This window comes from Apus apus, chromosome 22 (assembly GCF_020740795.1).
Source record: "Apus apus isolate bApuApu2 chromosome 22, bApuApu2.pri.cur, whole genome shotgun sequence".
Lineage (NCBI taxonomy): Eukaryota > Metazoa > Chordata > Aves > Apodiformes > Apodidae > Apus > Apus apus.
In genome coordinates this window covers 3568283-3709885 of record NC_067303.1, presented here as the reverse complement: position 1 = coordinate 3709885, position 141603 = coordinate 3568283, and the positions used below count along the sequence as shown (strand labels likewise).

General features: G+C 45.8%; 2 protein-coding genes and 2 long non-coding RNA genes across 16 annotated transcripts; 1 reads left to right on the top strand and 3 right to left on the bottom strand.

Annotated features, from left to right (window-relative positions):
- The first annotated feature begins 54097 nt into the window (after nucleotides 1-54097).
- On the top strand, nucleotides 54098-114488 carry GRAMD1B (GRAM domain containing 1B). 8 transcript variants are annotated; one of them, XM_051638645.1, is made up of 20 exons: nucleotides 54098-54220; nucleotides 81054-81264; nucleotides 88622-88642; nucleotides 89668-89691; nucleotides 95523-95607; nucleotides 97037-97140; nucleotides 97291-97386; nucleotides 97811-97891; nucleotides 100058-100173; nucleotides 100657-100813; nucleotides 101505-101694; nucleotides 102039-102182; nucleotides 102801-102919; nucleotides 104345-104487; nucleotides 105091-105194; nucleotides 105578-105781; nucleotides 106040-106130; nucleotides 108506-108613; nucleotides 112023-112140; nucleotides 112858-114488. In XM_051638645.1, exons 1-20 carry the CDS (start codon nucleotides 54198-54200, stop codon nucleotides 112945-112947), a joined length of 2229 nt encoding a protein of 742 aa, XP_051494605.1. In that variant the 5' UTR covers nucleotides 54098-54197; the 3' UTR covers nucleotides 112948-114488. The 8 variants fall into 8 exon arrangements, with proteins under 8 accessions (XP_051494605.1, XP_051494606.1, XP_051494610.1 ...); XM_051638646.1 differs by lacking the exon at nucleotides 89668-89691 and adding an exon at nucleotides 82904-82924; XM_051638649.1 differs by lacking the exon at nucleotides 54098-54220 and adding an exon at nucleotides 54504-54525.
- LOC127393523 (uncharacterized) lies at nucleotides 106686-113493 on the bottom strand. Of its 5 annotated transcripts, none has more exons than XR_007891478.1 (7): nucleotides 113407-113493; nucleotides 112816-112943; nucleotides 112660-112731; nucleotides 112224-112565; nucleotides 107608-107739; nucleotides 107353-107483; nucleotides 106686-106938 (listed from the first exon to the last, which is right to left on the bottom strand). It is a non-coding gene; the product is annotated as an uncharacterized LOC127393523 (long non-coding RNA). The 5 variants fall into 5 exon arrangements; XR_007891476.1 differs by having other exon boundaries at nucleotides 107620-107739; XR_007891477.1 differs by having other exon boundaries at nucleotides 107353-107739; nucleotides 112224-112367; nucleotides 112446-112565.
- On the bottom strand, nucleotides 113505-117444 carry LOC127393524 (uncharacterized). Of its 2 annotated transcripts, none has more exons than XR_007891479.1 (6): nucleotides 117337-117444; nucleotides 116779-116887; nucleotides 116277-116411; nucleotides 115396-115591; nucleotides 114455-114615; nucleotides 113505-113587 (listed from the first exon to the last, which is right to left on the bottom strand). It is a non-coding gene; the product is annotated as an uncharacterized LOC127393524 (long non-coding RNA). The 2 variants fall into 2 exon arrangements; XR_007891480.1 differs by lacking the exon at nucleotides 113505-113587 and adding an exon at nucleotides 114048-114119.
- A 2273-nt stretch (nucleotides 117445-119717) lies between these two features.
- SCN3B (sodium voltage-gated channel beta subunit 3) lies at nucleotides 119718-127473 on the bottom strand. Its single transcript, XM_051638674.1, has 6 exons — nucleotides 127205-127473; nucleotides 125496-125659; nucleotides 124366-124591; nucleotides 123242-123380; nucleotides 122562-122658; nucleotides 119718-122079 (listed from the first exon to the last, which is right to left on the bottom strand). Exons 1-5 carry the CDS (start codon nucleotides 127257-127259, stop codon nucleotides 122595-122597), a joined length of 648 nt encoding a protein of 215 aa, XP_051494634.1. The 5' UTR covers nucleotides 127260-127473; the 3' UTR covers nucleotides 119718-122079; nucleotides 122562-122594.
- Nucleotides 127474-141603: the final 14130 nt, after the last annotated feature.

Here is a 141603-nt window from a genome sequence, read left to right as displayed (position 1 = left end):
CAGACTCAAGAGGGAGAAGCAAACTAATCACAGCAACATAGCAAATCCATGTTAATAGTTTTACTATGAGCATGCTCAAAGGTATGTGCTTGCATATGTGTTGAAATATGTAAATAATTGGGGTAGGGTTTTGTTGATGGCAAGTAAGCTGTTCTGAGTAACAGCCTGGCATACTGGGATCCAAATGTACTGCTTCCAAAATGTCATCAAATGTATGTGTAGCATTTGACTGTCTGTGTGCCATCTGTGTGTGTTCTAGTAGAGCTCTGAATAACTTGCTAATCATTACTGTATGCTGTTCCTTTTTTTAGCACCCTTAGATCATAAGCAGAATTCCTGAGATAATATTTTTTTTCTTAGGGGTTTAATTCAGCTGATTATTCTGTGTTACTGGAACTCTTATCTGAGGAGGAAATGAAGTCAGGAACTCCTACACCTACTTGAGTGTTTTGGATTACCGAGGGATCACAATAGGAAAAGCAAATGCCCCCAGCAAAAGGGGAAGAGCTCAGCTTCAATATGTTGAGCAACAGAAGGTGAGACATTGAAATACTTCAGTGATTTGAAGAGAGAAAGAGGAGAGTACATGATGCAGGCAGTTCAAGGAAGATACCTTAGGAGTAGAACACATAAACACTCTAATCCGTCAGGGTAATTCTGTTCAGTGGTAGCAGTAATCCCTTAAAGATGAAGGATGGCTGCTTCTTTGGTTTGAATTTAGTGCAGCCTCATTATTTGTAGTTCTAACTGCCATCGCCATGGTGCTAATGGCCTATTCTGCAGTCAAGATGCTACAGGGTCTGAAGTCAAGTTCTCTCATGGGAATACTTGAATTGCAATGTTAGCAGGGAATACGGTAAGAAAATTATGAATTTGGAAGAAAAAGAAGTTCACTATCAGACACTTGGGTGGGTCTCAGTTGTCATAGTATTGGCTGGGAGATGCAATTAAGGGAAACAAATTCTCTACTTCTGAGGCTGGGAGGATAAAGAATTTTGTGTAGGTGTTTGTTTCCAGAGTATGGGTAGATGTTCTCTGAAGATAACATTTCAGTGCTTAGCCCTCGAGTGTGGCACTGCATACTGAATTTACATTTCTGAAGATCTGTGCTTAGACAGACAAGCATTCTCTTAACATCTTAATTTTCCAGGACTTTTCTATGCTGAGGATGGGGCAAAGTAAGTACTTCTTTAGCTGCTGTCTTAATTTCTTGGCTACTTAAAGGCTTAAGTTTGTAAATTGCCATGGGAAAAGTTGAAAGGAATTGGTGAGTAAAGTAAATTCCCTGTAAGTTTAGGACAACAGAGGTGTGTGCTTTTTTTCTCATGTGTCACATTAAAAATACTTTATCTCTCCTTGTAAATAGAGCATTAGTTTTTATGGCACTGGTTGGACTGTTGCATCTGAGCTCTTCAATGCAAACCTAACTTAAGACAACAAGACAACAAAATGAAATATGCCTATGAGATACTACTGGTATTTTTAGTCATTCCTACTTGGTATATATTGACCACATGTTTATTTGAGTGGCTTGCTTCTGAATTACAGCAGCACACAGCCTAATCAGTTCATTGCTGGGTGTCTGCACTCCAGTGAAAGGGTGCTTCTACAGGAGCATTTTAGTGTGGATCAGAAATGTACTCCTGAATTAAAACTTCCAGCCTGACTGATGGTGCATCACAGAGCATGCCCTTTACATAGCTAGGGTTGCTTCCAGATGAAACTAAAATGTAAGATGCACTCCTTACCACTGAATTGCACCCAACCCACAAGACCAGATTAAAAAAAAAAAAAGCATCTGGAATATTGTCCTCAATACCAACTGTTTTTAGAGCTCTTTTCTGCTGTGCTGCTGGCTAGTGTGGATGCAGCCAGTGAAACAACTTCTGTAAATCAATCAGAGGTTTTTCTGCAGGTGTGTGTTTGTATTGTTTTCTTGCTGGTGTCTCACCGTTTTATTTTTCTTGGAAAGAAACAAAGCATTTTCATAGAAGAAAACCATTTCATTTGTGCTCCAAAGAAAATATGCAGTCTTGCATGATTGCTTGGAACTGAGGGTGTTGTCAGTTATTTACAAGGGGAAGCTTGTATTTCATGAAGTCGGGTCTGAATCTTACTGCAAACGTTTGCATTAAACCTATACATTAGCAATTGGGTGCAAATATTCTTAAGAATATTTTAGTGATGATAGGCACTGGAAAGAAAGTGAAGACTTTACTAATGCTGCAGCCCCATCTGTAGCATTTTTCTGTTCAACACTTTCTGATCTGGGTAGTCATGTTCCAAAACCTGAAATTAGCTTGAACCTGATCTTCCTACTTCGTCTTGAAAGAAACAGACAAACGAGTTACCTCATTCTTCCTGTTCTGCTAAGTTTCTGTCATACACCTGAATTAAAGGCAGGCTGTCCTCACTTTTTCCTGGCTCTTCTGCTGTCCTATTTCCCCACCAGAAATGTGTGTGTGTGAGGTGCAGAAGCTCTTGTCTTGCATGCTTGTCAGCAAGAAGTGAGAAGCACAGCAGTCCAAGTAGTGTGAATGCTTCTCAGCTTCAGTTTGTACTACACTGATAACTCTTAATCCTATTTATACAATCTACGTAGTTGTGTGATTGACAGTCCAAGATAAGCAAGACTTGTTTGTGCTTCTGAGATATGAAGGAGTGGTTATTAGAGGAGTACAGGTGTCTATTGAAGCTGTGCACATCCAAGTTTTATTTGGAGGGTGTTCACTTAAATTTTTCTTCTTGACTTATGTATTTGTTCCTGTTATTTTCACCAACTCCTTGTTAAAATTATTTGTTCAAATGAAACCAGAGGCTCCAGAAATGAATGGCTTCAGATTATGAACTTAGTTTGATCCTCAGTTTCTGCTGTCCTTTCACCCAAAACTTAGCTTTGATTCTCTTCTTAAGCATATGTTGAAAGCCAATTCTGAGCTCCAAAGGGACCCAATTCACATAATGCTTGAGCTGAGATGGCTCTGTTCATGTAACTGAAATTTGCCTTTTGAATTTGTGATGCCTTTTTCCCCATAGATTTGATTTAATATTCTGCAGTGAAGAAAGCAGAATTTTCCAGCTTTATAGTAGACCCATTAGAAGGCCAGGAGAGATGGTTTAGGAAACTGGATTTGACGAAAGATAGAAGAGGCTATTTCTGAGCCTTGAAGAGGGGAATTTTATAAGGAAAGCATGATGTGAGTTAGGTTTTGGCAAGCAGTGGGAGGAATGTGAAATCAAGCAGGGCAGGAAGAAGTTTGAGAGTTGAGGTGTAAGGTTACAAAACCATGAAATAGCAGTGCCTGAAGAGCTGGGGGAGGGGGAGCATAGTGTGTGTGCCTTGGGACTTTGGTCTTGCCTCACCTTAACTTGATGAAAAACAGGAAGAGCTGCTGGGAGTGCTGTGTGTGCAGCCTGTCTGGCCATGAGCTGTGACTGTGTGTGGTTTCACAGTATTTCACAAGTTCAGTGTTGTGAACCACAGCTGGATGGGTTAATGTGAGCTTCCAAAACAGAGTTTGAATGCAAAGTTCTTTTCAGGTAAATACAGAGAGGAAGTGGAAAAGAGAAATGGAGAATGGAAAAAAAAACCACAAACAAACAGAAAAAGGCTGAGACTGGAGCTCTGTATCTCTAACTCTGTACCCTGTGGAACGCTGCACAAAATGTTGCTTCTCAAACCAGTGACAAAGCAACCAGATGCTAGGAAAGCTCTGTTTTGGTGGCATGTTGCTTGTTTTTTTTTTCCCTTGGAGTAATTTGAGACACTATCATAACCCTTTGAGTGTTGTCTATGCTTTACTTAACCTCATCAGTGCTTAATGAATCGGGTACTGGCTGAGAGAATGTTCCTGTTCTACAACTAGAGAATGAAAGTGCAGATAACCAGCTGCTCAGATAGTTTCAAATAAACAGTAATAAATAATTTAGCTGAGGTTAGTGGACTAGCACGTGCTGATTAAGGATCAAATTCGACTAATTTACTCTAGGCTTGTGATTAAGTGCTTACTTCACCATGAGATAACAGCACAAATCTCTCTGAGTGCTATAGAGGGAGCTCAGGGTAACTGCATCAGACTGGAATATTGAGGGTTGCTGACTCAGCCTCAGTGACTGGACCAATATACATTGCTATGATTTAGTCTTGTGAAGAAAATGAGAATTTCCAGAAGGTTTCTTTCATTAGATGGGGCCTGTTCCAGAGTCTGCACTTCCAACATTGCCTCAAACAATAAGTACCATCTTTATCAAGAGGCTGATCTTGTGATATTTGTAGACAAGCAGGATGAAAATTTACCAGAAATCCCTCTATTTTTCTTTCAGAGCAGGCCTGCAGATTTGTAAGGTGGTGTGTGTAAATTTACAGACCTCTCCTAAGCTTTCTTAGCCTGGATCATATTAAATTATGCCAGGTTGCACTGGATTGGCTTCGAGGTTTAGCAGTGGTGTGGTGTGTAACAGCCATACAGACAGAAATTTGTGCATCTTCAGTGGGTGCTGGAATCACTCACTGGCCAACACCTGATCTCAATGATGCCAGTTCTTATGCCTTAAGTTTCAATGCCAGTCATGAAGCAGGCAGGTGCTTGAATGACAGCTTGCCTGGTTTGCATGGCTCTTGTTTTACGTATTTGATGATCACCTCCGTGTCTGCCCACACAAACACCCTCCCTTCTTCTCCTCTGACAGTCAGGGCCTGTTTCCATGGAGCTATTTCATCCATACCATAGAAAACCTTTTTTTTTCTGTTCCCCTATAGACATAATTTGAGGTTTCTATGGCAACATCTGAGGAGGGAAGGCCCAGGATATCTTAAGCAAGGAAGAACTGATTCTTGGCAAGCCCCATGTGTGATGGTATGCTCATAATGCAAACATGGCAGTGTTTCCTGCTTCATTCAGGCTTTTGTCAAATATCATGGAAAAAAGCCTGAGGGTCTGTCTGACTAAATAAGGCTCAAACTCTGAAAGTTACTGTTCAAAAAGAAAAACAGAAGTTCCAGCAGTTAAACTTAAGTATCATCATGTACACAGTTGTTAACACATTTGAGATTAAAAACAAGTGGTGTACAGTAACTTCATTCATTGTCCGTGAGTCTTCTAGAAGGATATTAATAAATCCTGTCAATCCATAAGCTTTTTCAAGATTTAAAGGAATTGCAAAATAAATGAAATTATTAAAAAACCTCAAACCTGACTGTATATCTGGAGAAGAAAACAGTTTTTCTTTTTAACTTCCAATATTGATTTGGGAGAAGAAGGAAGTAAAATATTCACTATGAATTCCATGAAAACCAACACCAACAGCATTGTGTAAATTCAGGAGAATCAGGAAGCAGAGTTCATTTGTGTTGGAAGCAGAGTAAGATCAGGAAATGACTGTAGTTAACATAGTCAGACTGGAGGCTCTGTGAATGGCTTGATACAAAAAGTCTAGACTGAAGCTGGTTAGGAAAAGATACTAGACATTTTTGGAGGAAAAACATGAAGGCAGGTCTCGGGCTACCTGAAACAGAGTTTTGCCACATTCTCTCCTACAAAGCCCTGCTTGTCAGCCAGCTATTTGAAATTGAGTTTGAACTGACTGGAGGAGAGAAGAACATAGCATGTTTAACAGTAGCCACAGATCTTGTGTCACTTGAATGATAAAGAATAAGTGTGTCCTTCATATGCCAGCATTCTGCTGCACTCCTAGAGATGTTTTGCTTCATCTGATTGAGTTGCTGAAAGACTTTGTTGCTTGTCATGATTTTTGAATCACATCCTGTTCCTTAAATCTTGAAAGATCCTTTGAAGAATCCCAGAAAAGGAAAAAGGTGCCAAAAACTCTACTGAGAAACTTAGCCCCTAGTATGTATGTCAGTTCAGTGACTCAGAATTTATTTCAGTGGTATTAACTGAGAGGAAGATGGGAAGGCTTTGCTAATGACTCCACAAATATGGCAAGTTTTTGAGTTGAGCTGAAGTGCTGTGAGTGTCTGGAGGTGGATTATCAGCTATTGCAGTAAAGAAATGCCTGAAGAAAAATCATGTGGGTCTTGAGTCTTCTGCCAGAAAACTAACTCCTTCTACCCTTGTCATTTGAGTGACTGATACGGAATATGTCCTGGTAAGGGATCAGTTCAGTGTTCCTGATCATCTTTGCTCCTTAGATTACTGACAGCTGTTATTTTGCACTGTGAGCTTCATTCACTTTTTGCTACTGTGTTTCGTGTCAATTTTCATAAGCAGCACCTGTGAGTGAATAAAGCTGTGTATAAGCCAAACTCCTGATGCAGACCAACTGATGGTTCTTGGGAGGGGGCAAGAAACAAGCCCTTCAGGCATATCCCACTTTTTACACATCCAATAGGACTGCTGACCCCTTCTAGAGTGATAAAGGATTTGTGGAGTTACCAGTCACTTCTGATAAGTTGTAACTTTACTGTTCTCTGTGTAAGATGATCTCCTTTCACATCTCTTCTGCCTTCTGTCCTACGAACAGATGCTCCAGAAAAGTTGCTTGTGAAAAGAAGTGCCAGATGAAGGACAACTTCCTCAGTGTCTGCCTGCAGGCCTGAGGCCCACCTGGCAGCTGCTCAGTTGCCTTATGGTCCTTGTGGCAGCTGCTCCAGCAGCAGTTGCTGCCTGCAGTTGCTTTCCGTGCTTGCTGAAACGCCAGAACAAGCTGTTAATTTACTGCTCTTTCAGACAGATTAGGGCCAGTGTTATAAATGTGGGTTTTGTTAGTCACAGTGCTGCTGTTTGCTGACTCTGGCTTAGAAACCTCTCAGGATAGTAGTGGGAAGAGAGGAAAAGAGCCACGGCAGGTCCTGCCTGATGCTCACGCTCTGCTCAGCAGGATTTCCTGTGACCTGGTGGTCCTCCCTGCTCCACTTCCCCCTCCCTCCTTCCAGTCCACATACAAATCCACACGGTGCCTTCCCCCCAACACCACTGCTGCTCCCAGAGGTGCCGAAACGAACCCAGTGCTGTGTTGGAGGTTTCCCTGATGAAGACAGCCCAGAAGACTGCCCATGCTCTCTCTCTGTTTAACCCTGTAAGTGCTGCACTACCATTTGCGTTTCATACTGGCTATTTGAAATGTTTACTCCACTGAACATGTAACTGTGTAACTATTTAAACTTAGGCCATTTTAACTCAAAAAAGTGATTTGCTACCAGGAAGGAAGAAAGTGTGAGTAGAAGATGTACAACAGTGGGTGTTAAGCAGGCTTGTTGATGTACCTTGTGTTTTGTCACATGAGGCTGTACGGAACAATAGCAGCTTCCTTGATGTGTTTGAAGAGAACTGCCAGAAATCTGGAGGAGTTTGCTAGTGGAGTGTCCAAGTGCTGTGCAGAATAACATTACAAGGTTACACAGGTCAGTTTTCTAAAACAGTTGTTACTGTCTGGTCATACACAGGTGAAATTACTTCAATACCATTGTGTGTACTGTAAACATTAATCTGTAGTAGAATTGCATTTATATGAATGCTAGATGCCCTGCTTTTCTGAAGAATAAGCTGAGTGGTGAGTACTCCTTGAAACAGTTGGAATTAGTCAGAAAAGAGTGAAGGAATCTCAAGAATGTAAGTTTATGGAAGCTTTTTTTACTAGATCGGTGTTCACATCTTTTAGCTTGTCAGTGACATACTTGAATGAAGTAACAGATCTGTCTCCTTTCTGCCATGTCTAGCTCAGGTTTAGTTTTGTTCTAGATTACTTCTGTTATTTACCTGGGATGTAAGTGTAATTTTCTGTGTTGCATAGAGACCTATGGCAAACATCTGACCAAGGATATGCTGTGAGCAGAGATAGACCTATGCCTAAAACATGTGTTTTCAGTGGTTCTTGGGTCACATTGATTGTTAGAGTATGTAACATTAAAGAATCAGGAGTGGTCTTAATGTGGCAATCCTTGAAGAACTTGGAGACTGGAGCACAACACATAAAAGGGGTTTGTGTCTTGGAGAAGCTTATTATAAAACCTATTAAGAATGTGTAGCTGAATGTGTTCTGGTTTCTGTTGCATGTTGGTTTGGAGGGATGTGGAGAGGAAAGAATATTTAGCCAAACACAAGTATTTTATACTTTTGAAATGAAGAATAATCAAGTGTTTTTCAGTAGGATGTGATCTATGATAGAATAGAATAGAATCTATGATTCTGTGATGGTTAAAGAGAATGAGCAGCTGCAATGCTGTCTTCAGGCATTTAGCTCCAGGCTGAAAAGGACACCCCAATATTGTGCATTAATTTTAAATCTTCATTTATTTCCCCTTTCTCTGGATTCCCTTCCAAGAAGAGTGGTCTTTAAAAAAAGTCCTCCAAGACAAGTAATTTGCAGTTTTCCCTTGTTAATTTTTGCAATAGGTTAATTTGAGAAAATGGCTTGTGTAAGCAGCTGCTGAGAGTGTTTCTACCATGCTCACATGAGTAAATATTTAATTCCTGCAGTTGAGTTTTCTGTGGAAAACACCACAGAAGTGACAGGAGATGTAGATTCCCCCCTCCCAGGGCAGTGCTGACTGGTATGTTTACAAGTTCAGTGCCACTTCTCTGGAGAAGGGCTGGTTTTCCTAGAGCTGGGTTTGCTTAAGTGATTTGAGACTGACAGATGATAATTATGTTTGTGTGACACAAACCTTCTGGATGTCTTGAGCAGATGCTGTTGAATTTCTCCTTACTTGAGGGGGAGAGAGACTCAGCCTGCTTATCCATCTGTCTGGGCTTCTGCCTCATTAAGTGCTTTCGTGTGTGTGTGTGTGTGTGTTGATGGTTGGACTTGGTGATCTTAGAAATTCTTTCCAAACATGATGATTCCGTGATTCTTTTTACTTCAGACTAAGTGGGCAGATCATTTAAATTTGAGCTGTTCAGGGAAGAATTTTTGTGTCTTGGGCATTACAGCTCGTGTGTGTAGGTATTTGTGTAACTTGTCTGCTCATCTAGGTTGGAAGAATGGAATAACAAAGCTTGCACAGCACTTTACTCCACTGAGCACAGGTATCTTAGAGAAGGAACATTAGCAATAATTCTTATCCCATAAACCTGTTTGGTATGGAAATACAAATTTCATTGAAAATTGGTGTTAGTTCTATAATGCTTAATGATTATCTGAAAATCCTGTTGAACCATTACTATGCAGAAACAAAGTATATGAGTCCAGGCAAATCACTTTCCCCTCTGCACTTCAGTTTTATCAAGTAAAAGCTGGTAGAAATATTAATTACCTGTGTTCTACTGGAGATAAAAAGCTTAACATTCTGTCTGCAAACTTTCACTGGGATTCTGACAGTAATTCTATGTAGGGGTCTAAACAAATGCTTCAAGCTCATGAGCTACTTTCCAACGTGGTTAACTCAAGGAATAACTTGAAAACACTGAGGTGACTTCAGAGACCTTGATATCAAGTTCAAAGATAGAACAGGTCCAGTCTCTTAAGGATGAGACTTAGGGTCATTTCCTTGGAGGCAGGGTTATAAGTTGTAGTGGAAGACAAGGATGATCAACTTGTCACCAGGCTCTGCTCCAAAAGATAGAGGTTTTATGCTTTTTTTTGGTACACAATTGGTGTTGAAATAAAAAGCTTTGCTCTGAGAACTCTTCAGAAATTTCACTGGGAAATTGGCAGTCATCCTACTGCTATGGGTACCTTTTAAACTATGCCCAATTACAAAGCCCATTGGTTATTTTGGAACCAAATCAAGCACTTAAATAATCCGTGCCTTAGATTTAATTACTGGAGGTTATTCACATCAAGGACACTGATTCATCCCAAGTAGGTAATTGCCAGATTGCAGTGTATTAAAGACAGACATTCATCTCATCCCCCACTTCTGCTTACTGGGGCTTTTTTTTTTACAACATTTATAAAGGTGTCATTGTGCAGTTCAGTCCTAGGCCATTTGATGAGAGGCCCAGAAACATAATTTTAAAAAATTATCTAATAACTGTCATTGTTTGCTCCTATCTAATACTGGTTGGCTGGAGAGAAGTGGGAGTAAAAATGCATGCAGGCAAGAATGAATGGCAGATATTATTATAACTAATGAAAAGATTCTGCAAAGTACTAAGTATTCACTTCTGCAGAGGCTATTGACTCAGATGCTGAGTTTGGACTGAAAAATTTTTTAATTAAGAACCAAATTCATGGTCCAAAGACTTTTGTTTCTGCCTGCTTTCCAACTGTATTCTGAATGTAGCGACATCATTTGGCAGAACTGGATCCTTCTCACTATAGCTGGAATTCGACCCTGAGGATAAGAGGGTGTGATTTATGTGTGATAAGAGGCTTGTGATTTATTAATTCAGTCTTTACAATGTACTGCATATACTGCATAGCCTTATGCAGGTTTGGTTTTTTAATAAAGCAAACTCATAAGTACAAACAGACCAAATTAGAAAAGTCTTGGAATGACACTATTACTGTACATGCATCCACACACATTCCTTCTGTCCTCCATCCCTCCCACTTTATACACACTTATGAAATTAACAGCAGTTAGCATTTTAATATCCAGGAAGAGTGTGCTCAGAGAAAGGAGCCCTTGATTTCGAAATTCAATAGACTGGGTGGAATAGGAGATGTTTCGAAAGACCCGATTCAGTTAAAGTGATTGGCCAAAGACTATTTAGTCTGTAGGGGATCCTGAAGTTAAAGGCTGAAACCCTCGTCTGCTTTCCTTTGTTTTAGTAATTGTTCTTGCATTTTAAAACAGACATTTTTTGGTACTTGCTTAGCAGAGCTATGAAAGAAGCAACAACTTTTCCTCTGACAGCTTTTTTTTTTTAAAAAAAACAAAACAAAACACCTTTGCCCTCATTTTTGGGTTACAACTGATATACTTTTGTGTTTGTTTCTTATGTTTTGAAAAAAAACCAAATCTTAGTGAGGGGGGAAAAGTGTAATGAAGCCTACTATTTTATCTCGGTAGAGTTCTGTTGTGGGGAAAATGAAGAAATAGCTTTAACTCTGTAAAAGGTATTGGGGAAAGAGTGTAGAATCTGGAACAGAATCCTTCCTGGTGTAATGTCTTCAATTGCATTGATTTATACCATGGGTTCATTTATTCCTAAGCAAATGCGGTGTCCTCTGGCTTGCACACCTGGCTAGTGAAAGCTATCTGCACCCAGCTAGTCCTTCAGCTCTTCTTTAGAATGGCTGCCCTAGAAAAGGTTTTTATTTTCCCCCTAAAGATTTTATCAGAAGATCCCTCTGAACCAAAAAGAAAAAACAAAGTCCCAGCCTGACCTGGGATACCTGGTTGCTTGTATTTCCTCCTCCTATGCCAATTAAATCCTTGGTCTATTAGTGCCTCTTCATAATCTTTTCTGCTCTTTAAGTGCACCTGACATAACTTCAGTACATCTTGTATTCTGAGGTAAGAAACATGTGAAAATCCTTGGTTTCTGTACAACCACTGAGACTGTTGGTATGGAAGATCCTAAGACTATCAACTGGAATGTTGGGAGAAAAACCTTTCAGCTTATGAAGAAGGTCTAGCGCTGAGGAGCTCAAATACAGTTCCCCAGGTGGGCAAATAGGATAAATAGGCAATCGGGAGTTCCCAGCTCTTGGAGAAAGAGACATTCTGTGGCTGCTGGGTGCCAGGTCTGGCTTGCCTGAAGACTCTGCTGCACCCTGGGGTGTCTGCCCATTGAACTGCTTGTCAGGTTGTGTGGGGTTAGAGAGATGTTTTTGTGGATCACTTACAATTTGTGAGACCTGAAAGCGTCTGGCAACATTTAGTGGCAGCTAATGACTTAAAACACTTGCAATGTTGTGTTGCCAGCAATTCCTGTGTACCTGCAGTGAACAGTATCCTAGAGGCAAGGAACCATTTTACAAACAAGCTCATTCCGCCTGTGCTACAGTCTAGGCTGTCAGTGCCTGCAGCTTCAAGGCCACTAGAGAGCAGCAGGGTCCTGTTGGTGAAGGGACCCCAGCAACGCGTTTCTTCCTGCCATACTTGGTCTGCAGAGAATCCGTGGGGCTGTCGACTTGGGAAGGCAGACCCCATGTAAGATGCATCTCGTTGTAGAGATTCATGAAACGTCCAGGAAAACTACAGGTTGAACAAGTGATCCATAGCGGATGCTTGATAGAAATCACAGTTCAGGTGGTGAGACAGACAGACTTGTGAGTTTAAGATGCTACCTTTTGTATAACATCACTAGGTGACAAAAGCTCCATTTAGTTGGATGAAGGATTAAATGCACAGCCCCTGTACTAAGTAGCTTGTATCTCTTGGTGCTCTTGTGTAGCTAATTCTGCTTTTCTTCAGCTGTTTTTCATCTCCATGTAGATGGCATTGCATGTAATAGTATCACGTTGCAGTTATCTTGGTCCTTGGTCTAAGAAGGACTTTGAACATAAATTCATGTCCTTGCATTCTGAAATTCCCTTGTGGCTGGCCATTATAATAAGTGTGTGGCAGTGGTTATGAAATTTGATAGGAAATGGAAACAAAAAGCAGAGATGAACAGAGGGTGCATTATTAAAGCAGTCTGCATTATGCTTAATTTGAGAATATTTTCCTGTCACTCACAACTTTGGTGGTACAGTTCAGACATGGTAGGAGAGAAATTGGCATCACACAGTATAACTGGAGATGTTACCTGGGAATTAAAGCTTAGCAAGTAGTAGTGGCACTCCCCTGCCCAAATTTCATGAATAAATGATGGCAAGATTATAATACTTAAGACTTACTCATTTTCAGCAAAGCAAATTTTCTAGTTCACAAGCAGTTGGATTTCAATGCTTGCTTTAGGTCTGCTCAGGAAGGGTAAATAATAAGCTATTTTTTTCTATTCACTACCTTGAAATGAATGCTCTTGTTGGAATGCAATTGTTCCTGTTGTGACAGGGTGGAATTTTCAGCTCTTTTAGCTCAAAATGTCTTCCAGTCTTTTGACTGTCTTTTGAAGGTGGCCACAGGATTTATGCACTTGGTTGAATTAAACTTGCACAACTCTGGGCAGCTGGCTTAATCTCAGTTTTATCTGTGAGGAAATCAAGACAAAATGTGAAATGACTTTCTCTGAAGGACAAAAGACAGGACAAAATCCTACAAAAGTAGGATTGTATCCCAGGAACTCAGGTATCTAGCCCCAGCAGCAGCTCAGCTGGCTCACACCTCATCTCCTTGGCTTTAAGGAAAAATAGAGCCTTTTCAGATAGTTCTGCTTTGAGAACTCATACTGGTTGCAATTCTATGAGGATTGGTGAGGAGAGATGATTTACAGGGTAGAAAAGGTGATATATGACGCAAAACCCTTCCCTCTTACCACAGATAAAACCTCTTAGTGCTACTCAAACCTCACATGCTTGCTGAGTACAAATCTTAGTGTATAAAAATAGAAATTGATTGTTCAACACTACTTCAAAACCCAAGCAGCTGAAGAAATGTCCCCTGTTTTCATCTCTTGGTACTTGTGTATTAAAAGGCAAACAAAGGAATGAACGTTTCTATTGGTTTATGATAATTACTGGTGTTGGTAGCTCTGGGGATAGATAAAATAGAGAACAATCTGGGCGTTGTTTGTGTAAGCTTCCCCCCAAGCATTTGCCTGTGACCTCGATGGAGTGCCTCTGCAGAGTCTGACCTTGCTTTCCCCGACAGCCTCACAAGGACATAACGTTAACTTGGAGGGAAAATATGGGAAGCAGACCTGTGGCAATTGCAACACAACCTGACAGTTCTAAGCTCTTTCATCAGAAGATGACCATTAGACTGATGAGCCTCAGCAACTGTTTGGAACTAGGTCAGCGAGAGACACTGTGGCACTTGTGTATGGAGCTTATTTACAGCCTTTATTAGCAATGTGATCTATCTACTCTGCTGCAGAAAAGGCATTTCTTGTCTTGGCAAATGAAATTGTACTAACAAATTGCTGCTGGGAAGATGTAAGGAGGAAGGTAGCTTCTGTCATGTCCGGGTAATAGCTGTAATGACTGTTTCTAAGATATACAGGGTCTGCTACATTCCTTGGTGTAATTGAGGAGGCATTGATCAGTTGTTTCACACCTGCACATGCATGCTCAGGTGAAACTTTTGCCTGAGGGGCATATTCAATGCATTGTGATTGTACATGATTATGTCACTCAGCAGATGCCACATTTGCTTAGTGATCTCAATGTGTAGAACTCTTCCATACTAAATTGATCTGTGTCCATTGATGCTGTAGGTGTGGGACATGATGTATCTTATATGTGCTCTCTTATACAAAGAAGAAACATGGGTATGAGTTTCACAGTCTCCCTATTTCATGCATCAAACATCTTAGGCATGAAGACACATCAATGGAGAGAGTGTGTCTATCATATGACATGTGCATGTTGAATGTGTGTGGGACTGAAATGCACTTGGCTGGCTTCATTTTCACAACAGCAAGTGCAAGATTGAAAGTACAAATTGCAAAGCCAGCTGGAGGAGACATTTTTCAGCTGTCTGTGATGTATTTTCCAATATATTTATTTTTTAGAGATCATAAAGAAAAATGACAGTTCTCCTTAAGCATTTGTCTAATTGAAGGAATGGGCTCTATCAGCCTTGCTGCTGCCAGTGTGGGTAATTGAGGTGATGGACAGGAATGGTATTTATAAAGCCATTTTTGTATGATTATTATAAAATGAATTTAGTGATTATAGGGGAAAAATCATTTCTGTCCTTGGGAGTTCAGAGTTAGTTTTGGTGGTTTCTTTTTGGCCTTGTGCAGATTAAGACTTGAAATGTTTTTCTGGCAGGCATTCCTGTCCACAGTATTTTTTTATAGGACAAAGAAATGTTTTGCCAGTTCCTATAAAGAAAAAAGGAGGGAGATGACAGCTGTTTCAGGACTGGTTTTAGTTGTCTTAGATACGAGACAGGAATATTCATGATATTTTACTTAAACCATGTTGTTGGTACAAAATAACGATCTACAGCTAATATTATAATTTATTCTCTTTAGATTCAGTTTTGTATTGCTATGTTTTTTAGATCAGTCATGCAAACAGCATGCAACTCATTAGCTGGGAACTGCTGCTCTTAGCCAGACAAATTTTAATTGGCGTCAGGCCATTCCAGAAAGAACAAGACGGTATTTGCTGAAGCACTTGGTGTTTTCCTTTGAGCTAAAAAAAAAAAAAAAGGCTCAGGTGGGGAAGCAGATCTACGTAACCCCCACTTTGCAGGAAGGGCACTGCATATATTGTTGGATATTCAAGTCTCTTTTGATTAGGTAAAACTCTCCTTTACCAGACTTGCTGCTTGTTGTCAAGTGATTAGTTGCATCTTCCTTGAATGAGAAGAAAAATGATTTATTCTGTGAGTCTCAATACTGGACTGTAGGGTGTTCTGTAACTAAACTTAGTTCCTCCAGTATTGTTTCAAAGCTTTCCATTTTTTCCAGGTGCAGAATGGAACCACATACCAAAACTTTGCTGGTTTTGTTTCTTATGAGCACTGATTTTTTTTCTGTTCAGCTTAGTGACACCTTGTACTTTGTGGGCCATGCTTCCTAGATCAGAGGGGCTTTTCATCTGTGCAAATTTCTTCATACTTTCATGCAGGTACTGTGCTTTTCTAAAGAACTGTCTGGGTGCTGATTGTCAGTGTTGGAGAAAGGGGCTGTTTCAGTTATTTGACTGAAACCCACAAGTGGTAAAAATTCCAAGTGCATCACACTGGATCTAAAGCTAGTTGCCTGATTTTCAGTGGCTAAACTGCAGAGGTGAAAGAATTAAGTTTCTTATAGAAACTGTTTTGTTGTTTGGGTTTTTTTAGAGGTGTTTACATTGCAGTATCCAGTTGAATATGTTTATGTAAAGCTGGAAGAGCACTTACCCTATGGTAAACAACCAAGTCTGCTGCTTAGCTCGAGGTGTTTGATCTCCCCTGCTTTCAGCTGAGTCTGTGGCTTCAGCTTGTGTTGGTGAGCATTGGCTGAACACCCGCTGGGCTGTTAGTTGGAATCCAGCTCTAAGGTGCTCCTTTCATGTGGATTAGCAGAGGGAAGCAAGGATTTATTTTCATCTTAATTTTGAGGCAAACAGAATTCAGGTGTGTTCAATTCTTGTAATGAGAACTGAGTTTGTCATACCTGCATGGGCAGAGGATTTTATCCTTTCTGTTTTCAGTGTGTCTGGGGTCCTTGAGGTGCTGTGCCATGTTTCTGTGTGCAGGTCTGGGTTAAATGCAGCAAACTTGACTGACCTGAGCTAGTGAAGCAGGTATTTTAGCTGGATAAGGAAGAATGGACTGTTCAGAGACTTTCTGTACTTAGAGACCTGTTCTCCTGTGATGAATGGTGTGTGCTCTGAGCTGTGACCCATTAGGTAACTGCTGCACAGGTTGAGGAATTCCAAGGAATTTGGAGAGAGGCCCCTTGCTTCCTTTGTATATAGTGCAAACCAAATGCCAAGCTCCTCTGGAAATTCAGTCTACTGGCCACTCTGTTTTGTGAGGGACTGAATTTAAATGATCTAGAATACCCTTTGTTAGATTTATGAGATGAAGTGAGTTTCCCTTTTGGATGCTCAAGTGAGAGGCCTCGAGCACTGTAAATAAGCAGTGCCAAATAATTCACTTGAGCTCTAAATTGTGAAGAAAACTTGAGAAAAAGGACCTGGAACCTTTGCCCTGTTGCCATTTTCTGATAAATTATTGTTGTTAAATCTTGACACTGATTTCTTTCTTTGCTGGCTATCTTGGGCTCAGGTGTCTCATTTGAAGTGGAGGAAGAACACTACCTGAAGTAATGAGCTGTGAAAGTATTGTCTTAATGCTGAAAAAATATATTTGATGTGCTATTTGCATGATGTTTGACAATTTCTGGAATTCTGGATCATGTCTGAAGAATGTGAGGTTTACTTCTATGTGTGAGGCCAAAATTTAACTGTCTAGTTATTTGTGGTACTGTGTTAGAAGAATTAACAGACTAAAGTCTTTAATGGTTATTGCTAATGTGTTATTTCCTTTGGAAGGGCAGGCACAAATAGATACAGGCAATTCCTAAATATTAGGAAGAAATTCTTCACCATCAGGGTAGTAAGGTGCTGGCCCAAGTTGCCCAGGGAAGCTGTGGCTGCCCCATCCCTGGCAGTGTTGAAGGGCAGGTTGGATGGGGCTTGGAGCAGCCTGGGCTGGTGGGAGGTGTCCCTGCCCATGCAGGGGGTTAGAACTGGATGATCTTGAAGGTCCCTTCCAACCCAAACCATTCCATGATTCTGTAACCTCTAGGAAGAAAGCCCTATTGGAGTTGGCTTCTTCCAGCATTGTTAGAGTGGCCACCATCTTGTATGTGACAAAAAATCTGTGAGTTGTGTTGGGTTCTGGTAGGACAGAGGACACCATGGGGCAAAACCTGCTGCAAACCCCATCTGTCTGGTGATCATGGTGTGATTCCAGCAGGAGTTGAGAGTTACTGCTCCTGGCTTTTGGATCAGGTAGTCTCCTGTAATGCACATATCTAGGCCAGGTTCTGCACTGAATACAAGTAAATATAAACCTGTATTTTAATTCAGAAGGCAATTATTAATGACCGAAATGACAGATATATCAAACGTCTATGGCAGAGGCCAGTGTAACTGATGGAGTTTATCAAAAACTGATTTGTCACTGACAGGAAACTTGATTGGAAGTGCTTCATTTTTGGTCAAACTACAATGAAAAGTGCCCTGTTCTTTGGTCTTGTGGCATGAAAGGGACACCCTGAGTTCTTTAGGGTTTAAATGCTTTTAAGTTCCTTCAGTGTGTTTTTTTGAGAGATGAAGGAAGATGTGCTGAGGCAGTATTTAACCCAAGCAGTCAAATTTGTGGTCATTAAATAAGGTGCAAGGCTGCTCTCTGGACTGGGCTGCTGATGGGAGAGAGTGGCAAGGCCTGAAACGTCCTGAGCTGGAAATGCAGGGGTGCCTCCATCCTGCCTTGTAATGCATGGAGGTGTCAGCCTGTTGCTGCTATTTCTCACCTTGCAGCCTGTGAAATGTGTCATCTGGCTTGTAACATAGTCCTTGGGTTTCAGAGAACAACATATGCAGGCATCCAGTATCACATAGCCAAAACAAAATTGGGCATGTTCAAGTGGGAGCATCTGCTGCTTGGCGTGACTTAAAGGACAGATCTGTAGGGCACTGAAGTAAAGAAAGAATGTTAAGCCAATCTATGTGCCTTGCATGTATCCACAAGTTGTCATGTCATATCTTAATAGGCCTAATTCTAATTTAATATGCAAAGATCAAAAGATGTTTGAGCTCCTAGTGTAAGGAAGTGTTCCCATTCCAAAGATAAAGACAGCTGTTCTTGCAGAAAACTGTTGGAACACAAAAGTAAAGACAGATAATTGCATTTTTTCATTTTAAACTCTGAAAATTTCTCCAGAATTTCCACAGAAATACTAAAAATGCAAGTTTGGGAATTGGAAAATCAGTGTTTTGACCCAGCAGGGGTTGTTTAGCTGTAGGCATGGCAGGTTTCTCATGCAGCAACTACCATTTTCAACTGTGCTCAGAAAGGAAAACCAGTTAAATGTGCTGTGGAACTTCAGAGAGAGGAGAGTTTGAGTGGGAAGATATGGCTTTTTTTCCAGCCCTCTAAATGTAGTAATCCCCCTGCCTGACCTGACAGAGCTTCTGTAGCCAGATATTGTGGATCTGAGTGACTCTACCAGTCTTGAGAGTAAATTGTATGTCTTTCTTGTATTTATGATCAATTCGTTTTAATCAATAAATTGGTCTTCACAGTGTAATCTCAGTGCTCTGCCCTATTCTGTATTCATCTACCAGGGATGACATTTTGCTGTCCCTTAAATGCATGGGAAAACTATTATAGACTGCCAAAGAATCTGGGCTGGCTTTAAAGTTTGTGCTTTTCATTCAGGGAAAAGAGTTTGTTTTTCTGAGGTTTTCCTCTTTTTTGCTTCATTTTTGAGCCTTGTTCTGAGGACACTGAAAAACCCAGAATGTTTGAGGAGGAGAAAGGCAGGGAGACTGTTGATCAATTTAAAGCATTGATAACCACTTGCTGCTCAACTGAATCCATTGTTGGATGGATCATTAAACTACAGGAGTAATCATTAAACAAGGATCTGGTGCACACAGGCTCTCGTGGAAGCAGTCAAATCGTGCTGTTGTGATTTGTACAGAAATAGTGCTTGATCACGTTTGGTATTTTCCACTTTGTGTCAGGTGTTAGAGCTCTCTCTCATTACATAGCCTCTCTTTTTTCTAAGAGTGTCAGACAGGTGGCCAGCATCCTCTCTCCAACAGAAAAATGTGCCGAGAATGTTGGAGTGCAAATAAGTGTTGCTTACTAATCACTGAAGGACTTAGAATTAAAGGGACAGTCCCTGTGCATGTGTACCCTGTCCTAAGTGGAAGGATTTTTGTAGCCTGAGAGAATTAATTTCAGTTTTTTTGCCTGGGAAGGGAGTGGCAAAGGATCCTCTGTTTTCCTGAAGTGGCTTCCACTGGTGTTCAACGAGGCTGAGGGTGAAGAAATTGCAGTGGCATGGCCCTGGCAACAAAAAGTGAACTGGTGAAAGAACCAGTTTCTCCTTGACAAAGAAAGTGATTGACAGATGCTACTATTGCCCAAAGCAATGTAGAAATGAGTATTATGATTAATTAGATAACACCCGTGGGGATTTTGAGGGTTTGCAAAGTCCGCTGTGCAATTTACTACTGAAGAAACATGTAAAATTGCAGACTTTGACTATTTGTGTTTATTTCTGCAATTAAATACATATTATTAAAACATTGTTTTCTTCCTCTTCATTCCTGCTGTTAAATCTTCCTTTTTTGACATGTTGAGTTTTCTGTCCTAGATGGCAGTTTTTGATATTCAAAGCCCTTGTGAAGTTTATTTTCAAACAAAACTGAGGCAGCCCGTGCAAGTAAAACTGTTTTGAATTGACAAATATTTTCAAACTTGAAACTAATATTTTTAAAGGTTCAGGCCATTGAACAACAGAAACTAAAGCTGTTTCAGGTTAATTTAGAGATTTCTTTCTTATGGCACACACAGCCGAATTGTAATCACTCCCTTAGAGAATTTAAGTTCTATGTCACTTTTCCACTTGAAAATTCAGCTTTATTCTGGAGCATTCTGTGAAACTCAGGGGGTCTCGATGGAGAGTCTGTCACACTGTTTTCCCAGATTTGGTTTCCTTACAGAATTTGGCAAGGCTTGTCCTGAGACTGGTATTCCTCCTGGTACTTGACCCTTGGTAGAGCTCCCTCTGTGTATCCAATGCCTGGGAATCTTCCACGTAGTATGTGTCTTTCTCCTGGTCTAAATCTGTTGTCTTGTGTGTCTCATCATCTTTGTGATGTCTTTGTTGGTTCCTGGACCTGAGATCATCCACTGTCATTTTGGAAGCAGTGTTGCCCTCCAAGAACTTTTATCAGCTTTCACTCATGTGAACCTGAACTAAAAAAAAACAACCAGCTTCTGAGTTCTGGTACCATCTGCTGCTACTGCCTTTTACTTATTCCTCAATCCCTTTCCTTCTCTGCCTTCTCTGTGAGCAGTCCCAGGAGACCAAAAAACAAACGTATTTGTGGAAGAAAGCTGCAAGTCCAAGTTTGCTCACTTCCTCCCTCCACAGGGTGGGCTGTGAGAGCAGGAAGGTGGGGCAAGGGGAAAGCCTGTCCAATTGGCTTCTGCAGAGGGCTATTTTCTCTTCTTACCCTTTTTCATTCGGTTGATTTGTAGCAGCAGCATATTTGGTAATATAAACCCTGCCTCTTGGGATTAAGAGTGCAGCTACACTTGCAACAGCTGCCTGCGTATGTCTTGCCCACTACAGAAAAAGAACATGCTGCTCCTCCTACTTTTCCTCCTGATTTTATCTAGTGTTGTTGCTTCCCTCCCTCTCTTTGTTTCTCTTTCTGACCTCCTCACAGCTCCACGCCGCTCTGCTCCATACTTGCCTCATCTCTTGAGAAGACCACGACTGAGTTTCCTAGCACAGCCCCAGGAGATTTTCTTTCCTGAGCCAACATTAGGCAAAGAGGACTGAAAGCCAAAGGGGTGGGATGGCAGGAGTGAGCCAGAAGTGAACTGAGCCATAGCTGGCAACCCTTGTCTTGGTGCTAAACCTACTGCTTTGAGAGAGACCAGGCAGGGGTGGGGACCCTGTTTTGTAGAGAAGAGAGGGAGAAAAGAAACTTGTCTGGCTTCCCTTGTGGCATGTCTGTGTCCTGAACATCCTCTCTGCACCCTGCCGTTTGCTAAATGAAAGCACATGAAGAACATGAGGTTTCCTGCTTGAGAGGGAGGGCAGGACTGGACTGGGTGAGGAGGAGGAAGGCAAGTTGTGGTTTCGTGGCGTGGTTTACACCGAGATCAGGGCAAGTGTGCCTGGGGGTGGGAGCAGAAAGAGAAAGGGTGTCTGATGCCAGCTGCCAATATGACAGAAACCCTGCAGCTCCCAGCACTGCAAGTCCCAGAGCAGCAGGTGGTGGAGAGCGGCTGTGCCTGGTCCAGTTCCTCCACCCCAACCCTGCGCAGGAGGCGCTTCAAGATGAGGCGGATGAAGAATGTGCAGGAGCAGAGCCTGGAAGCCAGCAGGTATCAGGATTCTCCTTCGTCCAGCAAGGAATACCTGCAGCTCCCATCCATTGAAATCACCCCTTCCAGTGATGAGGACACTCCCTGGTCCAACTGCTCCACACCTAGTGCCTCCCCGCGGCGCAAGCGCTTCCTCCTTCGGAAGTGGCTGCGTGTGAGAGAGAAGAAGGAATACAGTGAGAGCAGGTATGTTTTTGGCTGACTGCCCGTCCCAGCTTTTAAGAAAATCTTGTCCACGATAGGTGGGTAGGCTCTATTGTTCCCCTAGAAGTCTTGGCAGTGCTTCTTCATGGGACTTTGTCTTCACCTGTTGGCTGGAATGGGTAATGTAGCTGATGTGGGGACCTCTCTGCTGGGATTACCAGGACAGGGAGTGATGATGCCAAGCTTTTTGCAAGTGTTTTTGGTGATGCAAATTCCTACTGCTGAGACCTTCATTGAGTAGCTGTTACTGGGAAGAATGTAAGGAGAGAGAGAACAAAACTAGCCTTATGGCCAGTTAGCTGAGTTTGCATGTCAAGATGTCTGGGTTCAGTTCTTGGCTGCTTTTCAGACTTCAAAGTCACTCAGTCTTGGGCTCAAAAGAGGACAAATAGTTCATAAAGACCTCCAAAAGCCTGTCAACACAGGAAAATTAATGCCCAGGGAGTTATTGTGTGGCCATAGGAAGAAAAAGCTACACCTTATGTAACCCTCTGCAGGTGCAATCAGGATGTCCAACATGCAGTGTAGTTTACCTTTAATGTCAGAGTGGAACAATCTACCTTTACCAAAGGCCCAAAGTACACAAGACACTTGAAGGTTTCTCTGAGGAATCAGTGCATTAAAAATCCTCACACTAGATGAGTGTGAGCCCATGTTTCTTTTGTTACTCTGCAACTCCCATGCAGCTTCTGAGTGGGTTTATGCCAGAAAGCATGTACTGCACTGCCTTGGCAATAGAAACTTGTCTTTTGCAGTTTCTGCACCCAACGTGCAGGTTTGACTCTAACTGCTGTTGCTTGAATGTTTACAGGACAGAGCTTTTTTTCTACTAGTACTCTGATTATATGTTAAGTCTTCTTGCATTGAAGTTATTGAGTTTGGGGAAGTTTGATCAATAAACTCATGCCATGAAGGATTTGATAATCCCTCAAAGTTAACATCAACAAACATTCCCTGGTTGAGAAATATTACTGATTTTCACTTAGCTGTAGTGATACAAGTAGTGATTGAATTACAGCATACAAACCAGGGAAAGGATAATACACAGGGCTTATGCTAAAGTGTCAGAATTAGAAATCTAGTCTGAAGCTCAACAGAAAGGATGGCTTTTCCCCTGAAGGATTCAGTTGGGATTTATTGATGGTGAATATGTTTGGGACAAAGGTCAAGACACACTTCTCTTTTGGTGCAAATGCATAAGGACACTTGGTTCATTCATGTACACATAACATCTCCAGGGCTTTGCTGACAGCTTTCTGCTTATTCATCATTAAGACATTTCTGCCTTCACCCTGGTTATGTTCTTGAAGCAGTCACTGGGAAAGAGCTAAAGTGGTTGATGGATTAGGGAGTATTAGCATACCAAAGCCAGCATGGCACATCCTGTCTTCATATGTAGTGGGCTCCAAATCTGTCTCCTTTGCAACGGGAAATATGATGTTTTCAAAAGAATCTTTTCCAGGCTAGAGGGGAAAAAGAGTTTGCCAGTGACTTCTGCTGAGCCTCTGGGATTGCAAAATGCAAAGATCACAGTTGGGCTTTGGAAACCCAGCAGACATGGAAACAGCACAGAAGGGCATCTGTGGGGAGTTAGTCGCTGGAAGAAGCCTAAAGGATTTTGTGGCATGAATTTGAAAGAGGCTAAGACTGCGGGGTAAGCCTCGCTGTGCCCCGAGGCTGCTGCAGATTCTGGAATGGCAGGGCAGGAAGGTGGCTCTCCATGTGGTCAGTGTGCTAGCAGCACAGCTATCCTACCAAGTACACAGGCTCCCAGACTTACCAAGAAAAGCAGGCAGTTCCCACCAGAGTCATGAATGCAGTTTGTTGCCAGTTACTCCCTCTTTCTAGTTAAAGTGTTGTCAAACATATTTTTTTCTTAGTCTGGTAACCTTTATTCCCATTATGTGGCCAGATATCTGCCTGTGTGGCAGAATTTTCCCAGGAAAGCTGGTAGCTGAGAGGAAATTGCATCAGCTGACTTATTCCAAGGATGCATGTGTTGCTCACATGCCCCTGAGCTGGAGCAAGAGCTCTGTGACCATTAGCATACAGTAAGCATCCAAGTGAATAAACAAATGCTTTTAGGACTCAAAATGCTGTCTGTAATGCTCTAGGTTGGATGAAGCTAGTTAGATTTTAACAGTCTGGAAAACTAGTTTGTTTACCTGCTGGTTCTCTAAAAGCTGTTAGGTGACTGATAGAGCAGAAGAGTGATTTTATTTCTTTTCATTAAGCAGCCAAGATGACATGTAAGAGCCTTGCTTGCCTATGAGACAGTTTGCTCAAGGTGAAAGAGCAGAAAGAAGCCATTTCTTGGGAATAGGAGTGTGTCTGTAACTTGTCGTTGTACGAAAGCATGATGTTGTACAAAGCCATACAAGTTGGGTGCTCTGGAGGCCTGTACAGATAACAAGATGATTTTATACTGAATGCAAACAGCTTCTTAGCTATTCTCCTCATCCATCATCTGCTACCCAGGTAACGATGGAAGTTATTTCCCTGCATACAGCTTTATAAAGTATGAAACTTGCACATAAGAACACAATTATTTGATTAAGGCATCATGCTGTCTTTCCTCACAGACTGATAGATGCAATCTGTCAGCAGTTTGCTGTGCAGGTAATGGACATGCATTATTGATGTAGGGATGGGAGAGTCTATCTGCTTCAATTTATTATATACTTCTTAAAGCCACCCTTGAAATTGCATGATTCTTGATATGTAAGGTAAGAACTGCTGAGAGGGTGGATTTCTCAGGCGTGCAGGACTGCTCTCTTTTGTACCTAAAATCCATATTGGCATGAGATGCTGTGCTTCCACCATCCCACTGGCAAAAACTGGGAGTAGCCAGGTGAGCTCTGCCAGGGCAACAGCCTGAGTAAGGCTCCTTCCTGTGTGACTGCTCAAGATCTGTACATCTGTCACAGTTGAGGTCTGCTAAATCTTTCCTTCTCGAGCTGCTTCCTGCGAGGCAAAGATTGAACTAGTGGAAAGCTGAATGTGCTCTCCTGCTGTCAGAAGAAATAAGCTGGAATGTCAAGGATGGTAAAAGGTTTGAATCATCCTTTGTTTTGTTGTTACTCCTTGCTGAGTTTGCTCTGGCAGAAGGTCCTGGAAGCTGTGAGTCCTGCCTGCAGTCCCTTCCCTGTGCTCCCTTTCCCTTGAGCTTTCCTTGATCACCTGGTTTGGTTTTTGTTAACACTTGTCCAATAGAAGTTAATCATTATTTTGTTTTCCTTAACTAAATTGAAATTCACTCTGAATGTTTCTGAGAATAACTTAAACCTTCATTCCCCTTATTCCTTCCACAGGAAAATACTGTGCTATTTCCTAGAGGGAAAAGCTTGAGAGTGATGTGATTAATTTTTTTTCTTTCTTCTCGAGTAACTGGTGAAAACAAAACACCAGAAAGCTCCAAGAGGAAAGGCTGTAGTGCCTAGGAGAGGAAGTGAGGCTTCTCCTTTGTTAGAAACACTGCCAGTCCCTGCAGGAAACAGTAGGTCTGGGCACACTGGGGTTGCCAATGCAGTTTTGCTTTTGCAAGTTTTGATAAAATTCTTGTTGAAATCCCATTTTGTGTGAGGAACTGGCAGCTCCACCAGGATTTCATAATGAAAAAGGCAAATTGCTTTTTTGCATGTTCTTGTCACTGTCACTGATGAATTGAAGTTTGCAGGAGGACAGATGTCAGGCGTGGTGTATTTGCAGTGTAGAGAGGTGTTGGCAGAAATGACACATTTTAATACTGTCCCAAGTTTTCCCAAAGTTAATTGCTTACACGATATAAAAAAACTTTGATTTCTGGAAAAAACTGAAGTAATAAGAATGACATACAAATAATCCATGGATTGAATTTGGAACTTAGTTACATAGCTGGGTGTGTAACTGGTGTCTATGCTCTTTTGTATCTTCAAAGCAAAAACAGGAAAAGGTTTTTTTATGTAGATGTCTGTAGTAAGCAACTCATCTTCTGCTTTTGGTAGCTCTGGGAAGTCCATGAGCACAAATTCCTATTTATGTGGCATCTCTTCTAATCTGAAACGTGAGGGTGCACAAACGATGGCTTAGCAGCAACTTGACTATTCATGTCATCTTTTTCTTTTTTGAACCTGTAAGTTCAAATGAGAAAATGTGCTTCCAGTGAACTCAGCTCTTAAACTGATGCCTGCATGTCTCCTGTGAAGAGTACTGATGTACTGTTTGCTATGACTGCAGGCTTTTTATTTGTTTATGATAATGTGTACCAAGTGCTTGTGAATCTCACCAGCTTTGTTATTTTTTTGTCTGATTCTCATTAACTTTGTGCAGTAGTTTGTGGTTTTCTTTTTAAATATTTGCCTTTGAGTGTTTGTGTGGTTTAGGATGGTCAGTCATACGAGAGTATCAAAACTGACTAATTTACAAATAGCCCGGAGCTGAAATGCTGTTGATCTTATCTAGTCAGCAAATATTTATCATTGGAACATCTGAATTTCCTGCCTTGCACAGCACTGTGCCTGTCAATGCTATTTAACAATTAATCATCATGTTTATCACCACAGTTGTTTTCTGTGGGATTGTGTTGTGACGTTTGTCTGTTCATGGTTGAATATGATGGTGCTGGAGGGGCCTTGACAGCTGTGAAGGCTGATGCTGATTTTTTTTTTTTTTTTTTTTAATTTGTGAAACAAAAAAGAGAGGAGAAAACTTGCCCATCCTGCCCCTTGTAGCCCTTTCCAGCAAGGAGTCAAGATGATTGCTCCACGCTCAGACTCTGGCTTTGCAGCTCCCAATAAGGCTGCAAAGGACAAAACCAGCACTAATGATGATGGGGCAGCCTACATGACACTGCAATTGTTCCCCAGGGCTGAGCCAGCTGCCCCTTTTTTGATCACTACAATGGGTTTAGGCTGAAAATGTTGCTTTACATCCTCCCACCTGTGAAGCTAAGTTCTTAAAAACAACTGAAGGTCTGGAGAAGGAAGTGCCCCTTTGGTTCCCAGGAATGCTGGCAATATGCTAGGCTCCAGGTGGTGTATGATCTAAGTTTAGCTTAAAAGAGACTCCTGAAATTTCACCTTCCAGTTCTGCCTTCTGTTTGTTGCACTGATTCCCTGCATGAGCTTGGGTACAGGTATTTCTCTTACCTCTGCACATCCTTAGTTCAATTTCAGTGAAAGGTGCAGACACAGGGTGCTTGCCACCTATTTCTTTGAAGACAATTCTTCAGTCAGTCCTTAAATGGAGCAGGATTGTGTCAACAGAAAGGGGGCTGTAATCCTTAAAGATGTTGTGGTACCTGCCCCCCATACAGCTTGTTATCAATTCAGCAGTTACAGTTTGCTGAGCGTGAATCTTCCTCACCATTTAAAATCAAGCCTGAGGTTGCCCTGCTGCCTTCAGTACTAAGGATGTGCTTTCCCGTGGGATCTTTACACTGGCATGCTGAGAGTGGGAACCTGCAGCACCTGTGGGGAAGCTGTGTCACTGCAGGTGCTTTGGCTTTTCATTCCCAGGCTGAAAGATTGAGGTCTCTCAAGGGACAGCTCTTCTTGATGGAGGGTTACTCCTTGGAGCTGAGGGGGGTGATTTCTGATTTGTGGTCCTTATCCTCCTTCTCCTCCACCTGGTAGTTCCTTGACACTTGGAATGGCACAGTTACTTCTGTATCCATGCAACCATAGTAACACAGTGCTTTTGAGGGCAGGAATTTAATTTGCCCAGGACAATGAGCTGCTGTTAGGCAGTTGGGACTGAGAGGTCTGTTTCTGCTGCTTCATGAGAGATACGAGGAGAGCTACATTCTGGGATGGATGAGCAGAGCAGGAGGTTGAAGTTATGACAGAATTGTTGCATTGTCTTTGACAAACTGCTAAAACCACCTGTAGGAAAACACTCCAAGGAAACTTTCCTTCTAATGTGTCTGAGGCTTGAAGTTAATCTAGTTTTATTATCCCGTGCTAATGTTGCCAAGGAAAGATGGGCAAGAGCACTTAGCAGAAAAGTTTTCAAATGGAGATTGCTTGGACATCTTGGAATTCATTGTCTAAAATATTTCATTTTCATTATGAGTCTTTAAGACTTCATTAAAATATAATATTGGCTTAAAATAATATGGGTTTTGACAATAGAAAAATACAATTTAAATTAAAAGTCACCACGAATGTCTTTTTCACCTTGGAAGGTGTCATAACTCACACCAGACACTGGACTGGTATTGCTGTACTGTTTCTGGTGGCAGATCTTAGACATCCTCTTTATTTTGTGATAGATTTTTTCAGGCAGGTAGGTTCAGATTTTTTGTGCTTGCAACTGTGAGAATGAAAGAGCATTTCAGCTCTTCAAACAACAAAAAAGCTTTGTCAATTTTAACAGAAACATTGATGCAAGTTCCCTGTTCTAGTTATTATAACCTGCAAATCTTTTAGTTCCCAAATCTATGTTGATGAAAGCACCATCACGTGAGGTTTCAGTCATAATAGCTTGTAGTTCCAAAAACTGTTGCCAGAGTTGCTGAAAGCAATGGAAGGATATATATATATCTGATTGTTAATTGTCTATTATCCTCCTTTTTGAAAGTTTAGTACTAAATCCAAGGTCTATAAATACAAGGGCTAATTAAGCAAAATGAATAAAAAATATTTATCTGGCTTCAGAACTGAAAACTTTGTTAGTAGCTGTTGACACCAACACTCTTGTGAAGGCCACAGATATTAATAATTCTTCAAACTCACTAAATGATTCTCTCTTCCAGGACGCAGGGATTTCTTTCCCAGTTCTGTGTTCACCCCATTCATCCATCACTGTTGACAGAATTTCCTCTAAATAAAAACCTGCCAAACACACCTGCAGATACAAGTGTGGTGGACTTATCACCCGTGTCTGGAGAAGGATCCTAGTGTGTAAATATGGACTTGAGTGTCTGGTCTTTGTGAAATCTGGACAAATATCTTCTACTTGAAGATATGCTTAGCTTTAAAAGCCTACTTGTGCATAAAATGAAAAGATTTTGGCTCTGCCTTATCAGAGGCTGAAATATCAGAATATTGAGATATATATATATATAATGCCTGAGGATAAGAATAATAAAAAAATCTAGTCTATAGCTCATAACTTGCCAAGGCCAGGTGTGAGAGAAACCTTTATTTAAGAGAAGAAAGCAATTTCTCACTGTATTAGTATCTGCAATCTGATCAAGTTCACTTCTGGCAAGACAATTCTATTGTGTAACCATGTTGTGAGTGTTTATCTAAGTATACAAGTGTGTACATTGGTCATGATGTCAGGAAAAGCTATTTAAGAGTGGTAACAAACTGCAGATGGTAGGAAAGAAAAGCAACAGAATAAGCATCCTTAGAAATATGTTTCTTCTGTAGAACAGTGGTAGCTGGGTTTTCTTGTGGTGGAAAGATGAACATTGAGTACAAATTAAATTTATAAGAAATCTGAAGATTTATTTTCCTTTATATATAGTGATACACTGTTGTTACTCAAACAATATAAAGATTCTACTGCAAAATTGACTCCAATTTTTTCTTTGGAAGTCTTGCAAATAGAACAAAATTGTTTTGTTTTATTTCCAGATTTGAACCAAGTGTGTGTGTGTGATCAGAACACCTGTTTTTCAGTCACTAGAAAGTTTTCTTTTGTACCTGGGCAAATTGAGAGCAGTGAAAGGTACACTCTTCAAAGGTGGAATAGTTAAAGGCATGGATAATCTGTATTTAAAACTCTTCATCAGTTCCTAAAGTATTAAGTAATGTTACAAGTCTGAATATTTGCATGAGAATTGAAGGAAAAAAGCCTAGGGTATAAGCCTTAAAGTAATGTTTAGTGTCCTTGAAGTTATCAGAGGGGCACACTGGGCCCTTGTCCAAATTCAAGTTTATCATTGCTGAGTTTTGGAATGAGACAAGTTTGTTTTGCTGATTTCTTGAGATTTTTAACCAGCTTTTGGTCTTCTCCATAGATACAAAACTGACATGACAGTATCTAAGAGCTCCCCCTATATTCCTTTTCAGGAAATAAACTTCTCATCTCCCCTCACATGATCTCCAGAATAACAACAGTAGTTTGCTGTTATTTTCTCAAAGGAACAGTCATCTTAAAAGCAGGTCAACTTAAAATGAGCTGAACATAATAAACCAATAGGCTATGCATGTCAACAGCTCTTTGCATCTTAGGGAATTTACCAGCTGCACAGTCTAATATTTAGAATGATTAAGTTAATTTCTTTGTGTGAAAACTTTAGCAAAGCTTCCATGCAAAAAATACTGTTGTAGTGGAACAGCTCATGGGACACCATCAAGTAGAGTGGGTAAGAATGAATGTATTCTGCTCTTAATTTGTTTCTTAGCTTGTAATTTGATGTTCACTAGTGACAAAAGGGTAAGGTGTTGTGTTGCAATGTGTTGCAATATCTGGATTCCATTACATTGTAAACCTTGATTTGAAGGGCTTTCTCAAGGAGAAATTTAATGATAGGTGGGTGAACATGAAAAGGTCTAAGGTTCATTTTGTATAGCTGCCTTAAAGTAAACTTTCTCATGGGATTACCAGCATTGCAGGTTATACTGTTGGGCTGTGATATATTTGAAATTCTCTTTCTGCTAAGTTTTGTTGTATTTGCTTGATTTGAACCGAAATAGCAAAGTGTTTTGAGAGGGTTTTTTTAGGAAAAAAATAAGTAGTTACAGAAGCAGTCCCTGTCCTGCTTTGTCATATCAAAAGGGTGATAATTCCTTTGAATTAGAGGGGAAACTCTGGTTCCTTTTGTGCTCTTTCCAGACAAGCTCATTGGGCCATAATTAAGCCCAGGACAGATGCTTCTTTTGGGGGTAGATTGTTCTTACCCAACTGTTGATTTATAGCTTGACACCAATATACAATTGTTATTCTCCAGTCACCCTTTATACAGTGAGGCACTTAAGAAAAGAATGACTAAGTATGTGGGTGTGAGAGCAGAAAAGAAATTCTGTCCCTTTGCTGAGTGGCTTTTGCAACAATGTTTACCTGTCCTGGCTCTGATGGAAAAACTACACACTCTGCAACAGGAAAACAAGCCAAGTATTCTGTGTGGGCTTGGGAGTGTGTGCCCACACGAGCTGCACGCTGGAATTCCACCCAGTCAGTGCACACACTTGACATCTGTAGCTGAAGGGCACAGACAGTGCCCGAGTTCTGTGGGTTGCTTTGTCCAGTTTCAAAGATTCATTTCTGTGCAGCTTGTGCTAAAGCTGTGTTGCCATGACTTAATACCCAGTGGCACCTGGGTGGAGCAGGGTGATGCTAGTCCAGCACCACTTGGTTCCTGTGCTGCAGTTGGACATCTGAAGGCAGGATCGTCTCTGCTGCTGGAAAGGAAAGCTCTTGCAAAGAAATGAAGCGTAGAAATTAGAGGCAGAAACCCTAACGAGTCCCTAGAGCAGGTAAAGGCTGCTAGAATGGAATAAGGCTAATCCCAAGGGTCTGTTCCAGCCTGAGTAGCTCTATGATTCTGCACTAGGGATGCAGGAAAGGGTCTCCCCAGACCACCCGTTTAAAGGGGGAGAGTGACATCTTGTGGGCTCAGTAAGCAAATCTCCACCAGCAATTCAGAGTTGGCTACTTCATCCTTAGTAAAGACCGTTTTAACTGCTGGTTTGTCCTGCTGCCTAGAATCAAGGGGAATATGAATAAGCAGCAGCTTGGTATTTGAATGTTAAGCTGTATGGAGCTTCTGGAATGGCATGGTGGAATGCTGCATAGGCAATGTCCAAGGTCACTTCTGAATTTCAGAAAGTCCTTGGGGAAGTGTCATTAAGTGAGGTTAAGGGGCTGCAAGCCAGGAATGCCTGTTGGGAATCAGGTATGAACCTCATGTCTTCTCTTGTTTTCTCTTTGCAACCCTAGATGCAAAGCATGAACCTTGTGTTTTTCTTGTTCTGGGTTTAAAGAAGAGTGTTTCATAGGGACTAAAACATCTGCCTAACTGCTTCTGTTTTTCTGTCTCATGGCAGCAGCCAGCAGAGCAGCCAGCAGAGCAGCCACGATGATGAGTCCTCCCGATTCCTGAGCCCTCGAGTGTGTGAGGACAGGTAAGGCTGGTGGTGGTTGAGCCTGGAGCCACCCAGTGACATTACATGGGCTGGCCTGGCCTGCTTAAGTAACAAGTGTGATTTACAGTGGCCTTATCAATGTATAAGACGTACATTTATATAATAAATCATATATTTAAAAGAAACTTAGAGGATAAGTGCATCTAACTGCTGTAGTAGCTTGCATTTTATATGGAGACTGTAGCTGGTGTATGTAGCTTCATCAGACTTGCTGTGCACTGATCATTAGCAGCTCTGATCCTTAAAAATACACAAGTGAAATCTCCTGTGTAGTTCTTCTCCTCAGCAAAGACAATATTGAGCTTAATAGTTGTATTTCTGATGTGTTGTGCCAGTCCTAAGGTGTCTAGAGCTCGTGTGTAGCAGCTGGGTGCAAACCGCTCTGATCTTCCAGAAGAAACTTAAGTTTCTTGTGCTTTGGATTGATTAATGACTGCTTGAAATAAATTGCAGCATTGACACAAAAGCTAATGAAAAAAAAAAGCTTATTTTTGAGTGTGATTTATTATTCTTGCTTTGCTCAGAGCCATGTGATTAAGAGTTTTGCTGTATCTTGTAGTTAAATTTTTTTGGGTCTGAATCTGTTTCATTTTATTGTGCTGTGCGTGCACTATGAGCCTTAAGGCTACAGCTCCTGCAGGCCTGTATCCCTACTAACATCCATGGGTCATACCTGCATTTTGGTTTTTAAATTCCCATTATTTTGTGACTGCATTGACCAGTGGAGCTGTGCTGCATTCCACTCAGCTTGATCTTGTATGTGTTAGGAAGCCCACAGCAGGGCATGTCCTGAGCTCTGGGAACTGCTCCTTTGTGCTGCTCCAGAGAGGATTACAAGAAGCATCTGAATGTGACATCTTCCACTCTGCATGCTTGTCTCTGGGCGTGGTCCCTCTGAAGTGTGTTGTTTCAGGTCTGTTACTCATTTATTCCAGATAAGCTGTCTCTGAGGCCAGAGGTCTGTCTTACTGTGCAGCGGGGCAAATGCTCACTGACCTGAGATTCCCCACTATGATGTCAAAGGCCAGTGAATTAAGAGCAGTGGTGGATGAGCAGGCATCTGAGGAATTGACTCACTTGAGAGAACATCCTGACCCCGAAGAACTAATTAATATCCCAACAGAGTCTGGCTCTGAATTAGCACTTGGTAGTTGCAGCTAACCTTTTCCCCCATATGTTTCACTCCAATTAGCAGTCTCTGGTGCTGTGGAGCTTGGCATAATTGGCTAGTGGGGAGTGGTGTTTGCAACCAGCAAACTGAGAATCTGGCAGCAAAGCAGATGGGTTCTTAGGTCATACCTGGGCTTTCTCCATCTAATGTGTGCTGTTATAACATTTGATCTGGCATTTCCAGGGTTGGGATTCATTAATACTTAGATGGGAGATTTCTGGGCAGAGCAAAAAGGGAAGTAATTTGGAAGTGTTGCCTGTTTCAGATGTAGACTAAACTGGAGCCTTTAGTCTGGTGCCAAGAATATTTTCCTGGCCGGAAGGGATATACTTGAGGTGCAGCACAATCGGATTTCAGACCTATTTATGCAGAGCCAGGGTGATGCTGAGCCTGCTGAGCTCTTCTTATTCAGGACCTGCAAGATTCCTGCTGCCTAGATAGAATTACAAGTAACTCTTGTTTACACAGAAAACACTGATTCTAAAATGATCCTTATGTGGGCTAGGAAATTGCCTTTGTCACTTGGGTGTTTTTTCTCTTTTGCCCATGTATTTGTCTCTTTCACCAGTGGTCTAGTCTTCCTCTGGATACTGGGGGTTTCTGCTCATGAAACTGAATGGTAAAATAACTCCACAACATCTTGAGTCTCATGTAAGGTGTGAAGCTGGACAGCAATTAGTAAGAAGGCTAAAAAAACCCTTGAGCTTGCTATTTATTATTCCTATTAGCAACACTGAAGGTTGTTTCTGAAGCATCTTCTATCTGCTCAGCTCTTGAAAACTGAATGAGGAGGGTCTTTCTGCCCTTACAGTAGCATTTCTGACTGCTCACAAGGTCCTGCACCCACTGGTTTGGAGCTCTCTGCTTCTGTTACAAAGGCATACTTTACAGCAGCTCCTAAACCCAAAAAACCCAAGCAAAATCACAACCACCCGGGGTTTCAGTGGTTCTGTAAACGGCAACTAAAGCTGAGCAAAGTAGGGGAGAGCAAGAAACTGTGTGGTATGTACTGAAAGGTGCACCTTCTCTTGGCATGATGCCTGTGGTATCACAGGCAGAAGGAGCCTGTGCAGCACTTGAAGGATTAGAGCTAAGTGCAAATGAGGATCTGCACCAACCTCAGTACACCTGGGAGAGTGCTGAAAGGAGCTACCCCAGCCAAAAGCAAAGGGATGCTGAGTTGCTGAGTTCATTCTGGGATTAAAAAAAAGGAGGAATTCGTAGCTGAGGAGGCTGAGAATTGGACTAGGCATAGCCAAGGTCTGAACTGCCTGCCTGCTCTTACTGTAAATGATGGTGCTGGGGTATGCTGCTAGTGGAGTTAAATTCTGGGATGGATTTCCAAGGACCATGTTCCAGACTGAAGGTCTTTGCGGAGAAGACTGAGAACTTTGTCCTGCTGCTGGCAGATGCATTTGGTGCTCACTAGCAGTGTTTTTTCTTGAGGTGTGAGCAAGCTGCTGGCTTGTGCATTGCCAAGCACAGCCATGGTCCAGAACCCACACCCCGACAGGGTGTCCTGCAGCACAGCAGTGAAGCAGGTCTGCCAGCTGCGTGTAACTTCTCTGAGGAAAAGGCTTTCCTTCTGCAAAGTCATGTAAGTCATCATGTGTCTGTTGTGCCTGCTTCTTTATGCTGAGTGGGGGCCCAAACAGATTTTTCTTGGGCTAACTATGTGCTTTACAGGTATGTTTAGAGCCACAGAAGGGTGAAGCTAGTGTGACAGGTGAGAAAATCAGGTTTTTGTATGAACTTAGGGCTCAGTTCCCTGCTCTCTGATTATCTAGGTGAGTTTGAGTGAGTTGCTTCATGTTGCTGTTTATGAAGTAAAGGGAATTCCTTTTTTACTGCACAGGAAAAGAGATGATTATTTAAATCTGAGTTGCTCAGGTGCTGATATTCCACAACTGTAAGTATGGAGACAGGCAGAGCCACTGAGTGTCCAAGTAGTTGTGCTCACAATAGCAGCTGGACTTAAAGTAATTGAAAGGGTGGGTAAGGTTGGGATGGAGACAGCCAGAGACTTGGGTGAGAGGTGCACACAGCAGACTTCACAGTCACTGTGACAAGGTTTTGCATGAACTGTCTTGAGCTTTCATCTAGATCAAGTCCAGGTTCACAAGGCTGTTTCTGCCTGATCCAAGGACCTGTTCTTTGTCGTGACACTGAAGCAGCCATCAGGCTTAGGATGTAGAGTATGTTTTAATTAAATTTAGGCTGCTGAACCAGAAGAAAAATCAGTCCTTAGGCTTGTATTTGGTCTGAGAAGATAAACTGCTGAAGAGAGGAGAGTGTGGAAAGTGTAAGGATGGAAAGCAATATGCTACAGGGAAATGGGACAGAAATGAGTGGAAGTTTACAAGAGAACACATAAAAAAGGCATACATTAAAAAATGTAAATGAAAATTATTTACACTAGAGATCATATCAAATGGAGGAAATCGGGAAGAGCAGTTTTAAGATATCTGATTGATATGTCTGATACCTTGGCTGCAGCTTTATTAGCCCCTTAATCTGTGCAGTATGGAATTCTGCTAGTTCCAGAGTTGATGGGCTATTTTTTCCTTTGTGTAAACTATCGTGGGTTCCTCAGATAATGGGTCAAAATTTGCAAGAGCTTGCAAGGAGATTAGGGAACAGCTTCAGACATACAGTTTTAAAAATCCTGACTGCTGCTTGAATTCCCAGGAACTTTTGTTCAGAAAAGAGGTCAAACTTGGGAAATGTGCCCAAATGACATCCTTAGGGTGTGTGCAAGAGGTCAGGATAAATTCCATATTTTATTTCTGTACCCAGGTCTTGCTTAGGCTGCATCTCCCTGGCCTGTATCCCTTTCCCCTTGCTACAAAGAAGCTGGTGCTCACATCCTGTGGCCCTGCTTGCCTGCTAGTGGAGGCACACAGCAAAGATGCTTTCTCTGCAGCTTCAGGCAGAGTGGAAGGTTTTTTCCATTGCTTGGGGCAGCTGAAGTGAGAACTGAGAGCAGAAGGTGGCTGTGCATGCTGGGTCCCCTCTTGGGAGGGGAGAGTACAGGCTAACAGAGCCTGGTTTGCGTGTCTGGGTGTGAGGTTCTGCTCCCTCAGCTGTGCCAGCCCAGGCAGCATGGGGCAGAACTTTTGCATTATTAAGGAGGAAAAGCTTCCTGGTGTAAGAGGGGATGGATGCTGTTTTAAAGGTGAGGATTAAGTAGAAACTAGCTGCTGCTTTCTAGTATGAGTGTAAAATTTGGGGAGACTACCTGCTTTTTCCCACAGAGCTAGCTGTAAGGGATGCTTGAATTTTGAGGCTCTGGTAGAAAGGGTGCCAATATTAGTTAAATCCCTGAGTAGCTTTTATCTACCATGAGTGGATGCCTGATGCATCATCTTTTAGAGGTTTTCAAAAGTGTTGCTAAATACCTTGTGGAGAAGCCTTGGAGGCTAATGAACATTCAGAGGGCCCTAGACCAGAAACCTGATGCTCTTGCACTAACTTTAGGGGGGTTGGACTTAATACTAAATAGAAAGTTTAACCAGAATGGCACAAGTGTCCTTTGTCATGTGGGAAAGATGGTTAATATTTAGAGTTAGAGTCAGTATCCTTTTTCCACTCTCGTCTTCTGGTTGCTGCTGCTTCCTGAGCCCCAGCATTGATTCTGTGCTGCAGACTACAAAACAAGCTTGAGATCACTTACACTTGGATTGCCAGGTTGGCTACTATCAGCAGAGATACTGTGAATGGAAATATCATTTGTTCCTTATATGCCAATATTGTTTTTCCTTGTGAAGATGGGCTGTTAATTGCAGAGTATGCTTATGTTCTGCTGTCATTAGAGGTAAGGCTGTTCTTTTTGTAGAAACTCAGTATTGGATTAATCTACATTGTGCACTACTTGCAATCTCTTCCATTCTCCTTTTCCTTTAATCTTCAGGAGACTAAATTTCAGAGCACTTTGATTTGAAGCAAGGGAGTAGTTCCCATTGTTCCCTCATTTGTGGCACTGAGGAGCATGGAAGAACAGATGCTTCTCCTCTGACTGGGGACAAGAATGAGACCCTGCAAGATGATTAATGGGCTTCCCTGTGCCTTTTGTACTTGGTGATTGTTGTTGTTCAGTGTGTGGGAGCCCAGAGCTTTGAAGAGTTCCAGACAAACTTGAGAGCAGGGTAATTTTGTGCTATTTATAATAAGAAATCAAATATCATGCTTCTGGGCTTCTGATTGCCACTCATGTCACAGCTTCATTGATATCGTGGATCATTTTTGTGCAGACCGTAGGTAAAATAGATGGTGTGAATCCCTGCCACCACTAAAAGAAAAAAAAAACAACACTTCAAATTTGGCCATCTGTCCAAGCTGTCATGGAAAAGTTAGACCTGCCTCTTTGCCTTCTAAAAATAGTTCTGAGACAGCTTGTAGTGTGAGAACCTCCATACAGATCAGTAACGTGACTTCAGAAGAAAAGGCATGGTCTTACACTAGCTGTGACATCAGGATAAACCAGGATTTGGATCTTGCCTCTCTGTTTCCTGATCATCCCAGTCTCTGCTGGACTAGAGCTAAGATTAGACACACCTCAATCTGCCTTGCTTATCACTGGATGCAGAGGAGGTCTGACAGACCTCACACTGCTGCATCACTGCCTTGTGCTGCTCAGGAACTTGAGGTGGTGAAGAGGTGGTTTAATGTCCTTTTTCCATGTCTGAGACATCAGGCAGACTCGTTACCCTTCCCTCCTCTTCCCAAGAGCAGAAGTTGGATGTGTAACTGTGCTTTGCTGGTAGATCTTCAGTAGTGCTCACCCCATCAGCTCTGTGCCCTGAGAGCACTGTGATCCTCAGAGTGTTAGGGCAGCTGTCTTGAAGCTCATGGAGAAGTGGCAGAGAAAGGGGTAGGAGGCTGGGATAGACAATAATTAACTACTTTATAGGTCTCCAGTTCTGCACACAAGCCTCCTTGGCCTGGCCAGCAGGTTTTCTGAGCAGTGTGCTGTCAGCTGCAGAGCCGTTTGCAGGGTTTCACCTTGCAGCACAGCCTGTGAGCCCTCCCTGTGCTGCTGACACAGCAGCTCTGGGGGAGTGAGGCTGCCTAACCAATGCTGAAGAGCATTCTGGTACCTACAGCTTGGTGTGAGCCACTCAAAGATCATTCCCTGTGCTCCTTGGACAGGGTGTCTTGGTGGAACTCACCTGCTTTAGAAGTGTTGAGGTTTTGCTCCCACACTGACAAATGCTGCAGTCCAGCAGTGGCTGTGGTGCAGACTGTGTCACACTTCTGGCTTTGTTCTCCTGCTTGTCTGTTCTGCCCAGGACTTTCTTGAAGTAGTCATTGCTGCGAGATGCCAACTGGCTGTTGAGAGTGAGGCTGGTTGTTCAGAGGAACAATTTGGATTTGTTCTCCTTGTGCCTCCTGTTTCCTACCAAATGTATAGTAGGAGGGTGTTCTGAGAGGAAAAGTGTGGACATTAAGGCTGTTTTAGAGCCTCTTGAGGTTGTCTGAAGATGGCCCAATTGCTGACCACATAAAGGGCATGATCAATAAAGGCCATTATGGCCTTCTGTTGCAGCACTGAAAGTTCAATCCTGCTACAAACTTAGCCATCAGTGTCTCCAAACTTAACTGATTTCAACCTGTGACAGCCAGAGCTTGGGGGTTTCTGAGATGCAGAGAAATGAGGGTTTTTCAAGGAGCCTGATCCTGAAGTCTGTTAGCCTGTGGCCAGGTGTATGCAGTGAAGCAGGGAGTGGCTGCTGGAGAACATGTATAGCAGATTTATACTTTAAATCTGTAGGCCAGAGTTTCCCAAGCTGTGTAACACATCTGTTGATGGGGCTGCCTTGTTCAGCTGGCATGTGGCCTGGGACACATCTAGGGGTTCTAACTGTCCTTCCGGTGTTCCTGTGTGTGCCCAAACTTGAAGGGTCTAGGAATTCTGACTGTACCAGTGATCTTTCCTCATCTTGATAACACTTGTAGAGACAAACTGATGCTAGAAATCAGTGCAGGGTTTCCTCAAAAAGAGCACAGTGTAGGCAATACCTCTTTGTCTCCCTGTCAGAGAAACCCACCTTTCTTCATTCTGGGAACATTTTAACTAAGATGTCTTTAGAAACCAAGATGTACTCATGAATCATGTGGACAATGTGCCTGGCAGTCCTGCTGCAAAGGAAAGCTCTGAAAGTACATTGTTCCTTGCTTCCATCTTATGTGCTGTGACTGATTCACACAGTGCAGTAAAACAAAGGCAGTGTTAAAATGTGGTGGGATGGTGTACCCCTGTGGTGGTCCTCTTTGCTAATCCCTTTTCCTTGTGAAGGGAAGGGGATGCTTGAGGAAACAGCTGGGCAAAAATGACATCTCAAAACACCATTCTGTAATTCTGTGTTACTTTTTCAGTCTTTAGTCAGGTTGTCTTTTGGGACCCCTGCCCCCAGTAAAATAGCTGCAAGTCTGGTTTGTCATGTGTGACTGAAATCTGTTGTTAGCAGGATTTGCAAACAGCACTGCCCAGGATGCCTGGTCATAGTCTGGGACCTCATACAATTGAGTAGAAGCAAAATGTGATCTCAGATGCACAGAACTAAAACTACATCTAAGCCAACAGGCAGTTGATACTGAAGATGAATAGGACAGGAGAATGCAGATAATGGAACTTGTCCTTTGGCTTCTGTGGTCTTTGGAGCCAAAAAGTCCTAGTTTGAAAGGGGAGTTTCCCTCTCCCGAATACTGCACAGCAGGTGGAAATGACACCTCACTTACCCTCTTAGTAGTCAACAACAAAAGACTAGAATGTGCTACCAAACACACCCCAGCTGAAGAGGGGAGCAGTGTCTCAGCCTATGCAACTGGTGGCTATTAAAGTTAGCAGATTGAGCTGCTGATTGTGATGTCTGTAAGGAGAACATAGCCACTCTTTTGCCAGCCTTAGCAGAAGGATTTGAAATCCTAAGCAGTAGACTATGAAGGGTGTCTGAGGGTAGCAGCCACTTGAGTTGCTACAGCTTTAATCTGCCTCAATTATTGATAAGAACTTGAAGCTTTGAAGCTTTTCCTGACAGTCTTGGGGATGAGATGGAGCAAAGTTTCCTCATTTATAGTAACTTGCTTGACATGCAGTGGACATAGAAAAGAAGATAAACACTCAAGTGACTAGGTGGGGAGAAGTATTGTAGGGACAGGCAGGTTAAAACCTACTTTTTGAGCCAATTCATTGGCAGACAGGACTGGTATATGTTGAAGGGCAGGAACTGAAGGCTTATTTTTTTACAGTATGTTTTTAGTTCTCCCAGCTCAATTCTTGAAGAATCTGGGACCATAGTAGGTCTAAGAGCTGGCATGGCTGCTCCCAGCCTGGCTTTCTAGCTGACTGCTTTGGGAAGCTGGTGGTTCTGCCTAAGCTTCAGACTGCAGCTGGAGGAGAAAGTGCTGTTGACCCAAGGTGCTGCTGCCTCAGCTTCCCCTGAGACTCTGGCAGGTTCTATGAGCGGTGGAGGAGATCTGGGAATAGCTTTTTTCAGCTTGAATGCATATGCTTCTGCCCTTACAGAGACCTTTACAGGCCCTTGCTCATACTGCAGCCATCAGCTGTTTCTGAAACCCAGCTTCTCAGGGCAATATATTTCTTTTACTTTTCTGTAGGGACAAAAAAAATTGCCTGAAATGTAATGGTACTTTTCTTAATTTGGATTTGCTTGGTGAAACATCCTCCTTTTCTCTTAAGATAGCTGCTGCTATTTCTACAGATTGATCTCAGTGGAAATCCCTGAACAAATCAGCTTTTTCTTAACTTCAGTCAGCACATTAACACTTTATCGTGGCATCTTCCATGTTTTTAGTGCTGTGTATCTTTGGTGTGTGCAAGTATTTGCAATGTTTACCTTGAATATATGTGCATCTTTAGGCATTACCTAGTTGGCTGTCTTAATGTGGAAATACCAAGCATTCAAAATGCGTTGTAATACCAAACAAAGAAGCAGAAACAACATGGGGATGGGAGGAGGAATTGTGATGATGGGATGTACTCAATTCTTGCTGCATTCCATGACCATAGGAAATAAGAGGAAATGCAGTACACAAAGAATAGCTACTTAATGTAAGATGTGGTTAAGTGTTGTGTACTTTACAAAGAGATGCCTGTAACTTAGCATTTTACCTGCCTCTTTTCACATACCTCCCTTCCACCCTGAGATTCTAACTCCACTTAGTAGAGTATTGGGCACAGTAAGAGGAACCCATCTGTGTGTCCCTGAGAGGAAGTGTTAATTGGTACTGGTTTGTTGTTGGGAGAAAGGGGCATCTCAATCAACAAGCACAAGGTGTCCAGGGTCCCCCTGGTGACATGATAGCTCACTGAGCTAGTTTTTCTCCCCCTGTTTCAGGAGACAAGGGAAAAGCTGTGTTAGCTCCCACATGGGAATGGACAAACAGTGGGTGGTTAATTCTGGCCTTGTTCTGGTAATTATTAGACCCATATTCTTTGTGTTTCAATAGAGATTTCTTAATTCTCTCAGGTTTTTGTATCTTCTACTGTAGCAGCAGCATATCTGGCAGAGACTTAAAGGCAGCTGTACCTTTAAAATTGAATTGCATGTGATGGAAGAAATTTGAGAGCAGAGAGGCCAGTGCCTCTTGTGCACATCAAGCTCTTCAGAGATTTCTCCATAGCTCTGCCTTCTCATCAGCCTTGTTACTGCTGCTTCTCTCTGGGGCCAAACTGCGGTGACTACAACAATATCAACACAAGCTGTCCTAGGACTGCCCCAATGGTGGCATTGCATCTTTTCACGGTGGATTCTGACGTCACCACTCTGTGCCACTTTTTCCTCAAAACTGTGTGTGTAATCAAGCTGGGACTCCATCCTCTTTCCATTCAAGTGTCATTCCCTTGCTGCTGAAGTGGCGCTTGCCCAGATTGCTGGGAAGCACGTTGGTGCTCGGACAGACTTCCCCATTTCTGCAGATGACTGTAACCATGTGAGTGCTCACTGACCTCTGCCTTTCTTCTTTTCCTTCTCCTCTCTCCTTGTTTTTCTTCCCATCCATGTTTTTTTTTCCCTTGGCCTTTGCAGAGTACTTGTTGTGCATTTTGGTGAGAAGATGGCAGCATGCGTCTCCCCACCGCACCATGCATCGTGACAAGGTCAGGCACTGTCATGGTATTAGCCAAGGTCCATCCTTCAGCCCCTCAGATTTTTTCCTGTTATCCTGCAAGTTTAACCTAATACTTTTCCTTGAGCCTTCTCTGCTGCTTGTTTTCCCTTCCCTCCTAAGTACCCTGCCCCAAATCTTCAGTTGTAGTATGCTCTGATATGTGCTTTCTCCCCCTAACCCCTTCCTCTTGTTTACTTGGTAGGCCTTAAGATAATAAGGGCCTGCTTGAGGGGTATGGGCCTAAGTAAGATTCCAGCACTGTAAGATTTTGTAATTTCTCTACTCTGGAAAGAATCTTTGCTTTAGGCTTAGACACAGAAATGCTCAGACTTGTTTATGTGAGCTTGAGCAGGCTGTTAGTTTGTGCCTGCCATGCATCAGTCCCCTCAGAAGCTTGGAAAATGTATTCTAGGTCCCCAGTGAAATGTAGATCTGTGGTTTGTGACACTGGGAAAACGGCCACTGTCTGTATTTTATTCCTATTTGTAGCCTGCCCTCCTCTGTTCTGCCCTCTTGCTGATGTTGCTGTTACGGGAAAGACCCTCAAACATACCAAGAGGGAGTGACTTGGGCTGTGGGAAGCTTTTGTTGCTGATCTGAAACACCTCACTTGTGTTTAAAATCTGGGTCATGAGCCCCTGCTCTGGCTACTTTTTTCTGTCTCAGGTTTCAGAAATAAAGGATCCAGGACCTTTTTCTTCCCCTCATGCATTTGCAGTCAACCCCTCTAGAGTTTTTATTCTTAAAGCCAAAATATTGTAGTGTATGTTCTTGCTACAAGGTTTTCACCCATTTATCTGAAATACAGGAGGTTAATTTTTTGCCCAGGATAGGATATTGCATGGGACACCCCACGGGTCCAGAGAAGTGCAGAAGGTTTTGTTTCTCTGGCCTGCTACCTGTGTGGCTCTATGGATGATTCCCTAGGCAATGCCAGCCCAAAGGCTGGAGGTTGGGCTCCATATGAAGGTTTGCCTTGCTGTACTTAAGTTACAAAGGATCCAAAGTGTTGTTAGGCACTTAAACTACTCTGATTTTGGCTATGGTGTGATGTGGCTTGCCTCATGCTGTGAATTATTTCAGAATATCTTAAATTAAAAGAAAAGGGAGATGATCAGGCATAATGTTGATGCCCAAGGTAATGCCTTTCCATTGGTGGCTGCAAGGTATTTGCAAAGGAAGGTAAAAATCAGAAGATGGCTTTTAGTTTCCTGACAAATTCAAATCAAAGAGGAGCTTCCCTGTGAAGCATGTGATGAGTCATGAAGTTCTCTGTTAGTTCCTTTTCAGAGTGAATGAGTCTCTTTTGGGGTGGGAGAGGTTATTTCGCCATCTCAGGCAAATGGAAAGTGTAAGAGTTCAAACATGCTGGACAATAAAGGGAAAAAGAGCCAAAAGACTCCATGTGAAAGCACCAACCCTCATTTGTTACAGTATTGCTCAAGAAAGAAGCAGGAGCAATCTGAATCATCTCAGTTTCTTCACCTTCCTGATACTGATCCTTTTTCTCCTTACACGATAGTGTTTCTCTTCTTCCAGTGTATCTGTAGGGAATTATTTGTCTTCACCTTTTGATGGAGGGGAGCTTCTCTCTGGTCACTTCTTCCCTTCTGCTGTGATGCTGTTCTGCCTTGCTCTCCCTTCCAGGATCCTAAACTCTTAACTTGGCTTTCATGAGAAGACATGATATGCACATAGCTCAGAAAGAAACGGCTTACAGGCACTTTCTGCTCTGCATGCAATGCAACTACAGCTCCCATCATGCCAAGAGGGAAATGCAGATTTCCTTTCTGGAAATGAAGTGTCATGTGCTTTCCCAGCTGCTGCAGCACAGAGGGAGTCCCTGCTGAGATTTTATTTTTCCCCTGCCTGGGGAAGTGGAGGTGTGTCCTGGCTTGCAGATGGTGCGGTGGCATATGACAGCAGAGGCTGTAGAGCTGCAGGACACTGCTGACTTCGGGAAGGATTCAGGAGTTTATCCATCTGGCACATTTTCCTGGGGATCTGTACACCTGTACACTGAGGTGCACAACAGTTAAACCCTCTCTTCCTTACATTCTGGCATTCTTCTAAGCAGTTCTATCTCTCTGCACTTAATGTTTCCTGACTTGCTTCTCATTTTCCCTCCCATTAGCTCTTTTACTGACACATTTTCCTTTACGTGCATGTTTTACCGACACAGGGTTTTTCTTACTGGTCCCTCAACTCTTTCAGACTTTACTTTCTTACCGTATGGGAGAATCAAACTGTAGCTGGTCGTTCCTCACAGGTAGCATTTTGTGCTCTGTGCCTGCAGGTCATGCACCTTTTAGAGTGAACTAATATGTCTGAGCCCTCTTAAGACATTTTAGTTTCCACTGTGTGGGTGCCTGAACAAGTAATTCTTTGTTACTGTGAATCTTTCAGGGGTGAGTGTGAAGCTAGAACTGTAACGATGGGGAGTAGTAAAGCCATAATGATGTATATGTATACAGAGGATGCCACAACTCAGCCATCAGGGCAGTGTGACTGTTTGAAGGGACAGTACCACTTGCAGGTACTGCTTATAATAAGCAACGTTTTCCAGTCTGGACAACATCTTTTTGGAAGCACTTACGCACTCAACCCCTGAGCTAACATGACTATTGCTGCAGTTATTTATAGAGCTTTGAATTCTTACCCCGACCTCAAGCATGTCACAGTGGGTTGTTCCTTTCTGAGATGTGGACTTCCTCAGGAGATGTTTCCTGTTTGGTTGTAAGTTTGTCAGCTGTTGCACCCTGCTGGAACTACAGATAGTCTCTGCTGTCAAGAGACTGAGACATGGCAATTCAACTTTTTTTCTGAATTGCAGTCAGGCTTTGCTGGTTCTCTGCCTTAAGATTTGCTGCAGTTCCTTCATGAGGCTGTTGGTGGTTTTTTTTCCCCCTCCCTGCTGCTGTGAATACTTGTAGCAAGATGCACACAAGTGAGTAGCCTGTTGTTAAGGGACTTGAGTGGTTCCATGAAAGAGGGGCTCAGGACTAGGCTGTCCACAGTGTCTGCATGTGCTGTTTGTGCATCTCTGTCTGCTCTGGAGGTCTTATGGTTACTTTTCAAACTATTGTCATCAGCATTATAGCATAGGATGTGTTTAGAAGCCCACCTAGTGTGCAAAAAGGATGACAATCCTAATCCTAGTGAGTATAACCCAGGGGGTGTGGAGATATTTTTCCTGTGGATTGGATTGGATAAATTGAAGCTGTGTTTTAACTACAGCATGCTTGGGATGGAGATTCAATAAAAACATATTATGGCATCCCATGGCTCATGATCTACACGTGTCCATATGTCCCTGGACAGCATGAGGTGGTGGATTTGAGCATGCTGAGGAAGGTGCAGCTTGGCAGCCTTGGTTTCTATCAGCAGATGATCCTATGGATACATCATAACAAACACGTACCAGAAATACACAAGACAGGGCTTGTCAGGGGTGTTCTGTGTGCATTGTACACTGGTGGCCCTTTTTAGAGGCGACTGGAGTGCTAATTTTTGTCTGTCTGGACTGCTGGGCACTCTCTTGTTCACAGGGCATATCTGCATGATAGAGACGTGTGTCATTATTCCAGTACACACTCACGACAGGATCGCAAACCACTTCTAAGAAAACAAAGCCCGGTGGCCTTACTCCATGCAGGGGTGTGTGTGTGTGTCTGTGCAGAAGGCAGCAGCAGTGACAAGGTTTTGCAGGGACGACGTAGCTGCCCTTCAGCGTGTATAAACGCCTTAGTGTGTTGTAAACGATTTGCCAGCGCCCCTGGTGTGTGCGTCCCACCCTGCGGTGCCTGAGCACAGCCTGCTGCCCTGCTGGATGAATAAGCACTTTCAGGCACTGATGTTTCTGGCCCTCGCAGGCTCTTAATTTGACTGAGCTCTGCAGAGTGTTTTTTTTACCTCCCGGCTGTCTGGTTTGCCGGAGCTCCCAGGAGCTGCGTGCTGGGGAGCTCACAGGCTCCAGCCTGATTGCCTGGAGTAAAGTAGGGCAGGAGGAGGCTGCAGGAGCGGGGAGGGACACGCTGGCGATGAATGGGGTGGCATGAAGTCACTTTGCTGCGCCAATCAGGGCCAGGCAGGGCCGCGGCAGCTACGGGTGCCTCTTGATGCTGGGACAAATGTTACCTTAGATGATGATTTGATATTTTCAGTCTGAGCTGGCAGTCTGCACCAAAGAGTGCCTAGTTTAGGCCCAATCATTTCTGAGTGTGACTGAGGTGAGTGTTCTCAGGAGGGTGCAGATGTCGAGCCTTCACCTTGCATTTTTCTCTGCACGTGTAAATCTCTCTTTAAATGGTCTGTCTTTTGTATGCTTCTTTTGCACCATTGCTTCTCTACCTGTCTGGCTGACCCCTTTCACTCTTTCCCTTCAGAAGCTGCCTCTGCCTTCCCTACTTCAATCCTCCTCACATCTGATCCCTTCTCCTTCACCTGTGCACTGCCCAGAACCCCCTTGCTTTCTTCCTTTCTCTAGATTCCTAAAGTACCCATTTGGGGGTTGGTTTTGTCTCCCTCCCTTCCCATAGAGCAAAAGGGAGAAAGAGCAGCATGTCCAGAAGATGAGTTGCTTGCCTCTGCTCCCTGCAGAAGCTCAGACTTCAAAAGGAAGCTGGGAAGAGGGTCCTTACTCTTCCTCAGCATCCTACTAGACCTTTGAGTGGTGACATGGGGAGGAGGGGGGGGAATGGCAATGACTCAGGTCTTGTGCCAGACTCCAGTCAAGTACCTAAATTGGGACCATCAGCTGGACATGATTTTTCTGCCCACCTCCGGGGGCAGGAGGGAAAAACCTGGGACTAGCTCTTAAATTGTTTGTTCTCATCCTCCTGTCAAGTTGTTGTCTTTTCTTCATCCTCTTTTGACTTTCCCTTTTCTCCCCTCCTTTCTCCTTCAACGCCCTTGTTTACTGATAGGCCAAGCAGAAAACATGGAGACGTCTGATATGGCGACAGCAAAGGTAGGATGGAAATGCTGCCGGCCTCACTGTGCGTAAGTGGTTTCGCTTGGCAACTTCTTACTCTGTCTCTTGCTCTTTTTGCTTTCTCCCCTCCCTTTTCCCTGATGCTGGGAGCTGGTACTAGTGCTGGGCTTGACGATGGGGTCCGGTGAGGGAGGAACGTTGTGGCCACAGTCTCTGTAGGATGCTTTTCTTGAAAGAGAGGAGCAAACCTGAGAAGTTGATTCTGGGGATGAAGGTTTTGGGTGGAAGAGAAAGGGGAGCCCGGTGCGTGTGTGTCCCCCAAGGCGGGGGGGGGGGGAGCGGGGCCGCGGCTGCGCTCCCGGGATGCGCCACTAGAGGGAGCCACAGGGCGCCTGCCCGGCCCCGGGGGGTCTGGCTTGGGGGGGAGCTCGGGATCCTTTAATTACAGGCTAATTGCACCCGCCCTTCCCGCTGAGGCTGCTCTGTTGCCTTCCCTGCTTGCATGTGCCAGGTTCTAGGTTCTGCTTTCCTGTGGGCTGGCAGGAGGGAAATCGCTGAGAATGGAACTGACTAGAACTTAGGAGCTGGAAATGGGACGTGTCTGGCTTCAGCAAAGTTCCAGGAGACCTGGAAAGCACAAGCCATGGAGTGACTGTCTCACACGGCAGGAACCACTGATCATGTCTTCAGAGCAAATGATTATTATTTTTTTTTTCCTAGCATGAGCCTGCCCCGTCCTTTGGCATCAGAACAAGGTTAACGTGCAGGGAATGTCTCTGCAAAATGTACCTTGTGCTGTTACCTCGTCAGGGTTTAACATGAAGTATGGCTGAGGAGAGCCATAGATTGGGAAGGCTGCAAAATGGCACTAAGTCTAAAACTCCTGCTTCTGAGCTTGCAGTGACCTGGGTCCCCCAGCACAGGGACATGGCACGCTGTGTTGCAGGAAGTAACTGTTCTACCTGGGCACAGAATTCCATGGTTAAAAAAACCAAACAAACAAACTCAGTGATGCTGTTAACAGATGGTAGAGCTTATTCTTATCTCGGCTAGAATTCAGGTTGTTTGTTTTTCCTTTTTCCACTTGTCTCTGCTAAATACTCCATACTTTTCAATTCCTTTTCCCAGAAGCCTGGGGGACTCTGAAGAGCTGTCCTGTTTTGCCCTGGGTCTGGGTTGCATGTTAGTGCAGGTTTTGAGTGTTTAGTGTCTGTCAATAAACTGTGTGAAGCACTTCTGGATAAATGCTGTTTTATACAGGTGAAATCATCCTCACTATCACATTTGGTCAAGCTTCAGCTGCCTGTTAGTGCAAACCCACTCAAAGCGATGTCTAGGGGGGGACTCGAGCTTTTCTGTGTTGAAAAACAGATTAATTCAAAGACAAAAACAAAGTCACTTTTAAAATCCTTTTTGTCTGTACCTGTTTGTTAGAGTTTCTTCTTTTTAATTAAAGGAAAAAAAATAATATCTGGTGTTAAAGCACCACTTTAGTGTGAATGTACTTAAAAAGCTAGTTATCTGTTCAGGAAAATGCATCTTGAGTCAAAAATTGAGTCTAGTTTGCATGTTCTAAACCAGATACATCTTGCAAATTGGTTGTGATGCAAATATTACTGGAGTATGTACTGATTTGCTTGGACTTACACCACGGCAACTGCTGATGCTTAGTCCCCTAATCTTTGTTGAAGCCCAAATGTTCTTCCACGGCCTATTTTCTGAGTTTCAGTCAGTTTACCCTGTTATGGTTTGGTGCCTCCAAGGGATGTTGTTCATTTTGCTGGAGTTAGCCTGGGCCTTGGACTAGCAAAGAACTTTGAAGAAGGCTCAACACGTTTGTTTTTTCAGCCTGAGCTGATGCCAAAAGTGTCCAGGGGATGTAATAGCAGGATGTTACTTCCATGGCTGCTCTCCATTGTGTTGTGCTGCTGCTTCCTTTTCTGCTGGGGCACTTTTCAGGGTATCTTAAGAACTGGTGTTTCCTGACATGCCAAAGAATGGTCCCATATTTAGCTCTTTAAAAATAGAGAGGGATGCAGCTTTGCCTATTTTGTAGCCTGTGGTTTTAATCCCAGGGCAATGAATTATTCATCCTCATATTGAGGCTTTTCAGAACTGTTGGTGGAATCAGAAAACTGTCCCTTGTGTGATGTGGCACCTTGCTCTGAGATTGTGATGTGGTGCTGTGTCACCTCCCAGCTTTGCTGATGCAGTGCCCTGCTTCGTCCTTGCTGAGTGCCCTAACCTCTTAGGGAGCAAATAAGTAATACTAATAATCAGGTCAATATGAAGCTCGGATGCTTCCTGGGAAAGCATGAATCACTTTTCAGGTAATCAGCTACTGGAAGTGAGGACATGAGTCAGTCAGCTGCTGTTCATTTTCCTGACACTGAAAAGTTCTTGTTCTCTATACTGCAAGAACACAGATAGAAAGCCCTCAGAACTTTTAGTCTGTGTGGGAGATACTTAAATACCTGATTTACTTGCTCCATCTTCAAGGAAATTTGTTCCTTTTATGAACTGTAATGGGATTGACAAATGAAGGCAGAAAAGATGCCTGTTTACCTCAGATATATTGCCTAGAAATGATGTCCTTGGCATTTATTAGGTAGCACTTGCTCAGGCTTGGAAGTTCGTGTAAGGTGAGAAGGACAATAGAATAATGCAAAACAGCTCATCTGTGAATAAAATAGTGCTAAATATTAAATACTGCTAACTTCTGTAGTTGCCTCTGTGCTTCCAGCTTTCACCCAGACTCTGAGAAGGGAGGTGGCAAAATGCTGGGTACAAATTGCTTGTTTCTTGCCATCTGACCACAATACAAGAGAACACCAAGACCTAATTCATGACTTGTCTGCGCTTTGTACAGTGGTTCTTGCCTGTGCAGAGGGCATGTAAAACACTGTCCCATCTGGACAGTGCTATTTGGGATTTCTTTCATCCAAGTTGGAGGTCAGAAAAAAAACCCAACCTACTCTGATCTTGTGTATTACAGCCCTAATTTTTTTTTTTTTTTTTTTAAATTCATGTGGCCTTGACAGTTTATAGTTACAGGTCAGGAAAACATCCGGTCTTTTTTTCTAACTCTTTTCTTCTGCTGCTTGTGATCTCCAAGTCTTTTTTCAGTTTGAGAAAGTTTGCCATGGTTTTGACTTTGTTGCTGTTTTTAGTATTTGTGTGTGCTGTTTGACTTCCTCATCCTGGTGGGTGGTGAAAGCAACCAGAAGCCACAAGGGAGGCTGTGTTCATGCTATTTGCTCTGGACCAGAAATACTCAAAAAATGTTACTGGCAGTAGGCCAGGATCCAAATTATCTCGTTTTAATCCTTTTTGAAGTTTATGAGAATCTTGCCTGGAAGGAGGGACAGGGGACAAGGCAGGACAACAGACACAGTGTAAACTTGTCTTGCTGTTATTTATTGTTTATGCCTGGCAAATGATATACCTTAGCACTTTGCCATTAAAAAAGGTGATCCCTTTTCCAAATGATCACAATCCTATTGCAATAAGTAAATCCTTTGACATACGGAATATTATATTTAGAAGTTAAAATTATGGATATCTGATCCAGCTTCCTGTATGAAGGGTGGTCATTGGGGAGAAGATACATATGGTTCTGTAAATAGGTCCGATATAATTGAGTACAAAAAAGAAAGGAGACTGGCATGGGAAGTAATAATGGGTTGAGAGGGGGGAAAATGGGGATCTGATGACTGAGATATGAAGGGGAGCTGAGAACAGAACACAACACTGAAGGAAGTGAAGGCAGTCAACAAAATGTTATTAAATAGCCAATAGAGGATGGATATAAAGAAGGAAATGAGAAGCAGGAGCAGGTGTAGAGGGAAGCCTGTTTAGAGGCAAAAGATGCAGTTTTGGTGTGAGCAGAGGGCTATGAGAGCCAGCACTGCAGGATGTTGTCTAGAGGGTGATGTACCTTGTATGTGGGTGATGGAGAAAGGACCCTGGCTGATGAAAGGTGGGTTACAGAAGCTGAAGCTCTGGTTAGGAGTTTGTGCTTTGGGGGTTGCTGCGCTTCTCAGCACCTCCGTGTGTTTCAAACAGCTGCTGTTGAATTCAGGTTTTTGGTTAGGCAAGAGAAGAGAGGCCATGGTAGGTGAGACATGAAGAAGGCAAAGTTGTTGTGTTTTCAAGATTTTGTCGTTGCTAGTGTTGGCCACAAAGACACCTGCTCCCTGATATGTCACTGTTTTCAACTATTGTGGTTGTTTTCATCCCGAAAACAAATTAAAAGGAAAACCAGTATTTACACTTCTTTTTGCTATTTTTACTATTCGTATGGAAAAATAAAATATTTTCCTGAAATGACAGTGCTTTGGGAAAGCTCTTTCACATGCAAAGTATGTTGATAAAAATCATGTGTGACTTTTTGACATACCCTCCAAACCAGTCTATAATTGGTGCTCATACCCATGTAATGAGTGTCTCCTTACAACGTGTATTTCCCCAGGTGAGTGAAAAGGAATGGGTAATAGCACTTAGCCAGTTCCCAGACAGTTCTGCTGCAGAGCCAGAATGGGGTTAGATCTCTCCAGCCACAGTTCTGACAGTGCTTTTTTCTGCTTTCCCATTTTCCTGTGTTGTGGGATGAGTGCTCGAGATGGAGTAGGTAGATAATTTATCTGGGGTTTAACTTGCGTGTGACTTGTAAGTATTCTTAGCTCTGCGGAGGCGGACAGGGTGGCTGTGCATAGCTTATCTCTTGATATCTACATATGTTCTTTTGTTACCTTATTTAAATTTTAATCTCTTTTTTTTCCCCCCCCCTGGAGTGCTTAAGTGCAGAGGATGGAGAAAAAGGAAGGGGCTTGCCCACACAGTATTAGCTGACACAGATGGACCAGTCAAGTGAATGTGGAATTGAGGCTGTACATAGCAGGGAGTGTTGGGTCACCTGCTGGGGTTCACTGAAGGTGGTGGGTGATCCATAATCCCTTCACCAAGGATCCTGCTGCAAAGATTTTGGAGAGCAGATCCCAGCTGAATTGTGGCAGAGGTGGCTGTGCCTGCCAGCTGAAACAGACACCTTCTAAGTGGTCTAGCTCCTTGGATAATTTCCTAACCCTTGTGTTATTAAAAAAAAGAAAAAGTACATGACTGTTTATCTCTTAATACCTTTCTTGCCTGAGCTTTGGCTTCTGAACATGTGACTCTGCAGCATTAGCCTGTCCCAGATGTGCCAAGCTTGCAGGTCTCCTGACCCATTTTACAGCACTGTGATTTTCTTCCCTCCTTGACAACCTGCAGGCCTCAGATGCAAAGCCAGGCATGCAACATGGGCTGGACCTAATCAGGGGTGAAGCTGGAATTACATGGGGTGAGATTTGAACGTGGTTTTTGCCATAACGTTTGTCATGGGGAGATGCAGGTGCCCAGCTTTATGACCAAGTGAATGCTTTTGTCTAGAAATAAAAAGGAAAGTTGCAGAGTTCATGTTGGAAACAGTTCTCAAAGCAGGCACTTGAAATATCTCTGAGCATGGGGCTTTCCTGCAGGGTGCTGTCCATCCCCTTCCTTCACAGAGCAGGAGGCAGGTCTACACAGGATGCCTTTTCCTATCAGATGTTTCCCTCTGCAGCAGATCCCCAAGTGTGGGGGTATTTAACGATGACGTAGAGAGGGCAACATGTCATAAGTGTTTGGGAACCTCTTTGGAGGGAGTTAGCACTGAGCTGAGTTTTCCCTTTGCAATTGACCTCTCCAGAAAGACATTTCAGCATTAATTGCACAGTTTCTGTAACTTCAGCCTTCCCACCACCGTCCTGCTTCCTGTTACCTGCCCTGGAATGACCAAAGCTCTGCACAAGTGACTTCCTGCTGAATTCAGAACTGGAGCTTTGCTCCTGTCTGTCTGTTCAGAAAAAAAAAAAAAAAATCTGGTGCCTTTCTTAACATGTGCTCCCTCACTTTGGTCTTTTGCTTGTTACTTCCCAAAGGGGATGTGGGCACTGCAGTCTCAATGTTTCCTCAGGCAGTGAGGACATACTGCCCAGGAAGTTTGTAATCCAGAACAGGGACTGTGAACGAGTATCCCTGGTATCCCTCTCTTCCCTGGGAAGTGAAGAGAATGGAGGTGGCAACTGTACAGGGCAAGATTGTCCTGTCACTCCACGGGGCCATCAGCTGCAGCCATTGGCATGGAAATGTTTGGGTGCAAAATAATGACAAATAGCATCAAAGAAATAACTTTTGAGATAGTAGAATCTTCTTATGTCTACATACCTGACTCCTGTTTTTACTACCCCTGACACTGCTGAATTCCTGCAGGGCTCTAAGTGAGACTGGTTTTGTCCCAAGACCAAAGCTGATGTGAGCTCTGTAGGGGTGAGGAGCGTATGTGTTCACCCTGGGACACTCCCAGCTTCACTTTCTGAAGCACTTGAGACGAGGAATTATTTGAAATATACTGCCATGTTCCCTGTGCCATGGGAACAGCAGGGTGTGTTTAGATCCTGCAAGATAAGTAGAAGAATTCCCAGGAAAAGTGTAGTGTATTGCAGGAAATGGGGGGGTGAGGCAATAACTGGCACTTCTTCCCCCTTTCTGGCCAGCTCCCCTCTGCACCAGCCCTCTGCGTGCTGCTGGGGCAGGGGGGGAAGAGGTCTGGACTCTAATGAAAGCTCAGTGATGCTGCCCAGCCCAGCTCTCCTCCTGCAGCTGCTGGCGGTGGCTGTCACGACAATAAACCCCTCCACCGCTCCCGTGCCAGCGCAGGAACTTGTCTCCTGCTTCTAAAAAAAAAAAATCCCAAACCACAATTCCGTTGCCATGAAGCGCTTCCCTCACTTTCGGTAGCCGGGGTTAACGTGCGCCCCTGCGCAGCGCAGCGCAGCGGGCGGGCGGGCGCGCTCCCCGGGGGCGCGCAGGCCATGGCGAGCCGGGCGCGCTGTCCCGCAGCCACCGCACATGCTCAGCAGAGCGCGGGGCTGCTCGGCGGCTGGTGCGGGCAGCCCGAGCCTCTCGGCGGGGGGCTGGGGGTGCCCCGGCGCGGGGGGCTCTGTGCATGGGGCTCGGCGCCCCTCGGGGGACGCTCGCCGGCCGCGTCTCCTCCACTATGTCCTGGGAGCTCTGGAGCTGTCAGTGGGGAGACAAGGACACGGGCATCGGGTTATCGTGACTGTACTAATGAAAGGGTTCAAGCTCGCCTGGTAAGCGGGGCCCTGGGGAAAAGGGGGCGATGCCGTCACCCCCCTGCCCGAAATGGTCCTCTTGGCCGGAGCTGCCGGTGCCGGGAGGGGGGAAGCGGCGGGGCCGGAGGAGGAAGGGGATGCGCTCGGCTCAGCCGGCCGGTGCCAGGCTCGGGCCGCTGCGGCACCGCCGAGGGCACATCCGTGTCCCCCGGGCCGGGGGCAGCGCCGGGCTGCGGGGAGGGAGCAGCCGGGGAAGTCATCGGGAAGGGATGCAGCGGCGGGCCGCTCCTGTCCGGGCATCTCTCCGTGAGGACTGCGATGCCGTGAGCCTTCCTCTGCTCGGGCTGCATCTTCCTCCCCGCTGCCGCCACCCCTTCTCCTCCTCTTCCCGGCTTTCGCCGTGGCTGTGCATGAATTTGCATCCGTGCGTGCACGCACATCGCCCCGCACACCTGAGCTGCCCTCGGGGGCCGTTTGCCTGCAGAGCAAAGAAGCATGTGCGGGTTATTTGCTGAAGAAAGGGGGAGAAAACGTTTTAAATCCCATGCGCGTGGAATGGCTCCTGCTCAGCCTGCCCTTTAAATAGCTGCTTTTTGGGGATGCAGCTTCTTGCTGTGTTCCTGTAATGCTGAGTTGGAGTTGGGAGTCGAGGGAACTAACAGCTTCCTGGAAGGTACCGAAGTGCTCGTTCATTCTTGCATCGTTCCTGGATGTTTTGGGGGAAAACTCTCCTGGTTGGGACAAGTAGGCAGTGAAAGGAAAGGCTGTGTGGGTGAAAGTCGATCAGCAAAGCTGTGTGTGTGTATCTGAAATGTTTGCTCATCAATATTTTTGTTTGTCAAGTTTGTCTTTTGCATGGGTAGGTAAACAAACATGTATGCAATATCCATTGAGCCCATGATATAGATGTCTAACATCAACTTGGCTAACAAAGGCTTATATAAAATCAAGAGGATATCAAAACTGTTTTATATCTCTAGTACGTCAACGCTACTTAGTTGGAATAAATAGCCTTTGAATTACTGTGATGAAATTGATTTAATCAGAACTTTATCAGATGGGAACAGTTCCATAGTTAACAGTGGAATGTGACTTTGTAATTTGGATTGAAATTTCAAAGTGGATGACAGGGGCAATGTGAAGGCCTGTTTCTTTTTATTCATCTTTCTTGTCTGTAATGAAAAAGGAAGTAATCACAGAAATAAGTCTCCCTCTCAAGTGTGCTGTTTTGCATTAGTATGAGTTTACTGCTTTGAGATCATTTCTTGTAAAGTATGAGAAAACATGGAAGTTATTTTTTTGGTTGTCATTTTATTTATTGTTGGTAGTTTTATTTATTCTTTTTCCTCTGTAACAAATAAAAGCACTACAGCACAGCACTAGGAAGCATCTTGTGCTGGGCCCCGGGGACAGAACGAGAGCCAGGGATGACTCAATAGGTCATCTCTTTTTCTAATTTCTGTAATTTTGTCTTTTATTTAATTACACGGAGACCCTCTGTAATTTTCCTGTATGTACATGGCCATGCATAACATAGCCTGTAAAAAGAGTATGTTCATTAGCATTTGAAAATCTTACATGATTTTTAATATATATATATATTTAATTAAGAAAAGCCCAACTCTTGCATTGATTTGCTGCTTTATGTGGCATGCAGTTGGGCTGATGAGTTGCATAATAGCTGAGCTAGTGTACTACCAGGAGAGCAAAGCATGTGTTAGAAACGCTGTGATCATGTGTATCTGCAATAACATGGCACCTCCCTGCCTTCCTGTTTGAACTTACCTCTGAGCAACGCTGGATGTTTTTGTTCATCCTGTCGTTGAAGGGCTCTTGCACACCCTGCTCTCTGGCAGCCTTTCTAGCAGCTCAGGCTGAAGCCAGGCTGTGGTTTTGTCAGACTTCAGAGCTAGGCAAGTGAAGCTGGTACATTCAGGAGCTGGATGGGGAACGTAAGCGGATTATTCCTGCGCTGGATGAAACACCAGCGGGGTTTCAGTAGGTGACGCTCTTCCCTCTGAGTTTTCTCTCTCTCGGGCTCCCGGCAGGGTCCTCGGGGCTCTCTGCTGTCCTGGGTGCCTGTGTTCTGGTGGGGAGTGCAGTGAAGGTCCTGAGCAGTTCCCCTGCCTCTCTTGGAAACATGGGCAGAGTGCTAACCAAACCCTGCTTGGACTACCTCTTCAGTTTCCCCCTTCATCTTCCTCTAAATCCCAAAGAAAAAACAAATCAAATATTCTGATTGTTTGCCTTGTTTAATAAAAATACAGAACATTTTAAATCTTTGCAGTAGTTATTCCGTTCACTTTCTAGCATGTTTACAGGCAGTTTGATTGATTTGATCGTGCTGTGATAATCCAGGCACAGATGGCAAGTTAAGGATGTTATTTCAAGTCCTGTTTTACCTGACTGTGCATGTTTGTCAGTACTGGAGTGATTGGCATGGTTCTAGGGGAGCACAGAGCTAAGTTTAGAATTCAGAGTTCCCTCCTCTTTGTTAGGCTTGGTTGGGATACTTTAATGTGAGTTGTGCAGCCTTCAGTATTTGTAATGAAATGGCTTTACAGGGTTAGTATTTTTGTCTAAAAGAAAAAAACCCCACATCAAAAGTGGTACACAAACAGATCTTGTGGTCCTTGCTGTAGAAGTGGTGGTTGCAGTTCTAGATGGCACTGCTGGGGTTAATGCAGATTTCCTTATGGAGCAGACACATGATTTCTTTCTGTACCAGGAAGGGCAGTAGCACTGGGACACAACGCTGTCAGCAGGAGCAGCCCTCTGTGACCGTTAGGAAAAGGACTTGCTCTGGCCTGGTTTTAGACCACCCGTTCATTCTGTGCTGTTGGATTGCACAAAACAACAAGGTACAGTTTATCAGGGCAGCTCTGGCCACCTCGCAGCCTCGGTGCAGGCTTGTTTTGGCACAGGCCAACGTGCTGATCCCTAATACCATGTCATGCGTTTTTCACTACGCCACCTAATTCTGCCCAAAATGATCTCATCACCATCTGGTATCAGATCCCAGCAGAGCTCCATACCATCGAGTTAGGAGGTGGTCACAGTGCACTGCAGTCCAGCAGAGTCCTGCTGTGCAACCATCAGAGCGTTGTGACACCGAGATGTGTCATGTAGAGTGATGCAAGGTCCTGATGTGCCAGAGAGGCATCGTACTGTTGTGGTACAGCATCCTGGTCTCAGGAATGATGCTGCTATTCCCTAGAACATCGTTACCATCATATGACAACAGACGTTTGTCCCATCAGGGCCTAGTGTCTTGGTTTAATAGGTCATCTTTGTGTCACAGTGTGGCATTTTAAAACTGCTGCCTACATCTTTGTGTTGTGATGTGGTGGTGTGAGAGAGAATTTTTGCTTCCAGTCCTCTATCACTGTTATCTCATAGATCCTTCAGGATTAGAATGAGCCAATCTCTGAGCTTTCCATTTCAGAAAGCCAGAAACTCCAGCAGCAGGGCAGGCAGGCTTTCCCTCCCTGCAGGTCTCAGGTGCTGCTCTCTGCTGGTGTTCTTCCTTGACAGGACTTCTGGGGAGCTCATAATCCAGCATAGGTGGATACTAATTTAGATCTTTTATGAAAAATGAGAATCAAATGACTGAAGAGTCTTGCAGGAAGAAAAGCAAGCTGGTAGCTGAGCTTAATGTCCCATAAATGGGGTACTGAACACAACTCTGTTCATATGATTTTCCTTTTTCTGTGATTCCGCCTGCATATGTTGATTGGAATATTCCTGAGCCACAGGGCATCCTATATGGAACCTACAGAGAAAATAAGGGCCAAAGGCTCTACCTAAAAATAAATCTGTCATTCATTTTTATGCTAGTGCCTGTGGGTGAGGAAAAAAACCTCTCCATGTTCCAACACCCTACTTATCTGAAGGAAGGATCTATTATATAGTTGTGGGGGTAGGATGGGAACTAGGTAGTGTTATAGAACAGCAGAGCTAAAATTAGAAGTTATTTGATGTCAGGGAGCAGTGAAGATTAACATGAGGCAGTTTCAGTTGTGCATGCTGCAAGGCTGCAGCTTCAGGCATGCTTTGTACCCAGCCCAGGCTGACAACACCTGCCCCTTCAGTTGGGTCTGTCAGCATCTCGGGGCCATGAGATGTAAGAGGGGAGGAGCAGAGCTCATAAGCTGTCTCATGGTCCTACATTGCTCTGTCCTTACAGCCTAGTCTTGTGACTTCTGGGCAGCATAAAATAACAGGTTAGTGAAAAAGAGACAGGAGGAATTCTGCCCTCAGCTGTAGAGGATTTGCACTCATGGTGATACAGCAAAGTGACAGTTGTGAGGATTCTTGCCTCCTTAACTACTTAGTGAAACAATGATGCTGTTTAGATGACTTTCAATTTCATATTGGCACTGCAGACTTAGACAGCTACTGTGTGCAGAGAAAAGGAACTTTGTTTCATTGCAATGCAAATGAAAGATGAATTTCCAAATCAATTCTTCTTCAGGTTTTTTGGAGAAGGCTGGCAAAATAGTTCTGTTGGAATTACAGAACTGTGCTGTTGTGCATATTGTGCTGTTTGACCTTCATGTTGCAGGTTAAAATGTTATGCTTGTTCTTTTCTACTCTGTCTTCTTCGATTTTTCTGTGTCTACATCTTTCTTCTTTGTGCTCTTTATGCAAAAGGAAGCAATAGGTGCTGATAGTCCTCCACTAAAAACCAACAAAAAATGACCCATATCCATACAAATACGGCTCTAGCATTTTGGAAAGAAGAGATTTTCACTCTTTATAAGTTCTGCAAATGGATCTGAGAAATCAGAACGTACCCATTTGCTGTTAATATGGTAGGAAGAGAAAATCATATTAATGAGTTGCTCATCTCTCCCATCCAGAATATTCTGAACAATGAGACTGAACCTCTGTCCACAAAGTACAGTTTCTGTTCCTCCTTTCTCGACAGGAAGAAATGATTATTGTGTAAAGTGATCTGAAGGGCAACTCAGAGCTGTGTTGGTAGATTTATTTTGTAAATGGTTTTGTAGTACAATGAAGTACTTGGCAGCAGGTTTTTGTGCTGATTTATCTGGGCTTTTCAGTAGTGGGAAATGATAGTAAGCAGTTAGGAGCCTAATCCAAGTGCCCTAACATCAAGGAAAAATCTGGCATGCAATTCCTTTGGCCAGACTGCACTCAGAGTTACTAACTGAGCCAGAAACAGAACCAAGATCATCTCATTACCAGTGTTTGTCCTGGACTGCACACTGCCACACTGAATGAATACTTTCAGTGGTAACGTGGTATAATGTACAAGTGAAAATATAAAATTACAGTGGAAAGAGAGTATTTGAAGAAAAAACTGAGTCATTATGAAAGCCTTGATCTGAGATTCAGTTCACTGTAGCTCTGTGTGATGATAGACTGGCAAAAGTACCCCTTTAGTGACTCTTGTTTCTTATGTGTTATGCTTTTGGCCTCAATTTTTTATTTAAAATTAGATAATCATCTGTCATTTTGTTCTCTAACATACATGTGCTTACTGAAACCTCTCTGAGGGCAACAGAAGAGTTCTTTGACCTGATGCCATGAGGAGGCTGTGCTTTGCAGAGCTTCCTGCCCACAGCCACATTCTCTCCTTCATATCTCTCCTTGGGCTGCAGATTATTTTGGCTAATTGAATCCTAAAAATTTGTTTTGCTCTAAAATTGCCTTTTCTGCTTTTCAGGTGGTGAAATCACCTTGATCTCTCTCTAGTTTTTCAGCAGGCTTATGAATGTCAAGTGAAGGGCAAACTGCTTGGAACTATTCTAGAATTCTGCAGCCATTGCTTGTTCAGGGTTTTGAGATGAATGAGGCTTCTGTGAGGCTTCTCCAGAGATTCTTCTCCTCACCTATGTAGGAGGAAAAAGCATGGAAAGAGGCAAATTCTGTCAATAAGAGGCTGTAGATCAAATGTAGCAGATACTTTTCTTTTTGCTCCAAGCTTTAGTGTGGAGCTGAGACCATTGTGTGCTGTTTAACTGCTTGTTGCCTTCAAATGGAAACGAGGTCCTGGCTCTTGGAGCTGGAAGACACAAGAGGCCAGTTTTATGCCTGGATCTGTCACTGACCAGTTGTATCATGATCTTGCTTCTGCCCCAGTTTCCCTGTCTGAAAAACGGGGCTTATTACTCCTCTCTTCCTTCTCCCCTTGTGCTGAAGCAGTTTGATATTTACACATGACAAATACTAAGAAGGGTGTGTTGACCAGTGTCCCACAGTTTGTAAACCTGTGGTTCACCCCGCCTGTCAATAGCTTACTGGACTAAATGGAAACACTCACATACTTCAAATTTCCACTTGATCAGGGCTATTCTGCTCGGCAGGTGGGCATGGCCAAGGGCTGACAGAGCCAAATGTTGCCATCCAAGCTTTTGTGGCACGTGATGCAACAATCGCCATGTCCTGGTCAAGATCTCTTTTGCCTGGTCATGTTTCCTAACTGAAATTCCACTTGGGAATAGGACTCTTCATCACTCTCTATCTGAAACTAGTTAGTGGTATTCCTTTGGTAAAGCAGCTGCTGTGTTTCTGCTTGGATCTTCCCTTGCAGCTCTCTGTTCTCAGTCCTGGTTAGAAAGTGTATCTAATGGCAGACTGCCATCATTATTATAATTTATACTTATTATGAATAGTAACTGTTAATTTCAGTGTTTTCAGTCTGGTGAAAGTAAATTATATAAATTGAGATATAATAGCAATAATGTATCTAACTATGAAATGTCTAAGTTCAGGAATTGGAGAGACCAAAACAAAGGCTGTAGATAAGTTGGTAGCTTTTCTTTTCCTTCTGTAACCTCTGTATGTCCTTGCAGAGCCAGATGCTGGATACAGGATGGTGGAATGTCCTCTGAGCTTCTCCTTTACTAAAGTTTTCCATTTAGCCAGCTTTAGGTCTGTGCTGTTGAGTATACTTGACATTTTCTAGTGGTTTATTCTCTTTAACCTTTTTTTTCTGGTTAGAATCCTCTCTGTGGTCACATCCAAACGACCTGGGGGTAGATGCTCTGCTTGTTTTCAACTAACATAAAATTTAAGATGCTGTCATTCTCAGTTGACAATGTCACAGCTGTTCTATGAATATGGAGAGATTTGGGGTTTGGGTTCTTTTTTTTGAGTGGGAGGGGGAGATATATTTGGAGTATATGTTTTAAATAACTTTCAATCCACTTGGAATACCAGGTTTGGAAGAATGTTGCTCGACCACACCTAATTTCAGGCCTTTGGAACTGGGGAAAAAAAAAAAAAAGGGAAGAAAAATGAGCTGAATGAAAAAGACTTGGGGAGGAAGAAGGAGGTTTGTATTCAGCAGCAGCAAGTTTGGCAACAGAAAAAAATGTCAATATATAATGCACACAATGAAAGGCACCAAATTAGCTCTGGGGGGAGGAGGAAGGATGACTTGTTTATCTCTGGTGTAAGAACATCTCTCTTTAGAATAATTCTTTTAATGAAATACTAAGCAAACAAGCCTGTGTTTAAATGGCAGAAGGAGGAGAGGGCAAGGCCTTAGGATTCCAGAGAAAGCATTTGCCAAGGTCCCATCCCTTCCTTGTGTGGTGATGACACGTGGAGTGCTGTGAATTAGAAGGTTTGCCCTGGAGACAGAGGCATCTTAGAAAACTGGTGGAAGGCTAAAGCTGTAATTTTGGAGTATTTCTGACCTCGTAGGAATAGAAATAAAGCAGCCAGAGAGGTCTGAAAGAAGTGCCCTCTGCTCATGAGGTGATTGGGTTGTGGCTGTGCAACCTGAGAACTGGAATTTATTTTTTTTCAGAGCTGTCAACTATAAAGAAATAATGTACTTGTGGTGGCCTTCAGTCTGATGTACGTTTTAGGAATGAGGTTTTGGAGACCAACTATTGCTTAGCTGTAGGCCATGGAAGAACATTGTGTCTAGGGGCTGGAGCTTAGACAAGCTGAGCAATATTCAGTGACTGGCTCAAGGCAGCAAAACTACGTAACTGCCTTTATGTTATTTTTAAGAATAGGTTCCACACTGATTCTTCTGAGTTTCTGTTTCAAAGACAGGTAACAGCACAACTGGTTTTGGAAATGGATCAAAGATTGGGTTGTTTTACAGTGAGAGGGGCTCTTAAAAGCAGGGCCTTGCTGTGCTGGGAGATTTTCATGAACAGATCCCGAGACAGTCTGTGTCCTGAAGAGCTTACACCCTGAACAGGCAAGATGGACAAAGGGTAGAAGAAAGGAAGTGGTATTAGCCTTGGTTTGTAGATGAGGCACACAGAGATTAGAGGTGTGTTTACTTTAAACATGTTTATTAATAGAGATGTACTAGCAAACTTCATCACTAGAAGTTTGGCTTAGGTGAGAAAAGAAGTTGTTGTATTTTATAACAGATCTTTAAAGAGAGCAAAACTGATGTAAGAGCTAGCATCAGGCATGCAAACCTGCCAGCTACATCCCCTGCACTTCTCATAGGTGACTTGTCCAAAGCCACAAGCTGGATCCATACAAATGCCCCAGAGCAACCCATGTCTTGGGACATACCATATTTGTCATAAGGCCATTTCTTTTTCCAAGTAGCACAGTCCAGATTAAGAATTTCAGATTATTTGAATGTCTCTTTGCAAGGTTTCCTTCATGAAACTCAAAATCATATGGGTATGTTTCACTTGGATGTTTAGGGAACAGAATGACAGCAAGTCAAAACAATCCTCTCAATCTCTCCAGCAGCTGTAACACCAACCAAGTGCAAACCTTTAGAGAGTCTTGCACTGCTACCCAACAGCAGTCACCAAGAAGTCATTGGGCTGGACTACTGCCTGTTAGGAAAATGATGGAAAGCAGAACTAGAGACAGAAAAAAACTTGATGGAATTGAGGCACTGATCCATATTTCTGCCCGTGTGGGACAGTTCTGTGTTCTCATGTGACAAGTGAGCAGGTTTATACCACTTCTCTCCAGCTCTTGACCGCAAGGATTTGACTTCAGCCTTGTTTTTTCCCCCTCAAATGTGATATAATCACATTGTTTGTTGTTATAAAACCTTTTAATACAGCTTCTTTTTCTCTTTGGTATTTACATTCTTCAGATATTTGCTGACCACTTTGTTTACCCTTTAAGTTTCTTTACATAAACAAGCCTCATAAATACTGTAATATTTTTGTTGCTTTGAACTTGTTGATGTATAGGAATAGCTTTCTGGTTATATGGCACCCTTATAGTGAAGATACTGGGACAGATAATTTAATTATACCAGTATTTAATCAACCTCCATGAGCCGTGATTGATCTGACTATGCAGCTCTGCATCACAGCAGCCTTTCCTTCTCCTGTATCATGCTGCAAGAATGTGGCTAATTTGCTTTGTGCTCTTGCACACTATCAAGCTGTGCTGCTTTCTTGCTCGCTCAGTTCTTTGAATTGCTGGCCAAGGCCTTCTGTTTCCTCCCTTATGCCTGTCTGAAGCAGGTACAAAATCACAGGCAGTGGCAGGGTAGTGTTCTCCACGCTCTGCCCAGAAGAGAATCACTCACAGACTGTTTATTTTCCTCCTGACACAGGTTTTTGTATGTGTGTTTATATACACTTCCAATATGAGTCACATTGTTACCTTCTGCATTTTATAACCTCTCTGTAGAGGATGGCCTTTCAAAGTGTTTGTATTTGAAAATATCCATGTGTCCAAGACAAATATTTCTCCTGTTGTTGCTGATTGTGCTGCTTGCTGTTGTACCAGGGAAGATGAGGGTTTGTGTGGTGTCTGATAAGGTTTGGAGGAGGGTGGGTAGTGCCACTAGCTCAGCAAGACGTAGAGTCAGTATGTCTGTAGTAATTACTGAGTAGTCAGAGAAAAGTGCTTTGTGGCAGAAAGGAAGTGGAATTTGGAGATCATTGTGATGCTTAGGTCCGTGCTGACTGCTCTGCCCCTTTGTCGTACACCCTGGTGGGTTTCAGAGGTGGGAGTACAGGGATATTGAATAAAGACCTTGCAAAGTGCTCCTGCGAAAATGTTGGGGATGCTGGGGATGTGCAACAACACGGGGAAAGCTGGAGCAGGGCAGCAGAGCAGGAGAAGTCCTGAAATGTCACAGCTGTCATGAGGGAAAGGAGTGAGGAGCAGCCAGGGTTAACAGCTCTGGAGCTGTGGGCTCCGGGGCATTCTTAAAGAGACAGTGGGTGCTTTTCTTTCCAGGGGGCAGCGGCCAGTTCGGATGCCAGAGCTGGGGAGCGAGTTGCAAAGGCAGCTTTGTTTCAGCCATGCCAAGCTGTTATCAGAGCTGGGAATCTTTCTGTCAACCACTTTGGAGAGCATAAAATGCATCAGAGCAGTGAGATTCTTGACTGGTTTGATGATCTCTCCCTCAGCAGAATTGCTTCTGTCTGCAGTTTAAATGGTGGTTTCAGAACTGGAGAGCAGAGGAGCCGGGGAGACACGCAGCTGTGCCCTGGAAAACGTGAGGTGGCAACAGGTGGCCACGCAATCAGTTAGTTCTTCATTTTTCATCTCCCAGGCAAGGCAGGAGGACTCCTTCCTGTGGATGCAGGTTCCTTTGTGTTTGTGCGTGCAGCGCGAGGCCCGGCAGTTCCTCAGGAAAAAGGATGCCCTGTGGGCTGGGATGGAGATACAGGGGGGCTGAGAAATCCAAGTCGAGGTGAAAGGGATGGGAGTGTGGGGGGAGAAACTGAACAAGGTTCTGTCTTCGTTGGAGTAGGGGCTGGACTGAGCAGCTTTTCAGTGGGGTGAGTTTCTGGGTGAGCCCAGTAGAGGATTTCAGGAACCTGAGCCCATCCTGGAAGAAAGGTCAGGAAAGTCAAACAGTGAGAGTGGGGGTGAATCCAGGGTGTGTGAATGAGTATTGGGATTGAAAGTCAGGGGTGGCTCAGGATGAGTCTGATGTCAGAGATTGGGGTAGTGCTTTGAGGGGAGGCTTTAGGAGGCTGATTTTGGTTCTGATGAACAGGTTGGAACAGGCTGGAGGAATGGAGGAGCTGTCATAACTCTTACAGGATTGTATGACATCGAAGTGCACAACCAGTGTTACAGGAAGATTTTAATGCCCTTTTCCTCTTCCTTCTCTTCAGAAATCTACTCACAGGTCTGAGATGTTCCAGCTCAGTGCAGCATAGCACAGGGAATGGAGGGATGGCTGGTGGTGGAGGGGATTGAAGGAGTGGGGCAAGTTTGTACCAGGAGACTGGGCCCAGCCTCAGGCACAGAAGAGCTGATGTGCATTTTGCTCTCTCCAGTGGCAGCTCTTGCAGCTTTATCCAGATGTCAGGGAATTGTCTGTACTGAACTTGCACAGGAACAGCACATACGAGGGCTACTGCCCAATTACTGAGAGCAGAGGGGGATGTGATGTTCTCATATTCCAAGAGGTATCCAAAGAACATTGTTTGTGTTGGGTTTGAGCTGAAATTTTGCTGCTGCTTGTCCCCTGGTGGCTACCTTTGAAATGTAACTGGAATTGTTATGGCTTGATATTTAACTGCATCCTGAAGGGATAAGAAAAGAAGATTATATGTAGGTAATGGAGGCAGTACTGTAATGATTCCACAGGGACCTGTAATTAAAGGATGATCTGATCTTGTTGTCATTTTTATTTGTCAATATGATACTTTTTCCCTGGTCGACCTGTTTTGCTTTTCTCTTCTTCCTCTCTTAACTTGGGCCTTGATCTTGCAGCTGGGATGCACTTAGCCCCTGGTGGTCAAAGGTGGCAGCCCTCCTTGCAGTAGGGTTTGAAATCAGTGCAGCCTCTCCTCTTCATGTCTTTCACTGCACACTTGAAGCCTTGCAAGGTGAGCTCCTCAGGACGAGGGACCTGTCTGTCTGCAAGCTGCCCAGCCCTCAGCCTGGTGCTATAAAACACGTCAATACTTTCATTAGTGCTCTATCTCAGAGATGTCTGTGAGTGTTATTGAAGTGCTTGTTCATCTTCATTCTTGAGCACACTGCTGGATGCATTAGCTGTCAATGCAGCAAAATATGCACCAGCTGATCATCAGTGCACTGGGGCAGAACATGTCATTGCTTCAGAGGAAGAAAGAGATGGATTTACTATCAAGTAGAAACTGGCAGGGGACTTGGAGAACAGAAGGCTTCAGGAAGATCTTATAGTAGCCTTCCCACACCTGAAGGGGCTCCAGGAAAGCTGGGGAGGGACTTTTCACCAGAGAGGGCACCCAGTCTCTTCCACAGCATCATCATCCTGAACTAGTGGTTTCCAGGCAGGATGCTGTTGCCTGCCCATCATCCATGATGCATTTGCTTGGTGCTGTCCATTTATCCTCACCAGGATGCAACCCCCACCCATGTTGGGATGTGAGTCTGTTGACCTTAATCTACTGGGCAGAGTTGGGCCTACAGAGCAAAGTCTACTGGTTCCCCTTGTGCAATCTTTCCTCTTCACTTTCAGAGATCAAGCTGAATTAGTGAGGGCTAAAACTGCATTAAATACCCTCGTGGATAACTGGTGAAAGGGACACCTGTAGTTACTGTAGGGATCTTGGGCTGTTTCACATACTGTGGCAGTGGTTGCTGAAGACATGGTCTAGAAAGATACTGGCCATGCTAAAAAGGCTTCTCGAGGGGGATGGAGGCTCCAGGTCTTGCTCAAACACTCGTTGGTGCTGAGCCTAACTCCCCACAGCCTCTTCTAGCATCATTTCACCTTTCCTGCTTTTGGCTTTCCACGTGCTGATTGTTTGAGCATGATGGTGAGGACAACAGGTAGGGCACTGTTCCCTAGGTGAGGCTGGCTCTGCAATTTGTGAATGTCTTTAATTCTGTGTGGTTTCTTTTGTGCAATTAAGGAGAGCTAATTAGCTCCTTTTAGTGCAGTCTCCTTGCAGAGGTAGCCGACCTCTTGTTAATCCTGGATTAAGTTCTTACTAAGAACTGGCTCTTTATGTGTCCCAGTTAAGACGTTTACACTTTGTTCTCTCTCTCCTTGTTCTCCTCCTCCCCCTCTTCCTTCCCATGCCATTGAGCACATGATTGCCTGCCTCCTCCATCCCCCACTGCTGTAGGAATCCACACACTCTTAGCAGCCACTGAAGGGATCTTGCTCCATCAAAATGCCACGATCAGTTCAGAGCACTCTAAAAAGGTTTTTGCTTGTTCTGGTACCTCTCTAGGAGCCCATTTTCTGCAAGGGAGAAGGAAGAGTCGTGGCAACGCTCCTTTTTGCTTAATATGGTGAGAATACTGTGGGGTTTGAAGAGTGACACCTTTTTTGTGTGCTGGAGGCTTGAAGGATGTTCCGTGGTCTGAGCAGGAGCTAGAAAGCAGGACCACATGTCCCAGTTGAAGAACTCAGGCTGTACAATGCATTCAAAAGCAGAGTCCATACATTCATGGTTAAAGAGGGTGTCTACCAGAGCAAAAAAAATTTAAATGTGCAAAATATTAATAACCATCCAGATGTGTCAGTTACCCACTAACGCTGATCCTGTCTGCAGATGCTGGGGCTGTAGCTCTGCACTGAGCTTCCCCAGAGGACAAGCTTTCTTGACATTCCTGCTAAGTCTTTTTGAAGATGAGGCCAGAAGGACTATGAAAGTGGAAGAGTCCCCTGTTCTGTTCTAAACTCAGCTGAAAAGTAGAGATGTTGGGGAATAACTGTCTCAATGGCTTTAAATTTTCAAAATAGTTTGTGTCAAAATTGGACAAAGAATGTATTGGGGAAGGGGAAATGAGGAACCTTATGTGTTTTCAAATCCAGGTGCTCATTGTTTCCAGACGTTTTGCAGACAGACTTGTCAAGGCTGCTGTTTGTTTCTGTATCACTGGTGTGGCTTACAGGGAGGGTACAATTGCTGTAGCTGGATATAGAGTTTATCTCAAATCCACTTGTTGCTCAGCAGGCCTGGATGTTCAGGCACTGGACTGTCTCCCATGTATCTACTGTCAGCCTCAGGCTTTAATTACTTGGACAGTGCCTCGTTTCCTCTCACCTGAGGGATGCAATATGTATGAGTATGCTTGTGTTACAGCTGGGACTGAGGCAGTGGAGCAAAAATCAGCCCTGCCACTCAGTCCAGCAGGCAGTAAAGGTACAGCTCAAGCTGTCTGCAGAGCACTGAAGAGCCTGTCACAGATGGGGATGCTGTGAGGTAGAGCAGCCTTGGAGGGACTGCTCCTGTAGTGTGACTTCTCCCCATTCTGTAGACCTTGGCACTCCTGTGGTCTTTGGGCTGTGGTGGTTGACATAAAAGGCATTCTGCAGCTCTTGAACAAAACAGGAAATAGCAGCTTTATGTTCAGAAGATATGCACCTAAAGATCCTCTTCTCAGTGCAGTATTATCAGAGTATTATCACCACGAAACAAGCTGTAGTCATGGTGACACGAATGGTGCTGCAAAGACCCAGCAATATAACAAGAGTATTTGTCCTTTGGAGAGTTCTGGGTTGGATTTTGCAGATCTGATTGAGTTTGTAAAGCATTGGAGGTGTTTCAAATTACCTGTAACTTTGCCTTTTGCGTGCCACCCCAGATAAGCCTAAGAAGCTTTTCTCTAAGTAAGTCCTGCATTTTTATTACTGCTCTTACAATGCTTTTGGAAGCAGAATTTAGTTTGATTCCTCTTCTCTCCTGAGGGTCTGAAGAGGTGGTAGGTCTTAAACTCATATACTTAATCTCTTCTACCACTTCATGACCTGCTTGGAGCATTTGTGTGTTCTCCATGGTTCCAGATCTGAAGTAGCTATTATACTGAATTTCATTGGAGCCCTTGGGTCAGTGTAACTCTTACATGACTACTGAAAAATAGCATCTTGTTCAAACTTTAGCATTAATTCCAACAAAACATACCAAAATTTTAGAGGCTGAGAATCACACTTCCAGCTCTTTTATCTTTGAATGCCATAAGAAAGAAACACTGAAAGATTCATAGAATGTAACACAAACTGGGACCATTCAGATATCTCTTGTAAGCCCTGAATGGATTCTGGTTGAAGCACAGAACAGTATTTAGGCAAACACAGGCCTTGCATAATATTGTTTGGCACAGATGGATAATCTAGCCTAGAATTAGTTACAGTGGTTAGTTTTGTTTGCTTCCAAAAGTGCATCACTCCTGTCTAGACAGAATTTATCAAGCTTCAGCTTTCAGCACTTGGTAGTGCTGCCCTCTCATCTGTCACCCAGCATCATCCAACTTGTGTTCCAGGTGCTCATTTAAAGCTTGTCATTCCTTGACCTCCAGTCTGTGTTGAATGGTTCCACTGCCTGTTATTCTTTGTTGCTCTTAGCTGAACCTTGTCCAGTTTATCCACATTGCCCCTGCTTTGAAACTAGATACAGTCCTAGACGTAGCCTTTCAGGAATCACACCATCCTTGGATATGGAGCTCCCAGTGCACTGGACACAGGGAACAGGAAAGTCTGTATGTTACGTGCCATTTTCCTTAAACCTGTCTGTAAATTCACCAACTTTTGGAAGCATTTGCACCTCTTAAAGGTCACGGATGAAAATGAGAAGTCCAGGTGCAAGTTTGAGTGGCTCTGCTGATCCCCTTGGTTTTTCTGGCTGGGTAATGAGGTTTTGCTGTAGTTCATGCTTAGGTTTGTATTGGATAAATACTTCCATGTTTCTGTTGAGGGCCACAGGAATACTGCATATGGATTTCTCTGGTTGCAGAACACATCAAGTTTACCCATAAACACTGATATGTGGTCAAATGAATTGAAGATTAAAGTCTTGAGGAGAAGGCACTGCAAACTGAGTAGAGTTCTGTGTTGGCAGAAGGTCAGTGTGTGTGAGGACAAGATGGGCTGGGATTTGGCCAGTTGTTACTCAGCTGTACAGCTTCTCCTATTGGAGGCACAAAGAAGAAAGCTCCATCCTTATGGGACTTGTGGATTTAAAACCTAAACAAATGTGTGCTAATGGAATTAGAGGAATAAAAACCATGATTAATATTGTGAAATTAGATTTTGGGCACCAAGGGTAAGTTTGGGGTGAAAGAAAGCATCTGTGGTTTAGATGCTTGTGATTAGCAGCCCTGTAAATGGAGAAGGTGAAGAAAGAGGCTTGGTCACAAGAAAGATATCACAAAGTTGACATCAGGTTGATAGATCTCTTACTGGAGCAATGTGTTTATTTAAATACTGAGATATACAAAGTGAACCCATGTGCATCTCTGTGTATTCTTTGAGTAACATGCAGAAGATGATGGTGCTGTTGAACCAGCCTGCTCAAGGCATGTATGAGGGTAGTGTTTTCCATTTATAATCATGTGCAGGATTGGAGCTGCACAGTGGCACGAGTCTGCTGGTGCAGAACACTGGTCCTTCAGAGCAGACACCTCCTGCTCCCACTGATGTTGCTGGTAGTGAGAGGAGGGATAATCAGCCTTTTGGAAGGGTGTTCTCTGGGGACATTAGCACTGCAAACTGTGACTGATTCTAAGGAGGAGAACGGTCAGCCCTGTCTATGGGATGGGTAGAATGCAGCAATGTGTCCCTACATCACTTAAAGCACAGCTCCCCCTGTTACCACTGGGGAGCAGTAAGTCCCTGAGGGGGTCATTGGCAGCATCTCCATTTGGCTGCAGTCAGACTCCTGAGTTAGGCACTGAATGATATTCTGGAGTGGCCTGCCTGGCTGCATTGACACCACAGGGAAACCTGAAAATAAACATCTAAGGTGGGTGATGTGAATCTAGCCTGAAGAGGCTGCTGAGGAAGAGGAGTGAAACAGAAGTTGGGCATTTTTAAACTATCACAGCCACACTGGTACAGGAGCTTCTGTGGGACCTCTTTGGGGCAGGTCTCTTCTGGGAAGTTATTTCACATTGAAAGCCATAGAACAACCTGGAGTACTTCCACTTGTGCTTCAAATCAAGGCTGTTGGCACAGGGAGCTGTCCCAGCTCAGCTCTACACTAGTTCCTTGCACAGACAAGGTTTGTTTTCATATACTGGAAGGAAAAGTGCAAGCTAATTGATTCTTTTACTGTCTTCTTTTTCATCTTTCAGCCTGTGTAATTGATATTGTACTGTGAGAGCTCTTGAGAGGGACTGAAGCCCTTCTCCTTGTTCTGGCATAAAGATGTCCATGAGCAGGTGTGTAGGGATACAGTGTGTATGTCCCCCAAAGAAATACCCTCTACTAATAATGCTGGAGGGCTGTGAACTTTGCTTGATAATATTTCCTTAAAAATCCCAGGCCTGTTTGCACACGGATGGGCATGAAAAATGAAACCAAATTAGCTTCCTAGATGAAGTAAACTAAATTGCATTGAGGTCACCTGAATCCTGAGTGAGCGTGTCCTCACAGGGTTTAATTCAGTTTAGATAATCTAGTTTACCAGTTAATTAGGGTTTAATTCTCCTGACTGTTCTTGCATTGAGGTGTTTACAGGTTTCCAGACTGTCTCGTGTGAAAGGTCTCGTGTGTACACAGGGAGGATGAGTGTGATTTTTCAACCTGTAGGATCACAACCTTCAGGCTCTGCCAGGCTGCACGAGCCGCATCCGAACGTGAGAGACAGAACCAGGGGGACCTCGGAGAAAAACGGCAGGAGCTCCCTTCCCCCCCTTTTCCTCTGGCAAACGTGAATAATGAAGGCAGGCAGGGGGTTGCATTATGTAAAGCAGCAGCCCACGGGCTGGGTGCATGCGCGCACGCGTGTGTGTGAGCGTGAGCAGGAGCGTGTGTGAAAGAGCTGGCCAGGGGAGAGCACCAGCAGGCAGCGGGGGAGGACGGGCTGCCGTGGCAGGAGCCCCAGAGCCATGCCAGGCAGCTGAGACAGGGGCCTGTGGGTGCCCCTGAGGAGCCCCGGGCCATGGTGCCCGAGGTGAGCCCAGCCCCGCTCCCCCCGCACGCACCGCGCGCGAATGAATGAATCCTCAGCTGCTCCGCGGCTCTCCGCTCCCTAATGGCTACCAGGTTAGTGTGGCTCTCCCGTTCCTTCTGCCCCTGCCTCCCTTCCTGTCCCCTCTCTGTGCGGACATCCCGGTCGGGCTGGCTGTGCAGGCGTGTGCCCGGGGCTGCGCGGGGCTGCGCGTGTGCCCGGGGCTGCGCGTGTGCCCGGGGCTGCGCGTGTGCCCGGGGCTGCGCGTGTGCCCAGGGCTGTCCGTGTGCCCGGGGCTGTGCGTGTGCCCGGGGCTGTCCGTGTGCCCGGGGCTGTCCGTGTGCCCGGGGCTGTCCGTGTGCCCGGCCCTGCGCGTGTGCCCGGCCCTGCGCGTGTGCCCGGCCCTGCGCGGGGCTGCCCGGCGGATCCACCCCCCCAGACAGACGCTTGCAAGGCAGATTAAATCTGGAGTCCATGTTGGTTGCTGCTGCTGCTGCTCCTTTCTGGTCGGGGGACTTGAAAGCAGGCGGCGTGACATCATGGTGCAGAGATGCTTCGTTCCTTTCCCCTTCCTCAGCCTGCTTCCTTTTTCCCTTGTTCTCCCCCACGCACGTGCCCCAGCTCTCCTGCCGTGGGATTGCTAAAGCAGCCGTTTCGATTGTTTGCAACCACCGATGAGCAAATCTGCTTTTTTCAGCTTTCGTTCCCCTCACCCCTCCTCCTTTCTCCCTTCACGCCTCCTGTCTCCCCCATCCCCCACCCCCGAAGGGGCAGTAACTGCTCCCATACCATCTGGGTCCTCGGAGAGAGGCAGGAGGGGGTTGGAGTGGGATGAACTGGGATGCGTCACAGCGGGGCAGCTGCTGCTGCTGCAGAAATACGGTTTATTTGTTTGCCCATGTGCTCTGGTGCTGTTCAAAGGGCTCGGGGCATGCACACTGACGTCTTGCTTCTGCTTTGCATTCCTCTCTGTGTTTATATATTTGCAATGATGGGGAGAGACAGATTTTGTTTTGTGCAGCTTTTTCAGGCTGTTCTCCACAGTCTGTACAGGTGGCTCTTTTTCCCCCCCCCCCAGTAGGAAATGAAGGCTTATTGCACTGTCTGTGTTTCTAGGCTGTGAGAATCTGATGAATCCCTGCTCAGTAAAAATAGCTTGTTCTTAGATTACTGGTGACTAGCATTGGCCTGTTCATCATGGAAATCACTGGTTCAGTGAAGATGAGACATTCCTGTTGCCTTGCTTCACCCAGATGAGTCCCAGAGAGACGTTTTACATCAGTGCAATAACTCTGAATGCCCAACCTTCTACCAAAGGAAGCCCCCCATGCCAGTGACAACCAGAAAGCTGCAAAAAGCAAGAGAGAACATGCTATGTGGGGGGACAAGCCTGAACCAGGTCCTCTGGACAAAGGACTGGGTGTGACTCTTGCACTGGGGGTGTCTGGCTCTTCCCAGTATTGGCTGCGTCTCTTGGCCCTCTTTATTTTTAACTTCCAGCTGGACAGCTGCTGCATGGTTAGAGCAAAGGAGAGAGGTATGGAGGATATCAGGGTGAGGGGACATGAAATTATTGCCTTGTTTTCAGAATGGTAAAGGGATGAAACATCAAGGGATGAGCAGAAGAAATCAATTTGATACCAGCTTCGAAGATCCCAGTGTCTTCCATTGATTTGTTGAAAGCTGATGCTGATGAGCAGGAGGAGAGAGAGGGAAGTTGTAAAGCTCTAGCTTTGTCTTTTGCTCCAGAAATGCACAATAACCCTGCCCACCCCCACTTTGTCACTGATAAGGTGTGGTGTGAGGCTTCATTAGATGTGAAATCTTTATAAAACCCCTGGCACAAGATTGGAATGTGTTCAGGGGGGTTATCTGTGCTGGGCATAAAGTCCTGAGATGCTTATAGCCTTGCTGAAATTATAGCAGGAGATGGGCAGAAAGGAGGAATGCTTTTTTTGAGGTAATTTATGAGTTGTATCTCATCTTTGTCCTCATCAAAAAAGGAGCATGGGTCTTTATCACCAGCTATTTAGTGCTATATTGCATTTTCCCACTTAATATGGTGCCCGTGGATTGCTTTGACAGCAGCATTGTGTCTCCAAACCATTGACAGACTGATGTGAGCTTGGAAATAATGAGGTTTAAAAGAAACGTGCTCGGATTTAGTTTGATTTTATTTTTATTCTTTGAGCTGTCAAGTTTGAAAACTTCTCTTCACATCAGAGATGGCTTAACAGTGTTCTTCATGATTGTGGTTGGTTTTTAACCAAGAGTTGTGAGCTCTGTTCTGTCCCAAGTTCCAGGCTCTGAAGGCAGCACCAGATACTGCAGTTCTTGCTGTTATTGACAAGAGCCATTGGCGTTGTGGTGAGCAGGAGAGGGAACAAAGAGCCTTCCTTCCTCTGTGAGACCTTCCTTTTTTTTGGAGGTGCAGCCCCAGACTGGAACCTGCCAGTGACCATGTTGGGGCTGTGGCTGAAACAGACATGCTGTCAGCTGCAGAGGGATGTGAAATTCTCATTTTGCATTATTTCCCCTTTAGTGCTTCCCAGATGTCATTGTATTTTCCATCATACTTTGTTCCATGTGGTTTGGCTTCCTATGGAGCACATAGAATTATCTTAATTTGTGAGTGATGGAGGGGGTTTAGTGTGTGATTTATGACACGTGTTGGCTCTCTGCAGATTAATGATGGACTGTTGTATTATCTGACAGCATTGCTAAGATCTGCCTTGTTCTATTTTGAAAGCATTTTCCAACTTCTTTTCTCAGGATTTTTTGCAATAACTCTGTGTAGAAAGGGAGTGATGGAGGGCTTGTTTCAAACACAGCCCAGTGGGGTTTCTGCAAGATACCAGACCATTTGTCCATCAGACTTGATAGTCTGTCTCTAGTGGTAACCAGTATCAGATGATTCAGAGAAAGACAATGACATTGTTAATAATACATTGCACCAACCTTGCAGTGCTGTCCATGGGCAGAAGGCAAATTCCTTCCTGAGGCTTGCAGTGATTTGCTAACCCTCTGAAGCATAATAATGGCATTAATTGTATCTCATGAATATGTAAACATGCTATTAAATGTCAAAGGAGGAGAACGCTATTCTGTGAAATGTCAAAATCATCAGAGGAAAACTTTGACAGGGATGGACTTCTCTGTTACAAACCAGTTGTTTAAAAACATACAAGGAAGTATGTTATTCTTACTATTGTTTTTAAAGCAATTGTCATCAAACTCTGCTCAGTTTCTGTGCAGCCCTAGAGGTGAGGCTGTTTTCTAATTTAATGCTTTCTTTTCTATCTTTTTTTTAGCCAGGAGATACAAGTGTAGGGTTATTGTTTTTAGAGCCATGGCAAACCCAGGGAATTGCCTGAGGATACATGGAGGTTTTCATTCTTGGATTATCAGTTTGAAGTGAATGTAGGTTGGTGATGACCACAAGTTGTTACCATCTGCTTGCAGTTCTGTAAACTGCATAACCAGTTTCTGAATCTCATCTTTTTCCACTGATGTCAGATTGTATCACTGAAAAGTATCTTTGTAGGCATCTGATTAACCCCCTTATTAGCTGTTTCTGAGGAGAATTAACTCTTTTTGCACTACAGTCAGGCTTGAGGTGCCTTCTTGGCCTCTTTCTGCTCTTTTCAAGACTTTATCAGTAGATTTCTGTTTTATACTTGAGGATCTCCTTCATTCTTGTTTAGGAAAGCAGGTAAGCCCTGGCTTTGGTTGCACAGCCCATAGTGGATCAACAGAGATAGTTAAACACATGCTGGAGTTCTTTGCTGGTTTGGGGTTTAGCACTTTCCAGAATTAAACCCAACAGTAGCAATGCTGCCAGTAACCCCAGTTTTGGGCCTGGAGGAGCTTACTGTCAGACAGGTGCTATGGGCTGCAGGGAGAGGTGAGCAACTTCAGCAGCTTCACTCTTGTAAAGGAAGTTCTTTCGAGAACTATGGCAGATTTGGAGGCTGCCAATTGGCTTTCCTGATCAGGACTTTCTTCAGGAAGCCCAAGGGGTTTAGAAATAAGCTGCAAGAAATGGTGTCATTGATCTGTTTCTGCCAGCTGAGAAGCTGGTGATCACAACCAAGGTGGGGAGCATTGTGTGTCTGAAGCTGCCACTTGTTTAGATGAGCTGCTCTCATTGTTACAAATCTTTTGATACTCTTTGTAACACAGGGATTACTTCTGGTTAAATTCTATTTCACATCCTGCTGCAGTCAGATTGCAATGGCTTTGCTGTGTGTATCACCACCTGGGAGGGGAACAACAACCTGCTGTTGTGGCGTAGCTGCGGGTGCTGTGACAGTGTGTCTGGAGGGTGGCTGCTGGGGCACGTGTGATTTGGGAAAGAACTGCTGGAGAGTGCTTGTCTGGAGCCCAGGGATGGCTGTGTTGTAGTGGCAAGAGAGTGGTTATTTCAGAAGATCTCGCAGGGTGGAAAGACTTGCATGTCAATTCAGGACTGCTTGAATGTCAGTCAGAAAGAATTTATTTAACAGACTCTAACAAAGTCACGTTTCTTCTTGGGTTCTCCATTAGAAGATTGCAGAGAGTCCTCAGGGCTCCTTCACAGCTCTAAGAATCCCAGGAATACCTTGTGGAGCACAGTCTGTAGCCTTTGCCAAAAGCTACAGCTTGCTGAAGTCCCTGTTCACAGGTTGGTCCAAATCTTTGCAGGAAGTACACTGTTGGAGGAAGAGGTTTGGCCTTTTGGTGTCTTGCCTTGTGTCCTTGCTTTGTGGAGTGTCCAGGGTAGGGTGTGGCCAGGTAGCTTGTCCACACATTGCCAAATGTTCATTCTTTTTCCACCACCTAAAGTAAAGCTCTCTTCTTCACTCTGCTGCTCCAGATACAGAGGCTTGTCCTTCATGTGACTGAACAGAGTTTGGCCTCTTCCTACCTGTGTCACACTTACTCCTGTTAGTTTTACTGCAACTCCACTCCAAAGACGAGGTGTTTCTCTTGGACACAGTATGATTATAAACCCAGAAGACCTCCTCTGCCTTCTGTGCTTTCCTATGGAGGTTTCACCTTGGGCTGCTGCTTAGGTGGCCTTGTTTGTGTTCTGTCCATGGCTTAATCTGTTGCATCTACTGAAGGCTGCACTGCAGGGGCACGTGAGGCCCTGAATGTGCTCTGCTCAATTAGGTCTGTAAAGCATTATTTATTACTATTATTTTTTTTCAAAGTGGGTCAAGCCGTTTTGGCATTTCAGGCGTTTATTCCTGGTTCAATTGTAGGCCTTGGTCACTATGGCAACTGCAGAAAGTGTTCGTCATGGCTGTGCCTTGGGTTGGATTCAAACTTCAGGGGCTGAGCAGGAGCAGTGAGAGTCTGGAGGGGCAGTGAGTGGGGTAGAGCTGCAGGCTTGTGGGTTTTTGTGCCCATCCTTGCCGTGGTAGAGATGAAAGACTAAATTAACAGACTCATGTTTTTTGGTGTTTATGCACCCGTGGAGTCCTTCATGTGAGAAAGATTTAGCATTGCTCAGTCCTCAGATAGTTTGAGGTGGACTCAGACCTCCTGAGTTTGATCAGCTCTCTGCCACTGACTTAAGGGTGAACCTAAGAAGGCTCCCTTGAAGCATCTTTCTCCCCCCTCTCTCTGCAAAGGTGATAATCCATCCATACCAAACACAATATACAGAGATGGATTTGGTTTTTCAAAGCATGCCAGAGATGCTAAGCGACTGGAAAACAAACTGGGGGCCAGACTCTGCCTTGAGACTGTGCTTGGCAGAGCTGGCATCAAAAAGCAGGGCTATGTTAGGGTGACCTGAGCCTGGGCAAACACATCCATGCCTGCTGGAAGCTAGTTAGTGCTGATGTTGCTCCTCTCTGGCTGCAGCAGTGCGGGTTACTTGGCCCTGACTGAAAAACCCACCCGAGGAGCTGTCTGTGTAAGACCTTGGGTGATGAGCTTGACTTGGCCTGCACACTGAGCCAGTTCTGGAGCATGTGTGTGCTTAGAGTGTGAAAACTGAGAATAAATCTGTGAGTGAGTGTATACTGGGGCTAGTATTAATAGATCTATGGCAGTCTGCAAAAGGGGAAATTTCTGTCATTTCTCTTTAGAGTACAAGTTGAGTAACAGTACCAAACATTTTAGCAGATTCCACTAGAGTCTCAGAGGCACATGGCACAGCTGTATCCTGGTTTTCAACTGGTTACTTTGTGCTGAACTTTAGAAGCAGTAAAAACTCTGTGCTCCTTTGGAACCGTAACCTGAAAGCAAGCAAAACCTTGACTGAATTTCATTTGGTCTTTATAGAGATGCTTGATGCTGAAACTCGAATTGAAACTTACAGGTAGGGACTCACATGAACTGAAAATGAGAAGGGGGCTGTGCATGAGGCTCGGGTTGTGTTGAGCTGTGGGACAAACCTGGGTACATCTGTTCAAACAAATGCAGTGCAGTGATACGTGACTTGGGAGCACGGGCTTCAAATTCTCACCTTGTGTTTCTGGAGACCTCTGGCATAAACCAGCTGGTGTTGAATCAAGCATGCTGGGGGCAAGGTTTAGGAAACTTGTGAGCAGTAACACAGCACGAGCAGCAGCAAAGCGGCGTCAGAACGTAGAGCTCTTAACCGTAGGAATGGCAATTCAAAACCATTTCCATTTCTGGAAGCATTGCTGGGGAACTTCAGATCTTAATACCATTTGCCCAGCACCTTCTGCACATGCGTTGCTGGCAGCAACGTGTGCATTAGATGCAAGTAAAGAGCTGTGCACAGCTTGGGCTGAGCCGGAAGTAGCAGCAGGGGAACAAAAAACGTGAAATACCCACTTTAACTGGATCAGCTGAAGGTCTGTGAAGAAACAGACTTTGCAGGGGGAGGAGTCCCCACCCATGCAGGGGGGTTGGAAGTACATGTTCTTTAAAGGTCCCTTTCCAACCCAAACCATTCTATGGAACCCATTACTTATGTACATTTCAATAGGCTAAGAATACCCTAATAATTTTACACGGTGATGTCCACAAACTGTTGCAGGCAATACTGCTGGGGAGATGGTCCAGATCTTCTTTTGCTCAGTCTTTTGTTTGGTTCCAAATGTGATTTGGAGGGATTAAAGCTTGACCAATGCTGCAGTTGTGCTGTACATGTAGTTAGCATTCAGTATACCTGTGTCTTGACCAGGGAAAGGGAGGATGCAGTGTGCTCTCAGTGTGTTTCACTCCTGAGATGTGCCATTCTTAGGGGTGACCTGTGAAGAAACAGCTAAGGGGGTAATTACTCTGCTGGTCTTCACACTGGAGCTAACTTGGGGTTTATGTGGCATTGGAGCAAGCAGCTTTATATTATTCTATATCTCTATGATTCTCAGTCTATTAAGTAGAAATAAGTAACAGAGTGGAGTCTCATTTAAACCATCTTTCTTCCTGCTTACAGAGCATTTTGTAAACCCTTTTTCTCTAGCCTCTTCATTATCCAGATGAATTTCCACACTTTATGTTCTTGAAAATATACTCTCAGGGTTTTCTATGAAGTGCCATCCTATTGTTCTTGTCAGTTGCAAGCTCCTTGTGTGCCGGAGTGTGACATTCAATTCTGTTAATATTTATATAAACAACTTTGTTGAATGCTTTCTGCAAATTGCTTCAGGAAAGTTTCATCACTTGTGTGTTAACACATACAGTGAGCAAATAGAGGATAATTTCTGAGACCAGTTCATCCAGTACTAAACCAAACTGATCCTGATTAGGAGGGGTGTATTACATTATCTACCCATACCTGCTAACATTTGTAAAATGTTTTTTATATCTTCAGATCTAAGAGGTGCATGTGATTTTTATTTGAGAATTAATGAAGCTCAGACACGTGTTCAGCTTTCCAGAAATGAAATGATCCATTTTAAGTACCTCACTGTACATCCAATTTTAAGAAGCAAACTTCAGTTGGCTATATATAATTACATCTCTTAAGAGTTTGACTGCACTGGCTTCTTTGATTCAATACCTTTCAGTTGTCATTCCCTCATCCTTCTTCTGTTGCCTGCTCTTCTGTTGCTCAAACAGGACCTGTCTCATGCCCAGAACAGGGTATAACTCAGCATGGCCAAGCTGATCCTTCCTCAGTCCAGGTCCCAGTGTAACCTGCAGGTTGCAGAGTTGAACAGTACCAGCTGGACAAGCCTTGGAGATGTTTGGGCTGGTCAGAAATAAATTTGAGTGCTGAAGGAAATGAGTTACGTGGGGGAAAATGGATGTAGCTTGTGGGATTCTGAAGAGTCTGGCAGGAAGAAGAGGCATCAAAAGAGAAGGAACAGTGAGGAAATCTGGGTTTTCCTGTGCTGTATAAATATGTATGTAACTGGCTTTCTGATTTAGGTGTTAGGCCATTTGCTGAAAATATGGGCTGAGAGGTTCCATTCCCCCAGGTGTTTCATAGTTTCCATAAAACTCTTTAAGGTCTTGGTTTTCTCCATTCTGAAAGGGAAATTTTTTTTTTTTTAATCTCATGAAAGCATTTATGCTATTTCAAAACATTTTTATGCCCGACTCCAACTGGTGTGGGAAAGGATGATTTGATACAGGAAATCATGACTGCATTGTCTGTCACCATGACTCCCCTCCCAGTGCCCCAGCTTTTCTGATGATCTTTAATGAAGTACTTCCTAAAAAATATTATTCCATTTTTGTGCTTCCTGTTGAGAAGAGTCACACTTGGTGAAATAAAACAAAGGAGGGACAGAGTGGAACTGTGTGGAGAACACTCTTGACTTCTTCCTCATTCTTGAGCTCAAGTTTAGGTTCTCTAAGCTCAGGTTGTCATTTTAATCTCTCAGAGCTGCCAGGAGAGAAGGAGTTCATTCTCGTAGGCATTTATCTGTGGAGAGATGAATTGAAGGGTGGGTGGAGAAAGACACTGGCAGACCGTTGTCATTCCCTCTGCCACTGCTACAGGAGAACTGTCTAATTTTACTGGCAACAGAAGCGTGGCGCTGGGTGCTTTGCTTCAGGAAGCCAGACGTGCCTGCTGTGCTAGTGGAGAAACCCAGGAGTGATGCTGCCCCTCCAGGCAGTGTCAGCTGGAGCTGCCCACTAACCTGCTCTCTCTCTCCCTGCAGCACTGCCAGTAACTCCAACCGCAGCACGCCTGCCTGCTCCCCCATCCTGCGCAAGCGCTCCCGCTCCCCGACCCCGCAGGACTCCCAGGGAGACACGATGGTGGAGAAAGGCTCCGACCACTCCTCAGACAAATCCCCCTCCACGCCGGAGCAGGGGGTGCAGCGCAGCTGTTCCTCCCAGTCGGGCCGCAGCGGAGCCAAGAACTCCAAGGTGAGGAGCCAGCAAATGGCTTTGGGCAAGACATGCACATGTCCCCAGCTCTGAACTCCCTAATTGTGACTCTGCCTTTGTCCTCTGCCTTTTTTTTTTTTGTTCCTCTGGCTATCTCCTTCTTCCTCCCCAGTCATACTGCTGAAAATTCTTCTCACTGGAGCCAGGTCATAGGCTGTTCTTTGGCTCCTTCCAGCAGCCTGAGGCCATGAGCTGCTGATGGTTGGTCCTGCAGCTCCCCGAGGGCTGGTCCTGCAGCTCCCCGAGGGCTGGTCCTGCAGCTCCCCGAGGGCTGGTCCTGCAGCTCCCCGAGGGCTGGTCCTGCAGCTCCACGAGGGCTGGTCCTGCAGCTCCACGAGGGCTCAGCTTTTGGCCGGCAAGGCCCTGTTGCCTTGGGAGGTTCTGTGGTTTTGAGAAACACCTTGAAAATCAGCTGCGGCAGTTGATTTTTAGCATCTGGATCATGAGGGTTATGGAGCAAATGAAGGTTCCTCTCTGCAGACAGTCTGTGAAGGACCCATGCATTTCTCCAGTCCTGTCTAAGCCCTGTGTTGAGATGAGGTTCAAGATGCACAGAATGAGTTTTCCAGTCCTCTGCACGTTGCCTCCAGTCGGTGCAATATTGTGACCACCTTGGCCAAGGTAGATGATATTTTTCCCTAGAAAGGTATTTTGTCTTTTGACCACATTAGAAAGAGCCTTGTCTTTGCTGTTCTGAGGAAGAGGGTTTCAGGTTTGGGAACTCTTGTTTCTCTGTGAGCAGTGGGACCTGGTGAGACAGACGTGAGGGCCTTGAGAGCCAAACATGACCTTTGAACATAACCCTGCTGTCAGTGGTGTAGTAGAAGCTGTCAGGAGCTACTTGTGGTGCTTCAGATTTTTGAAGTGAAGTATGTTGAAGTGAAGCAAAGTATTTTGAAGTGAAGTGCCACAGGCATAATTCTGATGGCTTGTGTGAAATGAGTTGTTAGATCTTGGCCTGATTTATTGCTGACAGAATTCTTCATCCACTCCCCTTTGTGGCCTCTGTCAGCATAGGAAGCAGGATTCACTGGCCCTTGTTCACTGGCCTGAACAGATCCCTCACCACTAAGGGGGGAGCGTGTGAGTTCAAACGAGGAGGCTGAAGGGTTTTTTGAGATGAATCATTTGAGGCCTGTCAGTTCTGAGGTTGCCATTGAGGTCAGATGTTCTTCCTGTTCACACAGTAACCTACAAACACTGCCCCAGGGCAGCTGAGCTGGGTGACACCCTCAGGGATGATGGTGCCAGCAGTCTGTCCCCAAAAGAAAGCCATGCAGTGGAGGCAGGCAGGATTCAGGGCACCCTGTGTTTGTAGCCATGCTGGGGACCCTCTGCCAGGGAAATGGTGTCCTTGGACAGGGGGAATTACAGAGAGGGGTTGCATTGCCCTGGCCCCACAGAGTGCTGTGACTTAAGGCTATGGAAACATGATCTTTACCAACATAGTGACTGCTGAAGCTTGACTTTAATTCCTGGTGCTTTTCATGAGGAATGGGGGAGAATATAATGCTTTCTGTTGGGTTTGGGGGTTTTCCTTCTCTTGACCTGCCAGGTAATTTTTCTTCTTTCCTTAATTTCTCTCTCTTCATTCCTGCATGCTCTCTCTCCGATTAAGTCACACAAGCGCCTCTCCAAAGTAAGCCTTCTTTTTTCTCTCCTGTCCCCCACTGTAGAATTGTCCCATCACTCAGAAACCCTCCCCATGGTGATCCCAGTAAGGCATTCTCCTGGTGCAGCTCTGAGAATGTCAGCAAGAGCCCAGCCCCATGCCTGTAGCTGAGAAGCTGGCTTCACTTATATCACTGGCATCTTATTAATATTTGCTCACATGGTGTGAGAACTGGCCTGTTCATCACACTCCTTCAATTACTTCCATCTAATTTTAATCTTTGTTTTAAGGTTTGCTTTCCCTCCCCCTTGATGTGAGCTGCTGTCTTTGCAGGGATAAATCTGCTGGCTTTGGTAGGCTGATCAGTACCAGAATCCCTTCTCTTCCCTCTCTTCTTTATGCCTTTCAGCAACAAGAGTTGGTCATCATAACTTCTTGCCTGCTTTTTATGATGAATAGTAGTCTGGTGGCCAGTGATCTCAGCTTCCTACCCTGCACGCTGCCCTGTGTGATGTAAATATTAAAGATCAGTGATTTCAAATGAACCCAGCTTAAACCTGTTAGAACAGACCTGTCCTACATGAATTGTGAGAATTCATGGGCTCGCTTTGAAAGTTTGAAGAAGATCCCTCTGTGGGTGCTTGGATTGGAGATAAGCTCCTCTGAGGTTTGATCTCAGGTCTCTCTGCTACCTTCAGAAGAGTGGACACCTCAGAAATGCAGATGGGATGCTTTTTTTGGACAGAGTGCCAGGCTGCTGGCATTTCCACATGTGTACACATAAGGTTAACACCAGAATGGCTTGGGTGGCTTCATAATCCATGACATCAATGCCTTGGCCTTTCCCCAGGTGATGCTTTAGATTTAGTTCTAGACAAGTTCTCAGGGAGTAGTGAAATATGCAGTGTTGGCTTTTTTCCTTGGTCATAATGACTCTTGTAACCAGCCTGACCTTCCACGATTGCTGCTGTCTGCTGCAAGCTTATTTATGTCTTTGTTTAGACAGGTTGTCTTTTGCTTGGTAACTGTAGCTTGAGTAACTACAGAGAAGGTCTGTTGGACTGATGTCCCAGGTGAGGTGAGAAAGGTGAGTCCTATGGAAAATGCAGGTCTGGAGTAGCAGAGAGTCCTGAAAGGGTTACTGGTGAGTGGAGGTGTGTGGGTCAGGACAGGTGACAGCTGGGCTTGGAAGGGCTTGGCCTAAGCTGTGGAGAGGTTCCTGAGGAGAGGAACTGGTGGGAAGAACTTTGGTAGACAGCGATGTGTGTAGAATGTATGTGCAGCGGTTCTCAGTGTCCTTGCAGCCAGCCCCTTGCTTTTCTGAGAGAAAAAAAGCCATCAACTCTAAGAAAACTGGAGCAGTAAGAGGGTAGTGGAGCTCAGATGGGTTCCAGTGTGAGGAAGGTGATGCAGGGGGAGGGGATCCTGGCTGTGACCTCCACCAGCCCTGCTACCCCACGGTCTGTGCACGGGGGAGCCTAAAGCACTGTGAAGGTTCCACTTACTTTCCTTGCTCCACAGGTGACTTTCTCTGGTACACGTGAGGTATCTCAGGCATAATCAGCCCCAATTCTCCCCGGACAGATGGTGATGGTGTCTGCTCAAGACAGGGAGAGGTTAGGAACAAAGAACTTAAGCACAAAGATTTAAAAATCTCCTTTCTCAGCCTCTTCTCTCCCCACCTGTCTTCTGCAAGAAAAATGGTCTCATTTTCCAACCTGTCTCAGTAATGAAATGGAGCAGCTTGAGCCCATGAGTTTGATGCTGTGTTTATACAATTGCTGACAGATCTGCTTGAAGTCCCTTTGCCCTCTTTTGTCTGCTGTGTTCATTGTCGTGCTGCAGTGTTGCCATCAGAGGGAGCGCTTCACCAGGAGTTTTTAAGCACTGGGTTACACCTGGAAGAAATCTTTTTTGGAGCTTGCTTTCTCATGCTGTGCACCAATGTGGCATGGGCTGAACCACCTATGGACCTGTGTCAGCCTTGAGCTTTTACTGGAAAACACTGCTGCTTCTGGAACAGCTTTCTGATCTCAGAAAAAAACCCCACCAAAACCCACCCTTTTTGCTGGCAGCCAACCATGAAATATGTACTTTTAACTCTTTTGCTCTTGCCCAAGGATAGAAGTTATTTCCTCTCTGTTGCAAACCCTTCCCACTGTCTTTAACTGATAATCAACTCTGAGGATAAATTCAGGTTAGGGAAAATGTGAATTGCGAGGTAGACCCTGGAGGCTGTAGAACAGTTGAGGGCAGAAGGGATCTCAGAAGGTCTTTAGTCCAAGCCCCTGCTCAAAGCAGGGCTGGTGTGGTTTGATCAGGTTGCTCTGAAGTCTTCACCAGCCACATTTTGCAAACTTCCAGGAATGGGGATCTCACAGCCTTGTTGAATCCCTGCTCCAGTGCTTAACCACTCTTGCTGTGAACAGGCTTTTTTCTTCTAACCTAAGACAATTTCCCTTACTGCAGCTCCTGACTGTTGCACCTTGTGCCTCCAGTGTGCTACTGGGAGAAGGGCTTGGCTGTGTCTTCTCATTTACCTGTCCCATGGGATGGCATAGTCCCCCTCTAGGCAGTAGGTCATGAAAGTCTGGTTGTTTCATACTGGGGTGAGGGGTCTGGGAAGAAATTTCATCAGTTATTTGGCCACGAGCATCCAGAAGCCAGGTGAACAGCATGGGGTTTGGAAGTACACAGGTCAGGAGAAGGGGCTCTGGCATCCCTTCTGAGCTCTGCCCTCACCTTGGTTCTGTGCCTCTATTTCCCCAGTTGTAAAATAGACCTAGGGGTACTTCTAGAGCTCTGTGGCATGTCCTTCACTTGGCAAAAGGTTTCCACTCCCCTGGAAGCAGTAATGTGTAGGAGTGAGTTGTGATCCTGCTCCCAGGAATGCTGAAAGGTGGAAAATTCTGTGGCCCATCAAGTCAGCAGGGACCCACTGCTTCCCACCTGCACTGTAGAGCTGCAGCCTTCCATAGCAGGGTGTGCAGACATGAGATCATTAGCCCATGCAGATTTAGAGGCAACACCATTATTAATTAAAGGCTCTGAGAAAACAAACATTTTTCACCTTCCTCAGGTTCTCCTAAGTTCTTCCTGCTTTCAGCCACCATGTCATTGTGAGCTCTGGTATCTGCTCCTGTAGTATTTTCTCTGCAAACCAGTTACCTCTTTTCCACTTCTGTGTGCTGCTCCATTCCTTCCTCTGTTACTTGTTTATTTTCTCTTTTCAGTTCTAATGCTTATGGTTTCTTTTTCCAGTATGACAGACTTAACCTGCTCAAAGTAAGAATATGTTTTTCCTTTTTCTTTCTTTCCTCCCTCCATTAAATTATCTCTTCATTTTCACTGTTTGCATCCCCCTGTTTTCTGATTCTTAGTGAGTTAAAAAAATAAAGGGTCAATAAAATTGAAGATAGGCTTAAGGACTCAGTCCCCCTTCTTTGTGGACTTCCTGTAGCCTGTTGTCCCTGCAAAAGAGGGGACAGGGACAAGCAATCTCCTCATGCTTAGAATACTTGGTGGAGGCAAAAGATGAGGTGTAGGTGTCAGCAGAGTTGTGTGGAGGAGCCTAAGGAAGGAGGAGCTGCAGAGCTCTGCTGCAGAGGAGCTGTGGTCTGAGGAAATTCAAATGTAAGGGGAGGAAAAAAAAGAGTTAAGTGCCATGAATGCAGCAGAGGGGAATGAAATCCCAGCACAGTGTGCTGACATCACACCATGTGCACCCTGATTTAGCAGGCACAGTGACAGCAGTGCTTCTGTTTGGTCTGTGCCAATTATAGGTTGATTATGATTTATTTTTTTTTTTCCCCAGGAATTTGAGTTATGCCTTTTGCTCATTAAGGCAGACAGATGGCAAAACAAATCTGCAGGAAAATCACTTCATCTTTAACTCTGTGCTCCTGAGCACAAGGTGGTGTGTACAAGGATTAAGATTAATTCCCCTGATTTTTTTTTAGTATAGGCTGAATTGCATAAGGCCTTTTCCATGTCCTACTTACAGAGAAGGATGACTTCAACCAGACCCTTTATGAATGGGGGGTATGGCCAGGTGTGGAAAAGTGTAGGAAGTAAGAGGAGATTCCTCTGGTGAGTTGATGAGCTGTGTATTCAGTTCACATCCTTTCCCCAGGATTTGGGGAAGGGCCTTTGTGGTGTTTTTCCTTTTAATGTGAAAAGTTTGTATTTTGGCCTGTGGCATATGCTGTTATTGGGGTTTTTTGTTAGAGACCAATGCAGAGAAACTGGCAGAAATGCCCAAGATTGCAAGGGATCCTTCAGAAATGTTGGCTCTGTGAAGGAGATCCAGGTGCCAGGAGGGCTGTTGACTGGAGTGGTGGCATTTAAGGAGCACAGGGAATGGAGAGCAGGGAGCTCTAGGGAAGGACACTGGAAGTAACCCCGTGTCTTCTTAGAAAACCCACGTCCAACCTGATCTCATGGATACTTTGCACTTACTTTCCTCTGCTAAACATCCTGTACACTGGTCCTGTTGTGGGCTGCCCCTGTGCAGGTAGTGTTTGTGCTTCTGTGAGTATGAACTTAACTGGCTGAGTGGAACTTCTCCAGCTTCTGGTTCACATTGGAGAACACTCAGTTTTCCTTCGTATTCCAGGCTGAGTATAAAGCTATGAAGAACATTCCCAGTGCAAGGTCAGAAGCAAGATGACCTCAAAGAAAAGAAAGGCAGTGCAGTATTGCTTCTGTCCTTGTCACAACTAGACACAGCTCCCCCAGGTGCCAGTGCTGGGGGGAACGGGCACAGCTGTGTGGCTGCCACACGTGTCCAGCAACAGGCACTGCCAGGGGTGCAAGGCTGCAGTGCCCCAAGCTTCATTGCCCCCAGGTAAACCCCCACCCTACAATGGGGAAATGCCTCTACTTCCAGTTCTGCTCAGTGTTCTGACATTGGAAAGGCAGCCTGGCTGGAGTGGGAGTGTGAAGCTTAGTTCTTCCTCTCCCTGTGCAGGTAATTCTCACCTCCAGCTGAAAATTGCCAAGTGTGACTTTGCAAGCTGAGCTAGCTTTTCCATATGCTTCAGTGTGACATGTGGCCTGTCCTCTCAAACCATCTGAAATGCCATGATAAGGACAAAAAAATCACATGTGCAGATGATGTAAAAACACTGTGGACTGAAATTCTGAAAAAAAAGCACACCCCAACGACCCAGCTTTTCATTTTTTTTCTTAGGTTTTCTAGTGATTTTCTTCAGCAGTTTTCCTGGCTCTAGACTTGTCTCCCTTTGAAAACTCAAAACCCTACTGAAAGTTTAGCCTGATGGCTTGTGAGTAAAATTGTGTCCCTTCCTCCCGGTGGTTCCTGAGGGTTCGTTGAACACAATGTGATTTTTGCAACCCAGCCAGCAGACCTGGGAGGCTGAGAAGCCTCTGGCAGCAGGGGCTGGCAGTGTGTGCTGAGCTCCCCTGGCTGGTGGGTGCTGCTGAGCTGCAGGGTTGCAGCATGGGGGGGGTGTGCATGGGGACATGCACACCTCAGCCTGAATCGTTCCCTGTTGTTCCTATTGCTTCTGGATTTGTTCTTTGTTCCTGGATCTGGAAATAACTCTGTTAGTCCATACTGTGAAAACCTTCAAAATCTTCTGTTTAATCCCACTTTCACTTTGCTAATGATACAAACCAGATTGGACCTAGTTTGTCCATTTTTCTTTTTGATCCTAAGATCTCTGTGCTGACTAATGCTTCTCTTTTATTTTGTCCTTACAGAAAAGCCAGAGTTGGTATAATGTAAGTACTCCAGTTTCTCTTGTCCCTGGGTGAATATGGGCTGGGACCTGGGTGGGGGGAAGGTGCAAAGGGGCTTGGCAGTGGCATTGGGACATACTGACCATTTCTAAAGAGAGGAGATGGAAATGGCTCAGGACTGGCAAAGGAGGACTGACATCCTGAGGACGTGGCATGAGGATGTCACAGACAGAGAGCAAAGGGCTGTGTCTTTTCAGTTGCTCTTCTGCTGAGCTCCACATCCTGTGTCCCAGCAGGGTTGGTCTCAATGTGGTCACCAACAGAGCTGCCACCGTGCAAACCCTTTGCATCTCAGGGTGCAGTGGGGAGAGATTTTCTGTTGTCCTCACCAACCATCTTTTGCTTCTGCCTTGATCTTGCTTCTGTTTTGCAAGCACGAGTGGCAGTGGTTTTGGTACAAAGCCAGTGGTGTCCACATTTCCACAACTGGTGTCACCTTTGCACAGTTGAATCCCCACCCCTGGAGCACTCTAGAGGAGATACCAGCAGCACCTTGATTTTGTAGGCAGAGGCAGCAGCCATTCCATGGTCAGCAACAGGTCCTACTTTCCTGCAGCCTGAGACACTAGAACCAGTGACCCAGGGTGGCTGGGTGGCCAGAGGCATGAGAGGCAGATTTCTTGGCTTGCTGAGTATTATCAGCACTAGGAGAGTAGTAAGGACAGGGAAAGAGATCATCTCAGAAGCAGAGAGAAGCACAGAGGCAATGGCATTGAGACTGAAGGATAAACCATGGCAGCCCATCCTGGTGGGGTCGTGGCAGGTGGAGAAACAAGGAGTGAGGCAGTTTGGGCAGGTGCACAGGCCCAACCAGGCTGCTGGGATCTGTGCCCATGGCTGAAGGTGACTTTTGCTATTACTCAAGAGCTGCTTTTGACTGTAGCTGCTGAGGTCCATCCCCTGCTGCATGGTGCTTTGCTGTGGTCTGCTCTTGTGGGTCTCTTGTGTTTTCATGTCCTCTCTATCTTATCTTTCTGTTCTCTTGTTTTTCCTCCATATATTTTCAGCATGAGAGACAGTACATCCGGAGAGTAAGCACTGGCTGCATTTTTTGTGGTTTCCCCCCCCCAATTATTTTCCTTTAGAAAGCAAAACAAAACCATGTTCTAGTTAGTAGAGACATTCTGGCCAGATAAAAGCAGCAATGTGGAAATACAGATTGGCCACAAACTGCAGGAAAGCAGTCAATTCTCCTTGGCACTATTACTAGCATTAAAAATTTGCTAATGTGTCTCCTTGATATCATTTCCCTTCTTTGCCAACTCCCTCCAGGCAGGATTTTTCTGGCATTTGGACCATTCTGATTCTTCTCTTCCTTTCCCCACTGAGAGCAGCTGTAGAAATTCATCTGTGGAGGCTGCCCCTTCATGAAGCCTTACAATTTCCTTCACTCACTTCCCTCGTTTCCATTTTCCTGTGCTCAGAGCAAACACCCTCCACATTGTTCTTTGTGTCAGTTCAGCAGCCTCGGGTGCCAGGCACTGCACAGACACAAACCAAAAATACAGTCCTTGCTTCAAACAGCACACAGACCTCAGAGATCCCCAGAACATCACTGGTCAGAGTGCCACTTTTCTAAGATTACTTCAATTTTTGCTGCTTTTAACTGGTCTTTTTGTCCTTCTAGCACTGTATCTTGGCCAGTTGGAACCCCTCCTTTTCCCACTCCTGGATTCCTTTTTCACTACTTTTTTCCTTAAGGTGCTACCAACTTCTCTCACCTTGTGGGTTCTCCTTGTGATCCTACCAGTGCTTTTTTGGGATTGACATCCCTACCAGATTGAGAAGTGGGAGAAAAGAGGTGACCCAAGGCTGTGGATTGATTTGGCAGGAGACTTGCCCTTTCTGGGTCCTGGTGTGCTTTCTCTGCTTTGCTTTCCAGAGGACAAATGCAAACTGGTCCTGAGGCACCATGAGATTTCAAAAAGAACACCCATTTGAGAACAAATACCTTCAACCTTGCAGGGTTTGCTTTGTGCTCATGTCCCCATGGTGGAAGAGCAGACCATGACTGGGCTGGCTGAGTTCACTAGCAGCAGAAAGAAAAACTCCCTGGGCTGTTTCTCATGCTTTTAGTGAGGAGCTGCAGACGTGGAGAAGTTTGGAAGAATTGTTGCTATGAAATGAAACTTGTGGGCAGCTGTTGTGTAGCCATCAGGAGGAGGAGGCAGTTTTACGTGTGTCTGCTTTGGACTTGGGTGTCTGCATGTTGAGTTATTGTTAATGGATTTATTGTTTTAAAACATATATTTATATATATATTTTTTTTAAGCATAGACCTAAACCCCAGACTTTCTCCTTAATTTTCTTTACTGAAACAGACACACAACTTACTCTGCAGACCTGATGTGCTTACAGAGGTGGGACCTGTTTCACTTCCCTGATGACAGGGAGCTGGCACTGGCTCTGGGGGTGGCAGGACCCCCACAAGTTGGTAGAAGGAATTTGTTGCCCTGCAGACATCATTAAAATGAAAGACAAACTAGAGGTACTTTGCTGCCATGAGTAAAAGCTGTCTCCTGTGTTCTTCTCCTTCCCTCTGGGCTTTTGAAGGGCCCCAATTCTGAGCACGGAGGAGCTCTCAGGTTTTGTGTCTTGAGGTCAGCAAGAGCCTGTGCACAAGGAGGGAGGAGGTGGCTGCAAATCCAGGACTGAGAATCTTGTGATGGTGCAAATGGCCTTTGTGGAGACCTTTGAGCAGCAATTGGAGCTTTTTCAGAGCAATGTCAAACGTTCACAGACTGAACACTCTGAAATCAGCTTCTGCTGGTCTCAGTGTGCTGTCTTTTTTTCTTGCAGTATCCTCTTGGAGACCTCGTAGATAGCAGAGTGGAGGGGGAGACTTGGTTGTTGGAAGGAGTAAAATGTGCCCTGTGAAGACTAGAAAGTATGCATCATTTTAGGGAAAGCATCAGAAATGGTTTTCCAATGGGTGGCAGCCTGGGGCTGATTCAGCCAGAGTTTATTGCAAAAATCCAGGCCTGATGAGGAGTTAGCAAAGGTGCTGAACAGCCTTTTTCTGTGTAAATCAGCACAATCACCTTTTAAGTTCCAGTAACCGTTTTCTCTAACTATTTCTGGAGAAATGTCATGCAGGTATTTTTCGTAGGCAATTCTCTCCAGAGAATTGGATTGGATACACTTTTCCTTCCCCCTTTTCTCTCTGCCTCTTGCCATTGTCATCTCTCCTCCTCACCTGTTTCTGTGCCCTGTGCTATCTGTACTTCCCTGTCCCAATCCCATCCCAGCAATGTAATTGCTTTAAACTTCCTGTCAGAGGATTTGATTGTGCATTAACAGGGAGATCCAACCCTGGGGAGTCCCCCTTCTCTCCCCATTGCCCCACTCAGCCTCTTCTCTCCACCCTTTGCAGTGACAGCCTGTCCTGTCTCTCTCTGTTTGCAGAAGGGTTAATATTTGCTGTCTCCACCTCCAGGTTAGCAATTCCCATCCCTTCTGCCATTCATCTCTGTAGAGGGAGGCAGGTGGGCGTGTGACAGAAGCATCCTGCTGGGGTTTGGTTTGGAAATCATCCCATAAGGAGTTTCCAGCAAAAAGGGCCATTCAGTAAAGCAGTGAGGTACCTCACACACTGTAATCCTCATTCTTTGTCCTTCCCAGACTGCAGGAATTTTGCCTCTTGTCCCCTCATCTTGGGGTGGCAAATGGATGTGCTGGTGCCTTCTAGGCTGGTGGGAGAGCTGTGTGCTGTCTAGCACCAGCAGTGCTTTTGTGGTGCATCTGAGCTTGCCAGTTGTTCCTGTCAGTGAGCAAACTGCAGCCACTGGCCCTGCAATGGAACAAGCCTTTGCACAGGTTTGGTTGGTGGCTTTTAGGTGTTGGTTGGTTGGTTTTGGTTTTGTTTTAGGAAGAACGAGGATTTTATTTAACTTCAGTATATGTGCTTCCACAGGCTCCAGATCGTGGCTGAGCAGCACTGGGGTTGTGGTGTGGCTGTTTATCTGTGCATCTTTACACTTGAGCAGAGAGATGGACCAGCTGGGGACTAAGGACAGGGGATACAGGGAGTTGAAGTGCTCCAAGGAATCTTCCTGGGACCTGCAGGAAGTTCCTTTGCTGCAGCCTGGAGGAAGCCCTGGCCTTTCACTTCCCAAGTTACCTGACTAAAACCTAGAAAGACCTGTGTTTTGGGGGGGGTCTCAGAGATAGACACAGCAGTAGCAGAGCCCTTAAGATTTCCAAAGGTATGGGTCTCCCATGGCTGATACCTCTTCCCTCTGCTCTTTGGACTGGTCTCTCTTCACGCCTCCCCCAGTACACCCTGTCCAGCAACTTTCCATTACAGGAAACATCTGCTGGGAGGCAGGGCTGGGTTACTGCAGGGCATTGGCCTCCAGGATCCTCCAGCTACAGGGACTTGAGGCATGTGCAAGTCATTTTGGTGACTTCTCCTTCCATGAGAAAGGTTAACAAAGACTGAAGCTGCCTGCAGAGGGGGACTGGAGAGGAGAACCCGAAGCAGGCATCTAAGGAGTAAGAATCACTGCTTTTCTGGTTTCAAAGGGGGAAAAAAAACCCAACAGCTGAAGTCTCTGAGCTGTTTACTGTCCCGTTCAGTGCTGGAAACTGTGGCTAGATCTGTGACTGACAGCTGGAGTGCTGGGGTCCTGGTGGTGGGAGCTGTTCCAGTGGCAGCTCTGGCAGTGCTGGGCACTGGGGCTCAGTCAGGGGCTGCAGCTGCTTTGCAGTGACCTGCCTGGGGCTGCCCAGCCTGTCAGCACTTCTGCAGAGCTGCTTTAGGGGTGCCCACAGCAAGAGCCTGGGGAGAGGGAGCAGAGGAGCACAAAGGTTGCCCGCCAGCACTTCCCCTAATGAGCCACTTTTGCAGAGTCCTCTGGAGGGCAAATCCTCGTTCAGATCTGCAGAGGCTGCTAGGGCAGACGACCTGAATGTGAGCAGGGAGTAGGGGAAGGCACGTAAACTCCTGCCAAGCTGCTGTATCTCTTTTGACTTTGAATCTAAACAAGAAGCAGTGACAGCAGGAACAGGAAAAGCAGAGTTTGACTGAGAACACAGGGAGCTGTGCAAGTGCTGAGGGAACGCTATGGATTCCTTGCTGGAGTGTGGGGCTCTCTGGGATCTTGTGCTGGATCAAGAACTGCCACGTCTGCTGTGGGACCTGGAGGGGCTTGTTGACTTATCCCAAGAAAATGTCAGCCGTGGATCAGATGAAATTCCAGCTGTGAGTGTCTCTAAACTGAACTGTTTGTCACGGTAACAGAAATTCTGGTGCTGAGCAGAAGTGTCTGCTGTGGCACAGGTTTTAGACAGGTCAGAACACCCCTTAGGGAGGGGAGGGGAATCACTCCTCTATCTGGAAACTGTCCTGCTGGGCTGGGTGGCTGTGGTGCATTGAACCCAAAGCTCAGAGCTGATTATAATCTCTCTTCCCCTCCTGCTTTCCCATCCTGTCTCCTAGTTTCAGCAAATCCTGGCCTTGGGCTCTTGCTGCAGCCCATCTCTGGCCAAGATCTTTTCTAGATGTTCAGGCTAGACAATAGGTAAGTGAAATTCATATTTCTGCCATCTGTTGGTTAGCAGATTTTATTCAAAAGTAAGATACTTTCCTTTGGGCCCCTGGACTGGAAAAAATATCGGAAATGCTGAGTTGATGCTAAAAAATGGTGTTTCTAGTTCCTTGAAATGGTGTGAGGAAGAGGAAATGCTTTTTTGGGAGGTGGTGGTGTCTGTTTCCTTCTTTGATTTCATAGCATTTGACAATTTTGTAAGGTTAGTGCTAAATAATGTTCCTATTCCTCCCACCCCTGCAACCCCAGCACCACCACTTCTCATACAGAAGCTACATTCTGTAATCACTTGGATTTTTAGGGCCCTTGCTGGGAGGCTCTGGGGTGTGCCCACCTTTCTGCTTTGGGAGAGCTGGTAGAGATAGGAGAAGAGGAAATGGAGATAGGGAGGGAAGAAGTGGTGCCTCAGGTTGCTTCACCTTTCCTACATTTGTTGGAGAAGGAACATGTTGGATTAGATGACAGATACAGGGCTTCCTGAATTTTCAGCTGCCTCTATTTTGGTCCTCTCTGCCTTCAAAAGATGTTCTGGCTGTTGTGAGCAGGTGTCAGCGTGGGGATGGTGTGTAGGTGGTCCAACATGGACAGCATTATGCTATAGTTTGGTAAACACTAGAGAAAAAACAGCACCTGGTTTCCCTTCAGCCAACAGCAGGGTTTTCTCGGAGGCCTTCCACGAGGAGGAAGTGTCTGCAGAGTGAGTGCAGAACACATCTGAGTCACTGCAAGAGCCTCTTCTGAGCCCCACCAAAGTGTTCTCACTCTACCCATGGGTAGGTGTGTGTTCACTGACTGCCAGGTGGAGCCCTTGGTGGGGATAGGAAGGGGGATGGCTGCATGATTCCTGAGCTTTTGGTGACAGAGATGGTTGAGGTTCCTCTGGCAGGGCTGCAGCTGTACTAAGCCCGTTTTCTGGGGTTGCTGGGCTGCTCCTGGGGCAGCTGGGCAATCAGCAGCTGATTGACACATTGAAGACAGAGCACGTGGCATCCCATGTGCAGTCTGGGATTGCAGGAAACAAGATTAGTCTTGTAGCCCCAGCTTCTTGCAATTCCATTTTGGTACCTAGCAGATATGGTTACAGTCCTACTCTGTACTTGCTCTTCCAAGTCAAGTTCTCCTCTTCTTCTCACTTAATGCACTAAATCCCAAATCCTCCCCTCTGTGTGTCTGCTGTGATGGGAGCTCCCAGCTTCACGCTTTGTAAGAGCATCTGATCCCCCTTCTCCTTGCCAAGGTGTTCCCCTTTCCCCACTCCATTTCTCTGCCCTCATGCCTGCCCCTCTCTTGAACAGACACTCTCTTCTCTGCAGGTGTTGAGTCCAACGTACAAACAACGGAACGAGGATTTCAGGAAACTCTTCAAACAGCTGCCGGACACGGAGCGTCTCATCGTAGGTAAGTTCAGCCCCTTGGTGCTGTGCCCTCCTGTGCTGGCCCGTGGCTTGGGGAGGAAATCCAGCACCTGTGCATGCAGCTCTTCCTTCTTTGAAGAGATTGCCACCAAGGAACAAGCCCTTTGTGTGTGTCATGTGCACAGACAGAAACCTCCTCACCATTTCTAATGGTTTCCATAATTGTGGGGAAAGCAGCGCTGGTTTGTATCATCTCTGGCTCCGTTCCCTCATGATGTCAGGAACATGTTTTCCTCCCCAGTGCTACCCAGACCTCCCAGTGCACTGCTGTTTGAGCTCTTTCCTTGTTGGTGAAAAGCTGGGGAGAGACTTTTTACAAGGACTTGTAGTGAGAGGACAAGGGGGAAGGGATTAAAACTGGAAGAGGGGAAATTCAGGTGAGACATGAGGAGGGAATTCTGGGCTGTGAGGGTGGTGAGACCCTGGCCCAGGTTGCCCAGGGAAGCTGTGGCTGCCCCATCCCTGGCAGTGTTGAAGGGCAGGTTGGGTGGGGCTCTGAGCAACCTGGGCTGGTGGGAGGTATCCCTACCCATGCAGGGGGTTGGAACTAGATGGTCTTGAAGGTCCCTTCCAACCCAAACCCTTCTGTGATTCTATGGTATGGTCAGGGTTGCACATCTCAACGTGGATAGCACTGAGCTTCCCTTTTTTCTAACACCCCTGAAGCTCCCTGCTCACACTTGATTGCATTTCCATCTCCATTCAGTGACATCCTGGTGCTGCATCTGCTCTGCTCTCTTGTGTAACTGCTGATCTCATACTGCTGAAAGATGCACATCCCAGCAGAGGGATAGAAATTGTTTAGGATGCTTGAAGTGGAAGAGAAATTAACAATGGCACTAGAAAGTGAAAAGACAGATTAACATCTGGAAATACACAGGATGCTACAGAATGCTAATAAGGCAAGATCATCAGTCAGCAAGAGAGATTGTCTGTGATGTGCCCTGGGGAGAAATCATAACCTGGTGGGCAGAGCAGCAGCTGTGGCTCAGCTCCTTCTGGCTCTGCCTTCGACTTTCTGCAGGACTATGTCGAGTAGCTGCTTCTTTTGATGCTGCTGCTCACCCTTCGGCTGTCCTGCCTTCTGATTTGGGTGCTCCTAAATCAGCGGTGTCCAGTGACAGAACAAGGAGCAATGGGCACAAACTGGAGCACAGGAGGTTTAACCTAAAGATAAGAAAGTGCTTCTTGACTCTCAGGGTGACAGAGCCCTGGGACAGGCTGCCCAGGGAGGCTGTGGAGTCTCCATCCCTGGAGAGATTGCAAACCTGGACGTGTTCCTGTGGGATCTGCTCTAGGGGATCCTGCTCTGGCAGGGGGGTTGGACTAGATGATCTCCAGAGGTCCCTTCCAACCCCCACCCCTCTGTGATTCTGTGATCCTGCAAGTGATCATCTGCTGTCCCCCCACAGATTACTCGTGTGCGCTACAGAGGGACATTCTCCTGCAGGGCCGCCTCTACCTCTCTGAAAACTGGATCTGCTTCTACAGCAACATCTTCCGTTGGGAGACACTGGTGAGGCTGTCAGGCTGCTGCACTGAGCATGTGTTTCATGTCAGCAGATTTGCTGACGTGGCTTGAAAAGCACTCTTTCCATTGTCTTTCTCATCAGTGTCACCTGTGTTCTTTTTCTGCCTCCCCCTTTCTGCATGGCTCTGACTGCAGCTGACAGTTCGCTTGAAGGATATCTGCTCCATGACCAAGGAAAAAACAGCACGGCTCATTCCTAATGCCATCCAAGTTTGCACTGACACTGAAAAGGTACATCCTTGAAGTCTCCACCTCTGGGGCCACCCCTTATGGCTGTGAGGGGCAGGGGAATACACGTGGTGTGGGGTTTTTCCAAGATGACTCCTGGTGCTACCTGGGAGGAAGGGAAAAGGGCTGGGTGCAGAGCTTCTGGAGACCTTGGGCTGAGTCTGGGACACGTGTAGCTCCTCTGTGGGGTGTGGGCCAGGTAGAAGATCTGGGTTATCTAGTAGCACATCTCTAGCAGAACTGTTTCTGTGCTGCCTTGGGTGAGAGGCACTCAGCTTCAGTCTGTGCCTAAGAACCGAGCAGCTGTGCTGTATGACTTGCTCGGTCTTTCTGTAGCTGAAACGTGATCCAAAAAGGCTTGTCTCTCCTCCTTCCCTTTTGTGGGCCTTTTTTGAACTGATTTTTCTCTCCATCTCTTCCCATTCAGCACTTTTTTACTTCCTTTGGCGCTCGAGACAGGACGTACATGATGATGTTCAGACTCTGGCAGAATGCTCTCCTTGATAAGGTACAGAGACCAGCACCTCAGGGTTGGGAGGGTGAAAAGTGGGCAATGTCTGCAGAAACACACTGCCTGGGAGAGAGTGTGGGAATAAAGAGATGTAGGGACAGTAAGCAGGTGTTTGGGCAGAGCAGGTACTTAACTCCAGGTGCAATTCTCCCTCTTCACATGGAATTAGGTTAATGGTTGGACTTGATCATCATCTTAAAGGTCTTTTCCAACCAAAACAAGTTCTATGATTCTCTGAATTCTGTCTATGTACAGACATGTGTGGCACACACAGTAGATGCCACTTGGCCTCTGCTGAGATGTGGAAGTGTCTCAGGAAGGAGTGTTTTTGAGGTCTGTAATTCAAGTGAAGCAGCCCAGAAGCAACTGGTTTGAATGCAACAGAAATGGCTGCTCCCCAGGGAAAGCTCTTGGTAACCTCTGCTTCTGCACTGGTAGGACAGCATGTATTGAGGGTATCTCAAAACCTGAGGAGGACAATGGTGGGTGGCTGTGAGGTGTGTTGGGTAAAGGCTCAAGGGCTGGATGGTGAAGTGAAGCAGGGATGTCTCTGCCAGAGACCACAGAGGTCCTCTGTTTGATCTGTGTCTGTTCCACAGGCCAGTGAGGATCTCAGACCTTACTGTGCAGGAGTAAGGCTCATGAACTGATCTTGCAGTGCTGCCAGCATTTTGAGATGTTCTGGCTGCAGCTCATACCACACTGGACGGCTCCTTTAAGTAACCAAGCACCCAGAATAGCCTGTCCTAAAAGTCGGGGTAGTGTTCGTATGCAAAGGGGTTGCTTTGCCCTGGGTAGCTTGTGTTGATCCATATGCTGTAATTTGATCAGACTATTAAAGTTCCTAACCAAATTCCATGCCCTTGGCTTCAAGGTCAAAGCAAATGGGAACTGAGACGTGGAGTGATAAAGGCAGGAAAAGCTTCCAGAGCTCTTTTTCCAAGTGTAGGATCCATGTCTGGCAGGAGAGAGGGAGAAAACATCTAGGTCATTTTTCCTGATAAGACATGTGGGAAGATGGTGAAACAGAGTTAGACATATTTTTTGGCTAAAAGTTTCTCATTAGAGGTTTTTTTCTATGTCTTTGATTGCTACTTTTGGGAAGTAGCTTAAAAATGTCCTGTCTTATCCCAGGCAGTAACTTTGGGAAGAAGTTACAGCCAGCAACTCTGAAGAAGTTCACTAGATTTGTTTTCCCTCATTCCCAAGAAATCTTTGTCATTGGTTGTAAATTCCTCATGGGTAAAAATCCATCCCCTTTCAACCCTGTACCACTTATTTAAGTCACAAGTTCTCTTGTCCCATGTTTTAGGAACCAGAGAACGTGTTCATGTGGTGGTCAACTGACATGCAGCCCCAAAAAGCTGAGCTTTTGTGAACAGTCTTGACAATTCATTTTCTCTGTTGAACTGGAAGTGTATCCAAGCTTTTCACAATAGTATCTGGTGAGACAAACTCTCTTAGATTTTAAACTGCAACAGAAAATGTTTTTATTTGTTGCTGGCTTAGCTTGTTTTCCCTTTGGCTGTAATTCTGTAGGCAGCTTTAATTTAAACAAACCTGGAGGGGGAAAAGCCTCAAAAGATGTTGTGGCTTGGTATAGTAGGAGACATGAAATGGAGGCACAGCAGAAGAGGCAGGGAAAACATATGTGGAGGGTAATGCAGGTTTACTCCTTACATTATTACACACACAGCACTGTAGGAGCAGGAAATCTCCTGTTGTGTGCTGCTCTGGGTGTATCCTGGCCTTGGCTTCCTGGTAGCCTTCAGTAACATGAGACTGTGGGCATGGAAAAATATCAAAGTTGGATTTTAGGGCAGAACCTGGGCTGATGGTGAAGGCTTAGTTGGCAAAAAAGCATCTTATGGCTTAATGAAACCATTTCTAAGCCAGCTTGGCCTGACAAGATGAGGATACAGACCTGCAGCCAGCACAGAGCTGGGCCAGCTACACACAGTCCACCTGCAGCACCCCTGGCATTCAGAAGAGGGGTGAGCCTGTCAGAAGGCTTTCTCCTCCCCTCAGGGCCTGTGTCAGGATCTCTCACTTCTCCTTTCAGGGCAAGGGATGCAATACTCCTGACAAAGGTACTTCCAAAAACTCATGCTATTTTAGTATTCTCAGGTGCAAACGTGTGCTGTTCTCTGTTCCCTCCCTCAGCCTCTCTGTCCAAAGGAGCTCTGGCACTTTGTCCACCAGTGTTATGGGAACGAGCTGGGTCTGACCAGTGATGATGAAGACTACGTGCCTCCTGATGATGACTTCAACACAATGGGGTGAGTGAGGAGGAGTAAAATCTGCCTGTGATGAAGAAATCTGGCCTTGGCAGAAAGGAGTCCTGATACACTACATACCTTAAACTGCTGTTTGTCTATGGTGAGAGATTCTGGGTTCTGGCTGAATGTTTGTCCTTTAATGAGTAATGTCTAAAAAGCTGAAAGTGTACCATTCCCTCATGGAAATCAGGAGGGACTGAAATGCCTGCCTCTCTACTTGCTGAGCTAGATGAGTAATTCTAATGACAAAGCCTCATGGTCCCAAGGCCAGTCAGCATGGTGCATGGTCAGAAAGTGCTGGTGTTTGTCAGTCTGTGTATAAACACTTGAGAGGTTTGGGCTTGATCTTCCCAGCACTGAGCCATTTTTGCATCCAGTCAGACTGGAAACTTCACAGAAGGATTCTGACTTGCTCTGTGTGTCCAGTTGTAGCTGTACTGAGAGGGGTAAATATAAAAACCTGTGTTCTCTGTGGCGTCTCAGCTACTGTGAAGAAATCCCTGTGGAAGAGAATGAAGTCAACGACAGCTCCTCAAAAAGCAGCATGGAGGCCAAGCCAGAAGCTAGTCCTCAGCTGCCCAAGAAATCTGTCACTGCCAGCACCTTGACATCCACGGGGAGCAGTGAAGCACCAGCCTCGGTACGTGTTCCCCTTGGCTGCAGTGGGAGCAGGAATCCTTCTCTCTGGGATCCAGCTGGTAGTCCTGGAGTGTAGGAGGTACCTCCTTACCCTGCAGCTTCTCTTCCACTGGGGCTGACCACAGTCCTCGAGTCAGTGAGATGTGAGCATGGCATTAGCCCAAGAAAAATGTGAGCAAAGTGTGCTTGTCCTAGAAGCCAGTAAACTGGGACTCTCAGCAGCAAGGACATTTTCCTGTCTATATTTTTCAAGGAAAGAAAAATGAGTGCTGGAGATGAGAGGGTTAGAATTTCTTCTCTGCCTTCAGTTATTCCCTAGGAAACAGCGTGTGCCCTCCCTGCCAATATTGGAGCAGAGCAGAACTTGTCTAGATAAAATCTCAGGTTTTCCTAGTTGTACTGTGCTTGTTCGGGGCAAACCCAATATTGTTTGTGTGCTTGTCTGAACAAACAAAAAGCCTGTGTATGTCCCAGGCTTCAACTGGATGTGGTTCTTTGAGAGGAGGTGACCTAATATGCCCAAGTGTTTTACAAACACCGTATGATTATCTTCCTCCTCTCTGTATTATTGAATTTCCAGACATGTGAAGGCCAAATATTCAAGGGGATGAGACTAGGCCCACAGGGGTAAAGAAATATCCCCCAATTTCCAGGTGCTGATCTTGCCTCATTATGCTCTCCCCTTGCTGCAGTTTGATGGAGTGCTACCAGAAGAGGAGGAGGCAGTGGCAGAGAGTCCTGTGGAAAAAGACCTTGGCATTGCAAATATCATGGGAGAGAAGATAGAGATCATTGGCCCCGTGAACTCCCCTTCCCTCGACTTCAATGACAACGAAGACATTCCCACTGAGCTCAGTGACTCCTCAGAGACCCATGATGAAGGTACGCAGGGAAGGGCCCTTCCCCATGTCATGTTTTCAGCCTTCTCCTGTCCTTGCCAGTGAAGGACTGGAACAGCAAATACTGAATTCCTTTTCTGGGCCTTAAGAGTTCAGAACATGCAAACAATTCCTATCCTGGAAGCTGAATGTGTTGAGATACTTGGAAGGATGTCCCTAAAGTAATCTATGACACTCCCAACTATTGTCTTGGGGTCAGTGGAGGAAAAGGGTTAGAAGTATCTCCCTGGGGTTCCTTCTTCACCAAGTAAAATAACTAAGGTCCTGGTACTCCTGAGATTGGCACAGAGGGTCCTGGCTGGGGCTTGAGGGCCTGTTTTCCCACAGGGGAAGTCCAAGCCTTTTACGAGGACCTGAACGGCCGTCAGTACGTGAACGAAGTGTTCAACTTCAGCGTGGACAAACTCTACGACCTGCTCTTCACAGACTCCCAGTTCCAGAGGGACTTCATGGAACAGCGCCGGTTCTCTGGTGAGCTGCTGCTGGGAAGGGCTGGTCCCTGCTGGGGACACACAGACTTGTGTCTTGGCACACACCTTGGAGGTGTAACCTTGCCTAATGATACTCTGGGACAGCTGCAGTCTGTCCTGGTGGGAAGCAGCAGGTAGAGCCACCCTGGTGTGGCTGCCTAGTTTTATTTTCTATGAGCTGGATCTAAGTTTATGGAAGAAACAGAGTCTTTCATTTTTTAACATCAGCTAAGGCCTGATCCTGTTTTGAAGGCTCAACAGTATGAGAAAAAAGCTCTTATAGGTCCACACCAGACGCTGGCACAGACTGTGCAGTTGACAATGCAAAGGGTGTTCCTTGGCACACTTCAGTCCTCTCCCTGTAGCTGTAGGGCTGCTGAAGGAGGTGTGTCCTCAGCCTCTCCCCCTTTCCCTGCACTTGAAAGAGGGGAATGTGTTCACATTTAGTACAGGAGACCTTTTCCCATTCTCTGTTGAGCTCTAGTGCTTCTGCAGCCAAGCTCCCCAAGGGGAAGGAAATCCTGTCCCGAGTTGAGTTACGTGGTGATGCCTTTCCCTAGGGAATTGATTTCAGCTCCCTCTCCAGTTACTTGAGCAGAACATTGTTTTGTCCTCTCAGATATTATCTTTCATCCCTGGAAGAAGGAAGAAAATGGCAATCAGACCAGAGTTATCTTGTATACCATTACCCTCACCAACCCTCTGGCCCCCAAAACTGCCACTGTCACAGAGACACAGGTATGTGAAAGGGGAGCAGGGTGCAGTGCTTTGCAGAAACAACCCTCTGATTTATTCTCCTGCCTTGGGCATGTTGCTTTGCACGTTTCATTCTCCCTTTCAGTTTTCCTTTTACACGTTCTTCATGTATTAACTTGCTACCCAGTGTCACTGCAAATGAGAACAGCTCATCTTCCACTCACGCTGGATTGCAGTGCAAGAAAGGACCATCAATTTTCTAGCAAAAGCAGATGAGTTTGTAAACAAACCAGCACATTTTAATAACTGTGTTTGTCTCCCATACTGGTATTTTTTTGAGCTGTGGTCAGTCCAGCAGATGTTATTCATGAGCAGGGCACAAGAAGCCAGATACTGCCTGGCCAGTCCTTCTCACAGCTCCACATAGAGATGTCCAGTTTTTTTTTTCTGGTGGGGACAATTAGATGACATGTTTAAAAGGCAAAAACCCATTTGCAGTGCACTGGGAAGAGCAGGCTACCTGTATCTTGTAGGGCTGCAGCTAGAGAGGGAGGAAAAGCCTCTCTCTGTGTCCAGAGATCTGTTCAAGTGGCCAAAAGTAAATACTGAGAGTCAGCTTGAGAGAATGCCAAGAAGGAGCCAAGAAGAGATGGGTTGTCTGAGCATTATGTTCAGGGAGAGGAGAATCCCAGCAGCAAGATGTGCCCTGTAAGGATGGGGTGAAGGGTGCTGGTCAGAAGCAGAGACTGTGCAGGGGAGACAGCAGAAAGAAAAGGGGCAGGGAAAGTGATGGGCAAAGGGATCAGTACACTTCCAGGCAGGCAAGGACATGGCCTATTTTATTCTGAGTTTGGGGCCAACCACCGAGGTGCATTTTGCTGTGTCTTTGCTGCAGAGGTAAGTGGAAACCCCTGCTTCTTGCATAGGGATCTGCAGTTGTGTCTGTCCCCTTTGTGAGGCTCATTCTGGGGCAAAGAAAGATGCAGATCAGAAGCACTTAAAAGGAAGCAACTGACATGTTCTTACAGGGTTTAGAATCAGAATAATTTACTCTAGAAAGGGCCTCTGCTCAAAGCAGGTTCACCTCTGGTGGTAGATCAAATTGCTCCCTGACAAGCCAGGCATCAGTTTAATGAGGTGACACTTGCAGAGGTCCCAAGGAACTGGTCCTCACCAGGCACAGCACGTAACCGTGTCTCTGATACAAAATGCTGGAGGTTGAGCTGCTGGGGCTGAATGCCCCTTTTGAAATATGCCCTTGGGGAACAGCTGAGTGAAACGCTTGGTTTCCTCAGGTATTCCTTCCTTGGAAGGGGAACTGGAAAACGGCAGAGGTGTGGTGTGGGCACGGGTGTGGACTCTTGTCTGTGGTAGAGCTGTTTTCACAAGTGCTAGAGAAGGTGCCAATCTATCAAAGCTGTGTTCTAACCAGACTAATAGTTGCCTTGCATGCTGTCTTTTATGCAGACAATGTACAAAGCCAGCCAAGAAAGCGAGTGCTATGTGATAGATGCAGAGGTGCTAACTCACGACGTCCCCTACCATGATTATTTCTACACCATTAACCGCTACACGTTGACTCGTGTTGCCAGAAACAAAAGCCGACTCAGGTACATTTCTTGGGGCATAAAGAACTTTACTGACCACCAAAAGTCACCTTTGGGTGGGAATTCTGCTGTTGGGTGTGCTAGAGGGGGCTGGGGAGAACTTAGTCTTATTTCTTTGTCCTGTTGCCTGATGCACAGGAGTTATGGCTGGGCCAGGGGGAGGATTTACAAACTTCTCTTGCCCCCTTCATGGAAGCAGTGGTTGGCAGGGCTGGTTGCCACACACCAGCTTATCACCAGTTGTGATAAGCAACAGGACATATGTCCAGGGATTGTGCCTCTGAGATGCACCTAGGGGGGCAAGCAGGGGAAATCTGGTAGCAGGCAAAGCTGTAGGCTTTTGTTTTTGACTTCATTAAGTAATTAAATGTCCCTCTGCCGTGTGGCCAGAGGTCTCAGAGTCCTCTTAGGGAAGGCTCTCTTGAGGCTTTCCCACCACTGCCTTTGTCATGCTGTGCTTCCCCTCTAGAAACACAAAGGGCTGAGACCATTCCAGAAATAACAGTGTGCACGATTATTTCTTATATTTACATTGACAAAGGATTGGGATTTTACATCACCTCCAGGAAGCAAAACTGGGAGAATAACTCCCCTTTCTTCACGCAGGGTTTCCACGGAGTTACGTTACAGGAAACAGCCTTGGGGACTGGTGAAATCCTTCATTGAGAAGAATTTCTGGAGTGGCCTAGAAGATTATTTCCGTCATCTGGGTAAGAGTGGCAATGCCCAGAGCTGCTGTGCTGACCCACAGGCAGGGGCACCTGCCAGAGCTGCTGCAAGCAGGCAGCATGGCAGTGATACCTGCTGCCACCCTGCTGGGCATCAGAGCTCTGAGGGGCATGGGGAAGGGGACAGCCAAAGTTATTACCACAGCACTGGAATGAAGCAGGTCATCACATCCTGCTCTCTGGCAGGAGCACAGCCAGTCTGGGCTCTGAGTTTGGCAAAAGGTGTAAGGGATGTGTAGTGTGTCCTCTCCTCTTAGACCCTGCCAACTTGTTTGGCCCAGCAGCTGTGCCATTAGAGGGCTTCAGTCTGTCTCTGCAAGGGCAGTGCCACTTCTATTAAATGCTTTCCCCTGCTTGCCCTGCAGAGAGTGAACTGACCAAAACTGAGAGCACGTACCTGGCTGAGGTCCACAGACAATCCCCGAAAGAGAAGGTGAGCAAACAATCCACCGTGCGCCGGAGGAAACGGGCCCATGCCCACCTGCGGGTGCCACACCTGGAGGAGGTGCTGAGCCCTGTCACCACCCCCACAGATGAGGAGGTTGCACATCGAATCAAGCATGTGGCAGGTGAGGAGCTGCAGACCCCTCATGCTTTGGGGCTGGAAAGCTGGGTACCTCTGGAATAAAACCGGAGCTTTGCTTGCAGAGGGTTAGTGGGAAGAAGAGCCAGGCTTCCCGGGGCTGGGGGGCTGTGTGGTGATAGCTTCAGTGAGATGCAGGGATCACAGGATCTTAGGGGTTGGAAGGGACCTCAAAAGATCATCTAGTCAATGCATGGGATGGCTAAAGGGCATTTCCTAGCCTGAACACATCTTATCTCCTCAGGTTCCACTCAGACAAGGCACATCCCTGAGGAGAGCCCCAGTGGCTTCCACCTGCAGAGTGTCTCCAAGCTGCTCCTGGTCATCAGTTTTGTGTAAGTGATTTTTTGTTCCTTTCCTTTTAACAGCTTTGGTCCTTTCATATGTCTGGTGGTCTGTGCTCTCCTGTGCCAGCTTTTTCTCTCTTGTATTTTTCTCTGGTCCCAAACTTTGCACAGCACAGAGGAGAGAAAAGCAATGACAAGTAGAAAAGAATTCATTAAAATTTCCCCCAAATGCCCCATCAGCTGTTTTGTCTGGCTTGATGCCACCCAGATGTTGCCAGTATTTAGCTGGCTACTGATCTGGCTCTGGATATTATTTTATCAAAGTGTCTCATTTCCTCTCAGTTTTGACCTTGTTTTAATGAAACATGGGCTTTGCAGACCTGTGTGTTTCTGGGAGTCCCAAATGCAGGTCAGCTGAACTGCCTGGGACACAGCAACATGGGCAGTGGGAGGCAGGGCAAGGGGCAGCTGTGCAAGGAGAGGGGAGTCAGTACTTCCAAGGGAAATAATCCAACAAGTAGAGTCTTCTTTAGTTCAGGGACTCAGTTTAGAGATTTTTCAATGACATCGAGAAACTGTGGGTTTGTTGGTTTTTGGTGGGTTTTTTTATTTATTTATTTTATTTTTTATTTAAAATAAGTAATTTAATATAATCTGCTGACAAAGTACCTGTTCTCAAGAAAGATGACCATGGAAGCTCTCTGGGAGTCACTGTGCCATCACACATGGCTCAGGGCACGTGAGGAGTCTGCTACTTCTTTCCTCTGGTCTGACAGATCCTTTTTGGGTTGGTCCTGGGTGGTGATTTTGATGAGATACCACCTCAGAAAGAAACTGGATCATTCAGAAATGCTTTCTGCAAAATAAGGGTAGAAATACATGAAGCAAGAGAGATTGGCATGATTTCACTAGTTCAGTAGTAAGGACTACGTTTGGTTTGGGTCCCTTTTCTGCCACCATCTGTCACAATTGCTGGTCTTGGACTTGTCTGGGTGTTTCCCTCAAAGTGAGGAGGGGATGGGCCCCTCAGACCCCTGTGGCTCAGGCTTTATGCCTGCACCCTGGGGCTGTGGGACTCTTTCCCTGCCTCTTGGGCTGGTGGGAGCTGTCAAGTGTGGGTGCTGCGGTGGTTGCAGGGCAGGTGCTGTGAAGCAGGACAGTTCTAGAGGAGCAATCCGGGGTTTTCTCAGCACTGAGGGAACTGGAAGCATTCTGCTGAGCCTGAAGGAACAACAGAACTTGGCTCATTCTTTTCTTATGCTCCACTCACCTTTCAGCGAGGTGGGATGAAGCTGAGATTTGTAGACTGAGCTTCCTTTTCAAATTGAGCCCATTTCTGCATTTGCTTTTCCCAGTGACGATAAGGTTTGCAGAGGTTTGCTGCAGCAGCCCAGCTAGTTGCTGTAATGAGCAGGAAGGTAATGGAAAGCAATGCAATGAGAAGAGAGCCTGGTGCTATCACCCAGATCTAGACAGGTGAGATGCAATTAAAACTTGGGGCAGGAAGGCACAAAAACTTCATTACGTCTGTTCTGACTGGCTGCTAGCTTAGCTGAGAGAGTCCTCCATGGTGTTTTCAGCATCCTCTTCTGGCCAGTTGCCATCCTCCTGACTCAACTGGGTGATAGTGGGCCATTCTTCCAGTGAAACAGCTGCACTATTCAGAGACAGGCACGAGCATGTTATTTAAGAATCTGCTCCCTGAGTGTGGCTGAGGGGAGGAGCAGAAGGGCCCAGGGCAGTGGGGCATGAGGCAGGGTACAGTGGTTGGGCCTGGCATGGGTCTGCAGGGCAGCCTGCCTGGGGCTCCCAGCCCTGGGGCAGCAGGAGGGGCTGAGGCTGGAGATGTGCAGGCTCACCCTGCTTTGGGCTTGGCCACCACAGCTACACAAAGCTCATCTTTTGCTGAGCCAGTCACCATGAATTGCAGGCACACAGTCCCTCTTGCCTCTCTTCCCACTGTTCTTCCTTCCCTCCTCCCCCCATATTTCTTCTGCACTGTCTGTGAGCCTCCCCTGCTCAGCCTGGTTTCTCCTGTTCTGTGTCAGTCTGTTTCTAACCTGCAGCTACTCCGTCTTTTTTCTTCCCTGCTCCCATTAGGATCTGTTTCAGGTACTGTCTCTCTCTTTTTGCCTCTTTGCTCTCCTGTTTCCCTCCCTTTCTCTGCATTTGGCACATCTACTCATCCAACCTGTTCCAATCTGTCATCTTTCTGTCTGTCCATCCTCCTTGCTCACACATTTTTCCCATGAAGAGAAGCTTTGAGCTCTGATCACTCAGCCCTTACTCAGAGTAAATTCCCACTCAGCGTGGACCTGGGCCCCAGACACCTTCTTAAAGCCTTGGGCATTTTCCCAGGTGTGATTGGCAGGCAATGGGCTATGAGGTGCTCCTGGTAAACTGACTGTTCTCTTTATTTACAGTCTGGTGCTGCTGGTCATTCTCAATATGATGCTGTTCTACAAGCTCTGGATGTTGGAATACACTACGCAGACACTCACGGCATGGCAGGGCCTGCGGCTACAGGAGAGGTACTGTCACACCTGCCTTGTCCTTGCCTCTTCTTGCAAGTTTCCTGTCATTGTTAGAGGCTTTTGCAGAACACCAAAACCCTGGCTTTCTTGTATGTTGCTTCCTTTTTATGTAGAACAGATGAAGCAGGTAGGTAGGTGAAGCTGCGAGGCTAAACAGCTGCAGAAGAGAGCAAGTGAAGGCAACCTCTGCTTCTTCCAGCACCTCATGTAACAGGGGATGTTGTATGAATTGAGTGTTTTGCCATCTTGAGCCAAGATTACCATCTTCTGATGGTTAAACCTGCCTCTGGATGAAAAGCAGTGTCTTTGAATGACCCTTCTGTAGGACAATTAGGGCCTTTTAGGTAAACGTCTGGAAAGGTGTGGGTCCAGGTAGCAGCAGGGTGTTAGAGCATGGGAGGAAGAGACACACCACTAGGAGGACACAGGGCACTCCTTAATGGCCCAAGCATTCCCTGGTGGCACCAGATGGGAAGCAGTCAAGTATGATTGCAGACTGACTTTGTTTCTGTAATGATTGGTAGCATTGAACCTCGTCCAAGGCTTTTCGGACACTGTTTCAGTATAGTGTCCATTTAGTGTGTGCTGAGGTGCACAGAGCTCTAGGCTGGATGGCAGCCTCCAGCCAGACTGATTTTATTGCTGGGATTGGTCTTTTTTATATAAAGTCCCCCATCTTGCCTAGGCTCAAAGGCAGACCTGCCTGTCTGCATTTCCCAGGATGTGCTCCAGAGCACTTTTTTTTTTCTTTTGTAGATGGCCTTTGCAGTGGTGACCTGATTTCCTCTGGTGGTTTGTTTATAATGATAGCCAGGAATTCTGTTTAAAATTCCTTCTGGCATCTTTAGGTGAATGCTTTTATGTACTTAAGTGCTAGGTATCCTGCCTGAGTAGTGCCTCTTGTTTTCAGAGGTTGAAAACAGCCAGAGTCCCCTTTGTTGAGATGTTTTTGTCCCCTTTCTGGCTGTACTTCTGTGCAGAGTTCTTCCCTTGCTAACTTAGGTTTGACTTGGCTTTTTTGCATGATTTATCTCATGTTATGGACTTTCACATTTCTCCTCATTAGGGAAGAGAATTATTATTTACCCCATAATAGCTCTGCTACTTTCTCATGGATAGACACATGAGGTGATTTTTGCCTGCTTTATCTTCCTCTTGGCATTTATTTAGACCACTACTACATAGTATTTCAGTACAGGACTTGTGTGCTGTCTGTCTGCTTCTCATAGTGGAGAATCCTACTGGAATAGGATGTGGTTGCTCTGTTCCCTGCCCAGCCCTGCACAGGTAACTTTGTGTTGCAGCTGTGATTGCTGTGGAAGCAAACAGAACCCACCTGCTGGCTCAAAGGCTGGCTGTGCTCAGGAGTATTCCCCTGGAGCTCTGAAGACATTGCTTCCATTTCTGGTTCCACTGAGACTTAAGTTCTCTGTGGGCAGGGACTAGCCCCAGTCCCCCAAACTAAGTGTACCAATGCTCAGTACACAGACAGGAAAGCAGTCTTCAGTAGTAGTAGTAGTAGTAGCAGAGTAGGGTTATTGATCATGGGGAGTGGGGCCATTCTTTAGCTTGTACTTGTTTTTCATTCTCATGCTTAGTTAACAGTGCTTTGTTTTATCTGCAGGTCTGGAGCCAGCTGAGCAGGACAGATGGGAGGACTCAAGGTGCTGATGGAGCATCACCAGCTCTGGCTGCCCCAAGTTGATGGGTGATGGGCCCCAGGCAGGTGAGGAGGTGGAACCTGGCTGGGCCAAGGTGAGGATAAAGCCCAGAGCAGCAGAGCAAGGGCAGTTGGCAAGGTGGCCCACTCTGCCCAGTTTTCCTGAGAGGTAAGAGGGGAACCAGTTAGACTGTTACGTTGCCAGGGAGTGGGAGTTCTAGCTCCCACTAGCACAGGGGAAGCTAGAAAGAAGCAGAAGACAAAGTAGGAAAGCCTTTTAGCTATCTTAGGAAACAGCTAAATCTTTTCTACTTTGTCTTCCATTTGCTTCCTTGAACTTTGCTATCATAGGTAAGGCCAAAGAAGTAAGCAAGACTTTTGGCTGTCTTAGCTGGGGGGACAGCTGGGCAGAGTGGGGTGCCTTGCAAAGGCAGGAGCAAGGTGCCCCAATCTGTCCATTTCTCCTGAGAGGTTAAGAAGAAACAAGTTAGAATCAAAGCCTGCATAGAATCATAGGATCACTTAGGTTGGAAAGTATCCTTAAGATCAAGTTAGACTATTACATTGCCAAGGAGGGAGTGGGTTCTAGCTCCCACTATCACAGGGACATCCAGAAAGGAAGCTTGAAAATCTCTACTGTAGCCTGAGAAGAGGAATTCAACTATGCTAGAAAGAAGCAGAAGACAAAGCAGGAAAGACATTTAGCTAATTAGAAAATAGCAAAGCCCAAGGAAGCAAGTGGAAGACGAAGTAGGAAAGACTTGGCTGTAGTAGGAAAGCCATTTAGGTATCTTAGAAAGTAGCAAAGCCCAAGGAAGCTATCATAGGAGGCAGCAAACCTCGGAAAGGTAAGCAAACCTTCTGACTAACTTAGAAAGCAGAAAAGCTTTTTACCTGTCTTAACTGTGGACAGAAAGGAAGAGCCTTACCTCTCAGGAGAACTGGGCAGAGTGGTGTGCCTGGCTCCTGCCCTTACTAACTGCCATCGACTCCACTTCTGTCACTCTGCTCCCCTGGGCTTGATCCTCACCTTGGCCCAGCCAGGCTCCACTTCCTCACCAGGCTGGCCAGTGGCACCTGTCTGGAGCCCATGACATGGCCCTTAGTGGCAGCTTGGGGCAACCAGAGCTCGATGATGCTCCTGTCGGCACCTTGAGAGTCCTTCCATCTGGCCCAATTCTGCTCCACTCAGCAGCCTCCAGCCCTGCTCTGAGGATTAATTGGGCCTGAAGGGAGGGGATTGATACCTGCACACACCTGCCATTAAAAAGAGAGCCAGTGCTGCTATTCCTTGTAATAAAGAGAAAGCCTTTTATTAAATACAGGCTGACACAGCATGCCTAGACCAAACCAACCACAGGAACCACACTGAGGTACCTGTCCCACACCATTCTGTTCTGCTGTGCTGCACTGCATCATTCCCATCAGTGCCCACAGGGCCATCATTGTTCAGCACACAGGTCTCCCAAGCAAAGAGCACACTGCCTTCTCTCTGGCACATGGGTGTTCAGTTCCACCTACAACTTCCACAGACTTCCACAGACTTCTACAACTCACATCTTTGCTTTTAATTACCATGGTTAAGACACAGTAACATTGGTATCCTACTAAGCACCTTTAAATGCACTTTTTCTCAAGAAAACGTGCCCCTTCGGGGTGTAAACATTAGACAGACACCAATACAATCTACACACCCCTTGACTTCAGTTTCTCTAGATTCACTCTCGCTCATATTCTGCCTGACAGGTTACCCCAGTCTCAGACAGAATGGGCCCAGTTACTAGAATCACAGCAGAAGTACCATGACTCCGAGCTACAAAAATGGCGCGAGATCATCAAATCCTCCGTGATGCTTCTAGACCAGGTGAGCCCACGTGGCTAGTTAGTGCTGTGACTAGAGGGTCCCTGTGTCCTCCCAGCCACCCACTCACACTCCTTCAGCCTTACCTGGTTCCACGGCAGTCTGCCAGGTGTGTCACCTCTGCTGCTGTCAGATCCCTCCTCTGATGCAGTGGTGGGCAGCAGATCCCAAGGGCTGCTTGCAGGCTACAGCTTCTCTGTCACCTCACAGGGCTCATCAGGGAGAGAAACCTACAGGGCCAACCCCTTGTATTAGCACACCTTATATCTAGTCTCTGCCATCTCAGTTTGGAAAGCAAACTTTTTTACCTTCACCCTCATTTCATAAGAGCTGGTGTGGATGAAGAGCACACGCTTAGTGTGAGCCCTGAGGAGCACAAATCCCGGGGTTCCGGTACCTGCTGCCTAAAGAGCTGGTTGTACACCAGGCTGCTCAGAACAGAGGTTATATGTGAAAGCTGTTCTCCCCTAAGGAGAGGGCTGCTCACCCTCTACCTCCTCCTGCTCACCCTTTCTCTGTTACCTTGGAGAATGGTCTCACAGGCTCCTGTCTTCTCAGTCCCCACTTGTACATCCCAGCCCTGACGAGCTGCTCCTGAAAGACAGATAATTGTGGTATCCCTGCTTTACATGAAGGAGGAAGCACTGGTGGGGAAAGAAACTCCTGAAGTGCTGTCACCTCTAGGGTAGTGTCACAGGGGAGAAACTTCTTGTCTTGCAGATGAAGGATTCACTAATAAATCTTCAGAATGGCATCGGGTCCCGGGACTTCGGGTCAGATCCAGAGGAGAAACGGAAACGTTTCCACTGACAGGCAGGAATGCAGGAGGCCAGAGGACGGTGTGCAATATGTGTAAATAGGATATATAAATATATATATAAAATATATATATATACAGAATATAAATATATATATTATATACAGATTTTAAGAGAAAAAAAAAAAAAAAAGCCTATGTATCAAGAGGAAGGATTGACCTCCAACACTGGCTGAAATGGAGGGTTCTCAGTGGCAGCGTGGGGTGTGTGTGTGTGGGAGGGCTGTGCTCTCCTGGCACTGAGGTGCACTGAAGGGGGTGCTGAGGTCTGCTCCCCCAGCCCGTGCACCGCTTCTGTACTATTCCTGGCTGTTTGTCTGTCTGTTTTGTTTTTGTTGTTTCAAAGGGAAGCATCAGAGTGAGTGCCCCCCCCCACCCCTCCCTGTGCATGAAGGTCCCTGATGGGCTGTGTTTATCTATACTTACAAAGGGGACACTGTCAACTTACTTACCTTGCTGGCTTCAAGGGCAGAGAGGTTTCAGCAATTGCTGGCAATCCCTTCCAAAACTATTCCAACTGGGAGAGAAGGCCTCTGGAAGAGCTGCTGTAGGTCTGTAGAGAGCAGATCTCACTGGCAATCACCTTCTGTACTTCTTGGAGCAGAAACAGAGTTTGCAGTCATGCCAGCCAGCCTGGGTCAGAGAGCAAAGCACAGATTGTAAAAGAGCTGAAATGCTTTCCCCAACCTCTAGTTTGCCACCTCCTGATACTGCATTAATAGGCAAGAAGATGGTGGGGAGGGGAGGATCTGCCTACAAGGTGTGTGGATGGAGGAGAGCCACCCTGCAGAAAGCACACCTCCAGTCCCTTTGACAGTGTCCCCTTTACATTTTTGGTAGTTCTCTGCTTTCTGTGTGCTTGAGCCCCTGCCATTAAGCCATCCCTGTGCTGAAGATCTACATCAGTGCTGAAAGGGCTACTACCTGTGTGACTTCCCATGGTAGGGAGAGTACCCCAACTTACAAACAAAACCAAAATCAGTATTTATTTGCATCTTCTCCCGCTACCCTGCACAGCTAATTTTCCTCCTGCCTCTGGTCTGTGAGACCATTTTGCTCGTACTACCTAGCCCTTACCTTATCTTAGAAACTCTGCAGGAAAACATGAGACAGAAACAGAACTTCCTTTCCTTCACATGGCTGCCTCTGTGTACCAACAAGGTCCCTGAGAGTCCAGGAGAGGTCAGGAAGGGTCACGGGGACCAAAAAAGTAAAGAAAAAGGGACCATCAGTGGGTGGCAGGATAGATCTGGAGGGGTGTCCATGGTATGAGGGGTCTGGTCTCTCTCATCAGCTGGATAGCAAAGCATTTGCTCTCTAAGCAAGTCAGGAGGTAGAGCTGCAGCAAAAATACATTTTCCCCTGTTCTGGGGGATAATTCCAGACTCCCATCAGCAGCCAGGTGAGGGGCAGTGAGGCTGTGCTGTGCAGAGTACCAAACACTACTGTTGGAATGCAGGGTGCTTGTTGGAATGGTCAATAAATGCTTTCTCATCTTACCTAGCCAGGTAGATTAGGTGACACGTGAGGCCCTCAGTCTCCACCTTGCTCAACACTAGGATGTTTTCACCTTCTGAATGGCCAGGGTGAGTCAGCTGCTTATTCTCCATATACAGTTGCTGCAGTTCTAGCTCATCCATTGTCTCTAACTCCAGTGAGTGCTGAAAGAGCAGGGGACATAAGGGTGAGTAACTCATCTTCATATCTTTGTTCCAGAAACTCTCATCCACACAGCTGGGTCACAAAGTGGAGTCTAAGGAAAACCCTCACAACCTCCCACTTGTGCATTCCAGTTAGGGAAAGGTCAAGTATGTAGAAGTAACCCACTGATTTCTGCCTACAACTTTCATGACCAAGTGCTAAACACACCATGTCCTGCAGAAGACCATTCACATTGGAAGGAGCACAGATCAAGACAGGTTATCAGACATTTAAGAGTGTGAAAGCAAGGTACAATTGGGAGAAACATGCCTTGGCAACTGCAGAATAACATTATTTATGTCTATTTATTTAATTTAATGCTGCTGACTACTGTACTTCTCCCTGACCTTTTTCCAGGGAGGCTGCTGAAAAGGCTACTGTACAATGAAACTGAGGTGCTAGTGCCTGGGAAGGGCATCCTGCAGTTCACCAGGGGACAGGAGGGCCCCGACTTCCCACTGTGACTTGCCACACTGGCCAAGTGTCCTGTTTCCCCGTTAGTCACTCCCACTGTTACCAAGCACAGGAAAATCCCCTGCTGCCCTTCTCCTTTTCTAGATTTTAATTCCAAGCACCAAGAAAGAAGACAGAGAGGAAGCCCTGTGCCTGCCACCTTGCCTGTGCCAGGAAAGGGAAAGGCCACAACTTGAGAGAGAAGCATAGAACATGGGGTCTGTGCCACTTGGCCAGGAGGTTTTGTACACAGACAGACATAACCCATTAAAGGCAGAGAAACCCACCTGTCTGAGAAGGTAAAAAAAAATAAATGCTAGTGATCAGAGTTGGTTTCTTATCCATTTAACGTCCAGGTGTTGTTAGTTATGGAGGCAGGAAATCCAGTCACTCATCCGTGTGTCCTTCCTCTGCAGCATCCTTCCAGATTGCTGCTGTGCTAGGGCCTGGGTGTTCCTGCTGCCATGCTTCCTCAGCCTGGGCCTTAGGAGACAAAATAGCACAAGTTCTGTTAAATCCATGCCAGGCCACACCAGAGCAGCCATAATGATCTCAAGCACCAATATTCCCCTGCACGTTGCTTTAAGCTGGGTGTAACATGTTTGACATGTATCCTGACACAGCCACATTAAATCCTGACCAAACAGAGCTTGTACATGCAGTGCCCTTCAGACTGAGGAAGGTTTCTTTTTCTCTGAGTAATAGTTATTTATTTTTGCCACTGGGCAACATGTCTGGCTTGGAGTTGGATAGCATTAATGATCTTTTGTTACCTCTTAATTTATCTTTGTAGTAATGAAAGAGGAAAAAGCAAGGTCTTTTTCTTAAGGCAAAACCCACGATGGCACTAAAGGTGAGGGCTTAAACAAAACCTTGGTGTGTTTTCACCAAGGTGCCTTCCTCCAGAGAGGTATGATAGGAATCACCTGCTACTGCAGTTGAGTCCAAATCAACAGATTTAATTCATTTTGCTGCCATCGACAATTTTGGACCTGTCAGTTTATGATTACATGTCCTGGAGAAATTACTACCACTTTCTAGGAGGAAGCCTGAGCAACCTGAATAATGTTACAAGTGGGACTTCTGTCTTCCCTAAGCAGTTACAGCCCAGTCAGAGCTTGGTTCCCATTGTCAGGGTTTCTCTTCTCTACTTGCTTGCCTCACTTACCTGTGCCAGGAATAGTGGGGCAGTGGCAGTTCCTTCACAGCCCCTCGCTGATGTGGTCCCACCAAGTCCTCCCTCTGAGCTTTCTGCTGCTGGGGAGCTGCCAGGTGAGCATAGCTGGGTTTTAATTTCCAGAATCTGAACAAGTACAAAGGAGAGGTGTTTAAAGAAGCGTTTCTCCAGTGATATATGCAGACTAATCTCAACAGCCAGTAGCTTAATCCTTGCCAAGGAAGGTGCTACCTACTGGCAAGAGGGAGAAGGGACAGAAAGCTGATTTGCCCATTTGTGTCTCTTACCTCTTTATATGGGGCAGGATATACTCGCTAATCCTAGCTTGGTACAGTCTCACTTCTGATAAATAACATGCCTTCTTCTGCTTACCTTAAAAAGAGGTGCTTGGGTTTTGGCATCTGGGATGAGCTCAAAGTGAATTTGAGACCCGGAAAACTGCCAGGCAGTCATGCAATCCTGAAGTAGATACCAAGAGTATCTAGTGCCCTACCTGTGTGACCAAAAGACACAGGTTGTTCTGGGTGGTCAGATCAGAAGCACGTGCCCAAGGCAGGAGCATTGCTGGGTCTGCACATTCCACTTGAAAGAGAGGAAGGTTCCTGCAATGGTAAGAATAGGAGCTCAGCTTCAATAACTGGAGAACCAGGCTTGTTGGGTTCTCAACAACTAACTGATACTCTAAGGCACGCTGCAGTTAGGGAACTTTGATATGAATTGATACTAATTAACTTCAGCATAAATATTTTCTGGCTCCCTTAAGTCCTTTGGGAGAAGAGAAAAAAGTCACACAACTTTGATCTGCCCTAAAACATCTCAGTTATGCTGCTGACACAGGATGCATTTACACACAGCTCACACACAGCCATGCCAGGCTGGGATGGCAGGCTGCATCTGACCACCTGGGCCCACTTGTCTGCTTTAGATCTAATAAACAGAAACCTAAGAGATATGCAACATGCCTTTATTATACATATATACATACAGACACACACTTTTATATATATATATATATATATATATATATATATATATATATACACACACACACACAGTCATGTGGCCTTAATTCCTCTCCCTTTCCTGGTAACTTTGCCTTCTCAGACATGTATTTCCATCATCTTTCAGTGATCCCAAGGCACCTAAAATAGAGGAGACAGGCAGGACAGCCTGCAGCTTGCACACCATCCAGCACTAGAACAGAGTGGTGGAGATAGTCTCCAACCCTTCAGAAGGCCAGCACTGCTCGCACAGCATGAGCTGCAAAATAGAGGTTAGTGGCAGATGTTTTGGGGAGTGAATTGCTCCTGGGTAGTTAGATGGGTCTTTCCATGCTACTAGGAGTGGGAAAACATCCAGGACTCCTCTTCCTCTTGGGTTTATTTACATGAGCATGTGTCTGAAAAATCTGATCTGGGCAGGCTAGTAGCCAGGGGTACAGGGGCTCCAGCTTGTGCAGGGATCTGGGAAGAGGCTTTGCCACAGCGGGGCTCAGTCATGGTGTGTGCAAACATGTGGGTCCTCCTCTGCCACTGGTGGAGATGCTACACTCCTGAGGGGACCTCTCCAAAGAATGTCCTTACAGTGTTTCTGTGATGGTTCTGAAATAGCCATTGTCCCCAGGTAGCCCCTATCAGCCAGGTCTGCTTTTCCCAACCAGGATAGAAGCAAGCCACTTCCTAATTTAGAGGTGGGACAGTATGCAGAAAAACAGAGTCAGTTACAAAGACTTTAAAGCAGCAGTGCCTGGCTTAGAGAGAAAATCTTGTCACGTTTGTCAAGGCACCTGCTGCCATCTCCCAGGTCTTGGCAGAACTGCTCTTTCATGCTCCCTGCTGAACTCCAGAGATCTTCCCACACGATCTCTGCCAGGCTTGCTGCCACTGATAGGTTTCATGGCACAGTCATGTGGACTCTGGCTTAAATCCTTTCAGACAGTCTCAGCACCAGTTCAACTATCCAGCAGGGGCTTGCTTAAAACAATAGTTGAAACAGAGACTCTTAAACCAAAGCATCTGAGGTAAGTGGCTCACAAAACATTCATCACTGTGTAGTTTCCCAACCATGACTGTGCTGATTTCTCTGGCCCGTTCCCCTGCCTGGCATGCTCAGATCTCTCTATGCTTTGCAGTCTCTACAGTACGAGTCTCTCTGTGCCATAATACCTTTCTTTTTCTAGATGTGCACACCGGCCAAATAATCTCCTCGTGTCTTGACTGACTGCTGATTATTTCCCAATCTAGCCAGACAGCATGGGCTTCTCTCTTAGCATGGGTACGTGGCGTGCCATGCCCTCCTCTCCCACACAGGCTTTGCAGTGCTTGCTATGGCTCTTCCCTCTCCTCTCACACCTTTGCTGCTGGACAATCATTCCCTTTGTCATAGATGGGCTGAGCTGGTGCTGTCCCTGCCTGCCTTTCCTTGCCGTGGTCTGTATGCTCTTTAAGTGAATGTGTTTTATTTTTTTTTTCAGTAGGGAAAAAGACTTTCCTTCTGCTGAAGGAATTATATTTGCACATGGCTCAGGGAGGTACCTCCTCAGGCCGTTTCTGTTACCTCACTCATTTAGGCCAATTCCATTGCTAATGTTAAATGGCCACCTTCCCCAACCCAAACTCCGAGACTAGTTAGGGAATAAAACCAATGTGCAGCTCAGGTTCTAGAGCCATTTGGTCGTGTCTCAGTCACGGCCCAAACCGCCCCAGCAGCACTAGGATTTGGGAAAGTGGCTGTTAGGGAATGGCAACTTCATCCAGCAAAGAGGCAGAGCCCGTGCCACACACACGTGTCTCCCACCTCCCTCGGAACAGCACGTAACAGACATGGAAGCACTAACCTGGCTCCTGGCTCCAGGAGGTCGGGGGGGAGGGAAGAGCCGCAGAACCCTCGCAGCTACAACCGCCCAGGAATGGCATCACGTGGCTGTGGCACCTCTGGGACGTTCCCATTCTCACGGCAGTTCATCTCCCATCACATGCTCCAGGGCTGGATAAAGCTGCTAATACCCTGGAGCGTGTTCTCCCCACCTGAGGCCCCTGGATCCTGCAACCCCAATTGTTGTGCGTGACTGCAAATTAACGGGGATCTCCTCGTGGCGGCAAGGAACGGGAGCGGGTCAGACAGCCACCCCCAGGCATCCACTTCCCTCTGGATTTCAGGACCAGAGCTGGAATGTTGGCCAAGGCCAATGCACCTGTAGTGCTAACGTGAACTCCGGGGTGGGCTGGGGGAGGAAACGTGGTTTTGTTTTAGGAGTTGTCTAACTGTCCAACTTTGCGCTGTGCGCAAAACGCGGTCAAACGATACTGAAACTTACCTGCTAGAACCTAGGAACTGTAAAGGCTCCGCAGCCAAAACGTCATGTAAAGTAGCTAGTACAATGGGAGTACGGTATCAATTAAAAAAAAAAATCTATCAAACAAACAGCGTGACTCGTGAGTACTTTGTTCTCTTTATTCTCCTGCCTATGCTAAAGTCTCTTCTGTCCTTTCCAAACACAGAGAGAGCCTTTCCAGAGACCAACCAGGACCGTTTCTTCCAGAACACAGCCTGTCTTTAACACCACCCTTGAAAAATCCCAATTTTTCCCAATCCCAAACAATTTGTTCGGTTTTTTTTCTGTGAGAATCTTGAGCAAAACGTACATACCATTCTCTCCTGCCTAGAATAACACAGGGCAATAGTCACATCTGTCTGCAGGAACTGGAAAAGTGAAAGATACATCCCAAACAAAGCATCGTCAGAAGATGCCACACAACTAGACACTGGCCTTTCTTTTCTACCTGAGGTAGCTCTCAAGTAGTTCTCTCCTTACTCCTTTTTTTGACTAAACATTATGACACCAGAAGGTTAACAGTGCTCCATGGGGACTGAGGAGCAGAGCTGAAGTGGGAGAGAGGTTACAAGACCTTACCTAAAAATTCAGCGTGGGCTTCACTGTCGTGGTCCGTGACGGAAATTGGAGTTACAATCTAGTCCCCTCCTCTGGTGCTGTGGATTTAAGAGTTAGGATTATTCTCAAAATTGCCCTGAGATCAGGCAAGTTGGCCTAGGGAGAATGAAGACATCCAGCTGGATTAGAAGAGGACCTGCTTTTTCCCCTTTTGGATACTAGGTTTTAAGGAACTGGTGCCCAGACTAGACGTGTGCTCCGTCTGGCAAACGTGCTCGGGTTGCCAGACTCGGTTCTGGACTCGAGAACGATCCTACTGAGAAGACTGCATTGTAGTAGTTACTAAAGTTGACACACACTCTAAAAAAAGGAATTTTGAACAACTGCCAGTTAGAAATCTGGCCCCGGCCTGACTTACAAACGGAGTAATTTCAGTGATTTTAGCAGCACATAAAAAGCAGCAGAACAAAGCAGAGGAAATTCCATCGTGGGAAGCATGCCTTGGTTCACAAGCACGTTGTAACTATTTAGAAGCAGTCAGTGTAGCAAAATTTGACAACTCTTGCAAGCAGTACAGGCTCCATTGCAGCAGGGATGCAACAACATCTGCTGGATGAGAAAACAACCCCCCCCCCCCCCCATTTTGTCTTACAAAACAATTCCACCCTGGCCAAGGTTCCTGCCTTTTTTTTTTCTTCTTCTCATAATCCTAGTTGTTGAGCTCAACTGATCTACATTGGAGGCCAGAAAACAGATTTTACTCTGCTTAATCCACCACAATCAAAAAGGTAAGCTTGCACAGGAAACATGGAACTTCCAGTGTGATTCCCAGGCAGTCAGGAATAATTTACAATGAATGCTGATTATTCAAACCGGTGATTTCTTGTCACAAGAAAGAATTACGATTAACTAGGGAAAAACCAGCGTTTTCTGTCTGTTCCTCTAGGTGGTGCTAACACTGTAGTACGAGAAGGCTGTCGCAGACACAAAAAGTACTCCCATTTTACAAAGCTGTCCCTCCTTTTCCCAGGAGGGCTGTGCATACTATTTACTTGGCTTGCCTCCTTCCATTAAGCCTTCCTTTCAGGGGTTTCCCCAGTAACAGGCACACTCCACACCCTGTCCACTGGCCTGCCTGTTGTGGCAGAGCGTGGCTCCACAGGTTATTCCTGTCACTGTCTCTCACTTGAGGAGGAAACCTGCTATGCAAATGGGAGGAACTCAGGATTTTGACAGTTGCTACATGAAAGAGGGACACAGGGGATTCTTACACTGAGGTCATACAGCCTCCCAAAGTAGGAGTGCTCTTCAGTAGAAAGCATGAGCGTGGCACAGGAACTCATCCTTCCTACTCCACATTTTCAACAATTTCAATTCTGCCTGTGCATGGGCAGCCCCAAGTCCAGAGCAACCTACCGAGGAACAACTAATTCATTCAATTCTTCCCCTTTCACACCAAAAAGACTGCTTGGGCTGTAACGTATGTGTGAACATCACCTTAAGATGACCTCATTCCCAGTCCTGCAGGTCAGAGTAACAGGGCATACAAACCCTTCACCTCTGCAATGGAGAGCTAGCATATTTAGCAAATAAAGGTGGTGGTGACAGCAGCTAAGAAATGACACTTCACATTTACGAAGCTATTAGTGGTGATGGGATTGAAACTTGAGAAGGAGCAGTGCTGCCCACACCCTTCTGCCCTTTGCTCAGCATGCTTCAAAAGAGGAGTCCTTTAGCAAATGGGCTGGCAGCTCAGGATGGAGTCATGAGGCCAAAGTCAAGGCTGTACAGGGTCCAAGGCATATGGAAGAGAATTTACACTTCCCCATATTTCCTCCTGACAGTGCAGAGCTCCCCCTCAATCCTGGCTGGCATGACACGGTCCTTCTGTCTTCAGAGCCCCTGCAATTGAGAGAATTACTCTTGGAGTGCAAGCCATTTGACACGACTGCAGTGGGGATTGTGATATAATTAGCATGATAACTGACAGGACGTGAACAAGGCTTTAAAAGATCGAGATTCTGGCCTTTTGCACACAAAAGTCCTTCTCAGCAGATGCTTCCTCTGGAGACTCCTGAGCACAGCTCCTCATTTGCTGGGAACGGTGACTATTCCCAGCTCCACAGGAATAGGCAAAGGACAAGTAATTACACCACAGCCTGAAAGTGAACGTGTCTTGGTTAGGGCTGTAACGCTAGGACAGTCACCACCCAAAGATACCTATATTGCTTCTAAGGTGATTGAGGATGTTCCAGAGAAGACACACAGCCAGACTCCCAGGAGTATCCCCTCTGCCTTCTCCTCAGCTCCGCACAGGCCTAACCCCCTGCAGTGAGGATGAAAGGTTGACAGAGAGGAGCAGTGACTGCTGCCTCATGGCCTACCTTGGTGCTGCTCATTCTGCTGACTCCTCTCTGCTATTCCTCCACAGGCACAGCACAGTTTTCCTTGTTTTCTGATGGAATCGCAAGATAATCTGTGCTGTAGTTGAAGGGAAGGAGGAAAGTATAACTCAAGTGCTACAGTGCAAAAAATAGTTTGGGTCCATTGACCCTTACAGAGCTGTTGAGTGCCTGTAAGTATCTCTAAGGTAACAAATGTCACCTGTAATAGGTGCTCGTAGTAGGAAAGTCCTTGGCATAGCTGCGAGCAGACACCGAGTCTTCCCTGCTCTAAAAGCCTATCTGGCATGTACAAGGAGCACCCTTATCCAAGCCAAGTATGTAGAAAGATGGGAATGGGCCAATATAAAAATTGGAACATCTCTACTGTGTCAGCTGCATCTGAGCCAGGCCTCTGAGAGCAGCCCTGACAGGAGAGCTGCTCTGCACGGCTCATACTGGGCTACTCCAGAACACCAGGCACCACGGCCACCCTCCCTGCCTGGTGCACTGTGCAAGCACCTTGTCTCTTGGCACTCCTAAACTCTGCCACGATTTCAGATACAGCAAACATCAGCTAGAAAGGTGCAATAGCAAAAGTTCAGGCTGGCTGGCTGATCTGGGCTGGGACATCTGAAGAGCCCTCACAGAACAGCTGGTGTTGGGAGAGATTTCCTACTTACACATTTTCCTGGGCGGCCTCCTCTGCCTTGGAGACTTTCCTGTAGCAATAGATCATTTCTATCAGCAGCCACAAGGTGAGGAAGACCAGCAGAATATACATCATAATTTCAGAGATGACGGAGGTGAAGTCTTCTCCAGCTGTTAAGAAAATGAAATAATCTCTGATAATTTACATGCAGTGGCTCCACTGGTAGTTCCCACCCTCCCTAACCCTCCTTGCCAGAGACACTCAGGTGCCACTACCCTGTAAGGGGGCAAAAGAGGGGACAGGTGAGGCTGCCAACAGGAGATGCCTGCAATGATCCCACTGCATGTTCCCAGTGGATCAAACATGCACATGCAAACATGTGTCCTGCCCTCTCTGCCACCCACAATCACAGGGATTGCTCCCTGTCAGCCTCTCTCCTCTTCACACCCTCTTTCCTGGGTGTCCTACTCGCTGCTGTCACTTCCCTGTCTTGTGCTGCCAGTGATTTGAAAGAGATCAACACACAGCGATGCTTGTGGGGAAGCTGGGAAGGGAAGACACGGCAGATGAAGATGAAGGCTAAAAGCTCTCGTCCCTCTCTAAAGAGAACAGCAGAATTCTCAGTGATTTCTAACAAGCCAGGATTTCAGCACTGAACTGAGCAAAAGCAAGAGCAACAGAGAGAGTCGGGAGCACTGCAAAGAAGGAGGGACTGCGAGAGGGTGGAAGCAAGAGACTGATTTCAAAACGAAGAAGGAGTGGTTCCAAGAGGGAGGGGAACAGAAGCCAGGAAGAAGACGCTGTGGGAACCCTGGCAAGGGCTGTGCTGTGGCGTCCTACAGCCACCAGGGGAGAAGCCAGGTTCGGAGCGGAGAAACTGGAAACCCCTGCTTGCTTCTTGTGCCTGCCCATCTGATTATACCTTCTCACATTCACACAGCCATTCTGGGCCTAAAAAAAAGAGGCTGCAGCTGCCAAACAAAATGCAGGTCTTTCCTCCTGAACCCCGTGTAGAGTTTGTTGCTGGCAAAGACAGCCACAATCACCAGGCAGCTCAGTCACCCCTCTCCTGCAAGGCAGTGACAAACGATATCCCTGGAGGACAGCAGCCATGGCAAGCTAAGGCACAACACACTCTCTGCCAGTCCTTCATACCCTCCTCCACCACCGTGAGGTGGATCACTCTGGAGCTTGTGAAGAGAGGTCTGTGAATCTCAAACTCGAACTCCCGGGTGATGTTGCAGGTGTAGATACCAGAATCGTTCAAGGTCACATTTAACACAGTGATGGACACATCCTGCATGTCTTTACTCCCGTTCCACTGTAACCGACCACTGAAGCGGCTTGGGAACTCATGGTTGGAGTTCTTGTGCTTGTAGATCTGTAAGGAGATGGGAAGGGACATTCTGATTAATATGGACACCAGCACAGCATATGCAAGGAACAGCATCATCCTCTAGCTACACACATGCATGTTCTGGGCTATGGCTTCCCTAGGAACAGCAGCTGCTCATCGTCTAGCATCCTTTGCCTCAAAATCTCAGACTACTTTACAAAAGACAGGAAACTGAACTATTCCCATCACAGACTTAGAAAAACTAGGGCACAGAAAAACAGAGACACACATGGACAATGACACAAAAGATTAACAGTGGAACTATAAGCTAGGATCCTGCAGTCTTCACACCTAGCCTGCTGGTCACTGGACTTAAGATCATCTTAAGAAGGAATCAGAGAAAACAGTCAGTTTTGGTAAGCCCTAGGTTATTCAGCTGAAATGCAAGTGTTGCAGGATAAATGTGACAGCATGAAAATGTTACGTTGGAAGAATAGCTTGGGTGGCTTTTAGAGGCCCAATCTATTTCCTGGCTGCCCAGGGCAGTAGTGGAGTCACCATCACTGCAGGGATTTAAAAGACACATAGATGCTGAGGTGCTAAGGGACATGGTTTAGTGGTGGACTTGGCTGTGCTGGGTTAATAGTTGCACTCGATCATCTTAAGGGTCTTTTCCAAACAAAACAATGATACGACTCTATGATTCTATTCAATTACATGAAAGCAGCCTGCTGGCCATTTCTGTACACATGGAATAAGAATGTGGCCAAAAGCTTTTGTTCCTATTTGGGTCTCTCTCCTGCCCTTACACAGTCTTCCTTGGGGATCCTGCCACAGGACAAACTTAGACACCCATAAATACCTCTTTGCTTCTCCCACATACGTTCACTGGACTGTGTTTCACCACAAGACCCATAAAGACACGAGCTCAGCAACCAGACATACATACAGGTTCATCTTTTCCACCCTCTGGCCTGTAGAACCATTCCACCACCGTGGTGGCTGTGACTTCTTCCCTCTTCATGCAGGAGATACAGAGGAGCTTCATGTGTGTTCCTTGGACAGCCTCTGTCTCTGATGGAACTTCCACACACACTGCAGAACAGAAACCAGCTACGGAGAAGGAGCACCAGGGAAGAAGCAAGACAGAGAAGCATAAGAGAATTAGAAATAAATCAGTTATCCACATCTTGGCATTTATGATCACATCAGCCCCAGTGGAACACTGTTTGATTCATTACTTAGCACCCTCTGACAACAGATAAGTCTCAGATGTCAAATTTTACCAAGCTTCCTTCTCTAGGTTATAAATAATTCATAATAATTAACAGTGGGTGATCACTTCATGCAGATTCACCTCTCCAGCATCTGCTTTGCCACAACTTTTAATTTTTTCCATAGTAATTAATGCCAATTTAGAGGCATTGTTCATTCTCTCCCATGCATGCTGAGCATGCTCCTGTTAGGGTAGCAATTACAGTCTGGTATGAGAGAAAGCCCAGAATTCAAGCGTGGAGGAACAGCTCGCTCTTTGTGCTAAGTCAAAAGGTCTGGATGCTTTAATCTGGCAATATGTTCAAAACAAACTGGGAGGATTTACCATCCTTCCTGTTTCTAGGTTTCATAAGCAGTACTGGGAAGCAAGGAGCTTGGACTCGAGTAAATTTGGCAACAGGAGGAGTTATCGATTTTACATGCAGTCCTGTTCAAAATGCTTCCAGTCAGATCTCTGCTAACACAGGCAACTAGAAAATACTGCTCTCCCAAACAAGATAAAAATAATTGTCTGCAAAGACAGATACTTGATAGGACAAGGAATGCTTCAGCATGACATCTCTGACTAAATCCATGTTGACATTTGCGCCCTGGGCTAAACAATCCAGGGTTCTGTTCTGTCTCCAAAGCCTGGAGTTTTGCACACTGAAGATGCTGACTTTGCTGCCTGCTCCTTCCTCCCCAGCCTCAGAGACACCATTAACCCCACTCTCTTGAGCACCTTATTATCCTGAGACCTATCCTGGAAACAGCCAGATTCCAGCTCTCCCATACCACCAGCTCCATGGGCAGCACCAGCTTTCTGGGAGAAATAAGGAAGAAACTGTTGGATCATGCTTCACTCCAGTGAAACGTGCAGACAGATACGCACCCACTCGCAGAGCTGTAGGTATCTGTGCACAGCAAATGTGGCTTTACTGGCAAAACTAACCCACCTTTTCTGGGTTGCAGAAGAAAAATCGTTATTGCAATAAGATGCCTCCAGTTTATATGGACTGGGTGGAAAACCAGCACTGCTGAATGGTTCACACACCTTCCCTGAGGCAACTAACTGTTAAATTACATTGCAAATTTCAAGCCAGCAGCAAACAGGAAACAGAAAGGAACTTGCATGCGTGTGAAAGCACAGGCTTTGTGCTGCGAGTCTGCTGAGCACGAATGCATTTTGTTAACTCCGTGACATTCACACTAAAGTCTGCACGAATGCAATTTCCTTCCCCCCTTGCAAACACAAAAAAGCCACGCTCGAAAGCCTGGTCTTTGTGACAGCGTTAAGGGAAGCATGCTAGGAAAAGCAGGGCTTTAAGCAAGCATCCTGCCAGAGGCAAGCACCAGCCGTGCTAGAGAAGCTGGCTAAAGACAACACAGAAGGGAAGCACCTACCCCAGACCACCAACACGACCGAGGAGGCACGAACCAGCCGTGGCAGTGCAGCCATTGCTCGGCTCCAGGAGCGCAGCTCAGCCAGGGCGAGAGGCTCTTTCCCAAGAAGACGCTTCTCCCCGCTCCTCGCTTTGGACCCAGCGCAACAGGATGCTCGGGGCTGCCGGGGCTGCCGCTGGGCTCGGGAGCGCTGGGCTGGGCTCCCGGGCAGCACCACGGACAGGGCCGCGGCTGCTGGGGCGGTGGCAGCTCCGCTCCGCTCCGCTCAGCTCCGCTCAGCTCCGCGGGAGCAGCAGCGCAGCAGCAGGTGGCTGCGGGGCTCGGCGGGGCTCAGCCCCGCAGCTCAGCCCGGGGATGGGAAGCTGCAACCGAGCTGCCTTTGTTCTCCGTTCCGACCGGGGGCAGCGCGCATCGTTGCGCGGGGGCGCAGCTTCCCCGCCCGCTGCGGGCCGGGAAAACGTCTGCGCGGAGCCCCGCGGAGCCCGGGCGGGGGGCACAGCCCGCCAGAGGCATGCGCGGCAGCCTCCGCACCCGCGCTCCTCTCAGCCCCTCCGGGAGCGGGCGGGGGGCTCAGCGCTCGGGCAGCCGTCCTGCCCCCCGGCTGCGGGAGCTGCGGAGGGGGCAGCGGCAGCGTTCGCCGGGCTCCAGAGCAAACAGCCAAGGCGGGGGGGAGAGCGGGGAGAGCTCTCCCTGCGGGGTCACAGAACGGCCTCTGCCTCTGAGTTTAACACTAATATTTGCACGGCTCGGAAGGTCACAGTTGGAAATACTGGGAAATCCTCTCTCATCATGTTGCAGGCTGATTCCCGGGTGTTTAATGCCAGCAGCAGGCTGGGCTTTCTTCTCTTGGACTGAGGCCACCGTTGCCCTGAAGGGCTTCTCCAACTTTGAAGGTCACAGTGGACAGAGAGGGGAAAATGAAGCGCTTGTTAAACACGCTCCCTCTTTAAAGCATCTGCTCTGGTATCAGCTCAATAAACCACACAATCTATTGAATTAAACCTGCCCGGCCCTGTCAGAGAACAACACGTGAGCAACTCCCAGGGCCGAAGCTCAGAGCACAAATGGTGAGACCCACCCAAGCAGGGAAAGCTGCAGCCAGGGGCAAGCGGCAGCTGGGAGCCCCCAGAGCTGAGCACAGCCCCTCTGCTGGGCATGGCCATGGCTCAGGGGCCTCCCCCACACACAGCCTGGTCCCTGCACTGCTGGAGTGAAGCAGACACAGAACAAAGAGAGCCAACACTTTTCCTAGACATCATCTGATCGTGCCTGTATCAGCAAGCTGCATTCATCACCTGCCAGTAACCACGCATGGAACAACTGCCCCCACCTCACCCTGCACAGCCTACTGTGACAACTCCAAATAATTCCTAGCTAAGAGCATCTTTCTAATTCCTTGTTCTGCTTCATTTTACTGACTGGGCAGGTTACTCTGCCCTGTTCCAGCCCATGTCTAGCTTTGACCTCTGAAAACTTTGCAGCCCTGAAGTACTAGAGCAGGGGCTGACCAAAGCCACAACAGTCCCTACATGCTGGCTGTCACATTTCACTGGCTGCCTCGGGTTACTGTGTACTCCTACCAGCAAACTAATCAAAGAAACCACCTATTAATGTATCTCCAGGAGCCAGGTGTGACTGTGGAGACCAACAGTGCACAAATCAGTAGCTGCAGGAACACACGTCAATGGCCCCCTTAGAAACCATCCATCATGAGTATCCAAATGGTAAAATCTGGCTTTTCTGCACAGGAAGACAAAATGGCAGCCACGGCACCAGAGATGATGGACGGATGCAGCCTCCTCTGTTTGCATTTTTCCTGTTGCCTCTTGCTATATTCACAACTCACCGACGGGAAGGGCAGGCTGAGCTACAGGATTTGCTCCTAACTCCTCTGGAACCATCCAGTCTGTGTGGCAGATGAGTGCTGATGGTGGGGCTTTTATAGACACGGGAACTACTGGACAATGTCCCTGGCTATCTCACTTGACAGCCACCTGTCTCATGAAGTACAGTGGAAATCACGACTGTTCTCAGAAAGTCAGGTGCACTGCCAGAAGCCACAGAACACGGATCAGCAGAGCTGGACTGTTCGTGCTACGGCTGCTCTAATTATATCTGTTACAGAGAATCCTGCCAGGGAGGAGAGAGAGGGTCTAAGAGGATTAAAAGAAAGCAGCAGCTCCACAGGGCTGATTTGGTCAGCAGCCACGGACTGACCCTTCAGCCCTTTCTGCTCCTGCCTCAGCACAGCCCTGCTGCCAGGTGCCTTGGTGCTCCCCCAGGTAAGAACAGAAGCCTTTTTCTCCTCTAAGCCCAGGCACTTCTGAACTCAACTGCCCACCAATTTAAATTACAAAGAAGCATCCCAAAACAATAACGAATTGTCCCTCATGTACAGACCTCAAGAATTTCATGACTGACTGGTGTTCCAGCTGCTATTTAAAGAAGGGAAAGTGAGCCCAGAGGTGAAGAAAATCTCTTGTGAAATTGGACTTGGATTTGGGTGGATTGTAGCACAAAAAGCCACAGGCCAGGGAAGCAAATGGAAATCACACCCTCTCTTTCCCAGCTCTGGAGAGCACCTAGAGTGTGTTTTGTGTACTACAGACAAAACCAAAGGTGATCTGAAAGAAATACTTAGATTCAGTCCAGTGCATTTCACTGCCAGAATCCACATTGTGGTTCTCTTTCTTTGTTTGTTTTCTTAAACAAACAAATTCACAGAAAAACTTCTCTGGGCTTATTCAGAGATATTGTATGTTTTTAGAATGAATGAATAAGCTACTTCCATTCTTGCTATGGTCTGAGCTTAGCTGGGTACCATTCCAACATCTCCATGTGCCTGTTTTGAACGGGCAACAAACACTGCTCAGCCCTCTTCAGGAAAACTTGCAAATAAACAGGTGCTACATTGGAAACCTGTTTCCATTTTTCAGCCCTGATGTGCTGTGAAAGAGATGGGAGCACGAATTCTTCAAACCTCATCCAGTGCAAGGAGGCACAGCCCCTCCTTCCTGCCCCAGCACAGCCCTGATGCCTCCAGCAGCCAGAGTTATCCTAAGGGTTATCCCTTAGGGTGCAGGATGCTCAGCCCCACAAAGCTCTCAGCTGTCTTGGCACTCCAAGGGAAATGGTGATGAAGGGAAATGAATGTTGAGAGAGAGAAATCTTGAATGCTGCAAGAAGCAGCCCAACTTATCATGCGAGGGTTGCTATGGCAACCCACCCAGTTAGTGCCTCACAGGGGGGAAAAAAAAAAAAAGGGCAGAAAAAAAAAGAGGCTGCCACTTTTGCACAGGCACAAGAAGAGAAGGAGATAAAAATAATGTAAGGACCCTGCCCCCGGGTCCTTGAGCCAGGCCATGGGAGTGGCAACACAAAATGTGCGTGTCTGGCCTCCCCGTCACAGCCATCTGAGCAGCTTCCCCTGCCATCCACAATCACATCAGTTTGCTCCAGTGCAAACGAGCTCCTCAGGGTGCAGCTAAACATCAGCAAAGCTTGTTCCTTGCACAGCCCCTTCTGACTGTCAGCAGTCAACACACACCCACCAGCACCAACAACCACCCCAATCTCAAGGTCACCAGAGCTGTGCAACAACCAACTAATAGCAGTGCAACCCCCTGATGCAGAGTGCTGGAACAGAGAGCACAGAAGGGAGGAGAGCACCCTGCACACTTGCTCACTGCTGCTCCTACAGAGCAGCCTCTACCTGGTATGAAACCAGTAACAGTTTGCAGAAAAGCCACACAGATAACGTGTACCAATTGAAACATGTTGAATTTAATAGATGCAGGCATCCTTCCCACTCAGTATAAAAACCATTCTACAGAAAGGGAAGACTTCTCTAGCTGCCTTTACACAGTGCCTGGAGGGTTATAAAAGCTCATTCAGTTTTCTCTTCTTAACACTCCAGTTTTAAAATGCATTCTCCATGTACCTGCCAACATCTGGATCCCCACTGCACACTTTACACTGCAGACAACTCCAGCTATGCAAATCCACGTCTTTGCACCTGCAGACCTGCATTTCCAGCAGATGCACAGTTCCCAGTGCAGGGGACTAGACATGCAGTCTTCAGATGCACCCAGCCCCAGTTGTGTGCCCTTCTCACCACCCTCAGCCCCAATATTCAAGAGGGTAAATCCCAGTTAAAGCTCTTAAGATGCAGGTACCCAGAGTGACTGTGCTATCTTACATGTTATCTCTACGCAAATGCCTGCTTGCATTTGTGTTGCACATTTTTTGTACCCCTGTGATTCCAGAAAGCTCCATACTGAGCAGCTGCTCTTTCTACCACAGAGATGCTGCAGAACCTCTTTCACTATATGCAGATTGTGCATGTTCTTGGTTCACTCCTGTGCCCCTGAGCTCGGCTTAGCTTCCTTCATACCTGTGGAAGAGGCCAACAGATGGATGGACACTATTCTGACCCTTTGATGCCACCTGCTCTCCCTTTCTGCTTTCACTGAGGACTCAAAAGGCACAGTCCCCTTGTCATCCTCACCTCCCAAAGAAAACACAGCCTGTTCAACATCCCTGTGTTTATCATTGGCTCCAAGAATTGTTTTCCTTTCAGAACAAGGAATAAGAAGGACTGGATAGTAGAAAGTCTTTCTCTCTGTCAACAAGAAGTAACTGCCCTGGCAAGCAGAGTTGTTTGTGAGGCTTTAATACTTTTCTTTACAGTGCTCCCTGTCACAGAAATACTTCCTGAAATGCAGAACAACCTTGTGTAAGCCAAAGGGTCTGGAGCCCTCTGAGCAGCAGGTGAAGGTGCAAATACTCCCCTTTCAACCCAGCTGGAGGCTCCCCCCACCGTGTCCAAGAAATGAGCTGAGATACATTCCTGCACGTTGGTAACACTTTGTGGTCAGCAACTAAATAAACACATTTTTTCAGATCTTTAACACAGGCCATGTTTAGAGGTGTGTTACTGTACATACATCCTGGAAATTCTATGCCCTGGTGTTGGTCCAGGTACTTTTGGGGTATTGTTTTCTGGGAGTCAATGCCAATAAAATCAGGTAGCACATATGCACATAGGCAAGCCTTTGTGTGCTGTAACTCCACCAATCTGGAGTCTAATGGTGCAACTTCCACAGAAATGCTTTTAGGCCTCTTCTCAGCTCATTCACTTAAGCAGTAGATGAAAATCCATTAGCATGTCAGATCGCTCCACATGCTCAGTCACATCTGATCATTAATTTCTGAATTCTTACTGCTAGTAAAATACACCAAGGCATTGATTATTTTACCACCGTGCAGTGACTGCATTTTTGGAAAGAAAAGTGTGTTCAGCCAGTGTTGCTGTCTTACCTGGGCTGGATTGAAGTGCAGGCTGCTGCTTTTTTCCTGAAATGGTGACCAATAAACAGGCACACACCTTGAAGTTCATGTCCCAGTCCCCTGGAAGACACCTCTGGGCAACTTCTCAAATGTGGTTTGTTTTCACAGGACTCCAGGAAATACAAAGGATGCCAAGAGACTTCTTCTTTTGTACTGGAGATGTTTGGCCTCACCTACTTTTTATCTTGCAGAATCAAGGCTCCCATTGTGAAAGAGAAACTTTTTTGGTCTTTGGCTTTGTTATACATTCCATCTGTGGGTTTCCAACTTCTTCCTCCTAGTAGCACAATTGTCATTGTTTTTTGTCTAAAACAACAAACACACATGGGATACATTAGACATCACACATGGGATACATTAGACATCACACAACAAAAGGAGCAGCAGTTTTTCCAGCTTCAATGTGACAGAATTCAAAGGCCTTTTGTCTTTTGACAGCGAAGAACATCTCCAGAGTCAGATTAAAAGGTGGTGTGTAAGTTACACAGAGCTTCAAATCTGTAAAATGTCACTTTCTTCTTCAAAAAAATAATTTTTCAAAGGGAATTCCTTGCTACCATGTCACTGTCTGAGCAGGCAGCTTCTCCTGGCTAGGTATTGCTTGCTTTTAGTAGCTGTCTTATTAACTTTAAATAAATCAAAACTGGAAGAGGGAGATTGAAGTGAGACATGAGGAGGGAATTCTTTGCTGTGAGGGTGGTGAGAGCCTGGCCCAGGTTGCCCAGGGAAGCTGTGGCTGCCCCATCCCTGGCAGTGTTGAAGGGCAGGTTGGATGGGGCTTGGAGCAGCCTGGGCTGGTGGGAGGTGTCCCTGCCCATGCAGGGGGTTGGAACTGGGTGCTCTCTCAGGTCCCTTCCAACCCAAACCATTCTGTGATTCTATGAAAAACCAGAAAAAAACACCACAAAGCAATTTAGAGCAATCGTAAATTCCCATCCAGAGGCCAAAAGGCTCCAGGAAAGGAGAGATGATGTGCAGAAATCCCCAGGGAGGGCAGCAGGGGAAAGGGAGGGAGGGAGAACAGGCGTGTGTTGAGGAGGAGAACACGCCCGGTGCGGGGCAGCCCCCACCCCGCGGCACGTCCCGCGGGCCCGGCAGGTAGCGCTGTCCCGCAGGTAGATACCAGACAGATGTTCCAGTCCCTTCATCATCCCTGGAGTCTCCGTTGGGCTCTCTCCAGTAAAACCCTGCCCCTTTTGAACTGGGGAGCCAGTAGCAGTAGATAGGGCTGTCCCCGCATCGCCCGGGGACAGCTCTCCGGCAGAGCACACCTCGGAGCTGGAGAAACCGTGGCACTGTTCTGTGTTCCCCTCCTCTTTCTAGCTGCATCCATTCGCCATCTGATGTTCTTGCTATTAATTATTCACCTCAGAGAGTCCCCATGGCAGACAAGACACTTTACAAACGCTAAGAGCTCCGTGTAGCCTTTCCCTCCCGGGGTTTAATGACCACGAGTGCTTCAGTGTCCCACCTGGTGACTGATGAAAGTCATTTCTCTATGAAAAGTCTCTAACATCTACAAATAGATGAGGTGTCTGCATCACTTTCCCCAGTGACTGTGAAACTCCATAGAGTATTTAAATTCTCTTAGAAAAAACAAGGGTGCAAACCTCCATTAAAGTCACACGTGGCAACTGAATCAGCTCCAATACTTCAAAATTTTGGTGCAAGTGCAAATACTCCCCTTCCACCCCAAAGATTTCAAGTTCTTGATTTAGCAAAGCCATGAAATCCCTGCAACAGAACAGCTCTTCTGCTGGTGCCTGTCAGGTTCTAAAAAACATTTGGCCATAAAGGAGTCAGCGATGCACAAGCTTGATACAGACTGCAGAATTAGATGGCTGGGACAAGATAAAAGCAAGAGGGATGCAGAAATTCCTCTCCAGACCAGACCCTGGAATACAGTGCCAACTCTGCTCCACTCCAGATGCTTGTCTTGCCTTCCCTCTCTCCCTCACTCCTCCTGCTTCACCTCTCTGCCCTTCCCAGCCCCCACAGGAACCCTTACTTTCCCTGCCATTCTGCTCTGCCTGTCCCTTGCCATCTCCTGTACCATTATCTGCAAGCCTGACCTGCCTGTGTCCCTGCTCACTAACTCTGCTCCATGGTACATCTAAAAATCAGGTGGTTTACACTGAGCAGAGAGGACACCACACAAAAATAGCCTGTATTGCATTCAGCAACCAACCAGAGTGAATCACTGCTTTTTACAAGGAACTACAGAGTATATAAAACACTGGCTTTGGCTACAATTAGAAAACTCAGTGCTCTGAAAGGATTAATCAATCTAGAGTATTGTGTCCAGTTCTGGGCTCCCCAGTTCAAAAGGGGCAGGGATTTACTGGAGAGAGCCCAACGGAGGCTCCGAGGATGATGAAGGGACTGGAACATCTGTCTGATGAGGAAAGGCTGAGAGACCTGGGGTGCTCAGTCTGGAGAAGAGAAGACTGAGAGGGGATTTTATTAATGTATATAAATACCTGAAGGGTGGGTGTCAAGAGGAAGGGGCCAGTCTCTTTTCACTGGTGCCCTGTGATAGGGCCAATGGCTACAAGCTAGAGCACAGGAAGTTCCACCTCAACATGAGGAGAAACTACTTTACTGGGAGGGTGACAGAGCCCTGGGACAGGCTGCCCAGAGAGGTTGTGGAGTCTCCTTCTCTGGAGACTTTCAAGACCCTTCCGGATGCATTTTTTCTGTGTGACCTGCCCTAGATTCTGGTGGTCCTGCTCTGGCAGGGAGGGGTGGACTAGATCTCCAGAGGTCCCTTCCAAACCCTGACATTCTGTGATTCTGCAGCAACTGTTGCTGTCAGGTGCAGATGTGTGTTTCTGACAGATAACAGCCAGTTCTTTAAAATAAATCAAATAATAAGAAATAAAAAAATGTCTGTGAGATCAGACAGGCTGGAAGGCATGAGGACTAAGTCAGTTCCTCCAGCAGCCCTCGAACAGAGCATAAAAAAATGCCCTTAGCTGCACAGCCAGCTACCCCAGTCATGTAATTGCTTAAAGGTCACAGAGGTTGCTTATTTCAAGGTCAGCTGAAACTAGGCCATGAGCTCAAGTCTGTGTTTTGGCAAGGACTGAAATCAGTGCCAACTGCCTGCAGGGTATGGAGGATGAATCAAATTCAAGAGTGCTCTTGGACCTGATGGTCAGGTGCCATTATTACCTGCCCACCCTCAATACTAAACAAAACCAACCCCAGCTTTCTGGATGGTAGTTACTTGGCACACAGGAACAGCTTCCTGGAGCTGGGGCTAACTCAGGAACAAGGGACACTGTTGATGTACACTCCCCAGTCACCCTCACACACGCAGAAATACAGATTGTGGGCACAATAATTCCAGAAGGCTGTTATCATGAGTTCCACTTCCTATTCAGAAAAAAAGAAATAAATGGTATTTGTTATTGCTCACACTGGAGAGAGCAGCTTGCTGTTCTGAAGAGAATTATGTTTTATCTGCAATTTCTGTAACATTTTCCTTATTGTTATTCTTATGTATATTGAATAATCAAACCAGGAAACTACTTGGCCTGCAATCTCTTTTTCTTTCATATTTGTATAGATTCAGCATCGCAGGATCCTTGTGCAGGTACAATTATCCAGTGGTAACATCTGATTTTTGATGAGGAGTCATGCTGATGGTATCAGAGAGAGAACAATACGTGGAAGAACGTCCTATCCCCCTGGAAGAGACACATGTATATCCCTCTGTCTCAAAGTGCCTATGGCCAGTAAGAAGGAGGTGAAAGGCTACTTATGTGACCCATTAAGCAGTGACACAATCATTTCCATTCCAAAGCCACTACACATGGCCACCAGGAGTTATTAAACTCTGATCATTCCTGCACTCAGGATGCTCACAGTACATCCACAACAGCTAGTTCATACTTTTGTCATGCAATGTAAACAAGCCTTGATTAAAAACATTTTCTGTAAGGGCAGTTTTCATTCTGAAATCCCAAGATATTTTATATTAGCAAGACTCTCTACGGGCTTTTCTGTCCAGGATCAGCAGAATGGCAGCTGGGAGGCTGAGGGAAGCAGAGATCACTCTGAACCCTCATGCACGGTGAGCAAACCATGACAGGGTGTCCACTTTTTTGCCAAAAGTGTCTTTGAAGAAAGCCTTTTGGGGGAGAGACAGAACTAACTTTGTCTATAGAATACATAAGCTGGATGTCAGAAATTTCATCACATTCAAACCCAAGTTGTGCACCACAGACCAGGTGTTCTCAGACAGCTGCACTTCATGTTGCCATCTCCTGCATGTGCCTGTCCTCCCTGCACAGCTCCAGCCAGCCATGGTGCAAGGTGCTCAGTGGGTTTGGATTGCTCACTGCAAAGGGCAACTCCCTGGGCTTTGACAATAGCCTTTCCTCCTCCTACACCCATCCTGATGTAAAGCATACAAGGAATGACACTTCCTAACAAAGGAGATGTTTGTTCTATAAATAGTCTTTTTCTCACATACCACAGACATTACCACCCTTTCCCAGCACCTAAGAGTTACTACACACAAATACACATCAACACTGGTTGTTTCTCTAGGAAATAAAACCCATCAGTGCCATGGAGGGCAGGCACAAGCATGAAGCTGTTTCTGAAGCAGAAATAAAATGTCCCACATTCTCAACAAAAGCTGTAAGCTTATTCCAATTTAGAATTTCTTTCTCTAGAATGCCAGAGTGCTCCTAAACCCTCTCAGAGTATGATTTTCTTCTCCCAACTGCTGTGGGATCTGTAAATGTGGAATTTGAAAGACAACGTAGACAAGAAGGGCCAATTCTGCCCCTACTTCTGACTTCAGTGGGTACTGCAAACATACCCATCCATAAACTAATGACATCTTTTAACATCTGAACCCATGAGCTTTCAGGTCCTCCCTCCCATAAGGAAGAGTGGAAACAAAGGTAGATCAAGGTAAAGAGATTTGCTCAAGGCCACAGATTAAACCTGAGGTTGAGGTGAGGGCCCTTAACTTCCTGTTTCCCATTTTAATGACCAGGTGATGGAGCCTCCGCCCCACCACTGACCCCCATACCTTCATTGTTGTCCCATGATCCCACATGGGCCTGTTTAGCAATAAATCAGTCTTTCTCCTTCCTTTATGCTCAGCGAAACCTTCTCACCTCACTTCCCTTTCTAGGCAAAGCTCTACAGCCTCTTCCCCATCTTTTCTCCCTCTCTGGAACATACAGGTGGCGTCACACCAAGAGGAAGCCCACAGACAGAAGCACTTTAGTACTTTAAAGGACTGAAAACCTTTGTATTTTGAACTTCAGAGAGTCCTTGACTGACTGAAATTCAGTAATAAAATCAGTTTTCCTCTTGGTGATCTCTTACAATGAAATGTTTCATGTTTTTTTTCCTCCTCTTGCCACACTTCTTTCCTTCTTGGGGCATTATGGAATGATTTACCAATTATTAAATATGCAAATAGACACATTTCTCTTTAAACTCCATGTTCTGCTAATTTATGGTTTTCCAGAGAAAATAGCCTTCAGCCAGCTTGATAGGCATTCCATGCCTCACACTCCAGGAAATGGAGCAACACTGAACACGAGCACAATTCCAAGTGCAGGCTTAGATTGATAAGGAAGATCTAATGCAGGCAGGCACATTTCCAACAGCATATGGACTCTCCTGTGTGTTTAGTCTCAAAGCCAAAATGCTGGCTTGAAAGGTTCAAGTCTTCTGATTACACTTGGAGAATCCAACAGAAAAGGATCTGCTTATGCCATTTCCTAGGCACATGGAAACACTACCACAGAAAATAAAAGAGCTTACACTTCAAGGAGCCCAAACAAACAGCTCCCAGAGAGCTGCCTTCTCTGGCCCAGTCTACTCAGGCTCAGCAATGGAAAATACCACCTGTCATTTATCAGAGCAGGGAGAAAAACTCACCAGCTGCATGTTAAGACACTCAATTGCTAATTCCAGCTGTTTAAAAATTAGTTTAAAAACCAATTTGTTATCAAAATAATAACAATGTATGCTGATCCTTCCCCAAATGTAATTATTAGGAATTTGAAAACTATCAGTCAGTTTCAGTTCCACCTGCTGGTATTGCATGGAATGTCTCTACATTCCTGAAAAACCGCCCTGAACACCAAACTGCCAATTCTTTTCAGCTCAAAATGTAATAAAATGTTAGTATCACCAGATATGTATGTCTAAAACAGCATCAAAGTGCTGAGCAGCAGCTGAGAGACAACTTCAGAGGAAAACATCAGCAGAGTATGAGGCAGAACTAGCACAGGTTGTAGAGCACAGCTACTGGATCAGAAAAATAAGTGGCTGGATGGAATCAGTAACAGACCCCACTACTCACCTCAGCAACAAGAAAGGAATCTTGGGAAAGGAGATGTTTTGCTGCCTGTGTCCTGCTCTAATGAGGCCAACCCAGCCTTGGTTTCAACTGGAATTTCTTACTGCAACCAGAAGAAAGCTTCCCAGCCCTTGCCTGAAGCAGTCTAGAGTGCAGTTCACATGTGATAGAGGTCCTGGCTTTTTGGTACAGTTCTCAGAAGTGGGAAGGAAGCAGCATTCCCACAATCCTTACTCTCATTACCAGCTGGTTGCAGCTAAGCACTTTATCACCCACCTATCTCACGTGGCTTCAGAAACTTTCCACAGGGAGGCCAGCAAATACAAACTGGCAAATGACACTGGAAAAGGGAACAGAGTCCTGAGGAGCATTGAGACAGAGATGGCAGAGAACTCCCTGTTAGGACTTCTGGAATATAAACTACACAAGCCCTGTTTCAGTGTATGTTTAACCCTTTACAAACCTTCAGTTCTGCAGGGAAATTAATAATTTGCTTTTTCTTCCAGCAGATTCTCAAGAGTCATCCTGATATCCCCTCCACCTCCATCCATTCTGTTTCTCTCCAAAGTTCTTCCTAGCCCCTCTCACCATCCTTGTTTAGTTTTCCCATTCCCCGAAGCAGGGCTTTCTCTCACTGCTTGCAGGCAGGTTTTGTGCATGTCCTGAACTTGCAACCAACCTCTTTACCCTTGGGGTGGAACAACCTGCTCAACCCACCATTTTATTCAGATCTAGGCATGTTGTTCAGAATCGTCAGGAGACAAATTAGTTGGATGGGAAGTATATATGTAGGTGTGACAAGATTGATGGCACTGAGACAGTGACCAGAGGACATACCCACAGGATCACAGGAGATTCCTGTAAGGTAGCAGAGTATTCACAAGGAAGCAAACACCTTAAAATTGGGATAGGGTTCCAGGAATCAGGGAGGTGAGATGCTGAGGAGCATGTCAGATACCCTGGCAGAGAGCTTAAAAATTATGAGGCAGCACAATGGTTTGGGACACACTCCAAGGCAGTGTCCTGGCATGCCCCATGTTGCAGAAATCCTTACTGAAATCAATGCCCAAACCTCATCTCCTCTCACTCCTTGGGAAACTGTCTCAGACAAAATACAGGGCACATTTTACAAGGGAACCAGCAGCAGGGCACTGAATAGTCAGGATGTGCTGCCATGGCCCTGAGCGTGCAGCTCAGGTGCTGAGAGTCCTGACAAACCACAGGGAAGGGATTTATTGTCATTCAGTCTTTGCAGACGTGCAGGGACTAGGAGGCCAAGTTTTGCTGTTTATCAACTTACAATGGAGGAACAGAAAGTAGGTCAGCAAACATGAGCCCTCAAAAATGGAGAGAACTATTTGCCCGTCCTTCTTCTGGGATGGGTTTGATTGATATGTGTGTAGGCATGAGCAGAGCTGATTTTTAGAATAAACAACCAGAGAAACTGCTTGACTCCAAGGCTGTAGCAGACTCATCCAGACTAAGTCAAGCAGCAGTGCAAGTCATTCAGGGTTCAGGAAAGAAGATAAAGATGTTCACACCTAAGCTCCTGGGGGCCTCAGGCAGAGGCACCTTACCAGCTCTGGGTGCTGTAACTGCATCAAAAATCAGCCCAATGTACAGCAAAGCAGTGATTATAACATCAGATTCAGCACAGGCACACACAGCTTTAAGCTATTCTTCCTGAGCGTCCTACATAACAAACCCAAACAAATTAAGGAATGAGTAATGAAAAGGTAGGAGGTGGCAAGGCTTGTTTTGGTTCAGGAAAGGATTCCCATCCCTTGCTTGGAATCTAAATTAGGTTCAATTTAGATTTGAGTGAGGCAAGGCCAAATTCCCTTGGTGAATGAGCTGCTGCAGTAGATCCCTTGTATTCTGCAGCCATTCTTTAATAAAGCTGTTTTTCATCTCCTGCTTCTACTTTTGCTTCTGATCTTGTCAGCCTCATGCCATGCCCTCCCCTGTTCCTCTGCGTTAGGATATCCCTTATTATCTCTCTCAGGAAGAATTAATTTGTTGTCTAGTAGAGAGAGAATGTGTTGCTGGCCTGATAAATGGATTATCTCCACAAGGATGCTTTCTAATGCTCCGACACCCCACACTCTCACAAAACCAAAGGAATTAATCACAACCAATGATGTGACATCCAAATGTGAAGGCTCCCTCTCCTGCCCAATATGCTAGTATTACAGCCAGGTTTTTTTGCAAGAGCAAAAATCCAGGAAAAATGGATTTTATGCTTACTGTGACTACAAAAGGATCCTTGTCCACCTAATAGACTTCGTATGGTCACAGCACTCCCATGTCCAAGGCAGATGTACAACATGTTTTACACAAACACATCACACCATGGGCAGTTTCAAATATTCAGAAGCTCCTTTCAGACTGTAAATAACTACTGATAGACCAGTGTATATTGCTTGGCATGAACAGAGTATTTCCAAAGCAAAATCTGCCAGCTAAAGAGTGTTTAAGAGGCTAGGAATACAAAAAGACAAGCAATGTCAGGGAGCACAGTACAGAGAGCACCAAAGGATGGGAACAACCAGCTGCAGGGGAGTCCCAGCAACTGGGCATTTTTCAGCCATTATCCAGCTGGCTTGCTGCAGTCTAGGCCTGTGATGTTGACTCTCCTGATAGTCTCCATCTACAGATTGCAATTTGAGATATCAAAATAGAGAGAGTCCAGTGGAGGGCAACAAAGATCACT

Excerpts from the sequence above, each read along its gene's own strand:
- GRAMD1B (XM_051638645.1), top strand. The coding sequence starts at position 54,198 with ATGAAAGGGTTCAAGCTCGCCTG. Across the intron at positions 97,892-100,057 it reads AGAATGCTCTCCTTGATAAG|CCTCTCTGTCCAAAGGAGCT; the intron begins GTACAGAGACCA and ends TCCCTCCCTCAG. Across the intron at positions 102,920-104,344 it reads CCACTGTCACAGAGACACAG|ACAATGTACAAAGCCAGCCA; the intron begins GTATGTGAAAGG and ends TCTTTTATGCAG.
- SCN3B (XM_051638674.1), bottom strand. The coding sequence starts at position 127,259 with ATGGCTGCACTGCCACGGCTGGTTCGTGCCTCCTCGGTCGTGTTGGTG. Across the intron at positions 125,660-127,204 it reads GGTCGTGTTGGTGGTCTGGG|CTGGTTTCTGTTCTGCAGTG; the intron begins GTAGGTGCTTCC and ends CCTTCTCCGTAG. Across the intron at positions 124,592-125,495 it reads AGGGTGGAAAAGATGAACCT|ATCTACAAGCACAAGAACTC; the intron begins GTATGTATGTCT and ends ATCTCCTTACAG.